General features: G+C 49.8%; 1 protein-coding gene across 3 annotated transcripts; it reads left to right on the top strand.

Moving 5' to 3' along the window:
- Positions 1 to 55,249: 55,249 nt before the first annotated feature.
- Positions 55,250 to 140,990, top strand: CHST15 (carbohydrate sulfotransferase 15). 3 transcript variants are annotated; one of them, XM_004050240.5, is made up of 8 exons: positions 55,250 to 55,490; positions 102,371 to 103,428; positions 104,170 to 104,509; positions 106,697 to 106,843; positions 110,445 to 110,601; positions 127,281 to 127,437; positions 136,198 to 136,345; positions 138,339 to 140,990. In XM_004050240.5, exons 2-8 carry the CDS (start codon positions 102,883 to 102,885, stop codon positions 138,527 to 138,529), a joined length of 1,686 nt encoding a protein of 561 aa, XP_004050288.1. In that variant the 5' UTR covers positions 55,250 to 55,490; positions 102,371 to 102,882; the 3' UTR covers positions 138,530 to 140,990. The 3 variants fall into 3 exon arrangements, with proteins under 3 accessions (XP_004050288.1, XP_055208260.1, XP_004050289.1); XM_055352285.2 differs by lacking the exon at positions 55,250 to 55,490 and adding an exon at positions 55,542 to 56,261; XM_004050241.5 differs by lacking the exon at positions 55,250 to 55,490 and adding an exon at positions 56,330 to 56,650.
- The last annotated feature ends 1,854 nt before the right edge of the window (positions 140,991 to 142,844 follow it).

The raw sequence follows: 142,844 nt of genomic DNA, 5'->3' as shown, positions 1-142,844 counted from the left end.
TTACTGCAGTCTGTTTCATCAGCAAGGTCTTTATTGCCTGGTCTTGTGCCAACCTCCTATCTCATCCTGTGACTTAGAATGCCTTAACAGTCTGGGAATGCGGCCCAGTAGGTCTCAGCCTCATTTTACCCAGCTCTTATTCAAGATGGAGTTGCTCTGGTTCACATGCCTCTGACATCAGCACAGTCTTGTTCCTGGAAGTGAATAAAAGGATCAGATCACTGGGGAGATAAAAGAGGCTTAACCAAACGGGGCCCCTAGTTATGATGGGTCAACTCTCACTCTGCACTGGGCTCTTCTTGAGGCCTTCACCCTGGGCTACTTTGGAAGGCCCTCAAGAAATTTCATTTCCTTGAGGACGTGGGTTTGAATTTCAGATTTGCTATGGATCCTCTTAATTTTTGTGGGTAGACCCTGTCTTCTTTCAAGGACTCAGTTTGTTCAACTGTAAAATGGATGTTGGTTTTGATCAATGGTTTTCAAATAGTGCCCTGCAGAATTCTAGTTCTGAGAGACATTAAGAGATGTTACAAAAAAGAACCTAGTGAATAACATCCTTCACTTGGGGCAGGCTGATTTTGCCCCTCTGGGGCTACTTGGCAATGTCTGGAAACATTTTTTGGTTGTCATAAGGTGGGAGGATGCTATGGCATCTAGGAGGTGGAGGCCAGGGAGGCTGCTAACATCCCATAATGCCCAGGATGGCTCCATAGCAAAGAAGCATCCAGTCCCAAATGTCTATAGCGTTGAGGTTGAGAAACACAGCCCTAAAATTCTAGGTCTCATTTGAATATTAAAGGCTATGGGCGGGGTTACAGTAAAGAGCTCCACTTAACTTTTAATCCAGAATTCCTTACATTCATTTGCAGGCAGATTCCCTTTTTCCCCACCAGTCTGGGATTAATGTTCCTCAGAGCATGCTCAGGAAACTCTGAACTAGATGTTATCTACCATTTGTTCCAGCTCTGACCATCTTGGACACTATAGTCAGGGAACAGAAACCCCAAGAATGACTCTGGGACTTCTCATCACCCAGCTCTGGTGCAGGGCGTCTTGCAGGGGAGGTGTCCAGGAAATTCCGGGAAAGTTAAATTGAAGCTGGTCTTAGGGCAGTTTCCCTGATGCAGAGCCTGAAACAGAGACTTATTCAAGTGGTTTATTGGAAAAGAGCTCTCAGGGAAGAGTGACGGGCAGGAAAGGGGCTAAGCAAAGGGATGGCCTCTGCTGGAGACCTGTTTCTGCCTGAACCCCAGGAGGTGGTGGGGTGGGCTGGAGAGCTCCAGAGCTTGGGGAGCTCGGGGTGGGGGTGGTGGGGTATGAGCTGATTGCAGTGTTGAAGTCACCTTGAGTGGGAGGCCCATCTATCCTTCCTTCCATGGGTCCTTCCTGCACTGGCCTTGGCCTATGAGTGGGCATAGCCTCCCAGGTAAAGCTTCACCTCTCTGGAGGTGGGGAAGGCTGTGAGCTGTTAGCAGGCCAGCCTCACAGCTTCCAGGGGCTGCCTGCAAAAGCAGGTAGAGAGAGGAGACCTAGGAGAGGCACCAGCAGCCCCTACTACAAGGTAGCACAGCATGCAAGCGCTTAGAACTCTCAAAGAGCAGGGAGCCCCACTGGCTGGAGGAAAAGGGTGGTCTTTGCTTAACCGAACTTCCCTGGACTTTTAAAACTTCTCTCCCCCAGCTTTCTGGGATGCTATTGCTGCTGAAAATCATGGAGCCCCCAAGAGTCAGAGGGCTGCTAGGGAAGAAAGTAGAGGGGGAAACCAGCCACTAGCAATGTCAGCCACTTGGTGAACACCTGCATAGACCAGGCCCTTAGCCAGGGGCTATTTCAGAGGAGGTGCCTGGGTTCTGAGTGGTCCACGATCACACAGCTGATAGGTGTCAGAGAATCAAGACTTTTGGCCTCTCTTCACACTATTCTCCACATGGGCCATAAAACCTCTTCAGAATGGCAGGGTGGGGTTGACAATGAAGTAAACAAGGGTAAAATATGCAAGTACATGATGGAGTTATTTAATTAGCCTCATATTTGGAAACATGTGGCTTCAAACTGGATGCTAGTGAAACATTCTGGCCCACATCCCCTGCTCTTCTTCCCAGCCCTGAACCTCATGTTCACCATTTCATGGGAGTTAGCCACTGACACTTCCCCAGCTGTTCACAGCCATTGGAAGGTGGAGGCACTTTCTGGGCAGACTTGAGAGGCAGCCTCTCTTTGTGGGGGGACACTGGACCTGGAGTCAAAGATTCCACTGCCATGGGATGACTAACAGTGGCGTTGCATCGCTTCATATGGGTTTACTGTGATTTTCATGAGTAGTAATTTATTAGTGGACATTTAGGGTATTTTTTCCAGATTTCCCAATATTATAGGTAACAACACAATAAATATCTTTGTATATTCATCTCCACCTGCATCTTGACCAATTCCCTCGGGATAAAGTCTTAAAATAGTTACAGGGTCAAATTTACCCACATCTTAAAGGCCTTTCAGAAAGACTGTGCCAATTTCAACCCCAGCATTAATCTAGGGAGATCTCATTTCTTTGCTTCCTCACTGGGCTAGGTCTTATCTTTGTTGATCTATTAAGAGAAAAATAACATCCTAGTGTTTTAATTTGCCTTTTTTTTAGTGGTGTTAAAGAACAAAATTTCAACAAATTTTGTTTAAAGATCAAATTGGCTTTTATTTGTGGTTCATGAACGGGGAAGCATCCCATTCTTGTAATAGGAAGGAGCTCCTATGGGCGGAACAGAGGAGGCAGACTTTATAGGCAGAAAAGGGCTAAAAAAACAGAAACAAAGAACAGTTTGATCACTTTGTGGTGACTTTCCTTATAGGGTTAAAGCAGACAGGACTTCCCTGATGCTGGCTAAAACTGGACTGTTTGGGAATTTGGCTATTGTCTCTCTCCCAATTTCTCCGCATGTCAGATAACTTCAGTTGGGTGACATGTAACTTCATCTTGGTGAGGCCTGGGGCCTTGTGTGGGAGCTCTGTCCGAATCCATGGGCTCCCACATGCTCTATGTAGCAATTGTGAGGCTGATATTTTTTCCCTGTGCGGATGACCATTCGCATCTCTTCATTGGAGGTCGCCCCCTCATACGCTTGGCCTGCTTTGCTGCTTGTCATCTTCTAAGCACACTTTTCTATTAAGACTCTCAACCCTTGGCAGTGAGTGGTCTACTGACTTTTTCCAGTTCATAGTTTGCCTTGTCTTCATTTTGCTGGAATCTAGTTTTGAAACCTCAACCATCCAGGTAGAGATGGTTCCCCAGGAAGTGGCTATTGGCAGAAACGCTGGTTTAAGGAACTTTCTCCCGCCCCACCCCACTCCCACTTTTAAAAATAAAAGCTCAGCTAGAACTGGAGAGTTCAGTGGGGAAGAAGTTCAAGGGGTCAAAGCATATCCTGTTCCTCATTTCACAAATCATGCTGCTAATTGCCCAATTTAGAGTGATTTGGTGGCAATACTTGGCAGCAGGATGTGAATTGCCTCACACACAGGGACAGCTGAGGATGTTTTCATTTTGTTGGGTAGTGTGCACAGGAAGTCCCACGGGGGCTTCTGGGGCCCAGAACACTGGTCCTGGAGTCAGCAGACCTGGGTGTGAGTTCCGGCTGCACTGCTGACGGAGCTCTGTGTGACCAAGTTGTCATTTAACCCGAGCTTTCTGCGTCTGTAACATAGGCCCTGTAGCATTGTCGAGACCACGAAAAGGCGGGGAGATGTGGCATGGTCCTGCCTGCATGTGGTGATCCCAGGCCTTTGAAAGGACTCCCTGGCACCACCCTTCCCCTGATTTCTGAAGGGCGGGGTGATGTATCTTTATTTCTGCCCTCATTCCATGTGCCGGGATTCCATTTCCTCTCTCTATCTGTAAAACAGAGTTGTTTCTCACAGTGCTGAGGGGAATGTGGCCACCACGTCTCTGGACTGTTTGGTTTCTCTCTGAATAGACCTCTGGGTCTTGTACTTCTCAGGACTCCCCGCTGGCTGCCTCTAGGTCCCCACTTTGCAATCACTCTTCCTGCAGGAAATAGAAACGCAACAGGGGCCTTTGTCACTAAATACACACAAATCTTGATACGGTAAGGACTCACAGCTGCCGAGCACTTCCCGGGTGCCAGGCCCTCACTCAGGGCTGCTGAGGGGTCTCCTCACACGGGCCGTCCATAGAGTGGCCCCATCAGTCTTCCCTCTGAGAGACATTGGGAGAGGACTCAGAGACCAACAGGCAACCAGATGTGCACACACAACACACACCCAGTCACATTCATACAGACCCATATTCTCATACATCCACATCCACACACACAGACTCTTGCATAAAGACACACAAACATACTCACACACAACATAGACATAGAGACACACTCTTACACATTCTCTCACACATACACAGACACATAGACACACAGACATGCTCAAACACATTCATACAAACACACACAGAAATATCCACACAGACATACACACTCTCATATATTTATAAAAACTCACACACATACATACACACACTTAATACACAGACTCACACATTCTCACATTCACACATACAGTCTTACATAGTCACCAAGACACACACACAAACTCCCATATATGGGCACATTCAAAGACACACAGACATAGACACACACAGGCACACACTCACACAATGGTACCAGAGCCTGTCTGTTCTGTACACATGATCTGGTTTCTGGCCACCACATATGAAGAAGGACACATAGACAGAGGTTCACTCTGAGGAGGGTGGTCAGGGTGGCCCCCGTGCCTCTGAGGATCCATGAAGATGCTGGGATGTCCCGTGAGGAGAAGAGATGACTCAGAGGGCCACCAAACGCTCTTGCAATGCTGCGTGAACTTTCCTGTGGAAAATCGAATGTTCTCTGAGGCCCAGAGAGGTGACAAATGAGGACTGGAGGTTGGGGGAAACAGCAATAACTATTTGCTAGTGAAATGTGTGTGATGCAACTGCTATGATTTGAATATTTGTCCCCTCCAAACTCACGTTGAATCTTAATCTTCAATGTGGCAATATTGAGAGATGGGCCCTTTAAGAGGCGAATGGGTCATGAGGGCTCTGCCTTCATGAATGGATTCATCTATCCATGGATTATGGGTGAATGGATTAATGGGTTACTGTGGGAGTGGAACTGGTGGCTTTTTAAGAAGAGGAGGACAGACCTGAGCTGGCGTGCTCGGCCCATGTGAGGCCCTGGGCTGCCTCAGGACCCTGCAGAGAGTCCCCACTAGCCAGAAGACCTTCACCAGATGCAGCCCCTCAATCTTGGACTTCTCAGCTTCCAAAACTGTAAGAAATAAATTCCTTTTCTTTATAAATCCCCCAGTTTCAGGTATTCTGTTGTAAGCAACATCTCTGAACCAGGAGCTAGGATGAAGCCGTGAAGAGGGCATGGTGCCATCTTCCTCAGTTCCTCAAGTTCACGCTCTCCTAGAGAGGAACCTCTAAAAGGATGACTCAGTCATGGTCTCTGTGACACTGACAGGGGATGTGTGGGGACAGAGCTGAGGGCGGTGGCCCGAGCCCCACTGTGGGAGTGGGCTCCCTGTTACTGGCTGTATCCAAGCAGGATGGGCAGCTGGTGGACAGGGATGCTGGGGCAGGGCCTCGAGACCTGGGTGGAGGCTTGGATGAGACACGCATCCCTGACTCACAAGTTGCTGCTGTTTTAGGTTTCTCACTGGGTGAGTCTATGGAAAGGAGATCAGAAAGAGGAAGTAACGACTCCTTCATCTCCCTATCCCTCGACCCCGGCCTCTGGTGGCCTTATCTGAGCATATCTCTAGTGTCAGTGGCTGGGAATAAAGACTGGCCGAGCAAGAAGTTCAGGTGATCAGTGCCTTGGTAAAACACAATAACAACAACAAAAACCCGCCACCTTCATGTTTCAGCAGATAATCAGTTGAGTTGGGGGATGGCCAAGGGGCAGAGGTTGAAGGAGGAAGATCCCCAGCTCTGCAACTGATTTGCTGTGCCTTTAGGCAAGGCACCTGCCCTCTCGGGCCTCTGCTATGATTTGAGGAGTTGCACTAGTTGGTTTTATGGCCACCCCAGCTCTGAAGGGCTGCACGTAACCCTGTACTGACTGAGCCCACAAAGGGTGGGTGGGCGGCACACCCTGCAATGGCTGCCAGGCCAAGATCAAAGGGCCAGGCAGGAATGTTTCTGGAACGATGCTATTTATGCCTTTCTGGGTTTCTGAACAAAACCCCAGAAGCAGAAACCACTTACTTCTCAGCCCCCAGAGGTTTCTTTCCGAGGGTAAGCACACTTTCCAATGTGCTAACCAAAGACAGCTGCATCAGAACTGAGACTTTTCTTTAAACTGTCATCTGTAAACCTCCACACTGGACACAGCATTTGCCTACTGTAAAGCTTGGATGATAGCTTTAAATAGATAATCCTCAGGCTTTTGCATTTCAGCTGAGGCAAAATCCACAGCCAAAAGTAAATGGGAAAATTAAAAGCTTTCAGGAGCTTACATTTTTAAAATTGCAAAGTGCACCCAGTGAGTTATATGAAATGACTCAGTGTTACTAACTGGTCCCCAACCTCCCAACCCTTGCATGAAACTGATGCTGGTCATGCGCCCACCAAGTAGGCATGAACTTTACATGATTTCTCTAAAGGTCATAAGACAGTTTGATGTCCACTCCTTCAACCAGTCGTCACCCCAGGGGACCCAAGCATGGCCAGCTTTATGGGTGGGCACAGGGCTCTGGGCTCAGAAAGGCCTCCTACTTGATTTAAAGTTCTGCTGGGATTGTCTCAAAATTCTAAATAATTTTTGAACAAGGGGCTCTGCGATAATATGACACATATTGAACTTTAAAGCAAAAAAAAAAAAAAACTCAAAATATGTAAGATGAAAACAGAAACAGAAAGAGAACTTGAGGAATCCACATTCATAGATTAACACAGCTCTATTGATCAAGCAGACAACAAAAGTGGTACAGATAATGAATTAAGTTAGATTTTATGAAAGAATACAGAAATAACCATGCAGCCAATATATAGGTATATAATTTTTAAGAATATACAGATGTTTATAAAAATGTATCATGCAGTAAATCTTGACTAAAGTCTCAACAAATACCAGCAAATTAACATTATCTTAACGCTCTCCGTGAGCACAAGCGATTACATTAAAAATCAACAGGAAAAAGATAAAAAGCATGTTTGGAAGTTGCTATTGTCTGAATGTTCATGTCCCCTCAAAACTTGTATTTTGAAATCCTAACCCTCAAGGTGATAGGATTAGGAAGTGGGGCTTTGGGGAGGTGATTAGGTCAAGAGGGTGAAGCTCTCATGAATGGGACCAGTGCCCATATGAGGGGCTTGACAGAGACCTCTTACGTCTTCTAACATGTGAGGGCACAGCAAAAAGGTGCCATCTGTAACTCAGAAATCAGGCTCTCAGACACTGTCTCTGCCAGCACCTTGATCTTGGACTTTCCAGCCTCCGGAACAGTGAGAAATAAATTTCTGTTGTTTATAAGCCAGCCAGCATATGAGATTTTGTTTACAGCAACCCAAATGGACTGACACAGAAGTTTTAAAATGTTGCCCAATAACTCATGCTTGAAAGAGGTAATCAGGGGAATTATAAAATATTTAGAACTAAAGAATAAAATAACATGGCCGGAAACAGTGGCTCATGCCTGTAATCCCAGCACTTTGGGAGGCCGAGGTGGGCGGATCACCTGAGGTCAAGAGTTTGAGACCAGCCTGGCCAACATGGTGAAACCTCGTCTCTACTAAAAATAGAAAAAATTAGCCGGGTGTTGGGGCAGGCACCTGTAATCCCAGCTACTCTGGAAGCTGAGGCAGGAGAATCACTTCAACCCAGGAGGCAGAGGTTGCAGTTAGCTGAGGTCCAGCCTGGGCAATAAGAGCGAAACTCTGTCAAAAAAAAAAAAAAAAAAAAAAAGAATAAAAGAACAGTCTAGTCAACTTTGGGATATAGCAAAAGCAGCACCCAGAGGAAAATGTGTAGCCTTAGTTATAAATAAATTAAGGATTCAACTCAAGTCCCTAGAAACAACCTTGAAGTAAAACTAAAAGAAAAAGACAGGCAAGAAAATGATAAATACAAGAGCAGAAATTAACAAAATAGATAATCAATTGTTATACTTGAGATACTTGAGAAATAGATAAACGTGGTTCTGGACTTTCTTGTTTTCTTGGCATAAATAATTTCTTTAATAATCACACCACAAGCATGGTTATTTGTGTAATAGCTGTATTCCCTGTAAGACCATATTCTTTGCTTGTTTTGTTCACCATTTTATCTCCACAGCCTGAACCTTGATAGATAAATGTTCATTAAACATTTGGAAATGGAATGAGTGAAGGGAATCTTAGCCCTGCCATTTACTCTGCACCATTGAGCAAGTTATTTACTGAATCGGAGCCTCTCTTTCCTCATCCGTCAAACAGAGAGAAGGAAGCCTCCATCATGGGCTGCTGTGGGAACACGTTAAGCTTTTGTGCAATTCCCAGGGTAAATAGTCAATCAATGGAGAAAGGTGTAATTATGAGCCATGGAATTGGCTCTGACACTGGAGAATGCCCTGCCTGCCCAGCGGCTCCACCTCCATCAGGTCCCTGCAGCTTTCTGAAGGCACAAGAGGCAAGCTTGAGAGGAGCTGGAAAATATGGGAAAAGAGAATCACAAGGAGGCTCAACGAGGTGGCCAGTGCCGGAGGTGAGTCCAAACTGTAGAGGGGAGCCAGTGCATCCCACCCTGCCTCGGCCACCCTGCGTGCCTTTTGCTGGAATTCTTACCCCCTAGCACTTGCATGGGTCCCTCCTTTTATCAGACGTGTCTTGATTCGGTCATTACCTTATGTTCTGGCCGTTTGCCTGTTAGCCCTAAGATCTAGCCTCCACTTTCCCCTGACCCTACTGTATATCCCTGGGTGGCTTCTGCAAAAAGTTTGCATTTCCCTGGGGAAGATGCATTTCCAAGCATGTTTGACCTTTGGTTTCTGGTTATGTTCAGCTGATGGGAGGTGCTCATGGCAGGTTGGAAGGCAGGGAGAAGGGAGAAGCCAGGATGTTTCTTCCCCCAAACCCCTCTCTGCTTTAGGAACTATCCCAGGCAGCTGCCCCATCTCCTCTGGGTTCCACATGCTACTGGGCCACCCTTCCTTCTATATTGCCCTCTCTTGGGTTCTGGAAGCACTTCCCTTTGTCTCTAGCTAGGGCTGGTAGCAGCTGCTGTTGTTGCTAATCTCTGGGTAGCCTCACCATGTCCTTTGCCCTTTCTTCTCTTCCAGCACCTTTGGACCTAGTTCTCTATATTAAAATTCTTTTCTTAAACCGCCTGGTTGGGATCTGCTTTTTTGATTAGAGACTGAAGTTTCTTCTCAGAGAAACCTTCCCTCACCATCCTGGGAAAAGTAGCTCCAGGCTCTTTCCATCGTCTTATACCACTGGTACCCTTCTCAGCACTAACCAGTACCTGAAATGGTGAGTTCATGAATTGCTTCCTTGTTTATTGTCTTTCTCTTCCAGCGAGAATGCAGACTCCTCAATGGCAGACATGTGGTCACCCTTATATCCCCAGCACCCAGCAGAGGGCTTGATGCATAGCAGGTGCTCAGTGAATGTTTATGTTCTGTCATTGGATGCCACTAATCTAATGTGTGGCCTTAGGTTACAGGCACTTTCTGTCCCGAGTTCTCATATTCTCACCCGCCAGTAAGAGTTGGGCTTGATGTTAAATATCTGAGATTCCGTGACTTTGCTTTGCAATTACTATTATAACTCAGCCAATTTGGAAACAACTCAAAATTTCAAATTTCCTTGTCCAGAGTTGTCAGCCTGGCTAACAAATGTCAGAAATCACTAACTCCTTAGAGTGCTTTGTTCTACTGGAAGGCCATTTGTCCTGGAAAGCCATTGCTCTATATTAAGTGCTCAAGTGTGTGTACTCATTAGGAAGAAATGGAACAGAGAAGCCATCATTCAGTTTAAGCAATGACCTGACAACATGGGCAGCTTGCACAAGCCATTCCAAATACCAGTAAATACGTAATTAAGGCGTTGGAGGCCAGCAAAACTCAGCCAAGTTCATTCTAAGCTGTCTCTAGCAATGCATGGGAAAGGCTGGAGGCTTTGTGTTTTGAACTCCAAGGCAGCCACATGCTGAGCAGTCATTTTTGTGTGGACACACCGCAGCACTAGGATTCTGTTGAAACAGGCATTGGGTACTAAGTATCTGGGCAGCTTCTCTCACCCCATTGCCACTGCACTCCTCGGGGCCCCCTCACTTTTTGGTCCAGACCTTTCTCGCGTGTCTCACTGGCTTTTCTGCTTCCAGAACACCCTCTCCTCTGCCCCATTCCCCTCAATCCCTCCTCCACAGCGGACTTTCTCAAATGCTTGGAGGACTGAATCACCCACCCACTTAATACCCTTAATAAGTTCCACTGGCTTCAGGACAATTTCCTGGCTCCTCAGCACTGCACGCCAGGTTACTTAGGGTCTATTCTCCAACAACCTCTGATGCCTAACTTTAGCCACCCTCTCTTGGTGTGTGCTTTATTTATTTAATTTGATTTTATATATATATATATTTTACACAGGGTCTCACTTTTGTCTCCCAGGCTGGAGTGCCGTGGTGTGATCACGGCTCACTGTAGCCTTGAGTTCCAGGACTCAAGTGATCCTCCCACCTCAGCCTCCCGAATAGCTGGTACTACAGGCACCTGGCTAATTAAAAAAAAAAGTATTTGTAGAGATGAAGTCTGACTATATTGCCCAGGCGGGTCTCAAACTCCTGGGCTCAAGTGATTTTCCTGCCTCGGTTTCCCAAAGTGTCGAGATTACAGGTGTGAGCCACTGCACCCGGCCTCGATGTGTGCTTTAAACACCATGTTTCTTGTGGTCTTCCCCTTCTACCTCCTGGTTTACCCCCCAGTATCTTTGCTTATGCTTCTGTTCCCTCGTAGAAGACCCCTTTCTTCCTCCTTCATCTGATGCTAACACATTCCTTTTTTTCTCAATTTTTCAATAAAGTATGTGGTATCCAAGAGATATAAAGAATACACTACTAAGCTTAAGAAACAAAGTGTATCAACATGGTTAAAGCTCTTTGTGTATTCCTTCCTAATCCTTTCCTTACTGCTCCCAGGTAACCATCATTCTGAATCTTGTGTTTTACCTTTTTATAATGATCTTTGTACGTGAATGTATGCATGCATCTCTAAGCAGTATGCACTGTTGCTTAAAATGCTTTCACATGTTATGTGATATGAATGATATCATACTCTCTATATTCTCCTATAACTTGCCATTTTTGCCCTCTATCATGTTTTTGAGGTGCTCTGTGTTAATGCATAGAGCTCCAGTTCACACCCATTTTCAGTAAAGTACAGTATTTAAATGTGTGTGTGTTTCTGTGAGTGTGTGTGTTTATTCTCTCGTGGGACATTTGTTATTATTAACCTACTGCTGTGCACACTGCTAACCACATCTCCTTTGCACATGGACAAGAGCTCCTCGAGGGTATCATGCAGAAATGGAAGTGCAACTCATAGGCCCAGCATATCTTCAGTTTTACCGTATGTTGCCAAATAATTTGTTAAAATAGAGCAGTTTATATGCTGGTCAGTGGTATATAAAACATTTCTCTTCAGTCTACATGGTTGCCTAACCTATTCTATTGACAGGTTTACAAATTCTGACAGTAAATGGATGTAAAATGGAATCCCATTGTCGTTTTGACTTGATATTTTCCTGATTATAGGCAGACTGTTGTATTTCCTCTTCTGTGAAATGCCTGTGTATAACTTTTGTCTCTATTTCTGTTTTGCCTCTAATAATTTTTTAATGATTTGAAATATATTTTGGATAATCTTTTTAAAAGAGATGCAGGGTCATGGTGGTCTTGCTGTGTTGCCCAGTCTGGCCTCAAACTCCTGGACTCAAGGGATTCTCCCACTTTAGCCTTCCTAGGAGCTGGGACTACAAGCATGCACCCCTATGGCTGGCAATTTTTTTTTGTTATTGGTGATATATTGCAAGTATTTTTTCCCTGTTTGTGGTTTGCCTTTTTTTGTTTGACAAAACATTTTTGTATTATTTGTATCTGATTAGCAAAATGTTTTTATTTAGTTAAATTGTTCTATGTTTTTCTTTTATGATTTATGCTTTTTGTCTTTTTTCTGCCATATAATCTGAGGTGGGATCCACTCTGTTTGTTATGTGGATAGCCAATTTTCCCAGCACCATTTATCTAATGATCAACCGTTCCCCCTTCCAAATGAGTCAACTGTTTTGGTTGAATAAAAGCAATGATCTCAGATATTCTTGCCTATTTTATAATTTTAAAAGGAATGTTTTTTCAGTGCTTTACCATCAAATATGATGTTTATGTAGCTATTTTAAATTTATTCTGTTGGATTAAGTAAAGTACCATATTTTTTTAAATAGCCAGGAACTTTTATCATGAATGAGGGTTAAATTTTATCTAATGTCATTTTCTGTCATTAATAAGATGCCAATATTTGCCTTTAATCTCTTAATATAGTGAAATTACCAATAACTTACTAATAATAAACCATCTTTATTTCTCGAATAACCCAATTTGATGATGATGTATTATTATTTTATAGGCTTTGGTAGATTTGGGTTGTTAATGTCCTGTTAGTACTCTTGCATACATACTTCTGAGAGATGTTAGCCAGAGATTTTCCATTCCCAAACTGCTTTTACCTGGTTGAATTACCAAGGTTACACTAGCTTCACAAAATGGTCTCACCCTTTCTAGTCTCTGAAAGAGTTTACATAAGTTGGAATGAAAAGTTTGGTAGAGCTCTCCGGTAAAACCATCTGGGCCTTGCAGTTTTTGGTGGAAACTAATTTAATTTGTTTAGTGGTCATAGAACTGTTCAGGTTTTCTATTTCCTCCTGAGTCAGCTTTGGTCACTGTGTTCATTAGGACTTAAGAATAAGCTTGGCTGGGCGCAATGGCTCAAGCCTGTAATCCTAACACTTTGGGAAGCCAAGGCAGGTGGATCATGAGGTCAGGAGTTTGAGACCAGCCTGGCCAACATGGTGAAACCCTGTCTCTACTAAAAATACAAAAATTAGCCAGGCATGGTGGTGCATGCCTGTAATCCCAGCTACTGGGAGGCTGAGGCAGGAGAATTGCTTGAACCTGGGAGGCAGAATTTGCAGTGAGCCGAGATCATGCCACTGCACTCTAGCCTGGGTGACAGAGCAATACTCCATCTTGGAAAAAAAAAAAAAAAGAATAAAGAATACGCTCAGGTGCAGTATCCTGCAGGAAGTCTTCTGTGACATCCTCTGCCCATAATAGACTAAATTATCTTCCTACTAACTTCTACATTGTATTGTCATTCATTCATTCATACAATATTTATTGAGCATCTACTATATGTACTGTTCTAGGTGCTGGGGAAAACCAGTGAACAAAATAGAAAAATTCCCTGTTCTCACAGAATGTACATCCTAGTGAGTGGGAGGGCCGTCAGTAGACAATATACATGAATGACTTGTATGACAACTACTGGAGGAAAAAGTACAGCAAAGAAGGGGTCCAAGGAGTGTCAGGACAGGCAAGGCTGCAAGTTTTAATTCAGCAGTCAGAGATGTCACTGCACACACTCCTTCTTTAGGAAATATTTATGGAGTACTTACTAGGTGCTAGGTACTAGGATTACAAAGAAGAACAAAATAGACAATATTCTTGCTTTTGTGGAGTTTATTATCTGGTGGGACACAAGTGATACATAGGTAAATAATCAAATAAATAGAAATTATAGCTATTGATGAAATAAATCAATAGGTGCTTTGATAAAGATAGCAGGAAAGCTGGTGTTAAATAGGATGCTCTCTCTGAAGGGGTCCTTTGGGGCTTGGACCTGAAGCATGGGAAAGAGCAAGTGGGACAGAGCACCCCATGGAAACGATCTGCTCACCTCTTGTCTCATCCATGTGACTCTGAGCTCCTTGAAGGAAGAGATCATGAATTACTCATTCCCCATTTCCAGCATGGCACCAGGCCTGGCACATTAGAGATGCTCCACAAATGTTTGTTTACCTGTTAGGTAGAAGAAATCAAGAGAAAGAGCTGAAAAACATTTGAAAATTGCCATTTGCTGGCTGGAAGAAACAAAGTTCATCATGCAGTTGGCTGACATTTATTCAACAAACACTAACCGTGCCTGGCAGTGGGTTACAGGTTGCGTGGAAGACCCCCTCTTTGAGGCGTTTTAGTCCGGATGGAGAGGCAGACTGGAGTTATTCTCATTCCGGGCAGATCCAGGCCCGGGCAGTCCCAGCAAAGGGGTGGGTGTGTGGTCTGGCAGTGGGCCAGGGGGTGTGCTCCCATCAATGTTGCCCAGCCTGGGTGTGCCATGCCCTGTGGATGGAAAGGTGGATGTGGTGTTTGAGCTGGCCTGGGTCCTCCCTGGCTCAGGGCCCTGGAGACAGATCTGAGTAGTGACCAAACTTGAGGGAAGGGTCAGCTCCTGCTGCCAATCACCTGGGCTTCTTGCTGACAGCAGGACACAGCCAACCTTGTTGAGAAGACAGCCACACAGATGTCATGGGGTGTCCAAAGACAGTGTCTAGCTCCTTCTAAGGCACCGGGGACACTCCTCTGGCCATCAAGTGGCAGTGTTTAAATGGCAGAAACATTTGCTACCTTGTCTCAGGGAGCTTCGTAGGACTAATGGGTTGATTTACACTCTGCAAGGGAGAAAAACGTCCTTCTCTGAGATGTGTCATCAAAACAGTGACAGCATTGGAAATTAACTGGGCAGGTCCATGTTTCTTCATTTCCTAGAGGTGTCCAAGTGACATTTTCTGCCAGTTTGCTTCACGCAGCCCTCCTCAGATAATCAGAAATGTGTTTACGGGCTTGGGCGTTTGCGTCATTTGACTAGTGCTTCATGAGGGAAGCCAGCATGTATGGGAGTAAGAAAAACAAATGTTTAAAACACCTGAATGATAGCAATACCTTGTTGGATTATTTACTCACATTTTGCAAGTATGGGTTTCTAAGACCTGAGAATCTGCTAATTTCTTTCAGATACTCTCCGTAAGTATTATGCATATTGAAAATAACAGAGCTCTCCTCTACTAAAACAAAACTTCAAAAGGGATTTCCAACCGCCATGTGCTGCTTGTTGTGGGGTTGCTAGATGCCCCCCTCCCCTTCCCACTACACCAGCCCCTGCCCCATGGTAGAGCGATCCAGTGTTGGTAACCACAGGTGACCACCGACTCTCTACTCTCCTTTTTGCCCAGGCTGGCCCTGTGCAGGTACTTCATGCCGGAACAATGCTTTTGTTTTTTCCCCTGAAAAATTGTGGGATTAAAGCAACTGGTGGTTTGGGAAGTGTACAAATGCTAAAAATATGTAGAAGTACCCAAGCAGCTTTAAGTGGTGCCATTACCTTCAAAACCAAGCCAGGCACATAGCTCGATAAACATTTGTGCAGTGAATGAATGAAAATGTCAAACCCTTGAACCACAGGGCAGGAAAAATGATCACACAGTAACTGACTTCTTAAATTCTCTACTTTAGCTTGTTCTTGCTTTAAGAAAAGCGCACATGCCCATGTTAATTTTTAATATCCAGGAACTTCCAAGCCTCAGCCTGAGGCTAACTAGAAATATCAGTGACTCTGGAGAGATCTGGCGAAGTGACAGGAGAAAAAGTGTAGAAACGGCTTCCACCCAAGCGTCTGCAGGGAGGTCCCAGGACGTTGAGTGCAATGCTATCAATGACGCTATTTCAAAAGACTTTTTTCCTGACTTCATTTTTTTGAGTTACTTGGATTCCTTCTTTATCTTCTTATCCCATTGCTCGTGACCCCCAGGCTCCTATCACCCCTCGCTATTTTCCTGCTTTCTGGGTTCATCTCTGTCCTCTGGGGACTGTACCACATAGCATATGCCTGATGGTGACCTGGAATCTGGGAGCATGAGGGAGGCTGAGAGAGGAGTGAATGACAGATGGGAAAGCCAAGCAGGGGAAGCGGAGCAGGAACAGGAGCTTTCTACCTGCCCGTCCTGTTGCTCTGCAATGGGGTCGCTGGTGCCTGTCCCTCAGGCTTCAGACCCCGCCCCCCAGACAATGGGGCAGCACCTGGGAGCATGTGACTGTCCTGCCTCTGATGTGCTAGCCATGAGCCCTGGGTGACCGGGCCTTTCCACCATCCCACAGCATCAGGGTGCTCTGCATTCCTGGGTGGCTGCCTCGGTTTCCCTGTTCAGCAAACCAGGTCTTAAGCCAGTCCTAAAACGTGTCCTGAGCTGCGGCCTTCTTGGCTGGAACCCTGACCAGTGGGCCTCCCTCCTGCTCAGACAAGGCAGCCTCTCTTGTAGCACCCACAGCTGGGTTATTTTCCAAAGTCCCTTTACACTTTCCTCTGACTCCAGCAGGTGAGTGGAGGCTCTGAGTCCCCTGTGCATCTCAGGGCTGAGCCATTGTGCATGACAGTGCCTTGGACTGTGCACAGAGACTGTGGGGTCCCTCTTTTCTTCATCCCTCCACTCCAAGGAAGAGGCAGTGCCTCCCAGCTCCCCCCAGGAAGGCTCTAGGAGGGGTGGCAGTTGCTCAGCAGGAGATGAATTTGTTCATAGTGATCTGGCAGCTCCTAGGGCAGGGAGAGGGGAATGGCATTTGGAGAACACGGCTTAGTCCTGGCCCTGCTATTCCTGCGAGTGTGTGTGACACTGTATAGGATGCCTAGCATCTCTGGGGCTCAGGTAGCACACCTGTAAAACCAGTGACCTACTTCTCTTGGCTGCTGCAAGAGTGGGGCGCCCTGGCTGGGAATCACACTGAGGCTGCATCCTAGCTTTGCTCCCTGGTGGCGAGAGCCGGCTGCCCCTGCTCCTCCAGCCTCAGAATCGGGCAGTCTAGCTTCACATTGCTTCCCCTTTGGAGACCAAGAATCACTCTTTATAAAAAGATAGTGGAGAGGGAGAAACGGTGGCCCAGCCCTCTGGGAGAACCCAGGCAAGGCCTTTGGGTGGGGTATGCTTTTGGGACAATGGCTGTCTCCCTCCCTGCATTGCACCTAGACACAGGCCTGGATCCTAGCAAAGTGGGACTCCTTCTTTAACAATCCCTGGAACAGATGTAAGTGGATGTGACTCCTCGGAGGACACACATAGGAAAGGCTTAGGTGCTTCTAGGAGTATCTCAGGAGGATTTGTAGGAGGAAATCAAAGCTGAAGCAGGAATCATCATTGGAAACCCCTTTGTGACATTAATTACTCCTCTTGGAGATGAGAGCCGTGTCTTCCCAGGAAGCTTTTAACATCCTGCATTATGGCCATGGATGTCTCAGGGCTCCACCAGAGAGAAGAAAGCTCATCAATTATACATGGCCCGCTGCCCCGAGAGTGACTTGGTATTGACAGGCGGGAGTCTCAGAAGGATGATCTGCTGGGAGAGGGGATGGAATGCGGCTCATTTCCCAGGCTGCCCCAGCCTGGCCTCGCCCCACGTAGGCTGAGCCTCCCCTCAGAAGTTCCTTGGGAGTGAAAAAAATATTATTTGCAGGTTAAAAGGGAAAATAGCTGTTTGGAGATGTGTGCAAAACGGGGCTAGTCAACATGTGTGGATGTGGAGCAGGAAGAGCTTGCTCTCTGGCTTTCCCGGGCCTGGGCTGGACCCTGGAGTTTGGATTTTTAAAAGCTTCTGCAGGAAAGGCCTTGAAGGACATCTAATCCATGTCCCCAGTTTACAGTGAGGCTGCACAGAGGGCAATGCAGTCGCTTAAGGCCACACAGCAGGTCAGAGAGAGTGAGATGTGGCAAAGCTGAAGGTGAGCACAGAGAGGCTGCTTGGAAGGAGCCTGGGAGCCTGGGGTGGGGCAGAAAAAACTGCTCACCCTGCTAGGTTTTGTGGCATCACAAATACGGGAGGCTGAACGTCTGCTGGTTGCTCCTGGCCAGGACTTCAAGTGTCCTGAGGCCTCCAGACCCTGAGGATTTGGGGAGAGGACCATGACAGCAGAAGAGGAAGGAGACAGCAGGGTCAGAGGACGGGTGGGAGGAGACAGAGCTAGGCATGTGATGGCGACCTGGGCACAAGAGCGGGAGTTGAAGCCGCCTGTGTCCTCTGCAAAGAGGAGGCTCTGGATAAGTATTTTCTAGGCACAGACCCTGCACCCAGCAAGGGCTAAGCACTTGTCACATGTCACCTGCTGGCATCCTCTCAACGGCTGCCCAAGACAGGTACAATTGCTATCCTGTTAACCAGAGGTGACAGTGACCCTGGCTGCAAGAGGTCAGGGACCTTTCCCAGGCTCCCAGACAGCAGATGGCAGAGCCGGCCTGGGCCTGTCTTCTTAACTAGACAGCCTGTTCCACCTCCTCCAGCTGTGGGCTGCTCCCATGACCCCATCCCACCCCGCTGTCCCCACCACAGCCCTGCCTTCCCTTCTGGGCCTGCCCTCCCCTTCCAGCATGGGGAGGGAGAGTGCTGGGCTGAAGTCCAGGACCTGGTTCTAGTTCTGCTCCATGGCCCAAACTGTGGTCGCAGGCAAATTGTTTGTCCCCTCTGGGCTGGGCTGTCCCATCTCAGACCTCTCCCAGGCTGGCATTCACCGAGTCCATCTTCTCTGGTGGATTCCAGATGGTTCTCACCCACCCCTCCCACCCACAGGAGCTGGATTCTCCTGAGTTCTCTTGTGACCGCTATCCCCACCCTCAACTCCCCCATCCTCATGAGGAGGAGAAGGGGGCCCCAAATCAGCCCTCCAGGCTGGTGTCAGAAGTGGCAAAGTAGTTTCTGTCCACCCTGGGGATTGGCCCCAATTTTAAGTACACACTGTTTAGAAATGTTCTTGGTGCATTTTGAGATTCTCTCCAAGCAGTAGTCATTGCTGAGCACCCTACGGGTAGTTAGGGCAATGTAGGACCAGGACAGGCCTGTGCAGGCACAGCTTGCAGTGCCCTCCAGCCTCCTTTGCCTCTGTCCAGTGCCTGGCCAGCCGAGCAGGGTGTAGGGCAAGGCTCTGTTGCAAGGAAGGAGTGGCGAGGGAGGGAGGACGATAACCCTGTGCAGGCCTGGCCTTTCCATAGCACGTTGACTCACAGCCACCCGTGAGGCTCATTGGGTCATCTCCTTTCCCCAGAAGAGGAAACCAAGGCCAGGAGTCAGGAAGAGCAGTGCCACAGTCAGAGGCAGCAGCCACAGAGTGGGGACTGGAGTCTAGCCTGCCATCCTGAGCCTTGCCCCCAACCTGACCAATGTGAGATCCCAGGCCATGCCAGGAAGCTCCGGCTGAAGCCTGCCCATACCTGGCACTGTCCTCAGTCCTTGTCACCATGGATGACCCTCAGTCCCACTGGCCAGCCCTGCTGTTCTAGGGCCAGGATCTGTGCAGCCCCCAAGAGTGTGTGGAGTGGGGAGGGTGGCCGTCCCAGTGGCTACCTGGTCACGGGGGAGTGGGGAGGGTGGCCGTCCCAGTGCCTGCCTGGTCATGGGGGCCACGGGGCCCATCGAGAGGATGGAAGGAGGCTTTGGAAGGTCAGGCTGGGCTTGGTACTGCCCTGTGAGAGGAAGATAATGGCAAAGGAAGGAGGCATTAGGGCTGATTCTGGACAAGGACTTATGTCTTTCCAAAGGAATGTTGCCACCTGGTCGTGGTGACCATCTAAGCAGGTCACTCTCCTGCCTCCAACCCCTGGAAGCGTGTCATTTCCCATTTTCCTTGGGGGCCAAGGGCCGAGCCCTCAGCATGGCCTGGGGACCGCCCCGAGCAGTGGCTGTGGCTGGAGCCTCATCTTTGCCCACACCCAGCTCACCGGCCAGGGCCCCAGTGTCTGCCTCACCGCTGCCTTCCCCTGCCTCTCCAGTCCTGCTGCTGAGCCTCCTGAGAGACATGTCCCTGCTTTCCCCCTCTGCTGACCCCTCCCTCCTTTCCTTTGCACCTTGCTGGGGTTGGGAACAGAGCTCAGCAAAGGAGTGCTCAAGCTCAGAGGAGGAGGCTGAGCTTCTCCCAGCCCAGTCCACCTCCACCGCGGTGCTGGGCTGGCTCTGCAGGGGGGATCCTCTTGGCCCTTGGTGAGGCTGGTGCCCAGCCTGGCATCCTGGGTGGCAAATAAGCCATGGACTTCTCAAACCACCAGCTGGCCAAGGCTGCAGCTGAATCCCAACACCAGAGCCTGGCCAGGTGAGGGGGCAGGAATGGCAGCTGTGGCCATGTTTTCAGAAGCCCCTCTGTACCCACAGCAAGGAAAAGAACAAGATGAGGGCTTGGGGTGGGCTGAGCAGCCAGTGAGTGCTAACAGGAGGAGCGGCTGGGAGGCTGATGGCTGTGGAATCTTCTGGGGGCCACTCAGGGTTGAGTGGATGGGGGGTTGGGGAGGGATGATCCTTCCTAGGCCAGAGCGGCTGGAGGGGGTGGGGTGGGGTTGGAGGCCCTGGTGAGCATAAACTGCAGACTGGATAAACAGTTCATTTCTGTAGGCAGCTGTGCCACCCCTCCCCCAGGGTCCCATTCTGCTGCTCAGGGGGCCTCCTGGGTGAGGCCCAGGTAGGGTGAGGCAAGCCCGGTCTTGCCCATGGGGTCATCACAGGGGCTGCCTACTCCAAAGAAAACCCTGATGGCCGGGGCTTGTCTAAGGAGATTCAGGTTCCCTGGGGCCAGGGTCCCTCAGGTCTCTCAGGGACCAGGGGAGGCTGCAGGGCTGGTGATGCAGCAGGGGCCCAGGCCACTCCCCACCAGCAGGAGGGCCTGCTTGGAAGGGGTGACTGGTAGGACCCTGGTAGGAGGGACCCATGGACAGCAGGGTTAACAGATCCCTGGGCCACTCACTGAGCACCTGTGCTGGACTTGCTGCACCAACTGTGGGCTTGATCCAGTTCATTTCTCCCTCCCAGTCTCCTGGTTTACAAGCCAGAAACCGAGACTCACTCATGTTCTGATCTGGTGTGTCTGGAAGCCTGCACCCCCTTGGTTGGGCCAACTGCCCCTGTTGTCATCCTCTCGATGATGTCCTGAGCATCGGATCTGGAAAACTCTTCTAGGCTTATCCAGTGCAACCCGTGAAGGGTGCATGAGAAAACTGAAGCCCAAGGCCCCAGGGCCAGGGAGGGTCAGAACTGGGAGTGGAGGGGAAGCTGCCTTCCCGACACCCTGACCCAGGCAGTGAGCTTCCTTTAGAGTTGATCTTCCTTTAGAGTTGATCTTCCTTTAGAGTTGAGGCCAGCACCTCATGCAGTGGGGATGGAGGAACTGCCAGGGCTCTGTGGAAGACCCAAGGCCCGGGGCTCAGGAGAAGGGCTGCCCATAGGTCTAGAGGATCCAACAGCTCAGAGGCACACTGGCGTTCCTGATAAAGAGACCTCAGCTCTGAGGTGCCAATTACGAACATTTAGACAAAATGCCAGCTTAAGTTCTCCCCACCATCAGGCAGGGTTGGCAGAGAGCTAGACCACGGGCCCAGTGCAACCAGGAGGCAGAGAGCTAGACCACGGGCCCAGTGTGACCGGGAGGCAGAGAGCTAGACTATAAGCCTAGTGAGACAGGGAGGTAGAGAGCTAGATCATGAGCACAGCGCGACCAGGACTGCTGCTCCCCTGCACACAAAAAGGTGCTCAGGGCATACTGGGTGAGTGGAAGGCGGTGGAGGGGACAAGCTTGGACGTCTGGTCTTGGCCTTGCCTCCAGGCTGTCCTCAAAAGCTGCTCTCGGTCTCCAGTTCCTCATCCCTCACCAGAGGGTGGAGTGAGGCCATCTCTTGGGCTCCTTCCTCAGGCTCCAAAACCTCCCACTGCTGGTATCTGCTGCCATCCCAGAGTGCTCAGGTCTGGCGTCCTCGTGGGTGCATGGAAAAGGCATCCACAGGGACCTTGCAGGAAGGCCCAGGCCACAGGCATCACAGGGCTCCAGCCAAGAGCCCCACGTGCTCACCCTGGGGAAGAGGCCGCTGTGGAGCACGACCAGATGCATCTCTAAGTTCTGCTTCCACAAATGGGCTCCGTGCAGTAGCTGAAGAAAGGCCAGGGTTTTGTAACTATGAGTTCAAAATGAGAATAGATTTGGTGTCTGGCAAGAATACCATATTGAGGAGTAATTTTTTTCCTGTTATAAATCCATTAGGAAATTAAACATCTAGGCTGCGACTTTAAAATATGGAATGGAATTTTCTTCTGAGCCCCCTAGGTAAATTTTTTCCTTGTTAAAGGCAGAAATCTAATGAATCTAAATCTTCTCATTGAGGATAATGTTCCCAGAGGCGACTGCTGTGCCTTAGCTATTCACTGACTTGCAGCTAGGATCAGATTTTCAAAAAAAAGGTAACATAAAATCTGACAATGTTTGCCCTGGGCTGGAACTGAAAGCTGAAGGGTATTAAGAAATACCTACTGTGTGGCAAGACACAATGGGTGCTGGGCCAAGGCGTGGAGAGGGGAGGGGAAGAGGGACGGGAAGACTCTGAGATACGATCAGCCCTCAGCGGCTCCCAGCTCAGTGTGGGAGGCACAGACTGGAGAGAAACAGTACAGAGATGGTTTGACGAATGAGCATATCAATCAGGACAAGTGTACAACCAGGAAAAGTTAGTGTACAACCAGGATTAGTCAGTGTACAACAAGGACAAGTTAGTGTACAACATGTGAACACCCTAACACTCCACCAATCTAGAAATCAGAATGAGCAAACCTGGATCTAGAATAAACTCGAGACATGGATCTGGGGCTGCAGAGAGAAGCCAAGTCGGGCTCTGCAAACCCTGGCATTTGACTGTGTGGGCAGAGCAGCTTCGGTCCTCCCTCATTATCTGTTCTTCTCTGAAGGATTGAGTGGCAGCAGCAGCACCTCCATCCTCACCAACCAAGCCACCGACAGCAGCATGAACCAGAGAAAAGACCCACGGCGAGGCCCAGGGCTCAGAGCCTCACGCGCCACCTCCGATGGAGCAGGTGTCTTCATGTTAGCTCATGCCCCCAGTGGTGATCTTAAACTATCAAGAAAATTGCAGTCATCCTATTACGTGAGAATCCAAGAAATGCACAAAACATTTTATCAAGGTTTTTGATCAATGTGGTTGAATTTTAAAAACGTGTATCACTGGTCTGGGATAGTTGATTTCATTGGATGCACATTCTCCAACAATGCTGGCTGAAGTGCAAGTGTGTGTGTGTGTGTGTGAGAGAGATATGTGTGAGTGTATGTATGGTGTGCATTGGTGTATGTGTGAGAGTTTGTGTGTGGGTGTATGTGTGAGTGTGTGTTGGTGGATGTGTCAGTGTATGTGTGAATGTGCATGTGGGGGGAGGGGTTATATGTGTGAGTGTGTGTTGGTATGTGAGTGTGGGAGTGTGAGTGCGTGTGTGGGGGTTATATGTGTGAGTTTGTATGTTGGTGTACGTGTCAGTGTGTGGAGTGTATGTGCGACAGTATATGAGGGTGTATGTGTGAGTGTATTGGTGTGTCAGTTTGTGGGGGTGTGGGTGCATGTATGTGGGTGTGTTATATGTGTGAGTGTATGTGTGAGTGGGTGTATGTGTGTGCGGGTGTTGGTGTATGTCTCAGTGTGTGTGTTGGTGTGTCAGTGTGTTTGTGGGTGTGTGGGTGGGAGTGCATGTGTGGGGGGAGGGGTTATATGTGTGAGTGTGTGTGTGTTGGTATGTGTGTGTAGGAGTGTGAGTGCATGTGCGTGGGGGGTTATATATGGGTTTGTATGTTGGTGTGTGTGTGGGTGCATGTGTGTATTGGTGTATGTGTGAGTTTGTGAGTGTGTGTGTGTTGGTGCATTGTGTGTTTGGGTGTGTGTGTTGGAGTATGTTTGAGTTTGTGTGTGGGTGTATGTGAGTGTGTGTTGGAGTATGTGTGCGTTAGTGTGTGGGTGTATTGTGAATGTGTGTTGGTATATGTGTGAATTTGTGTGGGGATGTATGAGTGTGTTTGGGGGCCATGAGTGTGTGTGTGTGTGTTTATTTGCTGACTACTGAAGTGCCAAGGAGATGTCAACCATGGGCGTAAATGGTCAGGAAGGGTTTTAAAGAGAATGGGAATTTGCGATGACCTGAAAGGTGGGGAGAGTGCGTTGTAAGCAGGAAAGGCGTAAGCACGTGAACATACTGTTTTGACCTCCAAAATCAGTTAACAGTTTTCTCAAAATATTTTTGCACAACTTGGTTGCATCTAAGCCCTATCAACAAAAAGACATCCCCTTGGCAAACATCCCAACAGGGCCATTGGAGGTTTAAGAATGCTACAAGGAACTTGTAGATGTAATTCCTGAACAGGGAGCTCTGTCATAGAATCTCTGCAGTGCTAGGAGACCAGGTTATGGTTCCATCTCTGCCCCTGCCTAGCTGTGTGACCTGGTACGATGATCTTTCTGGGTCTCATTTTCTGTAAAGTCTGTAAAATGAGGAAGTTTGTCTAGACACCAGAGGATCGTGATCAGAGTTTGCATCAGAACCACCTAGGATGCTTTTTCAAGATGTGCATGTCCAGACCATACATGAGATCTACTGAACCAAGACATCCGGGGTGGATCTCAGGGGACCTAAGATGTCAAAGAAGGTCCACACGTGATTTTAGTTGTGAGCCAAAGTTGGGATCCTGTTGTGTTAGATAACACTGCCTCCTGTAACAAACAATGCCTCAAATCTCACTGTTCAACATGATCCAAGTTTGTTCTCATTCATGTGTCAATCCGCGCAAATGCACCAGCAGCCAGCCAGCTTCCAGGTGATGATCAGATGACCCTGCTTCCTCTGTCTTGTGTCTGTCATCTTCAGTGTCATCTTCAGCTACCTCCATGGTCTCAGTGGGGTCATCGCCATGCTGGTGAGCTGGAAGAGGAGAGAGTGTGGAACATACTATGTGGAAATGTGTCGATGGGCCAGGCCCGAAGTAGTGCACACCACCCCCACTTCTATCCCTATGATGGTCACGCAGTCACCGGCCATTCCTACCGCACGGCTAGCTGCGGAGGGGGGTTGTCCACAGGAAGCAGGGAAATGGGTTAGGGTCACGGCTGTCAGTCTCTGCCACCAAACTAACATGAATAATTTTTTTTTTTTTTGAGATGGAGTTTCGCTCTTATTTCCCAGGCTAGACTGCAATGGCATGATCTCGGCTCACTGCAACTTCCGCCTCCCGGGTTCAAGCGATTCTCCTGCCTCAGCCTCCTGAGTAGCTGGGATTACAGGCATGCACCACCACACCTGGTTAATTTTGAATTTTTTGGTAGAGTTGGGGTTTCTCCATGTTGGCCAGGCTGGTCTCGAACTCCTGACCTCAGGTGATCTGCCCACCCCAGCCTCCCAAAGTGCTGGGATCATGGGTGTGAGTCACTGCACCCGGCCCATGAATAATTTCTAAGATTCTTTTTAGCTGCAAAGTTCTGGAATGTTTATCTTTTTGCTGCCACAGTCCTCACTAAGAACCTCTACAAAGAGCTAGTTTCTTTCCACCTCGCATTCGAGTGTTTATCTGTGTCATCATCCGCCCCAGATGGTGCTGTCCCTGAAGCAAGGGTTGCACCTTATTCATCATTGCTTCTGTTCCCCAAAGCACCTAGCGCAGTCTTTTGCACATATTATGAACATAATATTAACTGAGTGAATGACTTAAATGCATGATTTAGACAAAGTTCATTAGCCCAAAGAGGAAGGGCAGGAGGCCTGGTGTCTGCAGACACAGTATCCATCACAGCGCTGTCTGGTACTCAACTCTAGAGCCCTCCCCAAGCCTTGGTTTCAGTAGAATTTGGCAACAGCAGAACGGGCCTCGTTAAGTTGTTGAAAGGATTAATGAGATAATGGTTGTGAAGTGCTGAGCACAACATCTGGGTGAACAACTGCATCTCCTTTCATCTTGGCATGGGCTCGTGCTACCTCGAGACAGTCTCAGCGGAGGTCATATTCACAACCGGCAGGTCCGGGACTGATCAGCTCCATTTCGTATTTGCAAACGGCCTGGAAGTTTGGCATCATGGAAAATCACATCTAGAATGGTTGATACTTTATCCAGGGGGCCCAGCAGACTCTTGTGAAGTCCTGGCAGGATGAGGGACAACGTAACTGTCGATAGAATTCCTCATATTTATGCAGTGCTTTGTGGTACTCATGGATCTTTTACATTTGTTTTCCCAGTTCGGGGTTCAGAAAACATAGTAAAAATTTTAGGCTTTGCAGGCCATAGAGTCTCTGTCACGACTACACAAATCTGCTGTTTTAGTGTGAAAGCAGACACAGACAATGTGTGAATGAATGGCTGAGGTCATGTTGCGATGAGGTTTGATTTAGACAGGTGGCAGGTCGGATCTGGCCTGCTCACAGCCCCGCTGAAGGCTCAAGCTTGGTCACCTCAGTGTCACGCGACTCTTCCTGCCGCAGCTGATGGACCAGGGGTGACGGAACCCAAGACCAGCCAGGGTTTGGCCAGTGACCAGTCAGTTTCTTTCCCTGGAGAACTGGAAATACTAAGTGAGCACATGCGGGCCGATCTACCTACTCACTCTGCGTCCCTTTTGCTTCTCAGTGCCTGGGCGTGATGGCACCTTTCGGATACCCAGTCAGTTGGAGGAATGGCCCAAGCAACCTGGAGACTAGTAGAGGGAATGTCAGCACTGCAAGACCCTGCACACTGGATCCTGCACACCGGGTCTTGCACACTGGATCCTATATGCTGGATCCTGCACACTCAATTCTGCACAGTGGGTCTGATCAGAAGAGAAAGCAGAGAGGCCATGTGGCCCAGGAAGAAAGGAGAGGGGAACGGTGAGGCAAAGAGAGACAGAGGCAGAGACAGAGATGGAGACAGAAAGACACTGAGTCCTGTTGACATTCCAGCTCCACCTGAATTCTGCTGATTCTTAAGATAAACTCCCCTTTCTGAGCTTTCTCATGTGGGTTTCTGTCCTGGCCAAAGCAATGGTGTGGTGAGAATCAGGATTCAGGCTTCCCAAGTCTATCCGGGCAGTTTTCTGCTATCAGCAGCTCCCAACCCTTTACCTTATAGTCTGTGAGTGGCTCTCCCAAAACCCCTTGGCTCCTGCACGTTGGACATGGAAGCAGGCTTCCTGAGAGCGTGGCCCCAAGTCCTGGGTGTCCTGGGCTCCATGCTGTTCCAAGCTCCTGACACCTCACTGCATGCCATCCTCCCACCCCCAGACTTACTCTGGGCCTGGAGAGCTCCTGGGGTCAGGACGCACCTCAGGCCACCCCATCCATGGGTGGGCTCACTCCACAGCCTGTCCACACCACACACGCACACACACACACACACACACACACACACACACTATACATCCACATACACACCACACACACACACCCCACACACATACCACACACACTATACACCCATAGACACACCACGTACCCCACACACCCCCCACACACTATACACCCATATACACACCACACGCACCCCACACACTATACACCCATATACACACCACACATACCACGCACACCCCCATACATGCACCACACACACTATACATTCATTTACACACCACACACCACAGACACCACACACCCCCATACACACACCACAGACACCACACACACCCATACATACACCATACCCCCCACACACACCCCACAAACACACACCACACACTCACCACAAATACACATGCCATACACTCATATACATACCACAAGGACACCACATACCACACACACCACAGACACCACACACATCACAGACACCATACATATACCACATCACATATTACACACACCACATATCCATACCACAAATACACACCCCACAAATACACACACCCGCCACACAGCACCCCCACCACCCCCCGCAGACACCACACAAATGCACATACCACACACCACACCACCCATACCACAAACACACTCTACACACATCACAAACACACATCCACACACAAAGCACACACTATACACACACCACAGACACCCCACACACACCACAAACACACACACCACATCCCCCACATCCACCCCACACGCCCTGCACAACATAGACACACACACCACACACACACACCCTATATATGCACCACATGTCACACACACATCAGACACGTCCAACACCCCCGACTTCCTGCACCAGTTCCTGTTTTTTTACTGTCAGGCCCACCCTCTTGGGCCTCCTCTCCACACCACCCGCATCTTCTATGCAAGGGGTCCTGAACAATTGGGCAGGATTCGGGCAGCGTTCCCAGGCCCCCTCATTTCCGCCTATTGTTCCCGGGGACTGTGTCTGGTGCACGTGGGTTTGTAAAGCGGAAGCTGCAGCAGGATGGCCTGTGTTTTTCTGGTTTATCAGTGATGGGGACAGTGGCTTCCAATTCTAATTTCTGGAGAAGGAACACAGAGGGGAGGCAATCCCAGTTCCTTTCTTTCTGGGCACTTTTTAACACATTTAACACAAATTTGCAAAATATTTGTGCAAGTGCCTGGCCAGGCACTAAGAAATGCTGGTGGGAACTAGGAAATGCAAAGGGAACTGGGAAAGGCCTGGCCTCAGGGGCATGAGGGGCTGCCCATGGTCACGAGGGGCTCAGGGAAAACAACACCATTTGTTGGGCACTTGTGGTGTGCCTGGGACTGTGCTGACCACGCTCTTCCCCCTGCAGCCCCAGGAAGGTAGGCTCCGCTTCATCCCCAGTTTAGAGACGATGATGAGGCTCTGATAGGAGGCTACACAGCTACTAAGTAGAAAAGCTGAGACCTGAACCCGGGTCTGCCAGGGCTGGGTCACCAGCGGCCCATGAGACAGGAGCTGGGGTACAAACAATCTACCCCAGCAGCCAGGGTGAAGAGCAGGCTCCTTGGCAGAGGAGGTCCTGAGGGAGGTGGAGCAGTGGCCAGTTCTGTGTTCAGACGGGAACCTAGGAGCCCGAGGTGGTGGGAGTGCCCATGCCAACCATGAGGCTCCTAGGGCCAGGCCCTGCCCGGGGTCAGGGGCTGAGTATCTCCTGCTGCATCGGGGACCTTCCTTCCTGGCCTAAAGGGGCTTGGACCCAGCAAAGTTTCCTCCCCTGGCCTGCCTCCCCTTACCTCCTCCTCCCCACCTCCCACCTCTAGCCTGCCTCCCCGTCCCTTCAGGCACAGGTGGCGGGTGCGGTGTGATGAGCTGGGGCTCTTCGTGTCTGGAATGAGCTTAAATGTGAATGTTTCCCTAGAAAATTGCTTATTTCACTATGTGACAAAAGAAGAGCTATCTTTCTCCAATGTATGGAGCCCTGGTCTTAATAATACCCTCCAGTGAGAAAGGGAGATGGCTCTGAGCCATCCTTCAGAGCACTGGCATATGCGGGCTGACTCACCTGCAGTTGGGAAATTAAAATGGCACAGGTGGGCAAAAGCTCCGCTTGGGCCACAGCTCTGTTACCAGGGAAATCAGGAGGTCGCCTCCCCCTCGGACCCTGCGTGCTGCTCCCAGAGCCTGGCCCAGGCAGTGCAGGGAGCTGGGGTCCTGCTCAGGCTCTGAGATCAACTCATGGTGTGACCTGGACAAACTTCTCTCCCCTCTTGGCCTCGGTTTCCCGCCAGTTCAGTGAAGCAGTTGGACAAGACAATGGCTGTATGTTAGAATCTATGAGGAGCTTTAAGAACACGACTAAGCCCAGCTCCAGCCCCAGAGATTCTGACTCCATTTGATTGGGGTGGGACCTGGTTATTAATGTTTTTTTTTGTTTGTTTGTTTCTGTTTTTGTTTTCCGGGATGGAGTCTCACTCTGTCACCAGGCTGGAGTGCAGTGGTGCGATCTTGGCTCACTGAAACCTCCGGCTCCCTGGTTCAAGGGATTCTCCTGCCTCAGCCTCCCAAGTAGCTGGGATTACAGGCACCTGCCACCATGCCCAGCTAATTTTTGTATTTTTAGTAGATTCGGGATTTCACCATGTTGTCCAGGATGGTCTCGATCTCCTGACCTCATGATCTGCCCACCGCAGCCTCCCATAGTGCTGGGATTACAGGCGTCAGCCACTGTGCCCGGCCAATTAGCACTTTTAAAAATGTCCCCCAGCAGATTCTATCATGCAGCCAGGGTGGAGGGCCACAGGGCCAGATGGCTGCTCCCGTGCTCCCCCAGTTCACCTGTGGTGGGTGGGGTCTTTTTCTTGGAAGGAGACATGAGTCCATTTGAAAATCAGAACTGCTTCACCTTCCTCTGCATCTTTATTTTGTTGGTCAACTCAGAGAGTTTGCAGGTAACATCATTGCATGGTTGGCTAATGCTATTGCATCATTCTGGAGTGTTGGATGAATGGCCAGCGTGGTTAGAGTTGTGCTGTCTGACACGGTAGCTACCAGCCACATGCACCTACTCAAATTTAAATGGATAGAAATTAAATAAAAAAGCCAGTTCCTCAAGTGCTCAATACCCACACATGGCTAGTGACAGCTGACCTGGGCACACAGATGTACAAGTTCCCATTATCGCAGAAAGTTCTACAGCACCGTGATGATCTAGAGGTTATAGTCCAGCCTTTTCACTTTACAGGTGGGGAAACTGAGGCCTGAAGCAGCTAAGTGGCTTCCTCTCTGTCTCAAAGCTGAGTGAGGCTGGGAATCCTGGGATCCTGACATTCCGTGCCAGAATCCTTCACTCTGGGGGAACTGGGGAAAGAGTTTGGACATGCAAGACTCAAGCCTTCCTGATCTACACCTTGTTTTTCTTCCTATCTGCCTCACCCGCTAACATGTACACTCAGTGTCTCTTCGCCCCTGCCAGGGCCTGGCCCAAAGCGGGTGCTCAGATATCTACTGATGGAATAAGGAAGAGCAGGAAGCTGGATGGAACCCTGCAGGGATGTGCATGGTGCTCACAGGATGGGAAAGAGACCAAGGCAGAGAGGGAGGGTGGCCCCTAGTGACAAGCGCTGTCCAGAGGCTAAAATCAGGACCAAAAGTGTGCAGGGGCCTTGAGGGCATTTCATGGCATCAGGGCTGAGGGCAAGGACCAAGGCAAAGGACCGAGTTTGGGTGAGGCCAGGTTTGCACAGCCCCTGGCTCCATGTTTGGCTGTGTTCCTATCCTTCTGGAGACTTCTGTGACAGGGTGTGTCCCAAAAGGCTTCCACACTTCCTTGCCCTGGATCCCCATTCAGCTGAGGCCGGCAGAGCACTGGCCTATGAAGGGAGCAGAACACGCTGGTTAGCTGAAGCGCTGCCTTCCCTGGCAGCTCCCTTTCCTGCCACACCGGGTACAGAAGAAAGTGGATCTTCCTCCAAGGTCCCTCATCTCTCAACCCCAGAACCTGGAGCTCCAAAGCCTCTTGACAAGAGTGCTGATTTGATCAAGTGTGGCTTGGAGCCAAGTCTGTTATCTGAAGAGAGGCCTCAGCCAGGCTGCTGTTAGCCCACGGCACCTGGAAACAGCCTCCCGCTGCGGCCTCCTCCTTCTCCTGCAGGCCTGGCCCAGGCTGTCCCCTGGAGCCCCCACAGCCATGTCTTCACACTGAAATGAAATCTCCAATGGAAGGTGTTTTTAGAATAACATTGAGTGGTTTTGTAAAAGTACAATTTCATTTCCTTTTCTTTTTTCATATTCTCAGTGGAACATATAACTATTAGTATTTTGGGTATTTTTTTAGTATTCAGGGGGCTGAGCCATGGCAATTAGAACAGTCACTTCAAAAATTCCACCCCAGTGCTCTACAGTGGTGTGCTAATAGTGATCAAATTATAAGTGTTAGCAGGCTTCCTGCTGGAAGGAGGAAAAGAAGGGAGCAGCTTTGCGAGTTTGTGTTCTGGTTTACGAGTTGGGAGCAAAGAAATAACGCTGGCAGGAAGGTGCCCTCGCCCCTGCAACATGGTTGAGATGTTACAAGCCAACAACACAAAGATGTGTGCTGGCATCCTTCACATCCCCATTGCGAGGTGGGAAGGGGGTTCTGACTGCCTCTTGAGAAGCAAGGCTGCTCCGTCCTTAGGGAAACCACACAATGTGCGCAGTGGATGGGCTGAGGTCAGATGGCTGGCTTCCCTGGTTAAGTTGCCGAGTTCAACTGAGAGCTGGAGTCACTTGGTGTCATGCCACATCCATATAGACTCCAGTGGGAATGGCATTAGGTTTAAGAGGCTAAAGAAGAGACCCAGAGCCAGTGAATGAGACATGGGGTTTTACTGGGGGCTACATACAGAGGAGAGAGTCCAGGGCCAGTGGGCTGGACAGGAGAGCCACAACCACTTGCAAAAAGCATGCACTTTATGTAGCATTTTCACTTAGCACCCTCTCCCTAACGACCTCCACCTGGCAACCTTCATGTGACCCAAAACAAAGGGCCTCAATTCCCTGTGTGGCCAATGCTCCACGGGACAGGCCGGAGACTCAGATGTTCCTCATAGATGAGGAATGAGCCTCTGGGTTGGGCATTCCCGATTCCTTAGCTCAAACTCTGAACTGCATTCAGGTGCGTCTTCCATACAGGGTCATTCTCAGGGGATGCACAAGTTATTGCTGTCAGGTGCATTTACCACACGCTGGGGAGGTCTCTCAGCCAATAAAGGTGAAGTTAGGATTTGAACCCAGATTTGGGACTCTAAGTCACGCAGGGATTTGCCTCAATGCACTGCAAAAAACCATCCTTTGGGAAGGCTTCCTCCTCTTTGTGCCTCAGTTTTTCTACCAGTAAATGGGTTTATTGGATAGACTCGACGAATAGTTTGTAAACGAGGTAGGATCACTACCTCCAAGCAGGGTGGGGGTTCCACGTGTGGAAGGGGTATTGGGGAGTGGTTAAGAGCCTGGAGTCAGACTGCCTGGGCACATGTCCAGCTCTGAGGCCACCTCCGTGGCTGGGAGCAAATTACTTAACCTCCCCAGCCATGCCCATGTGACTGGAGAATGGTATTAATTCTCCCTTATTATCTTGTTAGAATTAAGAAGGACAATCTATGCACAGGGCTTAGAACAGGGCCAGCCGTGTGTAAACATGTGAGCAGTCCCTGCAGCACTATTTGTCAGAAGCTCCAGGAAGGTGAGTGATTTGAAAAGTACCCCAAAGTGTCTTCTTCTAAAGGGACCACAGGAGCCTGGAGGGGGTTGCCACCCATCCACCCATCCACCCATCCACCCATCCACCCGTCCATGATCTCCTCACCTGATTGTGCTTAGGGGAATGTTGGCCTCATAGGAAAGCCCAGCAAATACTTGAGTGAAGATTTGCCCAAACCAGAGCCACAACTGGTATTTGAACAACCACCCCCTGCCTTGGTTTATTCCCATCCAACGATCCACTGACCCATCAGGAGGTTCTGTCCCTTGGTCCTTCTCACTGTTCCCCACCCCATCCTCACCCAGCTTGAATTCCCTGGGCTGTCATTATGACCACTGCCTCACATCCTCTTCCACGCCCCAGCCCCTTTTGCTTTTTTGTGCTTTCTGGGTCAACTACACCCCTCTTGAATCTACCTTTCTGCTACCTACCCTGGCCTGCACTCTGGAAACCAAATGTGGCTGGAGGAAGACACAGCCACAGTGCCTGGTCTGCCTTGGGATGCTGGACCAGGACCACACACAGCTGGCCATATGTCCACTCTCCTGTCCCTGCAAGCCCCAGGGCCTCTGCCCCATCTCCGCTCAACACTGAAGGCCTTGTACCTACTTTAACGAGAAAATTAAAGCAACCCAAGAATGTCCGTAAGCGCCCCACCCACCAGCCTGTTGGCCCTCATGATCTTCTCTCCTATTACTGTGGACAAACCATCTCTGTGTCCAGCTAAGGTCAATCCCTGGTGCCAGATCCCATCTTCTCTTTCCTGCTCTAAAGGACACTGTTCTAGAAATTTCCCCCTCCTCCTCCTTCAAGGAGGTTTCTTTCTTCATGGGTTCATTCCCATCAAAACCCAAACATGCCATACTTTCTCCTTGTAAACGTAAACCCCTCCCATGACCCCACCTGCCTTCCAACTCCAACCCACTCAGTTCCTTCCCTTCACAGCTAAACTCTTGGAGAACCTGGTCTCTACTCACCGTCTCCAATTTCTGTCCTTTTATCCTTTTATTTCTCCTTCCCCGATGTATGTTTTCTCTTTATATTTTTTTGCCACTGAAGTGCTACACATTTTACTTATTCGTCTCATCACCTGCCTCCCTACTAGAAGCCAATCTCTCTAAGGGCAAGGATTCAGTCTGGTTTACTCATGGCTGTAAGCTTAATACCCAGAACAGTGCTGATGTACTAGGGCTAAATATATATATTTAGATTTAATATATATTAAATAATATATATAAATAATATATATTAAATAATATATATAAATAATATATATTAAATAATATATATAAATAATATATATTAAATAATATATATAAATAATATATATTAAATAATATATATAAATAATATATATTAAATAATATATATAAATAATATATATTAAATAATATATAAATAATATATATTAAATAATATATAAATAATATATATAAATAATATATGTTAAATAATATATAAATAATATATATTAAATAATATATATAAATAATATATATTAAATAATATATATAAATAATATATATTAAATAATATATATAAATTATATATTAAATAATATATATAAATAATATATATTAAATAATATATATAAATAATATATATTAAATAATATATATAAATTATATATTAAATAATATATATAAATAATATATATTAAATAATATATATAAATAATATATATTAAATAATATATATAAATAATATATATTAAATAATATATATAAATAATATATATTAAATAATATATATAAATAATATATATTAAATAATATATATAAATTATATATTAAATAATATATATAAATAATATATATTAAATAATATATATAAATAATATATATTAAATAATATATATAAATAATATATATTAAATAATATATAAATAATATATATTAAATAATATATAAATAATACATATTAAATAATATATATAAATAATATATATATATATTAGATTGCACCATTGCACTGTAGCCTGGGAGACAAGAGCAAAACTCCGTCTCTCTCTCTCTCTCTCTCTCTCTGCTACCTACCATTTTGTGTCTTTAAGGGGTCTTTAGAAAGGGCTAATCATCTGTCACTGCCCACTGAGACATGTACATTCCAGCATCATCACAGAGTTATCTCCTTCCTTTCGTCTCTTCCTCCCTCCCTCCCTTCCTCCCTTCCTTCCTTCTTTCTTTCCTCTCTTCCTGCTTGCCTTCTTTCCTGCCTTCCTGCCTATCTTTTCTGTCTCTCTCTCTATAGAGAGAGAGAGAGAGAGAGAGAGACGGAGTTTTGCTCTTGTCACCCAGGCTAGAGTGCAATGGTGCAATCTCGGCTCACTGCAACCTCCGACTCACGGGTTCAAGCAATTCTCCTCCCTCAGCCTCCTGAGTAGCTGGGATTACAGGCATGCACCACCACACTTGGCTAATTTTTGTATTATTAATAGAGTTGGGGTTTCACCATGTTGGCCAGGCTGGTCTTGAACTCCTAACCTCAGGTGATTCACCTGGCTCGGCCTCCCAAAGTGCTGGGGTTACAGGCGTGAGCCACTGCACCCTGACAATAAACATTTTTAAATGAATGAGTAGATGCATTCATAGATTACAGAATGCTTTCATGTACAGCAATGAGTTATTTCATTGGATTTTCACAAATGAGGTGGTTCTCAGTGGGTCTCACTTTGCAGCCAAGGGGACAGAGACATAGGGGGTCACATGGGGTAGGATGAGGGTAGGATGAGGGTGGAGGCAGCCTCGGATGCACATCTCTGACTCCTAGTTCAGTGCTCCATCCTTTGCCCACAGCTCGCTCCAACAAAGTGCTCCCATCTCTGTTTTCTAGGCCCCTGATGGGAGGGCCTTCCTGCCCACCAACTTTATTGATGGCCAAAAATGAGCAGGAGGCGCTGCATTGAGCCCACTGCCCGGTGCTTTAGTGCTCCCCTGCCCCCGCCCGGGGCTGCACTGCCATCGCCTTCAGAACCTGCCTAGTTCGGCAAAGCATCGATTGCGTGGTGCATTGGTTAAGATATTACATGTGCGGGTGTCGTTAATTCAAAGACAATTAGGTGTTCGATATTTCTTATTCTGCCTGCCAGTAGGAATTAATAGAAAACCTTTCAATCAGCAACAACTGCAAAACAACTTCTGGCCCCAAAGATAATCAATATTAGCCAGCAGAGCCTTCTTCCGTCTTCAGGAGGCTATTCATTTCTGGTACTTTCAAAACCAGAAACGGACATTTCCATTTCCATCTTCTTCAGAAGCCCCTGCCCACACAGTCCTTTAGACACAGTCTTTAAAAAGACACAGTCATCTATACGGCTCTCTCAGGCCCTCCCTCCCCATGTCATGTTCCCAGTGCTAGGAGTATTCATAGAATAGCCTGCCCAGTGGGAAGCAGGTGAATGATGATTGAGTTCTTAGGAACATCGGTCGCCACCTTCCCCTGAGCATCCTGACCAGAGTTGCTGGGGCCCATGATGGGAACCTAAGGATATAAGATGCTAATCTTGCCACTAGGTAGTATGTCCTGGAAGTCCTCCAGAGCCAGTGAACCTGACATCATCCCAGGAGACCCTCTGGAGCACTTGATGGTGTCTTCCCTTCCCTCTGCTCTGCAGGCCCAGTCCCAGGGCTGGCCTCTGCCTCAGTTTCCCTGCTTGGCAAAGTACCTGACATCCTATCCAGCTCTTGCCAGCCCTCCCCCCTGGATGGGGCTGAGAGGAGGCCGTGTAGAAGGTTTATTGTTGAATTCTACTCCCTCTATCTCTTATCCCCCGACTTTTCCTGAGCTCACACCAATGTTCTGCTCTCAAGCCTGCAGGAATTATGAGACGGACTCTTGAATAATGTCCATCAATGGCCTGGGAAGGTTTTTCCTCTGCTATTAGGGGCAGTCGATCTCAGACCCCCATATATACAACAGGGTAAGGGGGACTCTAGGTCAATCAGGTCACAGAGGAGATGCAGAGAATGATCTAGAACAGAGGCATCTTTTGCACCAGCTTCTCAGATATGTGGGTTCATTGGAACCGGCATCATTTATGTACTTTCTGGCTTTTCCATCCTCTTGTGGAAACTCCACAGGGTGAATACCCAATACTTTGGGCTCATCCTAATGCTGGCCACATAGGCTGCTGTCTTGGAGACACCATGGGAGTTTTGAAAGCTGATGGAAAAATGACCATATAAGCACCTCTGCTGAAGCTCCTCACCTCCCCACTCCTTCCCTGACCCTTACATAAGGGCAGGGGACATACGGGGCTCAAAGAGTATGAAGTCAGAGGTGAACCGTGAGGGTGTCCCTGGCCAGCTGAACCTGAGGGTGCTGGTGAAATTGGAGGAAGCCTGTGAATCCATCAGGGCACTGCCAATTTTGGTTTGTGATAAAGTGGATTAGGGAGGGGTGTGGCTCAGCTCCGGCCAACACAGAAAGTGCTTCATTGGACTTTCACAACTGAGATAGGCCTCGGTGGGTCTCATTTTGCAGATGACTGATAAATAACCTGTTTAAGTGGAACCCAACAATGTAATATTGAATCTATGGAAGAGAATAAAATTTTAGGAGGCTAAAAATTGTGGTGAGAAAACATGAAAAAGCCAGCCCTTCTGTCACCTACACATTATACCCTCCCTCCCTCCCAACTGAACTCCCTGCTTTCGATTCCTCCAGGGAACCCAGCTCCTCTGCTCTCCCGGACATGGACCTAACCCTCACAGAAAAACCCCCCCTCAAACCGCCATGTTACACTTGCCGAGGAGAGACCACCTCAAGATCATCCAGGCGGGAAATGACAGAGCCGTGATATAAGCCCAACCAAGTGTGATTCCCTGTTCCTGCCCCAATAGGGTCTCCCAAGAGATTTCAGATGAACTCCACACCAATGTCCCGTAAGCACCCTGAGCATCTGTTGTCCATGACCCAACAGTTAATGAGCATTTAGGATAAACAAGCTGGCTGCCTCGGGCAGGGTGGCTTATCGGAGTAGCAAGCATACAGGAGAGTAAATGCCCTAATTTTGTGATCTGTTTTCTTCTCCCAAGTCCCCACACTGACATTTCTTGGGCTTTAGGTCTGAGATTTAATTCTTCATTTATTAAAGGGAATAGGATGTGATAGCTGTGATTATGCGGTTGTGTTTTCAATGAAACATGCTTTTTAATGACTGTGCTGACACAGTCAGACACACAGACACTCCGCTTGTCTCTGTGGGTGGAGAGACAATGCATGTTGTGTCTCTGCAGAGTTTTACTCATGTTGGCATGACAACAACAGTGGGAGCCGTGTTGCACTGGATGCCTGATGTCCCTCTAGGTCATGGCACCATCTCAGCAGCTGGATGGGCTGACTGCTCCATGGGGGGGCTTCCCATCTCTGGTGAACGTTCTTTGCAAAGGTGGGGCTGGCATGGACTGGTAGGCCCCTAACTCCTACTGGATTCCAATCCTTCCTGCTTCTGGCTCCCGAAGCCTCCTCCTCACAATCCATTTCCTTTATAGCAGCCTCATGTTTTTTGACCAGGAAGTGACCATCATCCATCCATCCATCCATCCATCCATCCACCCACCCATCCATTGATCCATTGATCCATTGATCCATTCATCCATCCATCCATCCATCCATCCATCCATCCATCCATCCACCAGCATTCATTATCTATTCTCCATTGCCCCAGGATAAGACCCAGACTCCCAAAATCATCCTTAGGATGATGTTGTTATAAGCAATAGAAGGTCTCAACTCAAACTAATCTAAGACTTAAGGATATTTGTCATCTCACAGCCCAGAAATCCTGGCAGGGCATGCTCCAGACAGGATGTCAAAGCTCTGACTTCACTTCTCCTGGATCCCATGAGCTCTGCCCATTGGCTGCATCTTCAGGGTGGAGGTGAGGTGCAGCTGCTCTGGGCATCACAGCCAGACACAAACATGACAGTATCCCAAGGGAAAAGAGGGGCTCTCTCTTTCACTTTCTCCTTCCTGCAGATGGTGGAGGTGGGTGGGGCAGGAGATGGCTTTAGGCTGTGGATTTTCTAATCCCCAGGAGAAGCTGATCATGAAGAGTGAATTCAAACCCCACAGGCTGTCTCAGTGGGTCTTCAGGCAGGCTAGGCAGAGCAGAAAAAGACAAACAACTACCTTCAGTGGGTTCCCGAGGCCCAGTGACTGGTCAATTGGGTATAGCCATGCCAACAAACCCATGCCCATGGAAGGCAGAGTCCCTCTCTTCTGCCCAGAGCTTGACACCATGCCACCAGTCATGGAAGGACAAACTCCAAACTGTCTGCTCACCTTGCAGCCCTCCTCCTTCCACCCAAACCCCCTCCCGGAGCTGACCATCCACCCACCCCCAACTCCTTGGGGACTCTCAAACAGCCTTCTCACTTGTCACCTTGGCTGTGCTTTTCTTTTGCCCAGGAAGGAAGACAATTGGCATAAGGGTTCTTTGTGCTGGATGTGTCACCAGAGCAGAGGCTGCCAGAGCCCCTGCAAGCTCCCCTCTTCATCCTGCCTCCCAGCGCCCCACCCAGTGGCTCAGGCCCAGCTCAGCCATCTCATCCTCCCTCCCCTAAACAGAGGTGGTGAGGGGCAGGGGCAGTCACATGGGCGCTGCTGCCAGAGGTCCTGAGGCCAAACCACAGCCTTCAGATGAGTGTCAGGGTGGAAGCAAGCGATGAGGACTGTGGCCAGCCCATCCTTCTTTGGTTTCCTTTTGAATGAAGAAAGGAAACAAAGGCCCCATCACAAAAGTAACCTGCAACTTGAGTTGAGAGAAAATGTCTGGAGTCACCTGCCCTGGATGTACCTTCCTGGGCACAACTTGCCATTTGTCCCCAGTGCCCATTGGGAAACCCCCCCACTTGCCCAGCCCCAGGCTCCACTGCGTAAAAGGAAGGTCGGAAGGTGGAGCATCTTTTAGGTATTCATTCAACAAACTTCACCAGGCACCCACTGTGGGCACCCCTGTGGTAAGTGCTGGCTGTAGATAATGATGTGGAAAGCATGTGGGCTTGGACAGGCTGTCCCTCAGTAGCGGGGTGGCTAAACAAGCCACTTAACCTGTGAGAACTCAGTTTCTGGGTTGGCAAAATGGGAATACTATAGACCTCAGAGGGCGACTATTGGGATTAGATGAGATGTGTAAAGCATTTAGACAGAGCTCAGAACATGATAGGCAGTGATGGCAGCAATGACTGTATTAGTCCATTTTGCATTGCTATAAAGGAATATCTGAGGCTGGGTAATTTATAAAGAAAAGTGGTGTGATTGGCTCATAGTTCTGCATCATTCTGCAGGCTATACGAGAAGCATGGGTCCAGGATCTGCTCCTAGTGAGGACCTCAAAGAGCTTCTGCTCATGGAGGAAGGCGAAGGGGAGCTGGCATGTCACGGAGTGAGAGTGGAGCAAGAGAGAGGGGAGGAGAGGCCAGGTTATTTTTTTTTTAACAACTAGTTCTCATGAAAACTTGCTCGTTACTCTGGTGGATGGCACCAAGCCATTCATGAGGGATCTGCCTCCATGACCTGAACACTTCCCACCAGCCCCCACTTCCAATATCGGGGATCACAATTCAACATGAGATTTGTAGGGGACAAACACCCAAACTCTATCAGACACAAAGATCCTTCCCTCAGGGAGATCACAGGATACTGTGGAAGCACTGCTTGGACTTGAGTTTAGCTGGGGGCTCCTAGAGGAGTGACTGAGCTGGGCTTCACCAGGCATAGCAGTCCACGTAGGCATAGCAGTCCACGTATGCGTACTTGGCATCCAGGTGTCTTTGCACTGACTCAGGGACCGTGGCTGCTTTGCCCTTGGAGGTCCTTGGTCTCATCCCGAGGGAGACAGCACTTGGGGAGCTCCGCCTGCTCCTCTGGGCCTCAGCTGGAAATGACACTGACCATCCTGCTCTCCGTCCCTGGATCAGGACTCGCCACGTGGCCCCGCATCATTGCAGAGGGGCTGGGAAATGCAGGAAAGCACGTGGATACTCGACCAGCAGTAAATGTGCACCACTCAGAGGGTGGAGCCAGGGGGCTTCCAGGCTGGGGGAGCTGGGACAAGAGGCAGAAGGGCATCTGGGAGCCGTCAGTCCTCCGCGTGCCTTCAGGGTGACGGCAAGGAAGGTGGGTGGGGGTTGCTTGGTGGCAAGGATGAGACGGTGGGTCGGGCTGGGCTGGGCCGGGCTGGAGAGCTCTGGCTACAATGAAATGAAGGCAGTGGAGTGTATAGGACACAGAGACCTTTTGAGAGGCTGTTGCAGAGATCTACACATGAGGGATGGACTCCTGAACTGGGGCTATGGCAACACAGCAGGGGAGGAAGAGGAAGGGCCTTGAGCTATCAACAGTGGAATCCAGCTGGGGACGGGGCAATTCCCAGACTCCTCACTTGGGCGACTGTCATTCACTGAGCTTGCGATCAGGGAGACTAGGGCAGCTTTGGGGAAAGATGACGGGCTTGTTGATGGATTGCCCCAACAGGCAGCAGGATACAGCATTAGAGGGTTCAGAGAGACCTGGGCCAGAGTCATCAACCTGCTGAACACCAGGTGCCCTGGCCACCTCCCCTCACACCCTGCAAAGCACCCACCACCCTTCTGCCTCTGACCCCTGCTGGGCACTGCTCAGCAGCCAGTCCCCAAAGAACAAAGGGGAGCCTGACAGATTAAAAAGCCCCGTGTGTTATCCTGGCAACAGAAGCTCAGAAGCCAGTGATCAATTCCCAGTCTGAACATAAGTAATCCCAGGACAGGCAGGGGTGGGCCGGCGGGGGCAGACATGAAGGTGCTCGTTACGGCAAGTGGAAGGATGCTTTTAACACAGAGACGGCCAGGGCACATCACATAAATATCATGCTTTGCAATTGTGGAGGTAATTGAAACATGATTAACCCCCCTGGTCTTTGGTCGTTGGGATTTGGAATACAATATATTATGAACACTCTGTTCTGAAACTGGCTCTGTCGGCCTCTCCTCTGCAGACAGGAGCTGTTCTCATAAGCATCATAAAAAGCTTCGTGCATTATTGAACAGTGGAGGTAGTTTTCCTGTGCCCTGAAGTCCTTTGCCATTTTCTCTGTTGCATTCTGGCATTTATTTCAAACGCTCCTTTCAAGTCAACACAGACCCACCCATTCAGCCTCCAGGAAGGAGCCCCCTCAGCCCCAAACACAAGCCCTCTCACTTCTGGGAAGAATCAGCTTATCTGGAGGTGAATCAGAGGCTAGCTCTTTACAAATCAAGCAGCGTCTACATTACATTCTAGCCATTTCACAGATGGGTAAACAGAAGTGCAGAGGAGTTAAGTCATTTGCCTAGTTCGCTAAGCAAAACCAAAATAGGGTGAAAATGGAAACCGAAAAACCTGTTCTGACTTAGGTAAATCATGGCCACACCCTGTGCTCTGCAGAGGGAAAACACAAGCTCTACTGGACAAGTGAGGATGAAGCTACCCCTGAATAATCCCAGTGGAAAGTGGAAGGCTTGGGAAATAGAGTCGTGCTCGCTGGAGCCTCTCTGCCCCACTGAGAGGCCTGAGTGCCTTTTATTAAACAGAGGACTATTCAACAATAAATATTTCTCACGCAAGGCCGGAGAAGTTACCACACTTGGCTCCCTCCCAGCCTGGCTGAGTCAGCAGGGAATTTGCCAAGGTGCGGAAACCTTGTGTTCTGTGGTTTTGGTGTGTTGATATTTTTTTAAATACTGAGCTGGAAAGCCTGAGGACTGCAAAACACACATGGATGCGCCACCCCCATGGGTTCTGATCCTGAGAAACATGGGTTAGGCTCCTAGGGTGCTGGGAAGCTACAGCGGGGAATGGGTGGGTGGACGGATGCTACAGGGGATTTGGGAAGGGGTCAAAAGCAATGCTGTCTCTCAAATACAAGTTTCCTTTTCTATAGAATGGTTCGAATAAGGTGTAGACCCAGGGATGCTGTGAGATTAAGATTTTCGAAGTGCAGGGGCTTTAGCAGGGAGAGCGCTGGACTCGGATTTCAATCCTTCCTGATACAGTTATGACTTATCGGCTGTGAGTCCCTGGGTAAGAGGTTTCCCCTTTCTGAGCTTATTGTTGCATTTATAAAATGGGGCATTAATATTTCCTACATGAACCTTTAAGAGATAGGTACCAGGGCCCAAAGAACTGCATGAATATAAGTGCGTTTGCACAGAGATACTTAACGGCATGATTATTTTTGGTGTGTTGCTACTGCAGCACTTTGCCTGGGGCAGGTCCTGTTCAGCCTCGGGACCTTGTTTATTTGTATTAGGCTTTTTGATGAGACTGGGGAGAGCTCCTTCACTAGGACTTCACAGAAAAGAACTCGTCTGTCAGTCCCTTCACATAATTAATATTCCAAATAAGAATTACACAGCCATTTCTATTAATATTTGATTCCTTGCCTCTTCAACTATCGGCTCAGTTTTCTGACTGAGATGAAAGAAGAAATAATTGTTTTTACAGCCACTCCTACTGAGGAGGCAGCTGTAGACCCTGATCGCAGCCAGGGAAGTAACAACTTTGGTTGGTTGGCCCGAGGACAAGAGGTGGGATGCCGGTGTTAGCCTCAGTGGTTCCTGCGGGGAGAGAGAAGCCCCCCTCGGCTGCTTTTGAGGCAGATCCTGAAGGAATTGGCTTCTGAGTTCTGAGTGCCTTGGAGGCACGGGGAAGGCCTGCTGGAAGGCTGGTTCAGACGTGCTCCCTGCTGGGAAGAGATTGGTGCTCCACTCCCAGGACTTACAGAAGCCCAGCCTGGGGGAGGCAGATAATTAGCAGATGGGGCCAGAGGGTGACTCTCAGCTTTGTCTCCAACACAGCCCCTGTTGGGCACCTGCAGGAGGCAGACAAGGACCTGGCTCGGAGGACGACTGGGCACGGCCTCCTCATCTTGGTAAAGACAACAGGGCTTCCCACTCTGGAAGGACAGAAGCCAGCCCTACACATGGTGCAGTGCCTGGGGGCCTCTGTGGTCCAGGAGATGTCCTTCTCCACTCCTTCGCTTCTCAGAAGCTGGGCTCCTGCCTCCTGGAAAATTGCCCCCACCTGGGGCCCAACCAGAGGCCAGATATCCCCAGAGGCATGGGGATAGTGAGGGGGTAGCCCCTGATCAGAGTCTCCACCGGGACTGAATTCTTAGAATTTTATGTTGCCCCAGCATCCATTTTGAATATAAATTTAACTTTCTCAGACCAGAGGTAGAGCTTGGACCCACCTGACAGTTTCCACTTCTCTGGCTCCTCCCAGTTCCTCAATGTGTTTGATCCTGATATCTGCCTTATACCAGGCCTCCTAGTGACCATGTTCCCCACCACCTATGGGACAGCTGGGTACAGCCTACTCGATTCACCCCACTGACGTCCAGACTGGATGGACTGAGCAGACATGCCGCAGCGACCCCCTCTCTACCACAGCAACCCCATAGAACGTGTGCCTGCTTGCTCTAAACCCACCAGCTAGAACTCCCATGGGAAACCTGCTTAGGTAAGGCCCTGGACCCCAGTAAAAGTTCTGGCCCATGGGTCCCCTCGGCCCTGCTCCCGACGTGCTGGTGGAGCCTGTGTGCCCCAGACAGCTCCCTGCTGCCCGCTGGCCCTGAGGCATGCTGCCCTCTTCTCTCTGGGACCTGTAAGTAATAACACCTGGTTCTGTTATTTCATGTGTTTTACTGAGCTGCCTCCTCTGTGTCTCACTTGACTGACACACCCAAATCTACCTTCCCTCTTGCTCAGTGCTGTCCTAGAGAGTGGCTGTCCTGGTGGGAATAAACTGGACACAAGTCAGGCAAGAGTCACAAGGGCATCTGCCAGCACAAAGGACAGGGACACCTGGTCATGGGTCAGACACTTGGGCCTCAATCAAGCCGTTCCCCAGGGCAAAGAAGCATCCCATGAAAGGTACAAAACCACCTCCCCTGCAGCGCTGTCAGGGCAGGGCTAGAGCTTATAGCTGCTCTCCTAGGAGAGACCTGAAGGCCACATTAGGGGACAATATAACACCAGCCTTGGAGCCTTTGCAAATTCTGTTCCAAAGCGAGAAGTCATTGTGATGCCATGTTTAGAGGCAGGTGGCCCCAGGCAGCAGGGACACCATCAAAGGTGGTGTCCACTGTGAGTTGTGCCCCATCTGTAGGCCCTGCTCCACCTCTGTTTTGTCCTAGTCTCAGCTCCATCACCCCTCTACCCCCTCCCGTGATAGAGCCTGGCCTGGCTTGGGAATAAAAGGAGAAAACAGGAAATAGCAAACCACCCTAAGGATTGTAATTGTGACACTGTCATCTGAAAATGTTTGCAGTCCTTGTTGGCATATGCTGCTGGAGCAAAAACATGCAAATCTGGAGCAAGGTGACAGGTGGCCCTCAGGATCCTGGAGGAGACCCCTGGGTTCCAGTTTGGTTCTAGTCTGCTGGGGTGGGATTCTCAGACAGCATCTGGCCCATTTCTGGGTTGGATGGTACTCTGAACAGGGCACTGATTCAAGGGCCAATGAGTCCCATCCCAACTCCTGCAAAGCTGTGTGCATTTTGCCAACTGCATGAGCTTGTAGATGGGGCAGTGTCCTCTCAGCCCTACTCAAACCCTTGCAGGCTCAGCTTAGCTGGAGCACCTGGAAGCCATCGGTGCAGAGCCACAGACTCAGCCGCTGGTGTTTATCACCCCAGAGGTTGCAAAGTGATGGCCTGTGGGACTCTCCTGCAATCTGATGGCATTGGTTCTCACTGTGTTGTACAATTATTTTTTCTGATTTAGTTGCCCATCCAAGATTTATTTTTTAAATTGGGCTATTTCACAATAATGTTCAAATTTCAGACTCCCGTCCTCCATCCAGCGGGAGCTGAGACATAGCTGCTTCCTTGGATGGGTGTGTGTGCTCCACCGTGCTGAAGACCCGTTCCCTGTTGGCCACCTCAGGTCCTCTCATTCATTTCCCAGCCCCCCTCACCTGGGTAGGTCAGGACTGCCCAACCATGCTCTACGTTATCTAAGAGAAGCCAGAACAGGGCAGGTGGCAGGCTGCGGTGTCTTTGCCTGAGCTAACAGGCATGCCCTAGTATAGTGCCGGGCACAAGGTCAGTGTGGGATGAGCATTCTCTTGCCCTGTCCCTTGCAGTGAGGTCAGAAGAACACTCACTGCCCCTAGACCCTGTGCTCTTTGAGGGGGATCAGCTTCTACTCCCATCCTTCCCCTGTGGCTTCAGCACAGCCAGTAGTTTGCTGTATCCTTGCTCAGCCCCTGTCCTTGGAGACTGGGGTGGGCTGGAGACCTGGACTCAGAGAGGCCAAGAGGCCAGGAGGCCTGGCTTCACCAGGGACCAGAAGGCCCAAAGCCCAATTCTGGATGGAGGGACCAGCCGTGAAGCTGGCCTCCCTCAGGGTTTCAGGGATGTGGCCCACAGGTGTAGGCCCCTGAGCTGTGCCTGGGCTGAGAACACGACACCTCAACCTCCTCAAATGCTCAGGACATAAGAGGCTTAGCAGACAACAAAGTAGTCACCTCTTAGACCTGGGGATGGCGGGAGGGGCAGGGTTTTCACTGGATGCTGAAACCAGGGTATGGAGGGCCCTTGGGCCCTTTCCCAGAGCAAGCTTGGGGCAGAGTGTGGGGAGCATGAACAGTGCTTCCAGGTCTTGAGTCTTAAGGGCAGGGGGATTGCAAGTGGGACCCAGAGAAGAAGGTCCAGTCCTGAGGTGGGAGGAGGGGCCTCAGAGGCCATCTCTGAGCCCAAGCTTCCCTTGCCAGAGTAGATTCTCCCTGGCTGCTTCTGGTGCTCTCTCCATCCTCTGGCCCCTCTCCCACCTGCATTCCTCTTCCCCCTGCACACATGCAGTGTGCCCAGACAGGGCTCACCGAGACCACAGGGGATCCTAGGCGATGCAAACATCCAGCGCTAAAGACAGCAGGGCCACAGACTAAGAAGGGCATTTTGTTATCAGCTTTCTTAAAATCAGAAAGATAAAAATAAAACTGATGCATCTTCTTAAAAACTGATCCCTGTGAGAAAGCCTGCTGGACCCTGGGCCCTAAACTCTGGCACTCACTCATATTCCTGTTAACAAGGAAAAAGGACTCATTAGTACCTAGTTGGAGTTGAGTAACTTTGTTTTCTTTTCATTGTATTTACTTTGTGATTTTTTTTATGGTAAATGATGGTGGTTTTTCCTTTGTGATGAAGACAAAAATTGTCATTTAAAATGCATTTTTAAAACCCTTTTTTAATGAATGTTTCCAAATATAGACCAGAAATAGGGATGAATGCTAGCATGCCACCCGCCACCTCAATGACCTTGGCTGGTCTCATTTTTTGACACCCCCAGCTCATCCCACAGCCCATTATTGAAGCAACTCCCAGCCACCATAGAACTCCGCCTGTGTATATTTCAGTGTCAACTGCTTCTGTGTGACTATATCAAAAGAACATGGTGAGTCAGTCATTGCACAGGGAGTCCCTGTGTAAAGCAAATCCCTGAGCATGGCCTGGAGTGATGTGGCTGGGAACACTTGCCTGGGCTGGCTTCTCACTGAGTGCACAAGAACTTGCACCTGATGGGGGGCAGCTACCTGCCCCAGCCCTGATGTGCGCATGGCACCTGGTTCTTCCCTGTCTGTAGCCTTTCAGACTGTGGGCCTCCCAAGGGTGGGTGGGAGTCCTGGAGGCTCATGTGTGATGTCCCTGGAGCCTGCTCAGAAAATATTTGCTGAAGAAGTGGGACAAGCTAGCTGGTTGGAACTCCTAACACAAAGGGTGAGGTAGGCCGAATTTTAAATGACCCCTGGGATGGTTAATTTTTGTGTCAACTTGGCTGGGCCATGGGGTGCCCAGATATCTGGTCAAACATTTTTTTCTGGGCCTGTCTGTTGGGGTATGTATTAGTCCATTCTCACACTGCTAATAAAGACATTACCAGAGACTGGGTAATCTAAAAAGAAAAAAGGTTTAATGGACTCACAGTTCAGCATGGCTGGGGAAGCCTCAGGAAACTTACAATCATGGTGGAAGGGGAAGCAAACATGCCCTTCTTCACATGGTGAGAAGAAGGAGAAACGCTGAGTGAAGGTTGGGGGAAAGCCCCTTATAAAACCATCAGATTTCATGAGAACTCACTCACTATCATGAGAACAGTACCAGGGTAACGGCCCCTGTGATTCAATCACCTCCCACCAGGTTCCTCCCACAACACATGGGGATTATGGGAACTACAATTCAAGATGAGATTTGTGTAGAGACACAGCCAAACCACATCAGAGTGTTTTGGGATGAAATTAATATTTGCATTGGTAGACGGAGCAAAGCAGACTGGGGAGGGCGGGTCTCCTCTAATTCAATAAGGGCCTTAATAGAACATAGGGCTAAGTAAGAAAGAGTCCTCTCTCTCTCTGCCCCACTGTCTTTCACCTGGGATGCCGGCCCCCTCCTGCCTTCAGAGTCAGACTCAGGCAGAGACTTGTGGGCCAGGACTCCTTAGCTTTCATGATCATGTGAGCCAATTTCTTATAGTGCACAAATACATACATGTGTGCATTTATATATACATCCTATTGGTTCTGTTTCTCTGGAGAATTGTGACCTTTTCCCCCATCACCTTTACCTGTGCCTTGGTGTCATGCTCGTGAATATGTTGGGTTACGTAAGAAACGAGACTCTACAAATGTAATTAAGGTTACTAATCAGTTGACTTTAGCAGAGGGGATTATTTTCGAATTATCCTTGGTGGGCTTAATGGAATCACATGAGCCCTTAAAAGCTGGCAGAAAAGGAGGGCAGAGGGGTTTGAAGAGTGAGAAAGACTTGAAATGCTGTTGCTGTTTGGAAGGTGGAGAGGGCCACATAGAAGGAATGTGGGTGGCCTCTAAGCATAGAGAGTGCACCTATGTTGGCACCCAGCAAGGAAATGGGGTCCTTAGTTTTATCAGCAGCTAAGACTTGGATCCCTCCCCAGGACCTGTAGGTTTGAGCCTAGCCTGACTGACACCTCCCCTTCATTCTTGTGAGACCCAGAGCAGAGACTCCACCAGAATTCTGGTCTACAGGCTGTGAGATTAAAAAAAAAAAATGATGTTGCTTTAAGTCATGAAGTTCTGGTAATTTCTTACTCAGCAACAGAAGGTCGATTCAGAGAGGGAGGAAACCCCTTTCTGTTCACTTCTCACAATGAGTGATACCGATTTTGGGTGACCCTTGACAGGGGACAGTCCCAGAAGAGAATCCTCTTCCACATTTCATGTCACGGGGAGGGATGTGAGGCTCAGAGGGGGTCACAGCAAAGGAGGAGTGGAGCTGAGGTCAGAGGTGGAGTCTGGGTGCCTGCAGCCCATGTCCCAAGTGCTCAGGTGAGCCTAGCACGGGTTTGGTGGGGGTGGGGCACACCCCTGAACAGGTGCTCACACCACTCCCCGCCCCCAGCTCTCACCCACACCCACAGCCATACCCACAGCAGGCTTCAATTTTGTCTAAGCAACTCCTAAGAGCCAACCCCCATCTAAGAGCAGAGAGTCCCTGGAAGCAGACACCAGTGTTCTGTGGTGACGTTGTCACAGGACTCATCTTTTCAGAACCACTCTGTCTATTGACCCTGAGCCACTTTGGGAAGCCATGTGGATGGAGCTGATGGGTGTCCAGGAGCCAGGGAGGGAGATGGGCCCAGGGAAGAGGCAGGACCACAGCTGCACAGCCTGGCAATGTGGACTCGGACCTGGCTAACCTTGTTGGTGCAGGGGAGGCACTAAGGATGGGCATCAAAGCTGTTTAGTCATGGGGCTGACAGGATCAGATCTGTGTTTTGGAAAGACCCTGGCTGTGTAAGTAGAAAGAACCAGTTAGCAGACGTCCGGAGAGGAGGCAGGGAAAGTAGCAGGAGGAGGCTATTGTGACAGCCCCGAGGGAGACATGAGACCGGTCCAAACCAGCAGCTCTCAAAGGTCAATGCGCGCTGAGGGAGCTTATTAAATCCACGGGTGCCCAGGTGCCACCCCAGACACTCTGATTCGGATGACTGGCCCCACCCCACTGTAATAGAATCTCTGGTACTGGGGCCTAGGCATCTGCATTTTGAAAACCGTCCAGGTACTTCCAAGATGAGCCAGGCTTGGGAACAGGATGGTGGCTCACTGAACTGGGGTAAAGGAGCAGCAGTAAAGATGTCATGGAGACTTCTCCCACAGGTGCCACCTGAGAAGGTGCACAGTGGACACTCACAGAGCCCGGGGTGGTGGGGGTGAAGCAGGTCTGGGTTGGAGCTGGCAGCAAAGCTGGGCTAGGGAGGAGTGCCCATCGTGATGCACTGCTCGCCGCGTCTGCCTGTGGGTGTTCATTTCTATTATCCTCCTAAACACCGCTTTGTAACATTTCACTGCATTAAATGCTCAACCAGGAAAATGAAATTTATTTAGAAGGCTGAGGTATTTCACATCTAGGGCAGGCGACGCTGCTCTAAATTTACCAAGTCAACAGCTCATTTTTGCTGTTGAATGGGTTGTAGATCTTATGACAGAAGCAAGTAAGTGAGAACGCTACCAGCTGTAAACTTTATCTTATTGGCGAAATGTCTATTATGCAGCTAAAAACGTCTACTTAATAGGTGCTGTCCTTCAACAGTTGGTAGCAACAGAGTCTTAGGTGGTGATAACAATGACATTATGTCTCTTTTATCACCTGTAGGTTCTTTGTATTGTCAATTACTGGCTGCATATTCCTTCCGGTCTCAGAGGCTTGTAGGATAAACAGGTTGCACCATTATGATGATGTGGTCATCCCTGGAGGCACTGGGGGTCTGCATCTGATTTTCCTTCGGAGGCTTCTGCCTGTATTTTAGGATCCCCAGTCTTCATCAAGACATAGTGAAAATCATATGAAGCTAACGAAGTCTGACGGATGAGTAAGTGCTAATCAAGCCAGGTGATTCCAACTGGGTCATTCGTAAACATTTACAGGCTCTGAGCTAGGGGAGGGGCATGCAGAGACATACAGGACTCCATTCCTCTGGAATAGAGTTCTGAAATCTTAAAGCTGCCGCAGCACTTTTGGAACAAGCGAACCGCCCCTCAGGGGGACCCTGTAAGAGCAGACGGCGCTCGTGAATATACAAGTCTGGACATTGGTTTAAAACAAGCCCCATTCCTTTTTTCACTGAAGGTTTGATGCAGAGCCGAAGTCTGCTGTTCTAAGGAACCACTAGTTGTTATTGTCCTAAATCCGGTAGAGGTTTTGGATGGGGTGTAGGAAATTTTCACAAGAACCCAAATTTCACGTCGATTTGTGATGGATTAGCATACCAAAATGGGCTTAAAGTGCACTTAATGGATGCATTACTGCAGAAGGGAGCTGCCTAACCAGAGCATTGCTAAATTTATGAAATTGAAATGCACTTCAGGTTACTGAGCAGTCTAAATTTGTCAAAGTCACAGAGTGGGAGGCAGGTCGTTACTGGTGGCAGAGGTGGCAGAAATCTGAAGCCAGGGCTGCCAAAATGAATTTGAAGTCCTCCGCAATGACCCCAAGGGCTCCCTCACACCCAGGTGCAGCCCTTTTCAGTGGCAGGAGCAGGACCTGGGGCTCCTGACCCTCAGTGTTTACTGAGCCCCTCCTAGCATGCAGGAGGCAGAGAGTGACAAGGTGTGTCCATTCTTTGCCCTGCCCCACAGTGCTTCCCTAATGGGTCTGCCCACTATGAATTTGAATTCATCGGCACTGGTGCACACTCATGGAATAGGCATGGCCTTTTGTCTTTGAGTGTTTGGTTTGTAAGCCTCAGTCTCCTGGCCTGAAAAATAGGGATAAGTAATACTGGCCTCATAGGCATGGGAAAGTGCTTAGCACAGTGCTTGTCACAAGGTGGGACTTTGAAGGTCCCTTTCTTCAGGAGGGGGCTGACTCTTAGTGACCTTAGTGGTTCCCACATTCAGCCCTGTGAGTGGCACACAGCAGGTTTCAGAGAGTGTCTGCTGAATGAATGAATGAATGAATGAGTGAGTGAATGTGATTTTAAGGATTGTGGCAGGTCCCTGACATTCCAGGTTGCTGGTGTCCTTGTAGCATCTCTTACAGAATCTTTATTCAAGTTATACTTATTCATGGATTCAATTCATTACATAATTGCATGTTAACAAACATTCAATTATGTGACTATCATGGGTAAAACTACTTGCAATAATAATGATTACTAATAAGAACTACTATTTTCAACTCTTACTGTGTCCCAGGAATTGTGCTGAGTATTTTTAAAATACTTTGTCTTCAATCTTGACACCAGCCCACTGAGGCCATGTATCAGCCAGCTACAGCCACAACAATGCTGTGTAACAAAACACTTTGCAACATTCAGTGGCTTGCAACAATAAGCATTTTCCCTGCCTTTCTCATGTTCTGTAGGTTGCCTAAAGCAACTCTGAGTCCTGCTGTATGTGGAGTGACATGGCTCCAGACAGCGAGTCAAGTTCAGGTTTCTTCCTTGTGTGTTCATTCTGAAGCCTCTCTGGAAGAGGCAGCAACATGTTCGTCTCATGGTGGACCACCAGAGCAGAGGAAAGCAGGTCTGGCCCTGCAAGCACATTCCAAGCCTCTGATCCAGTTATATTCCCCATTATCTCATTGTCTAAAGCAAGTCCAAAGTCAAGGAATGGGGAAGTACAGTCCCTGCACTGGAAGGCTGTGACAAGGGTGCAGATGTGTAATAACAACCACGGGAGAATGAGGAGTTGGGATCAACAGCTCAATTGACTGCTCGTAGGTGCTACCAGAAGCCTCAAGCTGAGGCACGGAAAGAAGTGACTTGCCCAGGCTCAGCTAGTGGGTGGCAGAAGTAGAATTTGAACCCAGGCAATTTAAATCCACAGTTGTGGGGGCCTAGAATGCACACACGGGAAGCGGGGATTTATTTTCTGAAAGTATCTGCATTTTTTTTTCTTTTTTCTTTCTTTTTTTTTTTTGAGAGAGAGTCTCACTCTGTCGCCCAGGCTGGGGTGCAGTGGTGTGATCTCGGCTCACTGCAACCTCTGCCTCCCGGGTTCCAGGGATTCTCTTTGAATCTACGGGCATGCGCCACCACGCCTAGCTGATTTTTGTATTTTTAGTGGAGACGGGGTTTCACCATGTTGGCCAGGCTTGTCTCGAACTCCTGACCTTAAGTGATCCACCTGCCTCGGCCTCCCAAAGTGTTGTGATTACAGGCGTGAGCTACCGTGCTTGGCCGGTATCTGCATTTTTTCAGCCGTGACTTGCTAATACCATGTTGGTACCAACCTCTCTTGCAGTTACACATTTATTTGTCTATCCTTCCACCCATCCACAGGGACCTGGCATTTGGGTGTTCTTTCAGTTCTCTGCAATAACAGGCCCAAGTGCAATTCTTGGGTAATTTTTTGAAATTAAGGTTGAAAGGAAAAAATCACCTTCTAGTTAATCTCAGGCACGAGTATAAATACCTTTGGAAAGTCCCTGGTGGAATTCATATCAAAGCGGCACCGCGATTTTTACTTAAAAACAATTTGCTCCATGTCAACCGTGGTTTCTGACACCTGAATTTGAAAGTGATCTGGGTGGGCCCAGCGCCATCTCCATAACGGAGTTATGTGTTTACTTGGAGGGAGGAGAGGAAAGGCATTATTCCCTGGCAGTATGTGTGGCCCTGGAATAATGTTCCACACACCCTTACAGGAGGGGATTTCCTCCTCGCTGTTTCCACAGACCCTTCCCTGTGTTTGTTTAAACCCGTTGCACATTGGTCTGACAGCTGCCTGGCCCAGGGCCTTCCTTGCAGACGCATGTACAACCAACCCTCTTTAACAGCAACCTGCTCTGTGTCCCCTGATGCAATTACTCGAGTATATAAACCTCACTGAAAGGCAGGCTTTTCTTGGGAGCTAATAAACAAGCCCCAAAGCCACAACGTGTGTGAGACCTTGAAAAATGGCATCATCATCTATTGGGAATTGTGAACCCTGCAAAAAGCAGCTCGTTGTATTTTCAGAAATAGGTTTTTGTTTAAAAGAATAATAAAGAACAAAAATCACCAAGTGGAGTCTATATGGAAAAAGCAATCTAGTCTGAGATTCTAAGGCAAGTCTCTTTGCTGCATTCATCTTTCTTCGCAGATTTTATGTAAGAGGCATTATTTGCAGGAAAACAAGACAGGATTTTAAAGAACTCCCCTCTCATCCCGGTTTCCCATCTGCAGTTATAATCCTCTGATGGTGACCTCTGCATTAGTTGCCATGGGTGCTGAGCAGAAGTTTATGACCTCAGGGTGGACTGTAGCTTCAGGGGGGCGAGATGAAGCCTCCAGCAGTGAAGAGATAATGGGGAGAAGCCACTGTCAGGAATGACCCTTCGGTGGCATGTAGTCTACAGTTAACGGAGCACTTTCATTTCCACTTCTGGTTGCTTCGAGGAAGAGGGTACTGGACTCTGGCCACGGGAACACAGGCCGGCAAAAGACTGCAGATTCTTTTTGTCCCTTGGACCTCAGTTTCCTGAGAGGCTGGGCTTGGTGCTCCAAGCGCCCTCTGAGCGAATCTGCCAGAATTTCATGTGTCTTTTCTTTAACTGATGGCATCTTCAGCCCAGAGTCAGTGGAGTCGGCCACTGGTGCTGCTTTCTTGCCCTCGGGCTGTCCAGGTGGTTCCCTGGGGCAGCCGACTCCAGGCCACTGCGGCAGGCAGTGGCGATCGGGGTCCTGCAGAGCTTTACCTCCCCGCGGAAGCAAAACACGCCGGGCCAAAGAGCCGGGCCAGCCTTCCCGGGATGCAAAAATACAACAGAGGGCGCCGAACTCACCAGCGCTGTGGCCTTGAATATTAATGTACGGGCTGGCTCCAGACCGCCAAGTTCCTTAAAGATGTCTCTGGCGGCCGGGCGCGGTGGCTCACGCCTGTAATCCCAGCACTTTGGGTGGGGGGGCGGACGGATCATCTGAGGTCGGGAGTTCGAGACCAGCCAGACCAACATGGAGAAACCCCGTCTGTACTAAAAATATAAAATTAGCCTATTTTGCGTGGTGGCGCATGCCTGTAATCCCGGCTACTCGGGAGGCTGAGGCAGGAGACTCTCTTGAACCCGGGAGGCGGAAGTTGCAGTGAGCCGAGATCGCGCCATTGCATTCCAGCCTGGGCAACAAGAGCGAAACTCTGTCTTTAAAAAAAAGAAGTATCTGGCAAGATGTCACTGCCAGATTTCAGGGGTTTCGATGTGCTTTTATTTGGAATCACCGCAACACACAAGCAGTGTTGACTCGGAGGGGGAGGGGGCAGGGGCCAAACCCACCGCTCGGCGCACACGCCTTGATCTCGCATTCCAGACTGGAGCTGATGTGTGTCAGCGCGACATGGGGCGGGGGGAGGGTTCTCCTCGGATGTTTCATTCGCCGTCTGCACGTCACTCCCAAACTTTTCCTCCCAGCCCTCGGGGAGTCAGGTTGACGCGCCCTGGATGCGGGGCTAGAGGCTCGGGGCTGGGCGCGCTCCCGTGGAGCCGGAGCCGCAGAGGCTCCCGGGCTGGACTCAGGCTTCTCAGGTACAAGTTAGGTGCCAGACGCCGAGGTGGGGGCGGCGAGGAGCGGCGGTAGGAGGTCTGGCCCTGGGCTCGGGGCTCCGGCGCCCCTCCGCGGGTTCGGGCCAGGCAGCGCCGGCGGCGGCCGGGGCTGGGCGTAGGGAGTCCGGGCCGGCGGAGGCGGCGCGCAGCCTCACTCCCCGCGGCGCTCCCGGCGCGGTGGTGGCGGTGGCGGTGGCGGTGGCGGTGGCGGCGGCGGCCCAGGCAGACAATGAACTTGCGAGCGCGACGAGCCGAGGCAGGTTTGGGCCCCGGGCTCCTTGGCCCGGCCTCCCCGAGGCTTCAGCGATCCCCAGCGGGAGGAGTCCCTTCGCCATTGGTCCTGGCCGCGCTCCGGGCGCCCTGCGCGCTTGAGGACCCCGCGGGAAGGGTTACCCAGCGGCGACGCACGCCCCCTCCCTCGCAGAGAGGACGCGGCCGGAGCGAGGGGACAGGGGACCGAGCAGTGGCGTGGTGGCGCCGTGGATAGCCGGAGGCCGGCGGGGGGCGCAAGCCGCGTGGAACGCACCGGCGGGCTGTCCGGGAGAAGGAGCCCAGTAGTCGGAATCGGGGCGCCCCTGCACCGCCCAGCTCTGGGAGCCGCAGGCGGGGGACCGACCGACGGACAGACCAGTGCTTTCGCGGTGTGAGCGCGCGTCGTTTGGCTGTAGGGGACGGGGATTCCCCCCAGCCTTGCGCTCCGCCCCCACACCCCTATCGCACTTTGGGGAAGTTTCCAGGCGCGGCCCGGGGCAGGTAAGTGGGCATCCGCCACTCTCTCCCCGGTCTCGAGCTCGGATGCGCTTCCAGAACCCTGGCTCTAGCCTTGCGGCGGTTCCGGGCGGGGAGGCCAGAGCTCTCCCGCGCCTAAGCCCGTGGGACCCGGTTCAGGGAAGGGGGATGGCGGGGGCGGGCCTGGGAAGAGATGGGGGAGCGGCTGAGCCCCGAGCGGTGTGAACTTTTGCTCCCCGCCCCCTCCTCCTTCCTCCTCCCCGCCCCGCCCCCACTGCTGTCCCCTCCCTGCGCCCCGCCGCGTCTCGGGAGGCGGCGTGACTCGGGAGTTGCCGGCGCTTCCCGGCGGTGGCGGCGGCGTCGCTGGCCGGCCTGGGTGCGGCGAGCCGAGCGAGGCAGCTCTGAGCCGCGCGGTGAGGCCAGAGGCGGGGAGCCGGGGCAACGGGGCGGCGAAGCTGGGGAACCGGATGGCAGCGGCCGGGGCGCGGAGGCGACGCTGGCGGTGGAGATGTAATGCGAGTCTGTTGGGTTGTGTGTGCCGGGAGATAGGACGCGGTGGCTGTGGGTGGCTGGGTGGCGGGCTGTGGCGCAATTGGCCCCCTGGGATGGCAGGATAGAGGCGCCGGGGCGAAGGGAACCTTGCCTTTGGGAGAATGAATGAAGAGCCGTGGAAGCACCTTCCCGACTCCTCCAGGCAACCGATTGGCCGGCGTGCGCGCGAGTGTGTGCGTGTTGAGGCTTCGGAGCCGCCCGGGTCCTGGGCACAGCTGCTTGACCTCCCCGTCGCTGTCCGGGTGCCCACGTTGCCCGCCCGCCCTGCGCCTGGGGCCGGCCGGCGCGGCTGGGACGGCGGGTATAGAGGAGGAAGGCTGGGGTGGGTTGTCGGCTGCCGGCTGCTGGAGGTCCGCGCCGAGTGTAGGGAAGTCTTCGAAGGAGGCTGCCAGGCTGGAGGCTGGGACCAGCTCCTGGGGGCGGGGGCCCTTCTTCGTCTGCCTGCGTGCGCGGAGCCGCTGTGACAGCTGGGCGCCTTCGCCTTGTTCACGTTGGTTAATTGTACCGAGTTCTCGGGAATGAAGTGTGGCTCCGGGATGCCCCGCAGAGGGATGTGACAAGCCGGTCAGTGAGGCTGAGCAAAGGGGCTCACCCTTGCCTCTGGGCGCCCTAGCAGTGCCCCCAGCCCCTCTTTATCAGCTGCAATTCCTGAGTGTTGTGGGATGCCTCGGTGGGTTAGGGTAGCCACCCAGCGTTGGGGCAGAAAGGCCTCCGAGGGCATCTGCACCCCCCTGAGGGGCCCTGAAGTAAACTGAGGCCTAGAGATTTGCCCAGCGTTTCTCCTGGACCCTCCTTGGACCTTCCTGGACCGTTATCCATCCCCCGCTTTCCTGCTCCTCTTCCCAGGACCGGCAACCTTGCAAAATCAGGAACCTTCCCTTCCAGAACATGGCACTTACTAATTTTACAAACTGAATGTTGAACTAGGATCTCTTGATTGATACATAAAGACATACATAGATCATATATGATTTTATTCAAAGTAGTATAGGAATAAAAATGCCTTCTAAGTAGGTAGGTTTTCGCAAACAAGTTTTTCTTCCCCAAGTTCCTGAGAAACTGTCAGAAGATTTTCTTTCTTGCCACCTCCTAGATGGGCACACTGAGCTGGCGAGGTAAAGTGGCTTGTTATGGCCTTCCTGTGGGCACATAGGTGAGCTGGAGGTGGAGCTGCAGGTCTGGGCTTCCCTCCAAAGTCGAGCTCTGGAGGAGAGCCAGCTCAGGAGCCCTCTGCAGAAGTCCAACCCTGTCTTTGCGGCTCTCTCCTCTGGGTTTTGGATGATTGCAGTGAGCTGGCTTGTAGGTGAAGCATGCAGGGGTAATTCATCCAGGATATTGTCCAAGGGGGTGGCAGGCAGGTCGGCCCACAGTGGTCACATGTGTGCCTTGCTTTTCTTGGATGATCAAAGCTCGCCATGTCTGAGCCACTGTCCTGGCCAGGGACCCAGCACGGTCACCGTGGCTGCTGTGAGGGCTGCAGTTTCCTTCCACACCTTTGTCATCCCTGGTTGCTGCTGCCCCTGGCCAGGAAAGGTGAGATATCAGAAACATTTGATTTTTCACATGCCTGGAAGAGAGAAGATTAATTCCTGCATCAAGAAGAAGTGTTTGGGGAAAGGTTGGTAAAGTGGGAAGCGGATTCTACTTATTTGGCGTCTTGAGAAACAGCAGACAAGAAACTCCAAGTTAACTAGCTGGGCCCCAGGAGTCTGCAGTAGGGGAAGCTGTAGATTAGTGCTGGATTGTGGTAGTCCAAGCCATTTCGAGTTCGGCTGGAAGGTCCCCTGCTAGTGGAGGGGGCTGGGGAGAAGAGGGAGACCCCAGGGCTGTCCTGAACAGGTGAGCACATGCCCATCTACAGGGGACAGACTAGACTCAGCTCCAGCCAGTTGGGGGGAAAACAGAGTAGACAGGTCTTGTGAATTTTCGAGAGGATTCTCCAGCCTGGGTATTTAAATGTGGGCTCAAATTCTAGAAGTATGGTGGAGGGTTAGGGGTGAGTGCCCTTCCAGGAGGTCTGAAGCTTGCCATCTGGCCCGGTGCTTATCTATTGGGAAGGGTGTCACTGCATCAGAGAGCAGGGCACAGGAGCCACACCCATTGTGGGCCCAGGGACTAAGAACTGATGGCTGCCCATCATGCCTGCGGCCAGGTCCCTAAGCTGGAGGTGAGGCGGGCAGAGCTCCTTCATGTACTTGTGTGCCATGTGTTCATTCAGCAGCTGTTGAATGAATTCCCATGATGTAGAAAGTCATCTGCATGAACCTTTTCATATAATTCCTTTCACCAAATAGATCCTACAGCTGAGCCTCTGGGATGATTTGGCGGGGCTAGGACAGACAGGGTCCCAGCCCTCATGGGATGGGGACAAGCGGAATTGGCTGTGTAGACAGACAAATGGTCCAGAAGCTGCCATAAGAGCCCAGAAGGGTGGTGATGCAAAACAAGGCTTGGGAGCAGGGGTCGGGGAGTGGAGGGTGGACTTGGGGGAGTGTGAGGAGTCTCCTTTTCCAGGTGTGGACATTGAATTTCAGAGCAGTGGGTGGGAGGCACCCACCCCCTGAACAGGGGATGCTCAGGTATGATATTAAGTTGGGAGTGACTTGCCCAAGGTCACATAGCCAGTAAGTGGAAAGTCAGGGGGTCTCTGATCTCCAGCTCTTGGCCAGCTCCTTCATCTCCACTGTACTGGGCTGAGGCCTCTTAGAAACTCCCAGAGGAGTGGACACTCCCTGTAATTGGCAGCTCTCATTTTTCCCATCTACACGTTCAGGCCCTGTCCCCGTTCCTAGGGCCTCAGCAGGCCCAGGATTGCAGAGATGCCATTTGGAGCACATTTGTATGAAAGAAGAGTCGTCTAAATTCTAAAAGCAGAGACTGTTTTTAAAAGTGGTAGCTGACTTGGGAGTGTCATTGATCTGAGCAATCAGCCAGCGGACGTCTCTTTAGCAGCTTGTGATTTGGAAGTGACTCAGTCACTGGTGAGAATCACGCAGCCTCCCTCCCCTTCTGGTCTGTAAAGGGGATGCTCAGGTATGAGATTAAGTTACTTCAAAGGGTCACTCTGTTCCAGTGCTGTGAATGAGGAGATCATGTTTGCACTTAGCTGGCTAAGTGTTGGGAGGCTGAGTGTTTCCACTGCTCAAGGCATTTCTTTATTGGCCTCCAGTATGAGGGTCTGATTTCTTTACTGAGATAGTTTCTCCTTTCAAATAAAGCACTGGGACAAAATGATTTATGTGTAGACCTGTGTCTCCACAGCAGGAGATGGACCATAAATGGAACAGTTATCTAATTAGTGTGTCCAGTCTAGGTGTCTAGTTAGGAGTGTCCAGGAAGAAGGAGAAAGGTTTTGTGTCCATTTGGGCCAACATAGATTTTTTAAATTGTAACTATGGGAGTTGGGGAGGAAGACAGTTCATCACAAGACCTATCACGTGCTGCGTCCCTATAGGTTTGAAGCTGGCCCTCTGCTAGACAGGTCACACAGGTATATCCCTTTGTGTTCTTTAGAGGGCTGGGAAGCTGTTGGAGATGACACACACCAAGTTCTCAGCCATCCGGATGTGCAGGAGGAGGGATTGGGAATGACGGTGGAGGCAGGAGGGAAATAAGGGGGTGAGGGGAGAAGAACAACTGTGGCTCCAGAAGGAGGAGGCGGCGTGAATCAGCAAGTGGTTAAGTTGTGGGGAGGTGGCAAGTGGGAAGCAGTTTCTCATCTTCGCTGATTTCCAAAGGGATGGAGAGGAAAGGAGACTGTCTGCAGCAGGACCTGCAGCGTTTCTGCCCTGCAACCCTGGGCCAGGTGCATGGGGGCAGAGAGTCAGCGCTCAGCACAGAGCACAGCACTCAGATCAGTGGGCGAGGTGGAGCTCGTGCAAGTCAGTTATATAACGCCGTTGACAGGCATCTTACGGGGCTTGGCAAAGTGCAGCAGGAGCCCGGGGTAGCGACTTTGAGATTGGAGTGTTCCGAGAAGACTTCGCCCCCTGGCTTGAGGGCGGGTGTCTTTTCAAAGAGTTAATACCTGCCAGTGCTTGGCACAGTGCCTGGCATCAGTAAGTGCTCAGTAAACACTGGCTTGGGTGATATTCTTCAGCCCCGGAGCTCCTAACCGTGCATGTCTCCATATTTGATTCCAGTATATTCTACCTCAAAGGATATAGGCAGGAGCCCCTGCAAGCCTTGGCTCCAGCTAGGTTTCCTTAGGGTGGCGGCTTCACTCTCTGGACTCTGTCTCCTCATCTGTGTGAGGAGAACACTGGTAAACAGCTACCCTTCAAGACCCTTCAGCTGACCTTGCAGCCAGGCTGTGGAGCAGCTCCGCTGTGCCCATATTTGATGCAATTAACCAGAGAGAGGAGACCGCGTGGCTCTAGGTGGAACTGTGCTGGTGTAGCTCGCTTGTGAATGTTACATCTCACCCCACTCTCAGCTTAAAAGAGCCCAGAGGGGGCCTGGGCGGGGCGGCGGGGGGGGGGCCTCCTGGCTTCGGCAGGCTCTCCCTGATGCCTATTTTACATTTCTAGAACTTATCGTGGCCCAGGCCTTTTAGATCTCTGAAGAAAGTAAGGCTGGCAGATCCTCAAAAGCAGAGGGTATCATTATAATAGAAACTTGGACACTTTCCAGAATTGCATTTGTGGTAAAAATATTGAAACAGACAGCCCAGGCACCCAGGTGCCTGGAAAATACCCCAATATGGGCAGATAATTAGATACAGGCCAGGCACAATTATGTTTTTCTGACAATAGGCTGGAACTCGGTGGCTTAGCATTTTCTCTTGAAACAGAATACGCCCCTGCCGGACGGACCCTTTTGCTCCCTGTGGTCAAAAAGACAGTGGTGTGGCCAGCAAGGGGGAGGGCATACAAGGAGAAGTGGTGATCCCATCCCTCCCAGGGTGGCCCTGGATCTATCTCAGGGAGGTTCTGTCTTGCTTTTGCTTTTCTGTGTCCCTGTAGGTAGCTGTCCCGAGGGACTGGGCCCGTGGCACCTTTGCTAGGAGGCCAGAGCCTGCATTTCAGAGTCTAAGAGGTCGAGAGAGGTGTAAGATGTATTATCTTACCCTTCCACGAAAGTGGTCTGGGCAGCTGTGTTCCCTTTTGTAACCCCTGGCAGCTCACTCATGCTGATGGCGGTAAGTTCACCTGTACCTTCACGTTTCTTGTCAGCCAAATATTTGGCGCCCGTGACATGGACGCTCTTTTAGCCCAGGTGTTAGATCGCATAGGCACTGGGTGGGGCAGGGCAGGTAGTGGGTTGAGCCTGGGGTCCACGCTGACTCAGGTTCAAGTTCATGCAGTGCTGCTTCGTCCCATTACTGTGGCTCTGAACAAGTGGCTTAGCTTGCATCTCGGTTTCCCCATCTGTAAAATGGGGTTAATGATCTCTACCTGGTTGGGTGGCTGGAGTATTTGAAATAGTACAATTCAGGGTTCAGGGGAGCTCCCCACATGGAATCACTTTTTTCTGGGTGTGGTCTAAACCTATGGAGAGATAGAGGAGGAGGAGGAGAAGGAGGAAGGCAGGTGGAAATCCGCATGCGATGGCTGTTCCCGACTGCAGCTGTTGTTGGAGAATGTGGCTGAACCAGTGGGCAAGGAAGTGGGGAACAGGGGCAGTCAGGCAGACCCGCCCACCCCATCACCTGCGGAGCTGGAGGAGCCTCTCCCAGCAGGGCGAAGGGCCTCTTGCCATGGGGAAATGCAGGGCTGGGCTGTCATGTCCAGGCCCTCCTTCCATATTCCTGGGATGGTGTAGAAACCACCACGTATAGACAACAGGAAAGTTACACAGGGGGAGCTTCCTCCTCATGGAAGGGAACATCTGGGGTGGTGGAGAACAGTCGCCCCGTGGCAAGGAATATGATGTGCTGGGCTCCGTGCCCGGCCCACGGTTGGAGGGTGGTCAATGGCATCTGTTAGGTACGTACTTGGTAGAAGTGGCCACAGTGTGTCAAATGGGTGTTGTCTGCTGTAGGAAATAATCTGGCTTTAAATTCAAGAACATCTCTTTCCTACTTGTTGGCAGAGCATGATTGAGATAATGGTGATCCATGGATCTCAAGGTCACATTCTAAGTTGAACGCAATTCACAGGGAGCTGAGGTAGTGGTCGACTCCTAGCCTGGGCCTGGAGAAGCTTCTCTGCCTCCTCTCTCTTGGTCCCAGCCCCCCACAGGGCCTGTGCTTTTACCAGACCTGGTTCTGTGTTTGCAACGAGATGCCTGGCCAGCCGGGCCTGGACCTGGCTGCACTTGGGTCCCCCGGCCACTGGAGAGGGGGAGCCCCCACATTTGCCTACTTCATCATCGCGCCCCCCACCCCCACTGCCTTCAGGAAGCGTTTGCCAGTCATTCTTGCTATCTCCTCCCCATACCTCCCTCCCCCAGCCAGGTGTGGATCCTTCCTCCTCTGAGCTTCTGCAGTTTTCCTCTATTGTATTTCTCAACCTTGACCCTGTCCCACACTGTGCTGGGCTCCAGTTTCCTGGGTGCAGTCTGCTCTCCCAGCCTGATGAGGCTCTCTTCAGGAGGAGGGTGTCTGGGGCTCACGGTACATCCATGTAGCTGGACTCTCACTTAGTGGCCAGTGACTGCCATGTGTTGCATTAACGCGTCAATTAAAAATGATTCTTCCAAAGGCTAGGTTCTCCTGGAGGTTTTATGTGAACGCTGAGTTTGATAGTGTGGCACAGGAGAGCTCACACTTGTCACTCAATTTCCCAAGGAGTCGAGAGTCTAATGGAATAACTTTGGATTTCCTGGCATTAGGTTTTGGGGCTATTAAAACGTAGTGACCACAGTTTTTTGTGTCTTGAGAGCCTTAGGGGAAAATGTTATGGAAATTTGGTTGTTGTTTCAGGAATATAAGCGGAGCCGTCTACTCAGGCGAGAAATGTGGAGGCTGCTGGTGTTTCTTATAGCTGGTATAAATAGCTTGGCTTCAAGTTCCATGCTCCTTTGTTTGGAATGTAAATATTTGCATTAAAAATATAAAGTATGTCCTGGCATGTATTTTTAGGGACTGTAATTTCCAAACCCCAAATCAGACTATGGGTCTACTGAGGATTAATTTTCTCTGCTTTGTGAACCTGTGTATGTAAAGAGCCTTCCAAATGTACACACCAAACCCTGTTTGCTTTGTGCATGGAAGGAACCGCCAGGATTACAAGAAAGCAGGGTTGCCCTGGGGAGTGTGGGCCGAGGGCTCGCGTTTCTCTCTACACACTTCTGATGGTTCTGCCTGGTAGCTGCAGCGGCCCAGGGCGGTGGGGTGGAGGAGTTTTGGCCGAGATCTTGTGGGTATCATCAGGGGCCTGGCTTCTCTGTTGTTGGTTTCCTGGACATCCAGGTGGGGATTTGGCTGCAGCTGGCTGACCTCTGTGTCACGTAACCAGTTGCTTGACTTCGGAGTTGCTGTTGCTCTAGGAAGATGTTCGGGAGTTTTAGTGCCCTTTCTGTGGTCTGGTGGAGGGAGCAGGAAGTTCTCATGTCCGGTTCAGAGGTGAACTGTGAAGGCCTCTGTGTGGTGTCTTCCTCCACTGGATTCCTGGGGGCTGTTTAGCTTTAATTTTTCTATGAAGGACAACCCGGATGATTGGTTAATCCCTTACTGTGGGTGGGATGTCATCTCTGGTCTGGCCTCGGCCTGTTCTCGGTAGTGGGGGGCTTGATGGGGCAGCAGGAGCTGGGCAGGCCATTTGCCCCTGGTATGGGGGAGCTTGTTCCTAAGGCTCTCTGGGCAGCCGTCAATGGTCACCTTCTGGCCCAGAGGCTCTAACGGAGAAGGTTGGGCCATAGAGGTCAGCTGGCCTGCAGGGAAGGACTGAATGCAGGTGGGCCCCCAACTGGCAACCTCCCTCTTGTCTCATCACAGGATGAAGGGCAGATGAGAAGACAGCCAGGAGGGTCCTGGGCCCTCAGCTGTGACTCCCCGAGAGGCAGGTACCAAGGGCTTCCTTTGTCCTTGCTTCCCAGCCAGCACGTGGCCCCTGCCCTTGGGAGGGTCAGCTCCTCCTCCGTCCCACTGAACACTGATGCCTCAGGACTGGACTCCTTGGGGCAGCAGAGACCCTTCCGTCTTTCCTTCCCTAGCTCTGCCTTGCAAAGGTGCAGCTTCCTGAGCCTCAGAGTGTCTGACATCTCTCTGCCTGGGCACCCTCTCTGAAACATTGTGTGGGCTTAGAAACCGTGAGCCTTGGGAAGGACCATCTTCCTCTGAGCTCTGGGCGTGTTGAACTGCGGAGGCTTACCACTTCCTCGCCTGTGGTCATCTCCAGCCTGACCCATGGTGGCGTGATCCTCTCTCATCATCAGTCACAGTTTTTAATAAAGAAAATATGTTCCAGAAAGGCCGAGTCCCATGCCGCATCAGGTCAGTGATCCAAGTGCATTATAGTGAAAGTCAGAGGAAATAGCTGCTTTTAGGACACGCTGAACTTGCCTAAGAAAGTTATTAGTGGGAATAAATGAGGGGGAAGAAAGCATGCTCCGACTAACGAGAACAGTATCAGCCTGACATTTTGTGTCGTCCTAACTTTGAAAAGCTATTTATACCCACTTGATAGCAGTTTCTATGAGAAATTAGATATGAGGAGATGTACAGAAGAGAAGAGTGGGAGCTGGGTGACTGTGAGCTCCTCCTCAGAAACATCTTCCAGGCAAAAAAAAAAGAAAAAATCGTTTGCTCACCTATCGACAATGGAAAATCCAGGGATCTTTTGCATTGTATAAAATTTGGCTCAGAGAAGAAAAATGATGTATTGAAAAGAAGATGAAGCTTCAGTTGCCATTTGAGTGGTGGAAAATAAATTTGCTTTTGGCCATTAAAATGGAAACAAGTCGATAGAAAAATGCAGGCCTGCCCCCTTTTGAGTCAGCAGTTTTTTTGGTTGATGGAAGGGTGAGAAGACGTGCTCACTGGAAGTCACCCGCTGGATCACTTAGGAAGCCGCAGAAGTACTGAAGGACATGCATGTGTATCTTTCAAAGTTCTCAACTGAGTTATTAAAAAAAATCATAAAGCAGACTTTTGAAAAACCTGCTCAATCTATTCTTCTTTAACAGCTTTACTGAAATGTAATTCACACACCATAAAATTCACCCAAAGTATACAATTCCATGTTTTTTAGTATATCGACAGATACGTGCAACCACTACCACAGCTAATTTTAGAACTTTTTTTATCTCAAAAAGACATCTTGTACCCCTTAGCTATCACCCCTTTATCTCCCCATTCCCCCACATGTACCCTTCAGCCTTGAGCAACCACAAATCTACTTCTTGTCTCTGTCCAGTCCAATTCCTCTATTGTGGACTTTCCTATGAGCAGAATCACATAGAATGAGGTCTTTTGTGACTGGCTTCTTTTACTCTGTGTAACTGTCATGGTTCATCCATGCTGTGGCATGCGTCAGCACTTCCTTCCTTTTCATGGCTGAATAACATTCCATCGCACGGATAGACCACAGTTTCATGGATCCATTTGTCCATTGATAGGCGCTTGGGTGGCCTCCACCTTGGCTCTTATGAATGAGGCGGCCATAAACGTTTGTGTACAAGCTTCTTTGGGTGTGGACATGTGTTTCCGTTTCTAGGGTTATGTTTTATGAGATGTTTTCACTTTCTTTTAATAATAAGATTCATTTTTTAAGCAATGCTCTTTCCCTGGCCCTAGAAAAGGCTTTGTTCTTAGATGGGATCCCGATCCCCCTGTCAGTGATCCTGGCTGAGATACTGAATTGTCTGAATTTTAGAGCTGGAAAGGCCTTCGGGCGAACATGGTTCGGCCCCTTTTTATAGATGGGGAAGCTGAGGGCCAGAGAGGCCACGCATAAAGAGACAGGATTGAATACCGGTTTTTGGAGTTACAATCCAATTACTCCAAAAGTTCTCCCTAAACTCTTACTAAAGCCCCAGGTTGCCTTCTTGACTGGCCTGGGGCAGCAGATTAAGGTGGGTTGGGTGAACAGATGGTGGTTAGCTTGCCCTCTTTTATGTGATTATGGGTCAAGGTTTTCAGTTATCCAATGTACTCTTGCCTGTTTTCCTTTCACCCATCTGTCTGTCCATCCAATGTCCATCTGATGTCCAAGGCCCAGAACATCTCCCCATCCACCCGCGGCCGAATAAGAACTGCGACTTGTGGCGCCAGCATCTTTCCAGTTCTTTCTCCCCTGCGGTGATGGGCGGCCCGGCTGCTTATCCGGGGAATAATTAAATTAGGAACCAATTCAGAGAATGAAATTTTATCTGATTTGGCCAAGCCCATAGTAAGCAAGGGGCTGTAATTGTGACTCCAGGATACATTAGGAAGTTGTTTTTTCAAGGGTACGCTGGGTGAAAGCATTGAAAGAAATATGTGGAGGCCAGGCCGGGAGATCTCCCTGGGCCAGGTTTCTTGCATGGCCTGGGGGTGTGGTCCCACAGGGCGGCTGTGCCCTCAGGCTGGTCCTTCCAGCATTTATGTTCCCAGGCACCACTTAGCTCTGATGAGGTAGATAAAAGTGTTTTGTGGCTGGAGTGTTCTCTGTGCTTAGGAAAGTTCTGTTAAAATCCTTATGGATATCTATTTCATTGTTATCACTGATATTCTAAAGCACCTTTACAACTGTAATAAGAAGTAAACTTGGCAGAAACTCTGTGGCTATAAATCAGGGGCGCCGCTTTGCAACCCCCGCGGAGCTTATTGAAAGAAATGCACATACTTTGGTCCTACATCAGCTGTTACATCAAGTCTCTGGGGATGGATGCTGGGCATTTGTGTGTGTGTGCACACGTGTGTGTGTGTGCATGCATGGACCTGGATTCGTTAAGCTCTTTAGCTAAGAAACACTGAGGGAACTTAGCAGTGATTGTAATCATTCTTCTAATGAGAATTTCCAGTTCTCCTATGGCAAAGATAAGGAACAGATAATTAGCACAGTGGTCTCAGGAATGAGCCTCATTTGTCCTCAATCTGTGGTGAGACTTTGTGACTGTCTTTGAGTTTCATGTTCAGATTCCCTGATTGTAACTAACACACGTTGTTCATCACTTGGTAGCAGTGGTGGAATTTTAGATCTGTTTTTCTCTTGGGGAAGGACCCCATTCTCATCCCCACAGTGGCCCAGGCTGGAGGCCCAGGAGTCTCCTTTGACAGATAGCTGGTCAGTGCAGAATTGCCTCCTTTCTGTCTCTGCCACTGGAAGGTTATCTGTTCCTTCAGAACAGGAAATGTGTCTTATTCAACGTGGCATCCCCAGGGCCTAGTCCATGGGAAAGAATGATTGGGCCGATGGACAGACAGATGGGTGAGAGGAAAACAGGCAAGAGTATAGTGAATAATTGAAAACTTTGACCCATAGTGCAGGGATGGTGAGTGTCTTTCAGATCGTCTGTTTATAGCTAGGGAAACGGAGGCCTGCAGAAGTGAGTGACTTGCCCTAATCCTTCAGCTTTGATCAAGAAGAACATTTGGGAGCCTGGCCCTTCAATGTCTTCAACTCTTCTGACTCAGGCTCTGCACATCCTCTTGAGAGTCACCCTCCAGTGAAAAGAACTCTTTATTGAGGCCCTGCTGTGTACCCCATGCTGTTCTAGGAGCTGGGGATCTAGCAGTGAGTTAGACACACAGGGTCCCAGTGCTCACAGAGGGCATATCCTCATAGAGAGAGAGACAGGCAGCAGACAAGGTCGCAAATATCAGAGAATAGACAGGCATAAGGGCCATGTGCTGGAGTGACCAGCTGGTGGGCGGGAAAGGCCTTTCCACAAAGGTGACATCTCCGTTGATTCTTGAATGGTCAGAGGGTGCTGCTGTCTGATGCTTGGAAGGAGGGAACAGTCAGTGCCAGGACCCCAAGGGGAGAACCTGTTGATGGGATGGGATTCATTTGTGCTCGGAAGAAAGAGACTTGGTTTATTGGACGCCTGGGTTGATTTTCTTCTCTTCTGCATCCTCTGCACTGACATTTGCAGCTCTGCCTTCTCCCCGTCACGTCTCTGGGTAAAGAACACCCGTCCGATGCTCGCTGGCCTGCAGCTGCTGCAGAGTTTCAGAAAACAGGGCTAGCAAAAAACAAAGCAAAACCCCAACATCCCTGTCCTCTCACTAAGGGCTTGGCTGGGGAGGCAGAGTTATTTTTATGTAAGCACATGCTTGAGGGGGGACGTCTTGGGGTGGGCAGCTGAAACCACACTCATAAAAACAAGACCGAAATAGGACTGTGAATTCCCAAAGGTGAACACAGGCCGTTAACTTGAATTTGGTGACAGTTCCATGCAGCCTAGGTCCTGGAGCGGGAACCCTTTGGAGGGGGATGAGGCATGGAAAACTGTTTGCTGGTTTGGCCTCTTCTTTAAGCATTGCTTTCCGGCCCTGGCTGTGACAGAGACCTGGCCCTTGCTCAGGATTTGAGCCCCCTCAAGGGGAAGTTCTTCCTCCCTCCTGGTGCTGCCTCCAGCTGTTTCTGTCTCCTCGTCAGTAAGAACCTCTGTTTCTTGAGGGCCCTGCTGTTGGTTGTCCTCTTGTTGCAGCCACCTCCCTACCTGTGAGGGAGTGGGCCCCAGGCTGCCTCTCCATCCCAGGTCCTGCTGTTAACCTGGGTAACCGTGGTCTCCATGGGGCAGCACTCTGGCCTCCCAGGTCCTGCATCAGGACACCCTGAACCTTGTCTACTCCCAGACTGCTCCATACTACATGGAATCCGTCCTTGTTAATGACATGTTAATGCCAGCTTTTCTTGTGGAAACCACGCCCAAGACACCAGCTGGTCAACCTGACACACAGTAGGGCCTCAATGGATTGTGTCATCAGTTATTTTCATAAACTTTAAATCTCTTTCTGGTCTCCCCAGACATCCTTAAGAGTGATCCTTTGTCACATTGCAAAGTTTTCCCAATAAATATTGGTCAGTAGTTGCGACAGTAATATACATCTCCATTTTATGTTGTTGACTAATTTTTAAATGGTGGACAAAACATAAATTTTTCTACATCTTAATAAATGGAAAGATAAAAGAAATATTTTTTTCTGAGTAGTTTGGTTTAGAATCATTCCAGTTGTTCATTCAGCATCTCTTCCCAAGTCACGTGAGACCCACACCAGGCAGCTGTGGCTGTATTGACATGCTGAATGCTTGCTCAGAGTCCCCATAATCTCTTGGCACTCCTACATGCTGCCTCATACTTTTATTTTAATTTTTTATTTTGAAATAATTTCAGACTCACAAGAAGATGCAAAAATAGTACAGAGTCCCTGTGTACCCTTCACCCAGCTTCCCACAGGGAGAACATCTCATGCAACCCTCAGACATGATCAAAGCCAGGAAACTGACACTGGTACAATACCATTGACTGAGTTGCAGACCTTATTTTTCTTATTAAACCTAGGGATCTGCAGCATTTTAGAAGCATTTAAGAATTTCATAAGCTTTAGCATTGTTGTTTGTCTTTTAGAGGATGTTTCAATCCCAATTGACAATCAATTAAAATTCGTTTCCGTAAGTTCAACAAATACTGGAGGATGAATTTCACAGGTACCACAGGTCCACATGGTGCTCTATGGGTGCATCATCTCTGATGGGTGCACAGAGGTGACCTTCTACCTCAGATCTGAGAGATTCTGAGAGATAAAGAACCTTAGACAGTAGTTTGGTTTATAGGACAGACCAGGGGAGCTGGAGTTCTGATAATGGAAACCAGGCTGCATTGAGTATTTAGTATGCTTTAGGTTTTATCTACTTTATTTCATTTCATACACTCAGCAACCTTTGAGGTAGATACAGTTAATATCCCCATTTTACAGATGTAAGAACTGAGTTCAGAGGAGTTCACCCTGCCCACATTCCTGCAGCTGGATGGTAGAGTTGGGCGTGGAATATAGGCAGTGTGAAGTCAGAGACTGCTTGTTCTTAACCTAGCCGGGCTCCCTCCTTGGCTCAGGCCTGCACAGTGACTGCTCTGTGCCCTGGGGCTGTCCTGACTTCTCTGAGTCTCTGTTTCTTTACCTGCAATGCAAGAGGCTTGTGTGAGATCTGCTGTGCCCCTTCCATTTCTGAGTGCAGGTGGTTTTATTGGTGAAAACAATTCTACCCGTAGAGCTAGAAACACCCAAGCAACATCCAAATGAAATTCGTACCTTGCCCCTTGTAGGTGCTTTTAAGGTTGGTAAAATTTCTGCAGCCTAGTTTGGTTTGATGGGAGCCTCAATTCCAAATGAATTATGCTCTGGTGTATTTTAATTAAACCATCTACAAGCTGATTTTATAAAGAGGCAGAATCCCCATGTAGTGAGCTGTGCCTGCCGCCCTCTGCGCTCAACTCCAGAGCCGAGTGAGGCTCGTAATAACCAGAGGACTGTGCGAGCTGCTCAGGCTCGGCCTCATGGGCAGCATTAATTGTGAGATGCCACTGGAACGAGATGCGAGGGCATTATCAGCATATACTTAATTGATTTTGCATTCTCCACAAAGGAAGGTTAAAATTAAGCTTGTTTGTAAATGGTGTTTAAACTGCGCAGGCCTGGGGATGAGTTGCAGAAACTAACAGAGCAGGGCACTGGTGGGAGGGCCTAATTTTCTCTTTAGGTGGTGGACAGAGCACATCACTCAACTAAGGTAAAGATTTCCCCATTTAAAGGGGCTGAAAGAGTGTAAGCCTCGGCTCGTAAATTTGACAGACAAGGCCTCCGCTTGAGTGCCTCAGGGATGGTCTGGACTCTGGGGATGAATGTGTAATCACATTAGCGTGATGAATTAAAGGGCCCCATATTTTTAAATCCTCAGGCAGAGCTGCATTAGAGAAGATACTGTTCGAGATCAGACTTATGATAAACAGGCTCATGGAAACAGCCTTTGCTATCCTCATTCCTGGTATAGAATGTAAGATTCTGATTGTCATTCTGACATGCCCCAGGAAAGGTCTCTGCTCAAACCCAAGATGAGCTTTAAACCTGAGGTGGAATGCCATTCTCTAAGTATCTGTTCTTTGGCTCTAACATATACCAGAAATGAGAACAGCACTCTGGATGTGTTCTCACTCTCCTTTAATCCTGATAAGAAAACATTTTAAGTATCTCCAGATCCATCTATATAATTTGCAAGACGCACTGCAACATGAAATGCATATTAAAAATTATTAAGAATTGGCCGGGCGCGGTGGCTCACGCCTGTAATCCCAGCACTTTGGGAGGCTGAGGCAGGCGGATCACGAGGTCAGGAGATTGAGACCATCCTGGCTAACACGGTGAAACCCCGTCTCTACTAAAAATACAAAAAATTAGCCAGGTGTGGTGGCGGGCGCCTGTAGTCCCAGCTCCTCGGGAGGCTGAGGCAGGAGAATGGTGTGAACCCGGAAGGCGGAGCTTGCAGTGAGCCGAGATCGCACCACTGCACTCCAGCCTGGGCGACAGAGCGAGACTCCGTCTCAAAAAAAAAAAAAAATAAAATAAAATAAGAATTTAAAAATAGGGAAAGCAGAACAATACATCCTGTATAGGGTGTTTCTGAGCAAAGGGCCCTGTGTGATTGACCATGGGTCCACGCCCTTGGAGTTGGCTCTGGGATCTTGTACGATGCTGATCCTAGACCAATGTGATTTATAGCAACTTGTGTGAACTGTGAACTCCCTGGGGGCACGGGCTGCAGCTGAATCCCCTTGGTGTGCTGGGAGGGGTCTGGCTGGAGGCCTGACCTAAGCACACGCTTAGGAAATGCCCGCTGAGCTGAATCAACTAACTCATGGAGCCATCAGCCTGGTCTGCTGGGGAAATTTCATGTGACTTTCTCAGTCTCCACGCATCGGGAATCTGGGACAGTCTACCGCTAGGCTCTTCAGAACAGACAGGGACAAGGACCAACATTCTCTAATGAAACTCACTGACTTGACAGCTCAGCTTTGAGAAGAGAAGACCTGAATACAAAACCTATCTACATTATGTGTGTGTATAAGCCTCAAGTCCTGGTGATTTTTCACTGTAAAATGGAAAAGATTGACACACAGTGGCTCTCCAGTACCTCTGTGTGGTTAATGTGTGTGTCTGTCGTGACTCTGTGGCTCAGTCCCAAGAGAGGGGCAGCCCATCTCCCCTGGCTTTTCATCCCTGATGTCCTGTCTGTGAGCTCTGCCCCTCCCAGTGGAGTAAAATGCTCCTGGAGACAGTCTAGGATTTTAGGGGCCACTGTAGGTCATCCTTGTCATTCTGGATCCCGGAGAATGCCACCTTGCAAAGTTGAGGGGGGCATAGTGCATCTTGGTAAGGAAATAAAATCCCGCCCAGGAAGCATCTCTCCCTGGAGCAAGAGGCTTGGAAGGGCCCGGGACTCCTTTGTGCTGACTCTTTGTTCCTTCCCTGCAGGCTGGCCCAGACTCAGAGTTGCCCTTTCCCCTTTGCCAGTGGAGAGGGAGAGAGGAGAGAGGATGCTCCAGGCCCGGCTGCCAAAGACAGGGGAGGTTCTAGCCAAGGAAAGCCCGGACTTTTCAGGTTTTAAATTGGAAGAGGGGTTCTTGAATGAGCATTAAAGTTACTTTTTTATTGGAAGGGAGTGTAGCGGGTGGATGCCGTGCTCAGAATACATCAGGAGAGAGCTGCCCAAGTCAGATCTCTTCCGAGCAGCGTCCTGGGGGAGTGACTGTGCACCGCCGCTAGATTTTCCTCTCTTTGTCCTCGGTTTGTACAGAGGTCACTGGAGATGTGAGCTCAAAGGGAGCCGGGATGCTGTGCTCTCCTCTCATTGTCACAAGTCGATGGGCCTGAATAGGCTGTGACACTTGAAGAAAGAAAGAAACCATCCTTTATACCTCCTGGCTGGGGAGAGAGAGCAGGGCAGGAAGCCTGCAGTGCTGGAGGCCAAAGCTACTCCCGTGGAGCCTCAGATGTGTGGAGGGAGGTCTGTGCTGTTCCTGGGTGTCTGGGATTGTACCCTCCCCACCGTGGGGATGCACAGCCTGTTGTTAAGTTATTCAGCAAATAACAAACATAGCACCTCCATGTTCAAGCAAAAGCTGGCTTTATTTATTTTCCCCATTAAGCTATCCACAGTCATTGTTTTCACTTTCAAAAGCAAAATAATAGGAAAAAACTTCACAATATTTGTATTACCTGATGTAGGAGTCTGAGAGAACTTGAATAATAAGTCTGGCTTAGAAGTATTAGGGGAAAAATCTTGATACACAAAAGAGAAACAGAAACATGAAAAGAGGAATGTACTGAAACAGTCCTCCCTGCAAAACATCATTAACTCCGCGGGGGCTGGGAGCCTGTCTGTCTTGTCCACACACTGCACCCCCCTGCCTAGCACAGCCACATTCAAAAGGAAAGTCAGCCCTGGCTGCTGGGAGGCAGTGGCGAGTGAGACATGCCCAGGTCCTGTCCTCATGGAGGTTAGAGTCTAGGAGGTGAATGAGGTGGAAACACTTAGGCAAAGGATCATTTAATTTCAGTTGTGATGAGCTGGGGACAGGAACGGGAAGTGGTCTATGAGCAAGTTTGCTGATGCCGTGAGCCCAGTCTGGCAGAGGCGCGGGGTGCATTGGAGAGCTCCAGGTCATAATGGAGGAAGCTGCGTGGAGGGAGAGGAGGCAGAGACTGCAGACGTGGCGAAGGTGTTGGGTGTGCAGGGGGAAGTTATGTAAGTCCCCAGTGAGGTGCCTGGACCCAGAGTTCTCATTTTAAGGCTTAGAATGTGCTAGAATCCTTGTTTCTAGAGACTGGATCGATGATCACAACTGGGCGATGCTCCCACCTAGGCCCCCGCCCCTACCTGCCACCTGAATTGTGCCGTTTGCAGTCGGGTGGCACACTGTTTAGTGTCTCCTGCTCACTGCCTCCAGGGTTCCAGGGACTTGCTGATTTTCTGTCTCTACTGAGAGATTTGAGAAATTCTTGAAGCAACTTGCCAAGTAGAAACCGTCTAATGGCATCAGTGCAAGGATTCGGTGTCTTTCCCAGCCGGGGGGCACTGGCCCTGCAGAGATGAAGTGGAAAGATCCCGGGAGGGAGAGCAAGCTACCTTCCCTGGGGGTGCAGCAGGCGTGACTTGAGCTTGCGCTAATCACACCCACTTCCGCCCTGAGAAAGTCTTCTATGGAAAGAGGCTAAAAAGACTATGTGGAAAATATCTCTTTTAAAGCCCCCATTTGAGACCTCTCCCCTGCCCTGTGTGTGCCTAGCCCGTAGGTTGCTGCCAAGGTGAGCAGGCCCGGGATGTGGCTGGGGAGGATCTACAGCCTCCTGGCCGAGTCCACCCAGGAGGAGCCATTTAAGACCCTGGAAACCCATCAAACCTGGCAACTGGAGGTCATTAGCCGTCTGACTGAGAGGCGGGTCGTAAAATAAGCCCTAAGTGGTTACGAGCTCTGTTAACCATTTTAAAATGCACATTTTAAAAGCTTTGGTTTGGCGCCTCTGAAAGGAAATGGGCGTCGTCTGATGGGAGAACATCCGCCTTCATGGTCAAGGTGCAAGGACCAGCCTGCATTGGCTCATTCATGCGCCTGTCGAATGGTTGCTGTGCCCTTTGCCTCTTCCTTGGTTTCTGATGGGGCAGAAACTTACCACCATGTATCTAGCTTTCTTTTTTTGGTGAACTTTTAAGGAATTGGAGTATAACCTTCATGCATTAAAGAGCATCTATCCTAAGTGTGCTGCTTGATGGATTTTCACAAACAGAACTCACCTATGCAACCAGTACCTAGATCAGGTATACAGACAGCACCCCAGGACCCCTGGGCTCTGTTCTGGTCATTAGCCACCTCTCAGCACCCATGCAAGGGAAATTGCTATCCTGCCTTCCGCGGCCTGGGTTTTTGGCCTGTTTTGTGCTGTCTCTAACTGGAATCGTGTGTGGTTCTCCTTTATATCTGGGTTCTTTTGCTCAGTACTACATCTGTGAGATTCTTCCCTGGTGAAGCTTGTCCATTTTCACGGCTGAATTGTATTTATCCGTTCTACTGTGGGTAGACACTGTGTGATTTCCAGTTTTTGGCCCTACAAATAGTACAATGAGCATTCTAGTTGATGTCTTTTGATCAGCATATGGATGCCTTTCTGTTGGGCACGTAGCTAGGATTGGAATTGTGGTCTTTGGGAATGAGTATGCCCAAGCTTCAGTAGATAATGCCAGTGTTCCAAGCAATTGTACTCATTTACCATTCCCATCAGCAGCGTATGAGTCTCTGGAAAGATGAAATAAGAGCCTGGAAAAAATGTAAGGTGAGACTGACTCCCTTTTGTCCTCTGCCCAAGTTCCCAAAAAGAAGAGACCCTGGGGGATAACAGCTGGCCCTTTTTGCATTGAATGGGTGCACTGGAAGAGATAAGGCTTCTGGGATGCCCCAGAAAGATGCACCTGTCCCTCCTGGGGTTCTGCCCACGTGGTCACGTTTCACTGGAAGCCAGTCTGTTTCTGAACTTGGGGATGGGGTTGGTTGGTCTCTGAGAAGAGCCCAGAATTCAGCATTTTAGTCTCCATGCTTTGGGTGTCTGCATGCAATGAAGCAAAGCCTCCAGGCTCATCTTTGAGATGAAAGTGGCTGGCCTGGTGGCTGGCCTGGTAGCTGGCCTGGGTTTTCTCTTGGGAGGGCTTGAGAGCTGCCACCATTTAATGGCTCAGTCAAGAAAGGTTTTTATTTGTAGATCAGTCTAGTCTCAGAACCAACTGGTTCTGCACCCACCCCCTGGACTTCCAACCCAGTGTTCTAGGTGGAGAAAGAGCTTTCCTTGTGCCAAAAGCTGTTGTTTGGTGTGATGAGGGGTCCAGAGCAGTGGGAAGAGGCAGCTGACATTTACTGAGCCTCCTGCGTGCTCACGAGAACTCCGAATGCAGGTGTGCTGGTCTCCCCAACCACACAGGAAGTGGAAGAAGAGAGGACTCTCTGCACTGTCCCTGAGCAGCAGAGCCCCAGCTGGGGTGTGTGTCCTGCCCTGGCTCTGTCAAATTTGTAACTCACAACAGTGGCAGTGGCTGGCTAAAGGAGACTTGGAAGGAAGGAAAACCTGTGCCCGGGTTATTGCCCGGCTGTCTTCCCTACCCCAAGTAGATTCAGTAAATCTGGGACAGGGCTTGGAAGCTATTTGTAACAAATGCCTTAGGTGAGTTTTACTCAATCTCGGGAAGCAGTGACTTCCCAGGCCCTTTTGATGAGAGGCTGGGTAAGGAGAGGAATGGAGGAAATAAGAAACAGATCTCATGCTCCAGGAGCGCCTGGCCTGAGCAGCCTCGTGCAGGAAGCTCTCTGAGGAGCTGGACAAGCTCTGTGTCTGCTGCTCCACAGGGTCATGCTTGAAATGTGACTAGGACGGCCGAAGAATGGAAATTTTACATCTCATTTAATTTTAACTAATTTAAATTTAAAAGCAGATACTTAATTCAGTTATTAGAAAACTTTTAAGAATGTTTGGAACAGCTTGGGTCCATAACTCCTTTTCCGACTCTAAGTCTTATGAAATCTAGATACAGCTCAGGTACTTCAGATGAAAATGTAGCATCCAAATTGAGATGGACCTAAGTGTAAAATACACACTGGAATTTGAAGACTTAGTATGAAAAAAATGCAAATTTTTAATTAATAACTTTTATACTGACTACATGTTGAAGTGGTTATTTTGGGTCTATTCGAGTTGAACTACGTGAAAATTAACTTCACCTGGAACATTTAACCTAGGTATGGGCTCACACTCTGTTTTTGTTGGGCAGTGCTGCTCTGAGGCGCTTTCTTGCTGGAATTTGACTCAGAGTGCTAGGGAGTTGGAGAGGAGAGAAGCCCCAGCTGTGGCCCCTTGTTTGGCTCACGTGGGAGCAGGGTTTCAGGCTGATGGCACACCTGGCCCTAGAGATGGCCACAAGGCCACCTGTGATGGGTCCGTTGGGCTCTGGCTGGCCTGTCCATCTCCTTGGGTACTTTGCCCAAAGAGGGAAACTGCCCGTTCCCTCCAGGTAGTGCCTTTAGAAAACAAGAATCTTCTCTAACGCTCTGGGCTAGGAAGAGAGAGCTGAGCACGTCTCACCCTGGGCTGCACTGCATCTCACACAAGTGGGACATGGCCTGCTGCTGGTCAGGGTGAGAACTCTGCCTTTAAATTAGAATCAAATCAAATCAAATCAAATTGAATTCTTTACCCCAGTGGGGTAGACAGCACCGCCAAATACTAAGCTACAGGAATGTGGCCCAGAAAGCAAATTAGGTTTTATTTCTGCCTCCTGCCTTTGCCCCGCTGTTTCTGGAAGAGACCCCATAGACAGTGCCGTGAAGGGCAGCCTACGGAGTCTGTGGCAGGCAGGGACTCGCAGGTGAGCCGGGTAGTGGGTCGGCGGGTTCTCATCCATGGCGCTCAGCCCGTCTGAGGTCATCTGCCCTCTTCTTCATTGGATTCTGGAAGCCTCCCCACCAGCCTGCAAGATGCAGCTGAACAGGGACTTGTTTTGTTTACTGCTGCATCCCAGGGCTCTACACTTGAGCCTGACACAGAGTAGGGCTTTAATAATCTTTATTGAGGGCCGGGCACAATGGCTCACTCCTGTAATCCCAGCACTTTAGGAGGCCCCGGGCAGACAGATCACGAGGTCAAGAGATCAAGACCATCCTGGCCAACGTGGTGAAACCCCGTTTCTACTTAAAAAAAAAAAAAATCAGCTGAGCATGGTGGTGCGCACCTTTAGTCCCAGCCACTCAGGAGGCTGAGGCAGGAGAATCTCTTGAACCTGGGAGGCAGAGGTTGCAGTGAGCCGAGATCGAGCCACTGCACTCCAGCCTGGTGACAGAGCGAGACTCAGTGTCAAAACAAAAACAAAACAAAACAAAAAAACTTTACTGAATGGGTTCATTTGGAGGATGCCCCCTAAATCTGATGGTCAAATATGGCCTTCATGTTGACCTTCCTGAAGTGACATCCCCGTAGGTGGGCATATGCATTTCCCTTGGGAGAGATTCCCAGAGGGGCCTCTGGCTTGGGATTGGCTAGGAACCTCAGACCTACATTGTGTTCTTACTCTAGATCTGTAAGGGCAGATTTTTCTTTTTTTTCCGGAAACTGTTTCTTGGACAACACAGCAACTACTTTCCATTGCAAAGAAAAATCCTGTCCTTTGTGTGCTCTCTACAAAGCACTCACACAGCCAGGCTATATCATTTGTTCCTGACAACATGCTGTGGGGGACATCACCATTTTCTGCATGTCCCCAGGAAATGGGCGGGACCACTTGTCCAAAGTCCTACAGCTAAAGGGAGGCACAGTGGCACCTTAGATTCGGGGGAACTCCCATCTCGGGGTGACTTCTTTGCCCTCATTATATTCCACATGTCATGGAACCTAATGGATAAATCTGGTTTGGTCAGGCCTGGAGCGCAGAAATGTTAAAGGCAGGCAATGAGAGAAAAATCTGCGTCCTTCCTCGAGGGATGAGCTGGCTGACTGGGAAGGTCCAGGCTCAGGCTGGCCTCTACCCAGGTGTCCTATGGCAGGGGCTTGTGGAGGAGCACTGTTCCTGTTTTCTTGGTCCCCTGCTCTGCCTCACCTGTTTAAAGTCAGTGACTCAAATTTTTAAAACTGTGAAACCATAAACTGTCCATCCCTGTTCAGCCTTCCCCAGGCCACGGGCCCTGCACGTGTCACTGCTTGTTCATGGTTCTCCCCTGTGTCGCCTTTGAGGCTCACTCATCTTGATGACTCAGAGACTTGCCAGAGACCCTGGACTCCCCGTCCCAAATTCCCTGAGCCTGGCCCCGATGATTCTTGCAATGTTACTCTGTTCATGGTGCCTCTGCCCCATTTCCATCTGTGCCATATCACCAATAGTGGGGGGGGGGGGGGGGTCACCCAAACAACAGGGACTAACTTGAACTTTGCAAGACTCTTGAATTTCCTGGCTATATTTATGATCTGTATGGCACTGATTTGTACTAGAGCTGAGCCTGCAGAAGTCAGTTGAACCCATCCTCTCTATATTCAGGAGGACTACAGGATGTAGGAACTCAAACGGGATGTTGATCTGTGGGAGTTTGCAACTTTGCCTAGCAGCACAGACCTGCCTCCTTGGGAGAGGCCTCTGGGGAGGGATGCTAAGCCGATGGATGTCTGTGCAGAGACAAGGGACTGTCCTCTTCACCTGAGAGGCCATTCTCATCCTGCCTAGTCCTGTCTGATTCACATCTGACCCCAGCTTAGCCCAGACAGAGACATGCTAAAGCATGTTCTGATACTTTCTAGCTTGGATTATCTCCTTGTATGCTTTCTTTGTATACTTAGGGCCCAAAATACCATAAGGTGGAACATTCTAAAGTAAAAATGATCCCCTTTTTATTGTTTGAAAATTTGGGTTTCTTATTAAAATAGAACATTTTACAGTTATTCACAAGATAAGGTCTTACTTTAAAAATAACTATTTTCCTCTGTCTTTCTGACTTCTTTTTTTAATTCAAGAACAGGGATATTAAGGCAGGTGATGAAAGCAGAATTTTTAATAAGAGCATAGTGATGCTTTTCACAACGGACTTAGAAGACATTAAAATATATGTGTTTTGATCTTTTTCTGGATTTGAATATGAAGGACTAGTTATTGCAACAGACAGCAAAGTAATTCATTTCGGATGCATTTCAGCAAGCCAGCCCTCTAGGAGACGCTGGAATAAAATGTGGAAGTGTGTGACACAGACCAGACTGGACATGTACCCGGCCCATCAGCTAAAAAGCCAAAGAGCAGGTGGAAACAGGAATAACAGTGACAGGGATGGTTACCATGATGAGGAGCACTGCCAACGATTCCTGAACTTCCCAGGTGCCCTGTCCTTGCTTGGTGCTTCCCGTGGATTATCTCAGTCCTCCCTGTGGCTCCATTAGACTACATATTTTCACATCATCCCCATTTTTCAGATAAGGAACTGAGGTGGGCTAAGTGTCAGGCCATGGAGCCAGGATGAGAACCCCAGCTGTCTAGATAACCCATGTCCTGGTAACCGCCACTCTGCTCCCGAGTGGTCAGCACGTAAACCACTGCAGCGTGGGGACTGACTTCACCATCCCCTTGGCTCTGCCTCTGACCCCCGGAGCCGGTGGGAGCTCGAGCCAGCTATTCCGGGAATTAGGCATATACTCATTTTTTGCTTCAGTTATTTCACTAATTAAGGCAAAGTTTCTGGTAGTTTGACATTACGTATCTGGATAATTGCCTCAATGTATCATTTTCACTTTGCACCCTCAGACACAACCTTTAATGAAACTTGAAAACCCAACTCTACTTTGGGGAAATGATACTCACTTCTGTTTCTAGGCCAGGTGCAGTGGCTCACGCCTGTAATCCGAGCACTCTGGGAACCCGAGGCCAGCGGATCACGAGATCAGGTGTTCGAGACCAGCTGGCTAACGTGGTGAAACCCCGTCTCTACTAAAAATACAAAAATTAGCCGGGCATGGTGGTGGGCGCCTGTAATCCCAGCTATTTGGGAGGCTGAGGCAGGAGAATCGCTTGAACCCTGGAGGCGGAGGTTGCAGTGAGCTGAGATCATGCCACTACACTCCAGGCTGGGTGACAGAGCAACACTCCGTCTCAAAAAAACCAAAAAAACAAAAACCGTCTGTTTCTAAATCTGTTTCTGAAAGTAGTTGAGGGCGCAGACTTCCAGTTATAAGCTTAATTGCCCAACATGCAGAAGAAGTCTCCAACTTCCCTGTTTATGAGACTTGAAAGTCAGCCTTGGTTTGGGGCAGATGGCCTGCTCCTGGTCCTTATCTGGGAGATGAGAGGTTCCGACAGTGTGATCTCTCAAGTGCCTCAGTTTGGATCTGAGCTTCTGCTCTAGCGGCTTCCACGCCCAACTGGATTGCACGTCTTAGGAAGCAGGACAGAAGTGCGCCTGCACTGATTACTGAGCAAATTGGTCTGAATAAGTGCAGTAGATGCCAGAGATTTCCATGAATGATGTGAATGTGATCACTGGCCAGAAAATATCCATGGATGATAAATATCTGGGCTTCATGCTCTGAAAAATGTTCCTAATCTCTTCTTTGTGATCCCCAAAGAGAGTTTTAAGGGAGTTTGGAAGTCTGCCCCTTGCAGAAGTCCTGGTGTTCACAGCGCTAAGTGCAGGATATGGAGTCTGGGGTGCGATTGTCTTGTCACTCAGATGGGGCTGCATGCCCGGCACAGTGCCAAGTGCAGCCAGTTACTCTGGAATGTGCAAATGGCCCCTCTGCCCCAGCTGCAGAGCGCCTTGGGGGTGGCTCAGGTCCTAGTGGGGGTAGGAAGAATGGGACAAAAGGAGGAGGCTAAGCCCAAGGCATGTGCTGTCACCAAAAGTGCTGGCTTTGTCTCAGAAAGCTGTGGCTGGGTTGGGCTTGGTTGCTCAGGGGAACAGGGAGACGCAGCCCAGGAAATGAGCTGTGGCTGGGCTGGAGCCCACCTCCCCAGGAGGGAGGTGCATGGCAGCCCAGGTGGGGGTGCCCCCATCCTAAGATGAAAGGTTCCACCTCTTGCTTAAATTGTAAGGTGAACGCTTTTGGCCATTTCTAAGGAAAAGCACCTTTGGGATTTGTTCATCATCCTTCATTTTTGCTCAAGGTTTTGGGTGTGAAAACCTCAGAAAAACTAAGTCAACCAAAGACTTTGCAGCGATGTCATCGACTGTGTTGTCATCCAAAGGGGAAAATAATCCCAGCTTATGAATATTTAGAAAGAAGATAATTGCAAATTGCTTTGTGACCGTGTAAACTCGTTTTTTTTTTCCTTTCCCCCAGCCAGTTACGTAAGAGGAGGTGTGGGTCAGTCCCAGAAATAGATGCAGAAGCAGTGACAGGACACGTCTTGGCGGTGGTGGAGAGAGACAGCCCTGGGTTCGAGTCCCAGACTCGCGGTGTGTTAACTAAAGAAGTTTGAGAAACATCCGTCTCTTTCTTTCCATTTCAGCCTCCTCCCCCTTCCCCTAGCTGGTCGACACTCCAAGCTCTCCTAGCCCAACACTCTGTAACTTGATGAATAATTTTTTAAACCCCTAAATCTGGTCCTCCCATAAAACCCAGTGAATCTCTCAAATGGATTAAATGGAGGCACTCATTTAATTAGACAGGTAACTGGTATTTTGTCTTTTCTGAAGGGTAGAAGAGGGGAAAAAGTGACTGAGGGGACCAAATAAGAAAAAAAGACAAAAAGACAGAAGAATTCGGGTTTTTAGTTGATTCCGAATACTCGATGCTTTTGAAACGTTTCCAAGTTTCCTTTACGGGAAAGGAGTGAAAATGATCCAAAAGGGAGGAGGGATTTTTTTTCCCCTTCTTTTGTCCTGAGCTCAGTACCTGGGATTTTGCAGCATGTGCTGAAAAATTATATCTTCTGGGTGCGGAAATTTGCCTGAAAGGGTTATACGAAACTGAGAATGGGTCAAAACAAAACAAAACGGAAAAAACAAGACTTCTGGCCACAGGTAAGAATCATATAATTTACTGAGACATATCATTTTGGCATGTTTTGTTAAGGGTGAAAGCTAATTTGGAAGAGGCAGGAAGGGGCTCTTGAGGTTGGTGGGAATGAGATGCCGTAATGGGGCCCGCAGAATCACCCTTGTGTTTGCTCCCAGCAGGACTGAGGGGGGAGGGGCAGGGAGTAGCTCTCTGTGGGTGTCGGGAACCCCAGGGCCAGTGAAGCCTGGGGCCAACCCCCAGCAGTCCCACAGCAGGGTTGGGTGACAACAATTTGCCTGAAAGTCATGGAGAAACAGGTTTTCAGTGACATAGAGAGACTAAGCCTAGAGGCAGAATTGTAAAACCTACCAAGTTTTATTACTTATTTACTTTTTTCTTCTTTTTGAGATATGGTCTTGCTCTGTCACCCAGGCTGCAGTGCAAGTGGCATGATCATGGCTCACTGCAGCCTGGATCTCCTGGTTCAAGAGATCCCCCGATCTCAGCCTCCCAAGTAGCTGGGACTATAGGCACCACCACTATGCCTGGCTAATTTTTAAATTTTTTGTAGAGATGGGGTTTTGCCATGTTGCCCAGGCTGGTCTTGAACTCCTGGGCTCAAGCCATCCTCCCACCTCAGCCTCCCAACATGTTGGAATTACAGGCAAGAGCCACCGCGCTCAGCCCAAATTTTAAATTCAACCCCCGCCCCCAACATGTATTGGGCATTCTCTCTTTATGACTGGGCTATGTTTTTATGTGTGTTGCCTGCCTACCTTTATAATTTTCTTCAGGACTTTTTTTGTAAAAGTGAACAAAAGAAGAGACCCTTTTGCCTTCATAGAGCTGATAAGACTGTCAGCTGGTTAAGGCAGATGCTAGTCAGACAAGCACACAAAAAACGGAAGTGGGAAGGGTTGGAGGATCAGGGCAGGGCCAGTGTGGTCTGGGGTTTCAGGGAAGGGGTCCTTGCCTGAGATCTGAAGGGTGAGCAAGAGTGAATGCATCTAGCAGGGCCAGTGGTGTTGGGGAAAATGGGATCTGGCTAAGGAGGCTGGGAGAGGCAGAGATGGACACACAGAGACAGCGAGATAAAGGCAGCCAGCAGGAGTGGGGGCTCGGGGGTGGGGTTGGGGGGATGCAGTGCTGCAAGGGGGATTTAATGTTCCCAGGTACAGCCCAGCAACGAAGAGGGGCTCAGGGGTTGGGGGACCCGCCCAAAGTCACGGAGTGGGTATGGTTGTTTCATGATCTCGTGGTGTCTCCTGGGCTGCAAGCCCCACAACGCCAGGGCTGTGCCTACGCTGCGCACCCTGAATCCCCATGGACTCCCAGTCGGGCTTGCGTTCTGCTCCGTGGCCACTGCTGTACCTTTGCAAGGATGGGGAAGGCCTTGGGGATGGGGAGGCCATCACACAGGCACTTTGATTGCATCAAGCGAAATTCTTACTTATTCTGAAATGACTTCAGGTCTGAAAAACTGTGTGCTTTGATCAAATATTTATTTTTCTGAAACAGAAACCAGAGCAGTTCTTGATTGTACCAGTCAGCTTGAACCAGTCAGCTACAATGACTTTTCGTAAGTCTATTTTTTTTTTTTGAGATTTCATTTTAGCCCAGGAGGAAATCTGCTATCTGCAAAAAAGTCCTGGACTTCATAATGAGGCCTGAATGCTTTCCAGATCTTTATGAGAAAGATTCCGCTCTTCTGCGATTAATTCAGAGAGGTTACTAATTTCTCATACCATAGATCATTTGCTCTGTGGGAGATGACTGTGCCTCAGCCAAGATCCACTTATTATTTTTTGAACAAGTTTTTTTTATTATCATGTTTACATAGCACTGAGGACACAAAACAACGCTGGAAGCTCAGCTGTCTGATTCATACGCTGTATCGCTGCCTCTCACTTCTCCCTTCCCCTCTCTACTCTACCTCTCTGCAAAAGAAGGCTTTCCTTCCAGAGCTGGCAGCTGCCCCTGTTTCTTGACAGGATGAGCAAGACAGCGGCGGTTTAAGCAAGTTCTTCGCTGTGCTCCGGAGAGACGTGGGTATTCTGGGGGAACATGCCTTTGTTATAATATTTATTGAAAGTTCACTTTTCCAGTTCTGAATACTGAAACTTAGTGAGATTTTTTTTTTCAAGCCATGCCCCATCAACACTTTTAGGTTGTCTCTAATGGAAAAGAGAAAAGAAAAAGATTCCTTTTTGATAGACTGGGCATATCCAAGTTCAGTGTCTTGGGTGATAGGTCTATAAATAAATACTTGTTTGACCTATTTTACAGAGGTTGGAAATCTAGATTCTAGATCTGAGTGGAGTTATCAGAAACTAGGTCTGTTATCTAAAAAGCTAGAGGAAGTTGACAAGGAGAAGGAGGGTCTGAAATGACCTTTTTTTTTTGAGATGGAGTGTCGCTCTGTCCCCCAGGCTGGAGTGCAGTGGTGCGATCTCAGCTCACTGCAACCTCCACCTCCCGAGTTCAAGCGATTCTCCTGCCTCGGCCTCCCGAGTAGCTGGGATTACAGGTGCCTGCCACCATGCCCGGCTAATTTTTGTATTTTTAGTAGAGATGGGGTTTCACCATGTTGGTCAGGCTGGTCTCAAACTGCTGATCTCAGGTGATCCACCCGCCTTGGCCTCCTAAAGTGCTGGGATTACAGGCATGAGCCACTGCGCCCAGCCTGAAATGACCATTTTTTAATTAGTTTCTTGTCTGGATCTCTCTCTCTTTGCCTCCTGGTGTCTTGGTGGGACCAGCGTTTTCATGGCCACATCAGGGTGGAGAAGGGCTCTCTCCCAGCCTCTCCAAAGCAGTTTTGTTCAGACATTGCTGGTCTGCATGCAGCTTTAGCCAAGCCCCCCAACTCTTGAAAATGGGAAACTGCTTGATGAGTGAATGTGAAAGTACATGTCGCCATCCTCCGTGAGGTGAGAGGGCTTCAGCTTGCGTTTAAGTCCAGCTCTGCCTCTTACTTGCAGTGTGATTTAGGGCCAGCCACTTCACTGTCAGAGCCTCGGGCTCCCTTCATCCTTTTTAAAAGTATTCGGCCACTGATTCCGGCTCGGCTGGGTCTTTATACACCAGGCCGAAGTCCTTACTGTTGAGCTGAGATCCTGTTTGCAGAAACGGGAGGGAGGAAAGAAAAAGAAATGAGGCTGCTGGTGGTGGTGGTTGCCGTTTGTTGAGCAGTTGGAGTTGGCAGGCACTATGGGCATATTTTTGTGGGGATTTTCCCATCTAATCTCCACACCTGTCCATGGGGTCGGTACTGCCGTTAATCTCCCTGCTACAGATCAGCGAAGGGAGGCACCGAAGTGCAAAGCAGTTTGCCCGAGGGCACACAGCCGGTAAGGGGTTGATACAAACCAGATGGCATGTGTGGATGTTTACCTGCCTCTGGGTTTTGGCTTTTCATCTCTCTTCCCCGCCATGTTTCTCTTTCCACAAGGGTATGTGCCCGTTCCTATGTGCCCAGCAGCTGTATGGGATGAGATCCTAGGCTGCCTCTGTCAAACGCTCTTTGTGCATTGGTGAACATTCATAAAACAGCATCCTCTGGGGTCACATTGTCCCTTTTGCTCTTGGAGCTGGAGTTCCTTTGGTCTGTACGTGTGTGTAAAGATGCATGCCCACTCCAGGGAATTCTGTGGTCTGCTTGGGGTTTTCCATTGCAGTGGCAGAGAAGACAAGGGAAAATGTCCTTCCCGGCTGCACTCCCAGGCCTGTCATTTGGAGTTGAATGGTAATAGAAGGGTTTTTTTTTTTTGATGATTTATAGTATGTCTGGAGGAAAGATGTTATTAATTCAAAGATAGCTTGAGAAAGGAGGGGACACAGTGCAGCTTGGACAGAGCTTCCCACTGGTGCTTTGCGCAAAGTCTTTAGCCCACCTCTGCCTTGCCTTATGTGGTCCTATGGCCTCATTTCAATTCCCTATTTCACCTGATCTGACGAGGGAGGCAAGGAGTGCATGCATTGTTAACAGATGAAGAAACTGAGGCTCAGAGACGTGTCTTACTGGACGTGAACTCACGTCCTGGAGGCCTAGGACCAGTCCGTTTTCTATTTGCCACACCATTTTTTGTGCAACATTTATTATTTCTTCTTTATTATCTTTGTAGTTACAAAAGTGATGCTTGCTCTATGTAAGTAAAATTGGAAGCAAGATGGAATGTGTAAACAGAAAGCATAGCCCCCCAAATGCTACCCACAATCAACAATGGGAAACTGTGTGGGGAGTGTATTAGTCCGTTTTCACGCTGCTGATAAAGACGTGCCCAAGACTGGGAAGAATAAGGGGTTTAATTAGACTTACAGTTCCACCTGGCTGGGGAGGCCCCAGAATCATGGTGGGAGGCAAAAGGCACTTCTTACATGGCCGCGGCAAGAGAAAATGAGACAGAAGCAAAAGCGGAAACCCCCGATAAACCCATCAGATCTCGTGCTTATTTACTATCACGAGAATAGCACGGGAAAAACCGCCCCCGTGAGTCAATTACCTCCTCCTGGGTCCCTCCCACAGCACGTGGGAATTCTGGGAGCTACAATTCAAGTTGAGATTTAGGTAGGGACACAGTCAAACCATATCAGAGAGTGAATGTGAATGTGCATGTCCCATCCTCCATGAAGTGAGAGGCAGTTTGGGCTTCAGCTTGTGTTTAAATCCAGTTCTGCCATTTACTTACAGTGTGATTTAGGGCAAGCCACGTCACCCCACCCAGAGCCACCGTTTTCTTATCTGCACAATGGGGCGATTACACCTACCTTTAGAGTTGTCTAAAAGTCAGAAAGAGATGAGAGGAAGCAGGTTCCCAGCTTGATGCCTGCCATAAAACAGCAGCTCATCCTGGTTCCTTTCCCTTTCTCCCTACACCAGTGCTTCTCAAACTTTCCTCTTCGTATTCAAAGGTGAAAGACAGTGAGAGCTCCCTGGGGTTTCCCAGGCTGGCCCCGACAGCTTGCAGCCAGCAAGGCAAGCTGGATCTCTGCAAATTTTGTGTCAGTTAGTAATATACGTGGATATAACTTCATTTGAAAACAATGTTTTCAATGTTTGAAATTTCAAATATTTTAAACATGGAAGCTTCAGTTTGTCTTACAGCTTCATACAGCTCCTGGCTAACCTCTGCACACTGGAGGTAGAGGGGCTGGCACACCTCCACATGCCCACATGCCCCTGGGCGAAGCAGACCTTTGCACACTCCTGGTGGGGTTGGCACACCTCCACATACCCCTGGGGGTCTGGCACAACTCCACACATCCCTGGGGGCCTGGCACACCTCCACACACCCCTGGGGGGCTGGCACACCTCTGCACACTCCTGGTGGGGCTGGCACACCTCCACACACCCCTGGTGGGGCTGGCATACCTCCACACACCCCTGGTGGGGTTGGCACACCTCCACACACCCCTGGGGGGCCTGGCACACCTTCGCACACTCGGGGGGGACACACCTTTGCACATTCCTGGAGGATCCTGGCACAACACGTTTCTGGGGGGGCAGACACACCTCTGCACACTCACTCCTGGGGGAGGTACACTTCTGCACACTCCTGGGGGCGGGGCTGGCACATCATACACTCCTGGGGAGGACCGGCACACACGGGGGGAGGGTTGGAACACCTGTGCACACACTGCATGGGTGCCGGCACACCTGTGCACACACCGCATGGGGGCTGGCACACCTGTGCATACACTGCATGGGGGCTGGCATACCTCTGCGCACTCCTGAGGTCCCTACAGCCAAGCTGGGTTGGTACTGGAGCTGTTCTCCTCACCTCTTGGCAGGCTTAGTAAGGGCTGGGTCCGTCTGGGGGCGGACAATGAATGTCAGCTGACTTCAGGTGGCCCCCTGGAGAAACTCCACTCGCCTGGCTCTAAAATCCTCCAGAGGACCCCGTCATTTATTTGGGTTGCTCGGTCTTTCCATCAGAAAGAAAGAAATTCCGGTGAAGGGTTTTCAGGCCGTTCTTCTCATTGAGGGGTTAACCAGATTCTTATTTTGCTCATCTTTGGAAATAAAACAATGTTTAGAACTACCCGGATCAGCAAGGCCATCTGGTGGGGAGTGTGCAGCTGCTCCCCTTTCAATCGCGCCGCCTGTAATGGATTCATTCTAGGGTGCATCGTGCATCTGCAGAATCATGATTTGCAGTTGGTTTTGAACGTGTGAGCTATGTGTCCATGCGAGACCTTTCTCCTCTGCCCGTCCTGAAGGACATCTGGGCTGGGCATCTTCCACTGTCCTGCAGCCTTTTCGCTCTTCGTGAAGTCAGGTCAAAGTGGGCAAGGGGACTCTGGGGACCTGAGGGTGGACAGAGTCACCCTGCTCCTTCTGTCCTTAATCTATAGTCTCTGTGCATTATACTCTGGGCTGCTTCTTTTCATTCGTTTCTCTATTTGTGTCAAGGAAAAATTGTTGAACAGCAACTAGAATGTACCACTCATCTTTGTAGTCTAAATACACCACAGCCAGAATGACCCCTATTCTGAAAATGGGTCACTTTTTCCTGGTAATTAAGGTTTGATGTTGCAGGTGTTTGAGCCCCAAAAACGTGCAAAAAGAATAATTATAACACGTATTAAACATCCTGGGCTCCTGAGATCACTGCACCCATGAACAATGCTGAGCCTTCCACATTGACTTTGAGATGAAGAGAATGAGGATCTAAATGGTGAAGGGGTTTGCCTACTGTCATGTGGCTGCTTAAACCGTGTGGCCGGTGTTCAGCCCAGGCCTTGGGTCTCCAGTTCATCCCTAGGCCAGCTCGCTGTCCTGTATTCTGTAAGTCATTTGGGGGAGGAAGTGTATAGCATTACATTCTCTGGGCCACAGTTTCCCCACCTGTAAAATGTAAGTAGTAATTGTACTGTCCTCTTAGATTATGACATTTAAATAGAATAATCCATATCAACCCCAGCCTGGTATCTGGACACAAGGAAGCCCTCGACACATGTTAGCTGGTGTCACTGTTGTTGTGACTCAGCGATAAGAACTCTGTTCTGGATATTTGCTGGATATTTGCCATGCTTTCTGGAGCTTGTTCCCTGACTCTTTAATTTAAAAGTATTTATTGAGCACTTACTCTGTGCTATTCAGGACTGAGCACTACTGACCCTGGCCTTTTATGGATCTTGTAGTCCAGCCTCGCCTCCTTACAAGGGAGACGGGTGGCCAGTGGGCTGAGTGATGGCTGACCGTGCTCCACTATGAGCCTTGAGTTCTGAGCAGGTTCCCCTACAGCTGCCAATAACAGCTTCGTTCGCCTGCTACAGGAGAAAGGTCACAGGCTTTGCAGCCACACAGACCAGCGGTTGGATTTTGGCCCCACCACTGGTGAGTCCTGTGACTCAGGGTTATGTGTTTAACCCTGCTGTGCCTCAGTTTCCCATACATGACTCGGGGAATCTCAGTGCTGACCTCAGAGAGTGCCTTCAAGAAGGGACCTAGCATGATCCTCTGCAAGTGGCAGACACTGGACTATCAGGCATTTCCTTCTTCTTTTGCCGCCAACCCTAAACTGACTCCGTGTGCTGCTGAAATGCTTTGCAGCTATATGACTGTCCTCGCTTTGTTCCCTAGAGCCATTTTGGTAGACACGCTTCTCGGCACACCCTGTAAGCTCCTCTTGAGTGGCCTCTGCCTTATTGGAAAACCGGAGTCAGTAGATATACAAGCATGAGAAAATCTAGTCCCTACACTGGTGTGATTTACTACTGGAAATAATAAAATGAGCACTCTGAAATAGTTTTTCTCTGCACTTGGTTTCAGAAAAAATTATTGTGTCACAAAGACCTTTAGAGTCTTTTGTGCACATTGAAATCATTGGGGGAGAACTGCAGCATGAACATATTTGAAGTCTCTGGTCCACCCTGCCCCTTTGCTGAGAAAACCTGATTATTTTGTGCATTTCAGAGAGACTGGGACATCTGCTGTGTTTGGCCCATATCTCGGGTGGTTGCACAAGGGAGCTGGAGCTGATTACCCTATTAGAGAGCAAGCTATCACAGAATAGGAAAAAGACCCCATTCTCCCTCCTGCCTGCCACGGCCAGAGGCCCTGGTTCACTGAATCACTGCTGTTGTTACCACGCTCGTTTGGCTTCCTGGAGCAGAGCTAGTTCTTCTGCAGATTCTCTGGGGCTGGGTGGGCTTCACGGCTGTCCTTGAAATGGGATATACAGTCCCGAATGTGGGCATTTTTCTGGAGCCTCTGGAGTCTTTGTTCTGGCGTTAGATGGGATGTTCCCAGAGGACCCAGGCTGTTCATTTATTTGTCTGTACGAACGGACACGCTGCAGCCCAGGCCTGTACGACTGGACACGCTGCTGTCTTTGTCTTTGGAGCCCCAGCAAATGCAAGCCCTGCATATAGTAGGTGTTTAAATAAAAGAGGTGCAAAAGTGCGTGGGCCACTAATCTGGAGAAAACCCTGTGTCTCTTTTGGATTAATTATCTGGCTAATAAAGCAAGCGCTGTGCCGGCTAGTCGACGCTCACTGCAAAATCACTGGCCTCTGAGCAGCCCTGAAAGACATAACAGATGAAGATAATGAGTTTTTATTAAGGAGAAATTAACTTCAGATCATACATCCATGAGTGTTATGGCCAAAAGGGGTAGTCCCAAATCCATATCTTACATACGGAGAAACAGAGGCCCTGAGAGATGAAGTGATGCTCAGGGTGACCAGCCAGGTTAGTGATCAGGACACCAAGTAGCTCCCTGCCTTGCTGGGAAGGTCCCTCCTTTGCTGCTCTGAAGTTTTAAAATGCAAATTATCATGGAAGCCACCACCTGGGCCGCAGCGTGTACGGTCGTACAGGCAGGCCTGGGTCAAAGTGTGTCCGGTCGTACAGGCCTGGGCCTCAGAGTGTCCGGTCGTACGGGCCTGGGCCGCAATGTGTCTGGTCGTACGGGCCTGGGCCGCAGCGTGTCCGGTCGTACAGGCAGGCCTGGGTCAAAGTGTGTCCGGTCGTACAGGCCTGGGCCGCAGCGTGTCCGGTCGTACAGGCAGGCCTGGGTCAAAGTGTGTCCAGTCGTACAGGCCTGGGCCGCGGAGTGTCCGGTCGTACAGGCCTGGGTCAAAGTGTGTCCAGTCGTACAGGCCTGGGCCGCAGCATGTCCGGTCGTACAGGCCTGGGCCGCGGAGTGTCCGGTCGTACGGGCCTGGGCCGTAGCGTGTCCAACTGCACACAGCCCAGGCTTCTTTGATGTGCGGGGACAAAATAGGAGTTGGGGGCTGCGCACCGGGGCCTGCCTCCTGTGCATGGGGCCAGTTCCATTCCTGTCCATTGTCTCAGCTGCAAAGGTAACTGACAAGGGACAGCCCCGCCTCTCCTTCCTCCCCTGCCCCTGCCCGCCTTTCTTTCTGTCCTTCTTTCCCCTGTCCCCACACTTGGCACCAGGCCAGCCTCTACACATCTCCGTTCCCCCATCCCTTGTTTCTGTCCTGGAGCTGTACCCGTCTCCTAGCACACTTTCCCGGCTGCAGGAGACAAGCCTGAGTGATGAATAGAGTCTGAATTGAGACAGGTTAAGACTCAATGCCCCAGGCCAACAAGGCGTTCAAAGGAGATTGAAGGAGGTAGGGGAGTTTCATCCCATCAGCTGCCTTCTGGGATGCTTCCCTCACCTTCCTGTCCTGTGTTTCTGGGTGAGACTGCAAATCTGTTTTCTCGGAAGGGATTCCTCAAAAGATTGGAAGGGGGAAGGGCACCAAGGGCCTGGAGAAGCCGCTGGACTGTCTGAGGCCAGGCCTGGGTGGTGGGGTAGAGGTTAGGATGGGCTCCCTCTTGAGGGATGGTGGAAGACTGAGTGTCAGGCTCCTGAGGCCTCTTGACCCATCTTTCTATAATGGGCTGCATGTCCTTGGGGAAGTACAGACCACACTGGCCTTGGTTTCTCCTCTATAAAAGGCAGGCTGGATGCAGGTACCCGCAGGTTTGTACTGGCAAGTTGATGATTTGCTGGAGCCCACCTAGGTTTTGCCCTGGGTCTGAGTGTACCCACCATCATTGTTGAGGGGTTCCGGGTGTTTCTTACTGTGAATGACTGCAGTAGATCCTCAGGGATCCCAGGAGCTTCACTGTCTTGCATTTCCCATCTGTACAGCAGTGGCTGGTTTACCCCGGATCTTTGGGGATGGGTGCGTTTCTGGAAAGTTGGCCCTTGCTGTGGAGCACTGAAACAAGTTCTGGATGGGCATGGTCATTTGGAGGAGGGTGAGCTTTTCCAGAATTTTCCCCACAGCTGTGCCAGGCTCGCCAGAGCTACGGGCCCTGGTGACAGGGGTGCCCGAATGATCCTGGCCAGCTCAGCTTTTTAGTACCTTGTTCTACTGTAGAACTTGGGTGTTACTTCCTGCATCTGTGTGGCCACCTGCCTTTTCCAGGGCATCACCTCAGATAAGTGGCAGACAGGAAAATTGGACACCGGTGTCTGGAATTATAATATATGCACACTGAAAGCAAGTAACCCTGGAGTGAGGACCCAAGGGTCTCTCCAGTAATAATGCAAGGAATCCGGGTCATTTACCGACAGGCAGGGGAGCCAGAGATCACCTCCAACCCCCTCCTCGTGAGCTCTTACGCGGGCTCCTGAACTGCATCTAGAAGCCAACTTGACACCAGGCAGACAAACAAAAGGGAAGCAAACACACTTTGTTAGTTTTACACAAACCTAGGAATCTTCACGAGAGAGTGAAGTTTGAAGGAGTGGCCAAAGCAAGATGTTTTTAGACCTTTTAGACAAAGAACAATCAATTTCAGAAGAGACGGAACAGAAGGGACCTGGTGGAGTAATATACATTTCTAGGGGAGTCTTTGGGAGATATATGGGATGTGTAACGGCAGTGGAAGAGAAGGGTTACTTTGTGAAGTGTATTTATCCTGGGCCATTGCAGCCCCCAGTTCCCAGGCTGTGCTGAGGAGGGCCATTTTCTTGGCCTGGCAGGGGAAGGGTACTCCTCCCAGAGGAGTCTATGGCTTGGAGTATGCAGGAAGAGACAGGTCAGCTGGCCCTTTCTGAAACTATAATTTCTCCAATGTTTTCCACTCAAAATAATCAACATATCAATTTGGCATGTTTTGGGATGGCTCATCCTTCCACGGTGTGCGGGGTACTAGACTCTGGGTTAAGCATTTTGTGTATGTGACCTCATTTCTTCCTCACATCCACAGTAGGAGACTGAGATCATTTTATTCCCATTTTACAGATGAGGAAACCTAGTCACAGAATGGTTAAATTCGTTGCCTGAGATCATAGAGCAGTTACAGACTTGATTCGGGTTGAAATGCAGGTCTGCCCAACTCCCAAGCCTGGCATAATGTCTTATTTTTGACTGCTTGGAAACCATTTTTCCTACATCCCATCTTTCTACCAAGTTGAGAATCAGTGAGCTCAGGACGCAGGGGAGGCGCTGGCTGCATATTGTAGAGATCTGATCTTGGGGAAATGCCTGTTTATTATGGATATGGCTTATGGACTAAAATAATAGCATTGAATGTACGTTGTATGCATGTAAGGTAGTTGTGATTAACCAAAACCAGTGTTGATGACGAACTTAACAGAGAGTCAAGTGTGCTTTAAAAATAAGCTTAAAAAACTGCCTGGGTTTCGTATGCACAGATTTTGGGCCAGCCAGGAAGATCCCTCAGGTTGTGGTTTGAGAATACCTGTTTTAGACAAAGCACGGGTGATGTGTCCCAGTCATCAGGAAGGATGAAATCTGGCAAGGAAACCATAAGGATCAGATTACAGGAAGGGCTTGCTCAGGGAGAGGAAGGAAGCAAGGAAGAAATTAGTAACTGAAAAGAGGCAAGGAGGAAGTCCTCTTCATCAGGAGGTGGGGGAGTGTGGGGCAGTGGATAACTAAAACAAAACAGCTGTGGTTGTCATAAACACATTTTGTCAGAAAATAACCTGGTGTGTTATTTTCTGATGTTTCAGCCATTGTGTCTTGATTCAGGAACAGCTCCCTTCCGAGTTTCTTGTTTGTTTGTTTGTTTTTGAGAGAGGGTCTCACTCTGTTGCACATGCTGGAGTGCAGTGGTGTGATCACGACTCACTGTAGCCTCAACCTCCCCAGGCTCAAGCAATCCTCCCACCTCAGACTTCCAAGTAGCTGGGACTACAGGTGTGCACCACCACACCCAGCTAATTTTTGTATTTTTGGTGGAGACAGGGTTTTGCCATGTTGCCAAAGCTGGTCTAGATGACCCTGGGCTTGAGTCATCCGCCTGTCTAGTGCTGGGATGACAGGTGTGAGCCACTGCGCCCAGCCTCCCCTCTGAGTTTCCATCATTACATTGGCATATCTGCTGCTGGTGGTAGCCAACCTCTGGGAGGCAGAGGTTGCAGTGAGTAGAGATCACACCACTGCGCTCCAGCCTGAGCAACAGAGTGAGACTCTGTCTTGAAAAAAAAAAAAAAGAAAAGAAAAATCAACCCTTTATTATGTCTCTGGTGTCTTTAGGAATTGGCTGGGATCCAGCGGGTATTGGCTGCCCTGGGTGGGCTCAGCCAGGTGGCCCTGCTCCACCTGTCTCCCCCTCCTCCTGGCCAAGCAAGTGTGCAAGAGGACAAATGAGTACACAGGACATGTCTTAGGGCCTGGCACGTGCCAGCTTTAAGCCCACTTCTGCCTCATTCTGCTGGCCAAAGTGAGCCACCCAACTCAAACCGAAGGGTGGAGAAATACGTCACTCCTGTAGCTGAAGGCCCTCCAAAGTGGCAAAGAATGTGAACATGGGAAGAAGAAAAAATTGAGACCAATAATGCAATCTGTGGTAAAGAGTAATAAATGACTATCAAATTCCCACTGTGGGCCAGGACTGTGCATCTGTAATACCAGCTAACATTTATTGAGCACTGACTATGGGCCAGAGACTCTTTTTTTTTGGCAGACTCTTGATCTGTTGCCCAAGCTGGAGTGCAGTGGTGCCATCTTGGCTCACTGCAACCTCTGCCTCCTGGATTCAAATGATTCTGCTGTCTCAGCCTCCTGAGTAGTGTGGATTACAGGTGTGCGCCACCAATCCTGGCAAATTTTTTATTTTTAGTAGAGATTGGGTTTCATCATGTTGGTCAGGCTGGTGTCGAACTCCTGACCTTGTGATTTGCCCGCCTCAGACTCCCAAAGTGCTAGGATTACAGGCATGAGCCACCGCGCCCGGCCGGGCTAGACACTCTTTTAAGCACCTTACATGAATGAGTTCACTGAATGCTTACAGCACTGCCATGATACAGGTCCCGTGATTATTCCTAAGTCGTATCCAAAGAAATGGGGAGAAGAGACGTTTAATATCTTGTTCAAGATCAAACCTGGGCAACCTGGCTCCAGCACTCGGGCTCTTAACTCCAGTGCTGTACGTGATCTGTTGCTAGCGGGGACTTCTTTTGAAAAATACAGAGGCCCAGAAACCTTAAGTGATTTGTCCAAGGCCGCTGGGTGGACATGGACTTGGAATTCTAATCCATGTGACTGCTGTGTCCTCTCCGCTGTGCTATGGGCCAGTGAATGTTGATGGAGTGGTGTGGCTTTATTCTGCTTATTGACTGGGATGTGATCAAAACTGTCAAAGTCCAGATAGAAGACTGAATCTGATGATTTATAATTTGTACAGAATTCTTCAGTCTTGTTGGCTTTCTTCTCAGTCTCAGCAACAACCTTCTATCTTTGAGCTACATGTGAAAAATGTTCCTTCTCCTACTTGTTGATGAATATTCCTTGAAAAAATATATTTCCATATATATAGCCTAGAGAGAAATGTCAGCAGTTAGACATACTAATCAGAAGAAGGCTTTGTGTTTTAGTAAAGGTTAATTAAGACCCATTGAATTTTTCTTCCTTAAAACATAAAAGTAAAATAATGTAATTAGCTATTTTTTTCCCTCTCTGTCCCCAGAGGGCAAATGTAAATGTTCTACCTAAATGAAGCTATTTGTTTAAATCCATCCAGATTTCTTCTGAAGTTTCATACATCTTTCTTCTGCTATATCAGCTTATAGCTACAATAATTTAATAAGTTTTTCCTAGGGTGAAATTGGATGCCCTTTATCGATCTTACACTGAGGGGGCATTCAATTACTTAATCTAAAGTGGTATTTCTGGGTCTCTCAATTACAATTTTGTTATAAATGGCTTGCTAATGATGCTTGGGTGCATAGGTTAATAGGGGGTGTCCAAGCAAGGGCTGGGTAATTGAACACTTTCTATTTTGGGACCCGTTATCTGATTTCTCTCCTGGTGCCAGGTTCCCACAGTGATGGTCTGCAGCCATCAGGCTCAGAATTGAGCCCAGGTGGGAAGCAATCTCACTGAAATGTATACCTGAATCCTTTGGTTTAATACATGAACGGAAGTGCCAAGGGCCCCGTCTTGTCTGAGTCGACCGGCACCAAATGTGGACATTCCAGACAGGTGAAGTGCAGGGGGCATACATGACTCCTTTCTGAAGGAAGAACCACTTGAGTGTTAGGTTTCTGAATGACTGTTCTTGGGATAATTTGTGGCCTATGGAAAAGGCCAGATACAGAACGTAACAGCAATCCATTTTCCTTTCAATACCACCCCATTAATTGGATTTTTCTTCCCTGAGTTATGTTCTTTAATAGTTATACATAGTAAATTATTCTATACATATTTTACTATGTATATTTACTATACATAGTAAAAATTCTTTTGAGGCCAGGCGTGGTGCCTCATGCCTGTAATCCCAGCACTTTGGGAGGCCAAGGCGGGCTGGATCCCTTGAGGCCAAGAGTTCGAGACTAGCCTGGCCAACATGGTGAAACTCTGTCTCTACTAAAAATGCAAAAATTAGCCGGGCGCAGTGATGCATGCCTGTAATCTCAGTACTCGGGAGGCTGAGACAGGAGAATCGCTTGAACTCAGGAGGCGGAGGTTGCAGTGAGCCAAGATCGTGCTGCTACACTCCAGCCTGGGCCACAGAGTGAGATTCCATCTCAAAACAAAAAACAGAATATGTAGTATGCCTTCCTTCTTGCACTCGAGCAAATCCCACCCCTGACTTTGGCCTTCAAGACTCTACAGAGCCTGGTCCCTGCCTCCTCTCCCATCGGGTTTCCACCCCCACCAGCCTGTGCCCCAGGGCCTACCCTGCCAGTAGCCCTCATGGGCTGGGACTCCCCACGGCGTCTCTCTACGGGGCCTTTGCTTCCCCTGGTCTCCACGTGACTGGCTTCCTTCTTGTTCAGGTTTCTCCTCCAACGTCCCCTCTGAAATCAGGTCTTCCCTGTCACCCTGTGTATCATCCCTCCCACTTCTTTAAGGCGGTAGCTCCAACCCAGGGGTGATTATGCACCCCAGGGGGCATTGACAATGCCTGGAGACATTTTTGGTTGTGACATCTCAGGGGAAGGGGTGCTATGGCATCCAGTGGGTGGAGGCCAGGGTGCTGCTAAGCATCCTACCGTGCGCAGGACAGCCCTGACAACAAAGCATGGGCCAGCCCTAGGACGGCACAAAGAATTCCAAAACCCTGTTCCAATGGTTGTATTGCTCTCTCCCCCCTTTCTTTATTCTTTTCTGCATAGCCTTTATCTAGCAGCATCTGTGATTATCTTATTCATTTGGGACTTCTTTATAGCTTGTGCCCTGCAGCCCCTACCCCTGGTGGGACAGAAGCTCCACTTGGGAACAGGCCTCCTCTCTGGGTCAGCCCTGCACCACTCGCGCCCGTCAGGGGAGGTCTTGTCTGGAAGCCGCCAGGCTCTAGGGCCTTCACTTACAAGGGACTCACCTGGTCTTCAGATTGCTTGTCCATCTTACTGAGTATTTGACATACTATACAGTGGCTATCGATTTTGGTAAAAACTTGTAAATGTAAGACAGTTTTATGTTTTTTTTCTCAGAGAGGCCCCCACCCCCACGCCCACCGCAGCCCAGGGGTATTTTCCAACACCATCAAATCCTCCAACTCCAGAACCTAACTGATTATCTTACCATTCAATTCAAGTCTGCCCCTACCAGAGGCAGCCTCAGACTCTACCGGTTTGAGGGCTCGGTCTCACCAGACTGCCCCACTTCAGATGCCAGTCCCAAGTATTGGGTCCCCAGGTTACCCGCACATCTGTCCAAATTGGCTAAAAAGGCAAGAGTGTCCCACAACCTCCTCAGGTTCAGTAATTCACTAGAATGACTCATAGAACTCAGGAGAGTGCTTGACTCATCATCAGTCTATTATAGCATAGAATGCAGAAACAGCCAGCAGATGAGACGCAGGGGGCGAGGTATGGTGGAGGAGGGTGTGTGGAGCTTCCATGCCCTCTTCCTCCACTCCACCCTCCCAGCACCTCGAAGGATCCACCAACCTGGAAGCTGCCTGAGCCCTGTGGTTTAAGGGTTTTGATGGCGGTTCCATTACAAAGGCATGATTGGTTAAATCATCAGCCACTGGTGATTGACTTAATCTGTAGCCCTTATTCCCTACCCGGAGTTTGGGGGTTTTGTTGAAAGCTGCTCACTGAGGCTTGGTCTTTCTGGTGACCAGCCTCCATCCTGGAGCTATCCTGGCCCGCAAAGTGTCACCGCATCAGGATACACTCAGGTATGGCTGAAAGGGGCTTGTCATGAATGACGAAAGGTGCTTCTCTCACCCCATCATTCAGAAAAATTCCAAGGATTTTAGCACCTGTGTACCAGTACCTGAGGATAGAGACCAAATACTCATCTCTTATTTCCACATCACATCCCTCATCTTGTATTGGCTTTTGGTCTCCCCCTACCTGGACATGCGCAACACTCAGCTGTTCTTCAAAAGGTATTTGTTGAACAAATGAATGAATGAATGAATGAAAGAATGCTAGGAGCTGAGAAAACACTGTATCTGAGTGTTTTGCTAAGGCTCTTGCAGCATCTCGAATTGCCTCCTCAGGTCTTTCTGTTTAGGAAGCGGGACTCGCAGAGGCCGGGCTGGTTGGTGGGGGCAGCTGCCCCGCAGACATGCTCTGTGGACCCGGTCCGGGCACCCCATCTTCCCTCCTCTCTGTTGAGACTGTCGGCTGCTCATGTTTTTACTTTGCTTGAAATGAGCTGCCCCTGCCCTTGTTTAGGAATGTTTTGCCCATTCGTTTGGGTCCAGATTATGTACATTCCTATCTTGGAGCTTCAAAGTCCGTGTTTTGTTTGCTTTTTAAAGAATCTAATTTGATTTTCTGCAGCAGAAAGACAGGAGGGTGCGAATTCCCTCCCCGCTGAGCTGCTGGTTGGAGTCTCATTTTTAACCCCGGCTTGGCCCTGTCTTGGACATGTGAAAAAATGTTTTCTTGGCTTTAATGATGGAGTTTCCAAGTAGGGGATCTTGCCCTTTTGTTTCTTTAGTTTGGAAGAATTGTTTGTAGCAAGCGATGGGTCAGGGGTGGTTGAGCAAGTTTGAAGCAGAGGTTGATCCTTGAGGTTTCTGACATGTCCCTCCAGCTGCCCTCAGGGATAAGAGATGGGGGTAGGGCCTGAGTTGTCTGGCCTGGCTTCCCAGAACTGGCCCCTTCCGCATCCCCGCCCCAGCGCCTCTGCAGGACTCAGGTCTCAGCCTCTGCTGACCAGCCTTTCTCAAACTGGCTCCTTGATACCCTAGTGAGATTCCTTGGCCAATTATGTACTTCCAACTTTGTGTATTATATTCCTCTCTTGCGGATTCACAGGGCTTATTAGCATATCAAAGGCCCTGAAAAGTTCAGCTGTAAAGAATTCTGTGTAATTTTGTCCATTCCACATTTTCTCCAAATAATTTAAGCACAGAACACTCACCAACGGCAAGCAGAACATTTTGTGGGAGGAAGACGTTTTGGGAAACACAGCTTGGCTATTTCTTGGCCACCATATTTTGAGAAAACATCAAGTTTTCAGTCCAAGGGGCATGAACATTTCTTCTGTTGAGTTCTGATTGTTTAATCCTTCAGCCAGTACATGGCGATCTTGATGCGCGGTTAGTTAATGCTGCCTCTATGGAGACAGTGAGGGTTGTTTGAGGGGTGGCGTGTGTAGAGCTGGAGATGAGTCTACCACTCTTGGGTAATTTTCAGTTGCTAAAGAATAATCATGTGGTATAGGATCTCTCATGTTTGATTCCATTTCAAATGTTTTTGGCATCCACTGACAATGAAAAATCATCATCATAATAGTTGATGATGCTATTATTATCAATGCTATCTACCTTTTATGGTATGCTAAATATGTGGCAGGCATTATTCAAACTGTTTACATGTAGTAGCTAATTTAGCACCTGTTAAGGTGTCCTTATTATCCTAATTTTACTATTGAGGAAACCAAAGCTCAGAGAGGTTATGTGGCTTGCTTAGGGTCACACAGCCAATTAGTGGTGATCTACCACTGCTAGAAACTAAGTAGGTCTCCTTTTATGCTTATCCATGGCTCTTTTTACGACATCTACAAAGAAGTGTCATTTGGGCAACAATATATTTTATAACCACAGGATTCTATTAATGGGTTTTTAAGAATCATATCTTGCTCGAGATGATGAAAGTGAAAAATTATGTCAGGGTCTGAAGCTCTGTGTCACTCGAGGGAATCCTATACATTGGATTTAATTGCTTAATAACTTAAAGTCAAGTGGTTTTTTAATATGATACATTCTACTGAAGGAGAGACTCATTTCATTGTTTCTAAATTTTCATTAACTTTTGCTTCCTAATCTGATAATAAACGTTAACTCTAAGAAAGAGACTGCTGATGCCAGCGAGAGGGAAAAAACACATTTTCTCTGCCTGCTCCCTTTCTAACCACCCTCCTTAGTATTCTTGAGATTTTTCATTGACTGAAAAGCACTGATATTTCAATCCATCCCTCAAATTTGTAGTCATTGACTGTGCATGAATCTGAGAATGATCACAACATCCTGGGATTCAGAGATCCTGTACCTGAGAAGTATCAAGGCAGAGGGATTAGGGGAGATGTGGACTATGCACAATGTGAGACGTTGGATGTGGCGCTGGTGGTGCTGGGATTGGGGCCATGTTTGGTGGCAGAAATTGAGCCCCAAAGCCAGCTGCAAGAACCTGAAACCTCTTCCTTCATCCTCGCGATTTTCTATGACTTGCTTAGAACCAGGCTGGCTTGGCTGGACTTAGCGGTGGAAAAGAGAGTGAGCATCTGTCTCTCCTGGGAGGATGAGCTTTGGGTTATTGCTATTACCACACAATGTAATAAAGCTTCTTGTCTTTCTGTGTAGGAAATCTGGCATTTTTTAAAGTTTGCGCCCCACAAAGAGGAAATATTCCAAAGGTACTCAGGATGTAAAAGGGGAGATCTTCACAGATGCCTCCGTGGATGGCATGGCAATCCATCCATCAATGAGAAGACCATGATTTCTTTTAATTTTCTGTGTGTTTCCACATTCCCCAGTGAGAATTCTTCCACCTTTTTTTGTGCCATGGGAAAAACCTGAAGGGCAGGCAGAGCTGCTCCCGAACTTGTGACCTTCTCTGAGGTTGCAGCGGCTCTTGTAGAACATGACTCTGGGACATCACTTCCTTTTGTTTTCTTTCGGAGCTGAACCAAAGAATGTGCATCCTCTTTCTCTAGTGCTGTGGTGTCTGCTTATTTTTGTATTTGTGCTTTCCATCCATCTTCTGTAATCACAAGGCATTCTTAAGGTTTTCCAGCACGACTTGCAGACATCCAGACTCCTGGGGGGCCCACCCATGGCTCGGTAAGCCAGCAGCCCAGGGCACTGGCACTACCATGAGGCACTGCATTAATTGCTGCATACAGCTGTTACCCGACGGCGCACACAAGCAGCAGGTCAACTGCCAAGGGGGCCCCCATCACAGTCACCAGGCGTGCCCCACGTGCAAAGGAGAAAACAAAATTCTGTTTCGTGTGGACAGTAAGCAGATGAACTTGCTTGCTGTTCTCGAAGTGAGGACCGAAGGGAACGAAAACTGGGGTGGGTTTTTGCGCTTCAAAAAGGGGAAGCGATGTAGCCTCGTTTTTGGACTGATAATAATGACCTTGGTAATGGCTTCTTACATCCTTTCTGGGGCCCACCAAGAGCTTCTGATCTCATCACCTTTCCATTATGGAGGCTTCCCCAGCAACCCCAGCTTGATGGACAGTGAAAACCCAAGTGACACAAAGGAGCATCACCACCAATCCTCTGTAAATAATATTTCATACATGAAGGACTATCCAAGCATTAAGTTAATTATCAACAGCATCACAACTAGGATTGAGTTCACGACCAGACAGCTCCCAGACTTAGAAGACCTTAAGAAGCAGGAGTTGCATGTGAGTAGCTTTGTGCTAATCTTGACTGATTGGTTGATTTTTAGAAATCAGTGCTTTTCTTTCTATCACCATCTTTGGGAACACAGAAGGAAAATGACTAAAAAATGTCTTAGATGTAGCAAGGATCATTTGACAGCCTTATGGATTTGAATGCACTGAGAGAGTGCTGTTTGCTTATGCTATGGAGTGCCAGGAAGGGAATCTGCTGTCCTGAACGCTGGGCTAGGCATGTTCAAGGGCCGCTGGCTCTCATTATTGCATTCCAGGACTTCTTGCTTGACATGTGGTCGTGGTAGTTAAAAGTTGCTTTTGCAGATCACCATCATTTGGGATTTTAAAGTTGCGTTAAATTTGATTTTCTGCTTCTATTCTACATTTTAATCTCTAACGGCAATTTAAATATACAACTAGTAAAAAGATTCTGCTTAATTACCGTGTGTGCGTGTGTGTTGTGTAAGTGTCAGAAAGCTAAATTATGGTAGAATGGATTTTAATTAAACTTTTATCTTTATTCGCTCCAAGTTTTTTTTTTTTTGTTTGTTTGTTTTGCAGAGCGGCGGGGGAGAGGAAAGCACAGTCATTGACCGTCTACCAAGTTTTGCTTTATTTGTTAATCATTGTCAAATATTAGTTCAAATTTGAACACGGTCGTCAGTCTTAGGGCATGTTCCCATTGCGGTTAGATTGTGTCTTTGCTCATTTTCCCCTCCTTTGTGTCTCTCCTCCTCTGTTTCCTTGCAGATGTTTTCAGTCATCCCCAACAAATTCCTTCCAAACAGTAAGAGCCCCTGTTGGTACGAGGAGTTCTCGGGGCGGAACACCACCGACCCCTACCTCACCAACTCCTACGTGCTCTACTCCAAGCGCTTCCGCTCCACCTTCGACGCTCTGCGCAAGGCCTTCTGGGGCCACCTGGCGCACGCGCACGGGAAGCACTTCCGCCTGCGCTGCCTGCCGCACTTCTACATCATAGGGCAGCCCAAGTGCGGGACCACAGACCTCTATGACCGCCTGCGGCTGCACCCTGAGGTCAAGTTCTCCGCCATCAAGGAGCCACACTGGTGGACCCGGAAGCGGTTTGGTGAGTGCCGGGTCCCAGGGCTCCTGTCTGGTCTCGTTCCTTCATTCGTTCATTCCTCCCGCAACGTTAGCGCTGGGGTTGGGGGGCGAGGGCGGCAGAAAGAGATGGCACAATTCCCTTGTTAGGAGGCTGTTCCCAGGCAAAGACCCAGCAGGGTCTGGAACTCGGCTCCCAGCCATGCAGTGAGCATTGGTTGCCAGCTGTGTGCAGGACACGGGGACGAGTCAGAACTGGCAGCTCTTCTTGTTCCGAAAGCCCGGGCACATGACCCGAGCAGTCAGCAGTAAGTGCCAGTGGCCAGTAAGGGCCAGTAAGGGCCAGCAAGAAGGGCGTGATCCGGGCTCTTGGCTCCCAGCTCTGTGCTATTCCCTGCTCTGTGCCGCTCCCAGCTCTGTGCCGCCCCCAAACTCTGTGCCGCTCCCAAGCTCTGTGCCGTTTCCTGCTCTGTGCCGTTCCTCTGCTCTGTGCCGTTCCCTGCCCTGTGCCGCTCCCTGCTCTGTGCTGTTCCCCTGCTCTGTGCTGTTCCTTGGCTCTGTGCTGCTCCCTGCTCTGTGCTATTCCTCTGTTCTGTGCTGTTCCTCGGCTCTGTGATGTTCCTCTGCTCTGTGCTGCTCCCTGCTCTGTGCTGTTCTCAGCTCTGCTGTTCCCTGCTCCGTGCTACTCTCTGCTCTGTGCTGCTCCCTGCTCTGTGCTGCTCCCTGCTCTGTGCTGCTCCTCTGCTCTGTGCTGCTCCTCTGCTCTGTGCTGCTCCTCTGCTCTGTGCTGTTCTCAGCTATGTGCTGTTCCAGCTGCAGTCACTGCACTTGGGGGAGACTGAGTTGCTTCAGGCCTCAGCTTCTCTGACCTGCCCCGTCTGCCTTATGGGTTCCATATGATAACCACATGGAGATCATTCTGGAGGCCTTGCTCTCAGCCCTTTGCCGCAGGCTTACCATGACCACTGCCCATCCCTCTCTGCTCCAGCTTAGCCCCATGCACCCTGCGGTCCTCAGATCACTGTTTCCTCTCTGTAACCTTTTCCTTGTGCCAGGAGAGGTTTGGTCACTGGAGGTGAGGGGTGCTACGTGCCTATTGTCAACCAGAGTCCTGGCAGGCCACGAGGGTGTTTTCCAGTAATGGACTCAGGTTGACTAGAAGGGAATCTTCAAAGTTTTCCCTAGACCAACTCTTAATGTGTTTCCTGACAAACGTTTGCTTTCATCCTTTTGATGTTCGTTCTACAGTGAGCTAAAGTGTAAATGTTTCTTTTGTGGTTTAGCAGCGGCCGCTGTAGGAGCCAGGGTTTCACATCCCTATGCATTTGCTGGACGTGTCTGAACACACTCCCTTGCTGTAGGGTGCTCCCCCGAGGCTCACAGTGATTTCCCCTTAATGAAAACCGGCTTTCTACCGGCAGGAAAGGAGGAAGAACAGAGGCGGGCCTCTGGAATCTAGTCTTCAATGTCACCTTGAACTTCTTGTTGCTTTGGCCACGGATGTTCTCTTTCCAATTTCCATTGACTTCAGGAGTTGTGTTGGGAAGTGGATTTTTAAATGTTTGCAAGTGAAATTTATTTATTTTTCAGGCAGGGGGTGAATTTAAGCTGTATGTGGCCGATGCCAGAATCCATGTCTGTCTAGAGTATGATCAGTTCCCCTTATTGTTTGGACAAAGGGCAGGGTATTTGATTGAACAGGGGAGGAGAGAGAACATCAGGCAGGTGCTGGCTGGGCCCCATGAGGAAGGCATCATGGAGTTTATAGGATACTGCCCTCCTCTGTCCTGTAGGCTGCCCTCGGTCCTCTCTCCCTGTTTGGCACAACACATGCATCCTGGGTGTCATCGCTGCCCAGCCACTTAAGAGTCCCACCTGTGCACAAGTTAACCAGCCCCAGACTTTGTCCCTCCAAGCAGACATGTTTCTAGCTCTTGAGTAGGTGTTCCAGCCTTTAATCTGCCGCTGTCTAGCTTAGTGGTGGTATCTTCCAGCCCTTGAAGCATGCATGGATTGAAGTGGGTAGCCAGGCCGCATAGACCCCCACCCCCATCCCCAGCGGCCCTTTCTGAAGCTTACCTGGGCTGAGCCTCTTACTGCTGTCGCCAGGCCCTTTAGGCCTTTCCATCTCTCTTTGGTTGCTGTCTGGGAGGCCATCGCTCCAGCAGTAGCAACTTTGTCCTCAGTATCTCCCGCTTCTTGGTTCTCATAGGAATCGTCCGCCTAAGAGATGGGCTGCGAGACCGCTATCCCGTGGAAGATTATCTGGATCTCTTTGACCTGGCCGCACACCAGATCCATCAAGGACTGCAGGCCAGCTCTGCACAGGAGCAGAGCAAGATGAATACAATCATTATCGGTAAGGCTTCTGTGTCACTCTGGCAGGGCTGGCACCCTCCCTGGGGTCCTGGCTCAGGCTCCAGGCCTAGCCCAGCTCTGCTTCACCTCCAGAACATTTACATGGTGGCAGCAGACTTCTTTTGAGCCTCCACTTCTCCACCTGGCTGTCACTCTTACCACTACATAAAATGTTCACATCACTTGAACAGTTACTATAAAGCGGAAATGTTGACTTTCTAATTCTTTGGAGACTTAAGGACAGCTGATGGCTTTCTTGAGAAGTTGCCATTTCTTTGTTTTTAAGAAATTAAGCAGGGATATTGACTTCTTTTCCTGATGTACTGATCTGATAAGTTTGGATGGGGAATTATAAATGCAGTTAACTGGTTAGTCATCGATTTGCTGCTTGGGGCTTTTGTAATCCCTGGCCACTGGGACCATATAAGACGGAGGCAGCTTCTCCTGAAATAGACTCAGCTCTGACACATCGCCTGTAACTAATTGCTGTTTAAAAAGCCTAGCCCCTGTCAACCTCATGCCTTTGGGCATTCAAAGTGAGGTTGATTAATAATAATTTGTTTTAAATATTCACAAGAATATTTTATAAGTAAACAGACATATTTACTCTTTAAAATTTATTTTTTATTGTATAATTTAAGGTGTACAGCATACTGTGATGTTTCGATGGAAATAGAGACAGTGAAATGATTGCTACAGTAAAGCAAATTAACATAGCCTTGTTTTTTTCACAGTTACCTTTGTGTGTGGGGAGGGGGGCGTGTGTGTGGTATTGGAAAATTTCCAGAATGCAGTACAGGATTAATAGGATTAATAACTACAGTGCACATGCTCTACCTTAGATCTCTAGACTTGTTATTTGCCTGACATAATTCTTTTTATTGGATTCAGCTTAGAAGGCGTTTATCCACTGATGCCTTCTAAAAGAGAAATTGAGTCACGTTTTGCTTAAATTGCTACCTTAGATAGTGATCCATTTTTTAATTTTCCTAGATCTGTTATATTTGCAATCTCCAAATTAAATAAATCTATTAGCAACTAAGAGGAATTGTCATCAGCCCTTTGAAAGATGACTTTTTAACTTAAGACTCTCCTGTCCAAGGGGACAGACTTATGTGCCTAAGTCCTGACTTAACTCTTTTTTTTCTTTTAAACTCAAAGAAATTAAGTCACTGGGAGTCACCTTCAGTATCATTTGGCTGTTATCTAGTTTTTTGCAAACTTGGGAGTCCAAACTCCCCAAATCTCAAGTCTGACTTACATTTCATTGTGACTCCTATACCATATGCCTCTGGGAAAATCACATGTTCTTATGAAAGAGCTGAAAATATGTATTCTCGGGCCAGGAAACAGAGACTAAGATAATGAATGAAAAAGGAAAGCCTCAGTTTGGTCTCCTAATTTTGCTTGCTACAAGATTTTAAAAAGAACGAAAAATAAAATCACTGTGCTGATACTTACTTAAAGCAGAGTTTGGTGAGTTCTATGGTAGTCTTGTGGTGTGACAAGTATCTAGCCCTGCTTGGGCCAGCGGCCAGCTCTGTGCCTTGCGGCCGGTCATTTTTCCTGTTCCTGGACTCTGTCTGCACCTCTGCAAAGTGGGATTGTTGGACCAGGTCAGTTCTAGACTCCTTCCAGCTCTGAAATGTGACTCAGCTCTGCCCCAGCTCTTCCTCTGTGTTAGATTCCAGGCAGAAACAGCAGGATCTTTCATCATCTTGGGCCCCTAGGTCAGAGAGGACCTTTCTTCTGCTGTCTTTTTGACAGCTAGAGTCACACAAGAGGTTCAGGATTCAAGTGGCCTGAACGTGATGGCTGAACTTGAGGCCGGAGCTTAAGACATGTTGAAAGTCTCCTGCCTCTACTCCCAGGTACCCCACGTGGTACTCTTTGTTTCTTGAATTGCCGTCGTCCCCCTTGTGTCTTAAGGTCCGAGAGAGGAGGGGCCGTGCTTTCCTCCCCTGATCTGTCCCTGGTGCCAAGCACAATGCTGAGCACAGATTAGACACCAAGTTAATGCTTCCTGGATGGACGAAGGATGGATGGTGGCTGGATGGAAGGAAGACAGTCAGGTGGATGGACAAACGCCTCCATGGCTCTAAAACCAGTTCATTTTTGAGATCTGACAGAATTTGTGCCAATTTAGCTAGAGACTTCACTTGTCCTTTATATTCTTATTCATCGTGAGTAGAATTTTCAAGGGACTTCTGATTGACTCGTTTTTTCTGTATCCTAGAGTATTATCTCTTTAAAAAAAGAAAGAACAAAAGGCCAGAACAGAGCTGTTCACCTGGATGTGATTATGCATCCGACAGAAATGATAGGGGCCTGCAGGGATATGATACACTTGTCACTGACCAAAGAGACTCAGGCATCTGGCTCAGTCTCTCCCCAGATAAGTAACTTTCAGATGTGTCCTGTGGTCCTTGGCAAACTGTCAGGAAATCAAGTGTAGAGCTGATTGATGAATTTCCTTTTTCCTAAACACACACATATATACACACACACACACACGCACACACACTGTCTCTCCTCAAACCCTCAGGAAATTTGGCTTCATCCTCTGAGAGAGTCTGTGCTGTTGGAATGCCTGCCTGTGTCTTGGCATCACCTCTGTGCTGGGACGTGTGTTTGCCATTTACATCCTTCACTCGTGAGGACCATGACGAAATGTGAAACTGGCTGGGACCCAGTTCCCGTTCACCCAGCCTGCACTGAGTAGGCGCCAGCTGCGTGCAGAGCAGTCGCCTCGCAGGAGACAGGGCGTGTGAGCCCTGTGGCAAAGCCCCTCTCTCTTTTAGAGTATGCTCTGTGATGAACAGTTACAGCTTCAAGGAAGGAAATCACACTCAAATTCCTCATAAGGGTTAGTGTTCCCACCCTCCTCCTTTCTCCTGACGCTTTGGAAGGAAATCATCTAGTACCAGCTCCAGGCTCCTGGTCTGCTAGACCAGTTCTCGGCTCCTCCCGGCTCTGAAATGTGGCTCAGCTCTGCCCCAGCTCTTTCTCTTTGTTAGATCCTGGGCAGAAATGTCAAGGCCTTTCATCATCTTGGGCCCCCAGTTCAGAGAGAACTCCATCTGTTATTACTAGAACCATCTACTGTATAGAGCATATATTGGAATACTATACAGGAAAACCATTTTCAAAACCACCTATAATTTCCCACCTAGATAACTGCTGTTTATGTTTTGGTGTATTTTTCTGACAGACTGCATTCTCAGTGGGCCCTTAAAATGCCACAGAGCTGTGCACCATGAGCAAAGTTAAATACTGTGAAACTGGGGGCCCAGGTGCTAGTGAAGGTTTTCATTTTTGCTCCCCTTGGAAAGAGGAGCTCAGGGGTGGGGGCACTCAGTGTTGCATGGATTGCCTGGACTTCCAGACAGAAGTTTTTGGGGTGGAGTGGGGTGTGGCTGTGGCGGGCGGGGCATCCAACCTTCTCTCTTTGGAGTCCCAAATGCCCGCAAAGGCTGACAGCTTGGCCTCTCCTGCTGCTTAAGAGGAAGGCATCGGGGCCAGGTTTGGCCTCTGGCACCTAGAGCCACTCTGTGGGAGCCTGAGTCACACCCCTGCTCACTTGGAGTGTTTTCTGTTTCCAGGGGAGGCCAGTGCCTCCACGATGTGGGATAATAATGCCTGGACATTCTTCTACGACAACGGCACGGATGGCGAGCCACCGTTTCTGACGCAGGACTTCATCCACGCCTTTCAGCCGAATGCCAAACTGATTGTCATGCTCAGGGACCCTGTGGAGAGGTGAGCAGTTTCTGTGTGTTGTATTTGGGGTGAGAAGAGGAACTTTTGAAGAGCAGTGTTCCCCTCTCATCACAAATAAGATTTTGTCTCCTTTAGAAAAAAATTAAACAGGTCGGGTACAGTGGCTCATGCCTGTAATCCCAGCACTTTGGGAGGCCGGGGTGGGTGGATCGCCTGAGGTCAGGAGTTCAAGACCAGCCTGGCCAACATGGTGAAACCCCATCTCTACTAAAAATACAAAAATTACCAGATGTGGTGGCACACTCCTGTAGTCCCAGCTACTCGGGAGGCTGAGACAGGAGAATCGCTTGAATCCAGGAGGTGGAGGCTGCAGTGGGCCAAGATGGTGCAACTGCATTCCAGTCTGGGTGTCAGAGTGAGACTCCATCTCAAAAAAATAAAATAAAATAAAAACAAACAAAAATAAACGGAACTTGCAACATTACTGCTGTTTCTTACGTAAGTGTTATTCTTGAGGCTGTCCCCACTGAGTTGACACATGTTGCAGATGGTTTTCTTAACCATTCTGATCCTGGTCTGTGTGACTTCAGCCCCAGCGGGCCTGACCAGGGGCACAGGACGGTTCCTTGGTACTGTCAAGGCGAGGGAAACACCCTTAGAATCAGGGGCGTAAGCTTCTCCAGGTGGTTTAACTCCTAGAATTCTGTGTCTCTCCACGTGGTCGATGCCTTTACCCTTGTCTGCATTGAATGTACAGTTTCCAGCTTTCCTTGAGAGACCAAAAGGAAGAACAATGATGAGCAGAGCAGCTTTGCTTTAAGATCAAGGGTTGCCCAGTGTGGGTGAGGCCAGGGTGGTGGGATATTAAACAGCCACTATGGGGCGGCCCGGCTGGCACTAGGCGCTGCTTGCATCATTGATGCCTGTGTGAATGCAGAATCTCAGGGCTGCCAGGACCTGAAAATTATTTCGTCCAATGCTGCCTCCAATACCACCACATCAGAGCTAAGGGGGCGCCTGTCTAATCCGAGGCCCTCTGAGTCAGGGAATTCTCCACGCAAGATGGCCAGTGTAGCTTAGGACAGCTGTGTTCCTATTTTGAGACCAGGTCTGTTTTGGGTGAACATCCACTCATTGGTCCTCTTTCTTCTCCATAGAGTCAGACAGACCAAGTCTAATCCTTCCAAAACAGGAGAGGCTGGCGATATTTAAAGACAGGGACCACAGCCCTTTGTGTCTTATTTTCCTTTGGGCCAACTACATCTTCTTATGGATTGAATTATGCCCCCCCAAAAGATAAGCTGAAGTTGTCTCCCCCAGTGTGTATGACTGTGACCTTATTTGGAAATAGGATCTTTGCAGATGCACTCCAGTTAAAATGAGGTCATACTGGATCAGGGTAGACCCTCACCCACCCTAAGACACAGGGAGCATGCCTCGTGACGAGGCTGGAGTGATGCTGCCACCAGCCAAGGGGTGCCAAGGAGTGCCGGCAGCCACCAGAAGCCAGGAGAGGAGTGGAACAGATTCTCCCCTGGCACCCCAGAGGAACCACCCCTGCCCCACACCTGGGTTTCAGACTCCAGCTTCCAGGACATTGAGGGAAGAAAGTCCTGTCATTATGCACCACGAGTTCGTGGTGATTTGTCCTGGCAGCCCCGGGAAACTGACCCCTGGGATCCCTTCCTCAGGTGGCATACCTTCCTGGCCCCACGTATTTGCCAATTATAACAATAAGGAGTGTTTGTTGTGGAAATTTTGGAACATATATTGGAAAACTGTTTTCAAACTATTAATTTCTCACCTAGATAACTACTATTTATGTTTTGGTGTATTTTCTTCCAGACTTTTCTATGCAAATAAGTGTGTGTGTATGTGTGTGTGTGTGTGTGTGTGTGTGTGCACGTGGGTGTGACGGGACAGTCTTATGCCCTGCTTCTTTCACTTTGCATTGTTGCCCCCCAAAAACATGCTTTAAAGTCTGCTCTGGTCACACTTCTGAGCTGATGTCCCTCTTGTGGAGTCTGCATGGCTCCCGCTGCTCTGAGTATGACCTGGTCAGGGAGAGGCTGGATCTGCCCTCCCTCAGCCCCAGCGCCCTGAGCCTGAGCTCTTGGTGGCTGTCCCGGTGCCATGCCTTCTAGCAGGTGCCAGGTGTGGTTTTGCTCCCTGCTCTCTGCATCTCCCAGCCCAGGACTTCGTCCACACTGTTCTGAGGCAGGCACTGACTTGCCATCCCTTGCCATGTCCCACCTGCTGATTCCCATGTTTTGGAGGCAGAAATCGGCCCTGCTGAGTGGTCTCCCTCCATCCAGCAGGGCTGACGCACACTAGCCGAGCTCTCATGGTGACATAACTGTCACCTCGAGCTGACCCCTCGCCGCCCCCGGAGGTGTTTGCATAGCTGCTCTGCCTCCCTGCCCCACACGGCCCCCAGCTGAAGGGCGCAAGTGCTCCATGTGCTCATCAAATGCTTTCCTGTTGCTGCTGCTTAGTTCCTCATTCTGAGAAAGGTCACACCACGCCTTAACCTCAGGGGCGGAGAGTGCACACAGCAGCCTTGTGTACTGTCTGGGCACAGAGAGGTGGGGGCCCATCTGTCGGGACTGGGTTTGGTGTGTGTCAGCCCTGCTCTGGGCCCTGGGAGACTGGAGCTCCCAGTGGGGACGTGGGCATGGCTGTGGTTGGTTGCAGTTCTGCAGAGTAGGAGGTGGGGAGAGTGGGGCTCCAGAGTGGGGAGATCCAGAAGGAACTGACCTGGAGAAGACTGATGCCAGACTGGGTTTTGAAGGATGAATAAGAGTTTGCTGTGTAAACAAGGCAGGAAGGTGGGTTAAGATGAAGAAGCCTTCCAGGCAGAGAGAAGGACAGGTGCAAAGGAAAACACCACATGTTCTCCTGTTTGGGGTGGAGCCAAGGTCCCTGTTAGGGGGCAGAGCCAGGGTCCCTGTTAGGGGGTGGAGCCAGGGTCCCTGTTAGGGGGTAGAGCCAGGGTCCCTGTTAGGGGTGGAGCCAGGGTCCCTGTTAGGGGATGGAGCCAGGGTCCCTGTTAGGGGATGGAGCCAGGGTCCCTGTTAGGGGGCAGAGCCAGGGTCCCTGTTAGGGGGCAGAGCCAGGGTCCCTGTTAGGGGTGGAGCCAGGGTCCCTGTTAGGGGTGGAGCCAGGGTCCCTGTTAGGGGGTGGAACCAGGGTCCCTGTTAGGGGGTGGAACCAGGGTCCCTGTTAGGGGTAGAGCCAGGGTCCCGTTAGGGGTAGAGCCAGGGTCCCTGTTAGGGGTAGAGCCAGGGTCCCTGTTAGGGGATGGAGCCAGGGTCCCTGTTAGGGGGTGGAACCAGGGTCCCTGTTAAGGGGTAGAGCCAGGGTCCCTGTTAGGGCTTGAACCAGGGTCCCTGTTAGGGGGTGGAACCAGGGTCCCTGTTAGGGGGTAGAGCCAGGGTCCCGTTAGGGGTAGAGCCAGGGTCCCTGTTAGGGGTAGAGCCAGGGTCCCTGTTAGGGGATGGAGCCAGGGTCCCTGTTAGGGGGTGGAACCAGGGTCCCTGTTAAGGGGTAGAGCCAGGGTCCCTGTTAGGGCTTGAACCAGGGTCCCTGTTAGGGCTTGAACCAGGGTCCCTGTTAGGGGGTAGAGCCAGGGTACCTGTTAGGGGTGGAGCCAGGGTCCCTGAGTACGTTTCTTTCTTCCTGGAGTTCTGGTCCCACCTTTGAGGACACCAACACCACAAAGGTGAGTGCTGGAACAGAAGACAGCAGCACCATGCAGGTGCAAGCAGCTCAGCTAGGAGCAAGACCTGCCAAACTCTTCTCTCTTACCCCAGCCTGAGTCTGCCAGCTAGAAGGAGGCTCACAGTTCACAGCATGGTCCCCCCAAGTAGTCACCATGTTTTCTTCTTTTAATAACAAATACTCTATGTATCCTAGGAACTGAATGTGAAAGCTTCTTGCCTCCCTGGTCCTCAGCCTAACAGAAATAGTTGGTCAATTCAAACACATATTCAGCCCCTGCCACAGGTTGGGTGCTGTGCTGGGCACTGAGCATACGTGCCCTGGTGAACAACAGTGGCGACCCAGTGCCTACCCCCTGGGAGCTGGCGCTTTATCAGAGAAGTGGGTGGTGGCTTCGTCATGGCTCATGTCCTGGTGCTGAGGAGAAGGGCAGGATGCCAGGGCAGCAGCGTGTGTTAGAACGCTGACCCAGGCCTTGCATTGCCTGCTGTGCTAATTAGTACTGCTGCGGAAAAAGTTTGCCAAAACTTAGCAGCTTCAAACAGTTTCTGGGGGTCAGGAACCTGGGTGCAGCTTTACTGGGTCCTCTACTTAAGGTCTCTCATGAGGCTGTGACCTAGCTGTCATCAGGCTGGGGCTTGTCAGTATGCTTGACTGCAGAAGGACCTGCTCCCAAGCGCACATGGTTGTGGGCAGAATTCAGCACCTTAAGAGCTGTTGGAATGAGGGCTTCACATCTTTGCTGGCTTTTGGCGAGAGGCTACCCTCAGTACCTCACCACAGGGCCTCTCCGGTATGGCTGCAGGCTTTATCCAAGCCAGCAAGCTAGAGCGTCTGCTAGCAGATTAGAAGTCACGATTTTTTCTAACCTAGTCATGAGTGTGAAATCCCATCATCATTGCCATATTCTGTTGGTTAGAAGTGAGTCATGACGTCTAGCCACACTCAATGGGAAGAGACTACAGGGTGTGAATACCAAGAACCGGGGATCACTGAGGACCATCCTAGGAGTCAGCCACCTCCCATTCTGCACCTGATCCTCAGGAAACTGGGGCCTGGGCTTTGCAGCCAGGAGAGTAGCTTCCAGCTTGATCCCAGCTCTAGTGGCAGAGGAAGTGTGTTTATGTGCATATTTTCTGTGTAAGTTACTGACATAGCAGCTGTTTCATTTCTTCTTAAACATTTATAAAAATAAGTAACAATAGGAATTTCTTCTTTTTCGAAGCCCATGACCCATGGCCTATCTGAAATGGCTGGCGTGTTTCCCATCTCAGCCAGAAAGGATGATAAATACTGTGTGTTTAGGTCACTCTTGAAGAAACAAACACTCTGAGCCCAAGTTCCATTAGTCTAACGGGATCCTGGGCCATTAGCCCTGTTCTGTGACCTTGCACTTCTGTAAGCAGGAGATTTTGGGGGTTGCTGGCTGCAAGTTGGATTGGTCCAAGTTGTTCTTTTCCTTCTATAAATTGGCTTGGAGAGGGGAAATACCACTTTTATTTTTAGTTTTAGGTTCACATTCAGCCTTTACTTCTATAATTGATCCAAAGTAGAGGGTTTGAAAATGTTGGAATTTTAAGCAAAGTCAAATCACTTTTAAATTTCCAGAGAAGGATTCAAGTGGCAAGTCCATTTTTTTTTTTTTTTTTTTTTTTTCTGGAGGAGAACAGAGGAATAATGGAAACAAGTGGACGGGATGGTTCATATGGCCAAAGAAGCCAGCCAAGAATTCATGTTCCAGTTTCCTCTCTGTAAGAGATCATGACAATTTAAAACTAGCTTGATGCAGTCCTATGCTTAATTGACCCAGTTAATTAAAAAGAAGCCACCAATTGCAAGCAGAATTTTTCTTTATTTAATCCCATTCGTAAGTGGTAAAGACTATTCTTTTCAAACGCATCTCACATTAGCCTCCTGCCTCTTCATTTGTGAGACAGTTGATAGTGTTTGTCTCTTAATTCAGAGGCAGTTATAGCCCCCATTAAATGTGAAAAATGCGTGGAAGGTGCTGGCACCTCCAACCTAGTTGCATTCCTCTTTTATTCAAGGGACATTTGGAGTGGGGTCATGTACCATCTGTTAAGGATTTTACAGTGTCTGTGTTTGGGGTTTGATTCTGTGTGTAGTCTTAATGCAATGCCCAGGAACAACCCACCACAGGAATGGTTCGTTTTCCCATTCTGTGATGATGAGTCCAAAGGGAAGGAGAACTCAGCTCGGTGAAGAATTCAAACTCGATTTTGACCCAAACCCCTGGAGTCTTGGAACCTGGCTAGTTCTTTTCTTCATCTGCTTATATAAACTGATTTTTTAAACAACCCGTTGGACTGGTCAAATGATTCAGTTATGATGATAAACTAGGAAAGGAAGCAGGCTTTTAATGAAATGGATTCTGTTATAGGCAGTCACCCATGGGGACACAGAGGAATAGCAGGGCTGAACATTTGGGCAGGAATCCTGGTTTCATCAGTTTCACTCTGTCTGCAGAGTGTGTGAGGGGGCCTGAGGGTGGTGCACAGCTTTCACCCGCTGAGTGTCTGGGAGGTGTACCGGGGTCATGGTGGCAGGAACACAGGCATTGGAACCCCAGCCCTGTCACTTACTGCTCTGTAAACTGGGACAAGAAACTTAACCTCTCTGTGCCTTATTTTCTCATCAGTAAAATGGGAGAAGATAGTCCTACCTCCAGGGTAGTGAGAGTTAGATGACTTAATATTTGTAGTAACATGTTTAAACAGTGCTTGACAAATGGAAAATATGTAACCATTATTATTATTAGGTATCAGTTATTACTAATAATAACAATAAACTGATCACTCATTTACTCACTCCCCAGAGTTGCAAACCATATAACCAAGTTTTGGTCAACAGTGGACCCCATATATGATGGTGGCCCCATAAAGTTATAATCCCATGTTTTCACTGTGCCTTTTCTATGCTTCAATACATAAATTCTAACTCTTATGTTACAACTGCTTACAGGATTCCTGCGGTACAGGCTGACAGCATAGGAGCAGTAGGCTGTACCTCGCCACCTAGGTGTGTAGGGGGCTGTGCCATCTGGGTTTGTGTGAGCACTCTATGACATTCACATAATGACATCACCTACTGACGCATTTCTCAGAACATATATATCCCTGCTGTTAAGTGACGCCTGGCTGTATTTATTGAACACCCTTGATGTGCTAGATGCAAGCTGTACATAGGAGAGGAAAATCCATCCCATTTGCTCTCACGGAGCCTCTGTCTAGTTGAGGGAGTGGGGCCAGGCTTCATGTAAATGACTGAGCTGGGGCAGCCCCTCAGAGCTATCTCTGGGCGAGGCTTCTCCCATCCACCCATCATTGGACAGGACCACCTGTGGAGGCTTAACCTTGGGTGCCACTGGTGGTCTCTTCAGCTGAGGCTCATTCCCAGGAGGGACTGGGCTGTGAGTTATTAGCAGGATGGCTCCCCAGTTTTGCAAAGCTCTGTAAATAGGAAGGACCCGGTCTTTGTGGATGCCTAAGCCTGGACGCACCTCATTCACTTACTTCCACATCAGAGGGAGCACGATGCCCGCCCTAGGGCAAAAGCCAGCACACACAGAAGGGAGCTGAGCCGGATTCATGCCTTTGAACCGCAGCGGAGCTTTGACTTGAGAATCTCTCTTGCTATTCAGGCAGCACTGGAAGCCCTTCTCCGAACAGCTCAACTTCCCGCAGCCCCTAGAAGCACTGAGTGAAAGCCCTGGATGTGTTCTCAATCAGAAGAGAGCCTGGCACTGGGAATGTCATGCGATGTTTTCTCTAGAACAGATTTGCACAAGGATTAAAACGCAGGCTGTTCCTAGCACTGAGGGATTCATTATTGATTTAAACCATCTCAAAGGGAAATTAGGAGAACGCCTCTGTGGAGAAGGGACGGAATGAGGAGAAAGCCGTGGGGGTGTAGAGGTTGCAGCAATAGCCACGGATCGATTTCTCTTTCTCGCCTCTCCCTCCAGCTCTCACTCTTTCCTTTTCTCTAAGATTCTGGAAGATTAAGAATTACAAGGGTCCTTGTGAGGACTACTGTAGTGCGGTGTCTTTATTGAAGCTGCCTATTGATTCCTGGTGGGTTCAGGCATTTTGCTTCCCAGAAGCTGCCTGTTGACACACCTTGATATGGGCCCTGGAAGCGGCACGAGGTCACTTTAATAGGACTGAGCTGTTGAGCCACCTGAGGTCAAGGGGGTTGGCCTCGATCACAGAGCAGGGAGGGAGAGCTGGCAGCGCCCAGGCCAGAAGGACAGCTCGGGTCTTTGTGAAGGGGTTCTCTGAAGACTGTTCAGGAGGGACTGCCTGGTGAGGCACCACATCTTGTTATTGGTGGGAGAAAAACCACCAAGCTGAAAACTCCGAAGTGTTGAACACTGTTTATGTTTTGGGGAAATGTTTGTGAAGTCCTTGGCAGTCCTGTGTATTCCCACACGATTGTTTGGAAAGGACGGTTCCGAGCAGGAGGAACACTATAGGGAAAAAGAGCCCCGTTGTGTCTGTATCTGCAGAGATCCTAAGGTGAGATGTGTGCCCACTGGGCTGGGATCAGGGAGGGCACTTAGAAACGACCCTGGGGCAGCCAGAGTTCAGGGACCTGTCTCACCCGGAGTTCTGGGCTGCTTAGTGAGGTTGACGCTGTTGAAGGAGGGGGTGGCAGCACATGTCACATACTGGCCCCGCCCCGGTGTGCAATGGCCATTGCCCTGCAGTGAGGGGCCCACACCCTGCGCCTGGCTTTATAACCGGGGGTAGCCCGCCAATCCTCAGTGCACCCCAGTTTTCTTGCCTGTAGAAACATCTGCCATGAGAGTCACTGGTGAATCACGAGAAGGTGCTTTGTAAACCACGCCAGGCTCGGAGATGTCAGGGATGCTTGGTGTCGCCTCTGAGAAGTGCTGCCTCCCAGTCTGTGAACAGTTACCGGGCCCTGTGATTGGATGCTCTGGAAGGAACAAAGAGGGGCTGGGAACCCCACTCGTGCACAAGGAACCTAGGGCCTGGTAGGAAATAGAATGGCCCCAACAAACAGGGCACCTGTCATTCATTTGGGCGTTTTTAGGACCCAACATGGATGTTTGTAACTGGCAGAAAATGAGCCTCACCATTGTCACCCGTGTTCAGTCTAAGGTGACCTTGGACATTCCCTCCAGATCAGCTGGCCTGGCCAGTCCTGTCTCATCCAGCCTCCTGATGAGACAGTCACAGTTTGTGATTCAGTGGAACAAAAGGGCTCCGTCTCAGCTACATTAAATTGCCTTTTTTTCCTGGTAGGAAAAAAATATATAATCATTATTGATGGCACCATATCACAGGCTGGGAATTATTGATCAGTGATTTACATTTGGATGCCAGCAAATGGAGAATAACAAGGCCAGGTGCCCTGGCTCCCTCTCATTACAGCCCTCACGTGGCCACAGCACTGCAAGATGTTGTTGAGGGTGAATTGGAGGACATGAGTGTGTCCCCATCTCGGGTCCTCCTGCCTGAGGAAATGTGGCCGTTCCGGTAACTGTCATTGAGGAGCCAGCTGGGGGGTTGGGGGGTGTTTGAGGAGCACGGGGAGGTGGGGCCAGCGTCACCGGGGTGAGCCAGCCCAGGGATGGTCACCTGCTCCCAGCCGCCTGCAACTTCAGCACCAGCTTGGGATCTTTTCTCAAAGGTGGCCCTCTGAGAAGTCCCATGCGTGGAGCAGTAACTGGAGGACATGTCAGAGCTCAAGGCCACCGAGCGCCTGCCCTTGTCTGAGCTGAAGCTGAGACTGAAGCTTGTGCGTTGGGTGCCTTTTGAGCTGGGTGACCTTAGTGACTTCTGACATGAGTCCCTGTGGGAACTGCTGTGTTAGAACCAGCAGTCGCTCATCAGGGTGATGAAAACATCTTGGGACTGGGGAGTGGTGGCGTTCACACAGCTGTGTGGTGTATACTAAAAGCTGGCGAATTGTTCACATTAAATGGGTGGATGCTACGGTACGTGGATCATTTCTCAATATAAAAACGATATGAACAAAAATACAAAAGGAGGAGGAACCCACTGTGGAGAGAGGCTTTCCCAAACGAGTGGCCTTGGAGCCAGGTCCTGCAGAGTTCTCCACATAGAGGCCAGGCCGATGAACAACCACATCATCACTTAGGAACCGGAACCGTCAAACTCTAATGAGCTATTGCGATCACCAAGGAATATTAGCTTTGCCAAGAGATACAAGATCCCGCAGTGTGTTCCGGCTTCGTGATAGATGCCTGAATTCGCTTTTGCTGTTGCTGTCACTTTTCTAGATGCCCGATGTGATGTTCCGTGAACACATTTGCTGTTCCCGACCGTAGCACTGGAGTTCCTCACGTTTATCCTAAGTGTTTATTTGCCATTCTATTACATTCGTAACTGTTTATCAGTCTCCTGTGACTTATTAAGTAGTTCTGGAGTAGAATTGACTTTCTCTTCCAAATCACTGTGCACCTAAAATAATAAAAACACCTAAACAAACAAAACCCGAAAACTACCAGTGCAGACGGCCAGCACCCGCTCTAGTCAGCCGTGGATTCGTCTCCTTGCCTAAGCTCGGAGGGCAGGGGCCACGTCCAGCTGGGTGAGGGGCTTTGGGGTCAGGCAGGCCTGGGTTGGTTTGGGTCCCAGCCCTGCCCTGGAGCTTCCTGGGCTGCGTGACCATGGGCAAACTCCTTAACCTCTCTAGTATCAGCCTTCTCCCCCAACAAAATGGGGTGGCCCACATCTCATTATGGGGTTGTGAAGATAGACGCAGAGCATGCATGCAGCACCCTCTACAGGGCATGGTGGTGGTGGCCCTCCCTACCCCCCAGCATCCACATCAGGAGTGGAAACTGAGAACATTGCAGGTACTAAACCCGGAAAGCAATCACACAGAGCCCTGGCGGGAGGAGCCGCAGCAGCTCCTGCTTTAATAGTGATCAACTCACCAACCTCTGCTCGCTGGCTCAGAGCAGCACCCTGTAGGTGTCCCTGAATGAATTCAGCAGTGGTCTTGGGTAATCATCCAGATTTTACATAGTAGGGCCTTGCCCACTGCTGGCCTCTCCTTTGTCCCTTGGGGAGAGACGTGGTCACTTTCAGAGGCACTGGATTGATGGAGCCCTATGCCCCCTAACATACATTTCCCATCCCACCGCTCCTCCAGGGGTCCCAGGACCCCTGCGCTGCACAGGAAAGGGGCTGAGCAGTACCCCATGAGCACAGGCCCAGTGTGAGGGGCCGCGCCGACAGCCTTCTAAAATAACCGCAGCACAGAAGGCCTGGAATGCATTTGGACTTATATTTGGAATTGTCGTTGGAAACAGTCCTGGCCAAATGTAATACCCATCTGTTCGGGATGGTTTGAGAGTAAGAAAATGAGGTGGCTCAGCTGGAGGGGGCTGAGCAGCCCTGAAACTCAGGGCTGGGAGGGTATCAGGTCCCCTGGCCCCCACGCTGTCCTGGAGCCCTCCTTCCCTCCAGCCTAGGCTGCTCCTGCCTTCTAGGACCATCCCCTCGTGTTAGCCTGCCCTGACTGGAGGTATTTCCCCTTGCCTGCAACCAGGCTTTCTTCCCAAACCTTCTGCCCGCTGGTCAGTCCTTCAGGAGTTCGGGACTGGGCTCCTTCCTGCCGAGTTTTTGCATCTCCAGGGAGAGCAGCCAGGTTTGGTGCCCAGCACTGAAAGCAAGCGTCCGCTGAGGCCGTGAGCTGCCTGTCGCCTGGCTCCACCCTCCCACATTCCTCATGCCGTGCCTCTGTTAATGCATCCTGGGGTTGCATCCGTGCCCCTGCAGTTCTGTGATGATTGATTGTGAGCTGTGTGTTTTCCATTCCATTGGTCTCTTTCCCCCACTTCCTCATGGGATAGTGGATTTTGAAGACTAAAAGGTAGACATTTCAGTTTGTTTCTGTACGTTTCATCTTGTTCCACAGTGTGGAACTTTTGACGTCCGGCCTTTTGACGTCCAGTGGATACTTATTCTTGGTATGTTTGCTGTTCTCAGCATTTTCTGAGTGGCTTTAACCTATCCGAGTGGCTTTCCCCCACCCAAGATTATTAACTCACTCTTTTCCCCTGGAGAGTAGTCAAGGGGGAAATGATAGCTTTGTTACTTGAAGACAATCTGAGGAAGCATTCGCTTAATTCTTGGGGAGAACCCAAACAGTGCTCCCCTGTCTCAGTGCTCCCCTGTCTCAGTGCTCCCCTGAAGGGAAGTGCTCCTGTCCGCATTTGCCTTCCTTCATGCTTCCTTCTGGGAAACGTGGCCACATGGCCCCAGTCCTCCCCTACCCTCAGGGCCACTGTTCCAGGGTCTCAGGGTGGCAGAGAGGTGTTGGCAAAAATAACTCCTTGGAGTAATTGGTCTTCCTTAGAATTGGGGTTTAAAATCTGTCTGGTTTCCTCGGGCAGTCATCATAAATCACCACAAACCTGGCTTCTTAAAACAACAGAAATGTATTCTCTTATGATTCTGGAGGCCAGAAGTCCTAAGTCAAGATGTCTGCAGGGTTGGTTCCCTCTGGTGGCCCTAAGGGATAAAAGCCGTCCCCTGCTCCCAGCTCTTAGTGGCCTCCAGCAGTCCTTGGCGTTCCTTGGCTCATAGACGCCGCACTCCAGGCTCTGTCTCCGTCTTTCTGTGGTGCTGTCTGTCCTCTCCTCTTTTTATAAGGACACCTGCCATTGGATTTGGGACCACCGTAAATCCAGGAGGATCTCATCTTAAGATCCTGCACTTAGTGACATCTGCAAAGACCCTATTTCCAAGCAAGGTCACATTCACAGGGGCTGGGCTTCAGACTTGGACATAATTCTTTGGTGTTCACTGTCTATCCAACTACGGAATCCAGATGGTGGCCATGGCTTGTGGTGAATCTAGTCCCTGTTCAGATGTCTGTGACACAGCAGGATGCCAGGGACCCAGCGTAGTTTCTCACAGTGGAGTTCGAGGGGCTCCCAAAGCCCACTGCCAATTCTCTGAGCAGATCCAAAGTACCCAGAGGTGACTGAGAGGCCAAAGGAGTCTCTTTTCATCCAGCCGAGGAAGGAGCGTGGCCTGGCTCTCAAAGGCTGTACATGTGACTCACAGGAAGTGAGGTAGTGAGTTCACTTTAACCCACCTCAAACAGATGAAAATCAGCCGTTTCACCTGCTGGGGGTGGGCTTGCCTGGTTGGAACAGTAGGTATGTCCCAGTTTTTCCTAGGGATTACTTCTTGATCTCTGAAGAGTTGTATGGAATCAGCAGATTCCTCATGAAGTGACTTTGTATTTAAAATCAAGACAAGCTTAGGTGCTTTTGTTTTGTTTATGAGCCAAATATCTGCAAGAAATGTTATTACCACAAAGAAAATTCCCAGTATGGAAACCTTCAGCCAATGTTTGGGTTTGTGTGAGGTAATTTGTGTGATGGAATTCCAGTTCCACCAAACAATTTGGGTAGTTCTGTGGGCATCTTTGGTAAAAACTGGGCTTCGAATTCTTATTTAACGTGGGATTTTATGACAGTTTCAGAAGCATCTGTTACTTTTCATTGACGTAGTTTCTTGGGCTGAGCCATAATATTGACAGGACTCATAGGAAATGTGTGAGCCAGGAAGGGTACCCCTCAGACCAGTTGCCACCTGGCACCCCTCAGTGCACACAGCCAAACCTTGCTTGAAGGTTCACATGTGTCTGATTTTGGCATTTATTGACCAGCCATTTAGGTCATAGTAACCATGAGCGACCCTATGGCGACAGATGTCGTGTTTCAGTTTTGATGTGTCTTCTAATTCTGAAGAAGGAAAATAGCATAGGTGATGTTGGGGACACCAGTAATAAGCTGATGTGGTGTTGTCTTGGGGAATATTCTCAGGCGAGTGTGAATCTGGGGAAATCTACTCAGTGGCCACCGAGCACCTTTGCTGACTGTCCCTTTGGACAGTTTGGCTGGCCAGGCTGTGGTAGATGGAACACTCCTGTTCCGGTGGGTGTTTTGATTCTAGGAACTCTATGGGTAGATCTCAAACCGCTCAAGACTTCCAAGAGGTGTCCTCTGTGGACACTGGCCGTGGATGAATTCTAGAGGGCTGTGTCAGAAGCACCCGATATGCCAAGGCGGGCTACGGAGGTGGATAGCTTCTGGGCCTGTCCCTAAGAAATGCTGCTCCTCATATCATGACCTCAGTTAGAGGAGAGGGCAGTGGAGAAGGCGCATTTGCAACAGACCCTGCTATAAGGGAGCACAGTTTTTGCAGGATAGTGTGGCTGAAGGTCTGGGAGTGTTTGGAAGTATGGATGGCGGCTGGGCGTGGTGGCTCACGCCCGTAATCCCAGCACTTTGGGAGGCTGAGGCAGGTGGATCACCTGAGGTCTGGAGTTCGAGACCAGCCTGGCCAACACAGTGAAACCCTGTCCCTACTAAAAATACAAAAAATCAGCTGGGCGTGGTGGCGGGCGCCTATAATTCCAGCTACTCAGGAGGTTGAAGCAGGAGAATTGCTTGAACCTGGGAGGCGGAGGTTGCAGTGAGCCGAGATTGCGCCATTCCACTCCAACCTGGGCAACAAAAGCAAAACTCCGCTTCAAAAAAAAAAAACACAGACGGAAATATGGATGTCAGATACCTGGATGCATGGGTGCAGAATGAGAGTCACAGAATTGCCTTCCCTGGAAAGAGGGGAAGCCAGGTTGGAGAAATTGAAGGAATAGAAAGTATAGAGCTTTGAGGAGAGAGAAGTGTGACCCTGTAGAGCCACGTAGGCCACGTTTTTCATAAGCCCAGTTTCACCCTTGGCCCAGAGATGCAGGTGTGTGTGCAAGAAGAGAGTGGGACATATGGCAGGAAGGTTGAAAACAGACAAAAAGGGCCGCAAGGAGAGATAGAGGAGAAAAAAGAGTAGGAAACTCACACCCTGAAAGTTCTGTTGAAGATAAAAACACCTCTTTTTTTTTTGGGAGAGAGGTTCTCACTCCCATTGCCCAGGCTGGAGTGCAATGGCATGATCACGGCTCACTGCAGCCTCAACTTCCTGGGCTCAGGTGATTCTCCCACCTCAGTCTCCAGAATAGCTGGACTACAGGCACGCACCACCATGCCTGGCTAATTTTTTGTATTTTTAGTAGAGACAAGGTTTCACTATGTTGCCTGGGCTGGACTTGAACTCCTAGGTTCAAGTGATTCTCCCACCTTGGCCTCCTAAAGTGCTGGGATTACAGGCATGAGCCACTGTGCCTGGCCCTGACATTTGTTAAAATGGCAATGCATGCCTTCTTCAGGACCACTGTGGTAGGTATAGGGACTGCCGTGACAGTTTTTCAGTAGAGGAGAGAGACTCCGAATACAACTAGGAAAAGTAGGGATTTTAAAGCCGAGGCAGGTGGATCAGTTGAGGTCAGGAGTTCAGGACCAGCCTGGCCAACATGGTGAAACCCCATCTCTACGAAAAATACAAAAAAATTAGCCAGGTTTGATGGGCAGGCGCCTGTAGTCCCAACTACTCGGGAGGCTGAAGCAGGACAATTGCTTGAACCCAGGAGGCGGACGTTGCAGTGAGCTGAGATCACGCCACTGTACTCCAGCCTGGGGGACAGAGTGAAACTCTGTCTCAAAAAAAAAAAAATGCCAAGGAGCAGGGCGAGGGGGTTGGTGGCTAGAAAATTACTAAGGGGAAACATCAAGGGGGAAGGGGGTGGGGATTCTGGCTAAACCAACCCGATGGGATTCTTGCTGGAGACAGGCCAGGTGGCCAGGCATCTCCTGGGGGTGGTGGACTAGGAACCTGATCAGATAAGAAGGGTGGTCAGTTAACCAAGGGTGGGGGATTCTAGCTAAACCAGTATAGCAGTGTCAACAAACAATATTTTGACAAATTTAGTTTAGAGATCTCACTGGTGTTTATTAGCACGCTCCATGAACAGGGCAGCATCCCATTCCTGTAATACGAAGGTGCTCCTGTGGGCCCAGCCAGGTTCTGGCTTTATAGGCAGAAACGGGCTGAAGAAGCAAAAACAGGCAACGGAGAGTGGATTGTTCATTTCAGAGTGACTTTCCTTCTAGGGTTAAAGCAAAGGGGATGTCTGGTTGCTGTGTATCCCCTGGGTTTTTGGAAACTGGCCCATTCTGAGTTCAGTTCAATTACGTGGCACCTAGCACAGATGATTCCGTTCTGGCCTGTGGGGGCCTATTGCAGAAGCTCAGTCCAGAACAGTAGCCTCTCATACATTTTATTTAACAGCAGGATTCTTGCTAAATAGCGTGGTGCAGAGATGGACCTGGAGGTAAAAAAGTTGAGGTCTAGTTCGGAGGAGGATACAGAGGAGCCTGAAGTGGGTCAAGGAAGACGATCAGTTCCCGTGCGGCAGCATTCTGCCATACGTGTGCGTGGTGTCTAGGAACAGATCTGTGTCCATGGGTAAACGTGTAAGTCTGCAGGTATTCCTGTGCATATGTGGGGGTGCTTTTACATCGTGTTAAAAACAAGGTCCCTACCAACCTAGAAAGGTACATCTCATCATTTTTTTTTTCAATGTCAGGAATGCGTATGCAAAGGAGTGGGAATTTCATGCGGAATTGTAATATTGTGAGAGCGACAGATGCTCTTATTTTTGTTCCCTTCAGTAGAGGAGAGAGGAATGAGAAGGTGCATAAAATTTTCATGGCTTCTCTTTGCTAGTGTACCATTTTTGTAATCTGGTATTGTTTGAAGCTCCCTGTTACTGTGAAAACAGAGGCTGCCTGAGATGATAGAACAAGCAACACCATAAAAGCGGCCGGTGGTTTGTGTGGGGCCAGTATAGACATGTCTGGGTCTGGAAGAGCTCAGGTGGCCACGAGAAGGGCGGGAGCTCGGAGGGATGAGGGAGGTGGCTCATCTGCAAGGGAAGGAAGAAGGGTGGTTGTGTTTCAATCAGGAAAACTAGATAATGTAATTGTACACTGATTTTCATTGTCGCCCAAATGGTGTGATTGCACGTTCATGGGTGGTAAAAATATGCATTTATTTTATTCACAGGTTGTACTCAGACTATCTCTACTTTGCAAGTTCGAATAAATCCGCAGACGACTTCCATGAGAAAGTGACAGAAGCACTGCAGCTGTTTGAAAATTGCATGCTTGATTATTCACTGCGCGCCTGCGTCTACAACAACACCCTCAACAACGCCATGCCTGTGCGTACCCCCAGAGCTGGCCCCTGGCAGAAGGAGCTGGTTTGTTGTTATTATGCACACGGCATTGTGGGTTTGCGTTTCAGCATAGGAACAGAGAGAAGCGTTTTAATGTGCAAATGCTGTTCCCCATTATTCATGGATGTAAAAGCTGAAAACTGATGGGCTCTTGGTCTGACTCCCTGCCTTCTTCCCTGCTGGTCACCTGCCACCTCCCCCTCCTCCCTCAGCAGGAGGATGAGGGTGCGTTTAGGAAGATTACCGTTTAGCAAGACACCCGGCAATTAGAATCGGCAGACACGAGGATACCCAACTCTCAAATTGTCTTAAGAGCATTCTCTTGAGCGGTGGATTGTTTTGTTGGTTTAAAAAATTACCCATCAATGATTTTCAATGCTTCTTTGACAGAGTCTCAATTGAAAAACATTTTCTGTTGATTCCTCAATCGTATCTCTTGTTCTTCCTTCAGAACTATGTCTGTAAATTTCTAGCCTTTTTGAATGCAAAAAGCTGTTATTGGTGAATTCAGCACCTTTTAGCCCCGGGATAGTTTTCCATGCTGGGCTCCCTGGGCTGGCTGTGTACTTCAACAGCAGGGCTTATGCAGCGAGCATTGCCGCTGCGTGTTCCAGAGTGGCTTTACAAGCCTTGCTCTGCTCAGCGTCTCGCGTAGCAAGGCACCAACAGGCCTGCTGTGGAGTCTTGGAAGCCCCCAGATGGTGGGACTTCAGGCCAAGAGGCTCTGCCCCCTCTTTCTTACTACAGAGGCCGTGGGATCTGGGAGGCAGCATGTAGGGGCAGCAGGTGGGATTCCAGGCTGCCCTGTTGGACTTTGTAGTTTGGCAAGGAAGATGCCACAGGGACACAGGTAACCCCAGAGCCTGCTTTGGTGCCAGGTAGGAGGAGTACACTTTGGAACCAGCCATTGGTGTGGGTCAGGTTTCCAGCTTGGCCATTTGCTGGCTCTGTGACTCTAGGCAGGTGTCTCAGCCTTTCTGAGACTCAGTTGCTTTGTCATACAATGGGGTAATAATGCCGCTGTACCAGGCTGTTGTGATGGGTCTGTCTTGCATTCCTGCATTCATTCTTGCCACTATGTCCCCTGCGTGACGCTGGGTCCTGGGGCCACAGCAATGCCAGGACAGGTGTGGTCCTTGCCTTCCTGTGCAGCTGGCGGGGAGAGAAGATGGAGGCTGGGCAGGGAGCTCTGGCCACCAGAGAACCACCGGAGAACAGGGCTTCAGGCAGGTTCTTAGGAGAGGGAATGTCTGTGCTGAGGCCTGAAGGAGAGTTGGCCAGGGAACTGAGAGCAGCATGTGCAGAGGCCCAGTGGTCAGCACCACCTACCATACAGAACGCAGCCAGCTGCCTGGTGTGGGAGATGGGGGGACCGAGGCAGGGGGCTTGGGTGCGTGGCACGTGGGGCCGCACCACCTGGTCTAGCCTCAGAAGAAGTCTAGACATCACCCTGAGAGAGATGGGACCCCTCAGAGGGTTTTAAGCAGAAGACAGTGTAGGAGTGGAAAAGGAATATCTCACTACTGTGTTCATGGCTGAGGCACCTATAATAAAAGACTAACGCGAGAAAGCACACGTACTTGTTTAACGTAAGTTTCATGTAACCCGGGAGGGAGCCTTCATAAGGAAACGGAGACCCAGAGAAACGGGAAACCTGTGCGTGTTTGTGCTTGGGTTTGATGAAGAGAGCAGTCGGGGAGAGGGCCATGATTGTCAAAGGGGGAATGACTCAATGGCTCTGTGGCCACCGTCACAGGGGACACAGGGTCTCGGAGAAACTCTCTTTGTGTGTGGCTTGACCAGCACAGCTTGTCGACCCAGCTTCGTGACCCAGAACCACTCTCAGCTGTGACTCCTGGCCCTGGACCCCTACGGAGTGAGTCTGAGAGAGCAGGCAGGGCAGCCCACCCGGTCCTCAAGGCAGCTCCCTGAGGGCGGTCTCAGGGCTGGGGCTGGCAGGAGGAAAGGGGCGCTGGCATGACGCCTCAAGGTGGGGTTGTGGTTTCTTCCAGCACTGATCATGATGCTGAGCAGAGAGGGGTGCCCAGTGTGCTGACAGACACGAATCAAGTTGCAGCTGTGACTCAGGCCAGGCCCATTTCGTGCCACATCCACAGTTTTCTATTGCAGGTGGCTCTTCCATCCTGCAGGCCTCGCATGGAGGACCTTCAGTCCTGGCATAAACAGTAATAGCAGCAGCTCAGAGCCAGGGCTGTTATGGGTCAAATGCCGAGGTTGGCACACAAATCGGGGAACGTGCTCGCGGACTGGGTTTCCCCATCATCCTACCATGCCTGATTCAATCCACCCACGAGTCCTTTTCCCTCTTTTTCCCAGTATTTCTAGAGAGCTCCACTGTTCTACCCTCTGTTATTGCCCTGATTCAGCCACTGGCCCTTTCATTGCAACCTCCACCTGCACAACTTCCCTCTCTCTGGGAGACAGCCCCTCCCCAGACCCCTTCTCACCTTGATCCGTTGCACCAGGCATCTTTCTAAGATGCTGAACTGCCATCACTATTGATGGGGTTCAAGGCACACTGCCCCCAAATATAACAGCTTGGCATTTGAGAAAACAGCAGAAGCAGAAGGGCCATTCTTGCCTCCCTGTCCCCTCCTCCTCTGAAGCTGGCCGTAAAACGCTCAGAGCAGAGGTGCCCTCCCTGTACATCCTAATCTCTGAAGATCCGGGGGCACAGAGGCGAATCTGAACAGACAGGCCTGGCTATGTCTCCCCCAGTGCATGACCATGAGATAATTTCCCTTTACAGGGATTCGTGGCTCCGAGCTCACTTGTTTGGCTGGCACTCATGCTCTCACTTAATCAGCCAATATTTATAAATGCAAAGCAAAGAGAGGAAATTCCCCAGCATTATTAAATGATATAATTTGAAATCCTAAACAACTGTAATTACAAACAAAATGTGTGACATCGTCAGGAGACTGTCTCCAGGTGAATTTAAAGCATGGCTGGGGGATTTGCCTACTTTAGTGTGGGAAGCGAGGGTGCACTTTTGTCCCCCGAGGGTCGGGGGGTGCAGGACCCCTCCAGGAATGAATCTTGAGGGAAAAGTCCAAGGAAAATCCAAGAGGAACCAAATAGGAGTGTTGTCCCATCTTTGATAGGGGCCTCCTTTCAGGGAAGGAAGAGCTTGGTGCACGGCCTTCAAGGCTTGTCTGAGGCCAGCACCCTGACTGAGGGAGGGATGAGAAGGAGGAGGGCATTGGTGGTTCCTGGCCCCAGCCGGCCAGGTGACCCAGTTTGCCTGGCTCCCTTCTCTGCCCAAGTGCCTCCTGGTAGACAAGAGCCACCAGGTGGAACCTGCCGAGGAGGCTGTGTGTGCTGGTCAGAGTACGGATGGGAAGTGATGGATTCAGCCAGCGTAGACTCAGCACTAACCTGGCACTACACCTTAACACAGGCCCTCCCATGCCTGGGGCTTCCTACTGGGAAAACTGAGGCTCAGGGAGGCAGCCTTCCTCTGGAGTCACAGCCAGTAAGCAGAGGATCTAGGACCCAAATCTAGGCCTTTTAACCCAGCTTCCCCTAGATGTGTGTTTGGCCTCAACATTTCCCCAACAATCTGATCTTCAGTGGTTGCTACTCTGCACCCACGGCGTGGCAGGCTCTGGTCCAAGAGAGTAGGTGCAGGACGGTGCTGTGACCAGTTGTGTGCTTGGAATGAGGCATGTGTCTCCACCTTGGCGTTTCTACCACATTGTGCCTTTTGAAACTTTCTCCTCTTGGTGATCCTGCGTGACTCTCAAAACAAACCCGGTAGGTGGGTGGGAAGACAGGAGTCAGTCATTGTCACTGTCAGCAGATGAGGACAGCGAGGGGCAAGGTATCCAGCTAATGTGGTCGTAGAAGGGGCCAGAGCCCTCCCCTGCAGGCCCTGGGACCACTGAGTTCTCTCTGCAGGAGACTGCCTGAAAAGGACTGGGAAAAGTGGGGCAGGTGTGGGCTTTGCACTGGGGACTCCTAGGAGGAAGCGGCTTAAGCTGGGCTGGGTTTAGATGGGCAGGGAGAGGCAGGGCAGGGGGAACTCCTGACCCAAGGCACAGTTTATTTTAATAGCTTTAAATAGGGTTTCTTGCTGCAGAAGAGCTAGTATCTAATATGCATGTGCAGTCTGCTTGCTACCGGGCACTTTGTACCATGCAGAGTGTGCCGACTCCCATCCAGTGCCCTGGGGGCAAGCCCTTGGATAGTTTCTCCCACACAGAAGGGAGGGTGTGCCCCTGCCCTCCTGCTGCGGGTCAGCACTCCGACCGTGAACTGGAGAGCACAGTTGAAACTGAGCCATAAGTTCATGGGCGCCATCGTGATCCTCCCTGTGTCATGTATGCTTGAGTCTTCGTGATAAAAGTTTTCTAAAACTCCATTTGTGAGAGGTGAAAGGGATCTAACCTTTGTTCATTACTGCCAGCCCCTGTCCCAAGCCCTTTCAATGCATCGTCTCATTAGAGATCCCCTGAAATCCATCCCTGTTTTACAGATGGGAAGACTGAGGCTCACAGAGGTTAGTTCTCCCATCCATAGCTGGTATCAGGCAGGCTCAAGGTTCAATCCTGGGTCTGCTGGCGTTTGACACTCAGGGAGTTTTTGCCTTCCCTAGCTGGCTCCTAAAAGCAAAGGGTTTTGCTGGCAGGAGGCCTGGGCTTTTATGTTCAATTTTGCGTTTTGCTGAGGATGACAAGACAGTAGCTTAGCAGGTGCCTCTGCTCAGAGGAGATCCCCAGGGGCAGGCTCAGTGGACAGGAGGGGTGCAGCAGTAACAGATTGTCCCTTAATCTTCAGTCCCTGGAGAACTCACACACCAGAGAAAGAGCCAGGCAATCAGAAACCGTCCTTATAGAGGTGAATTTTCATTTCTGGGAGGAGAAGCTGGTTTCCCTCCAGATGTGAATCCCAGCCCGGCCACAGCCCTGGGAGGGCAGCTTTGTAAGGCACCCCAGGCCCCGGCACACCCTGCTGGAGTCATTCACCGCCTTCCTGTGGCACCCGGATGCAGGGGCAGCACAGACCCCTCTGCCTCTGGCCAGCCCCTGCCACTGTTCTGCAGCACACCCTACCCTGGGGGGTGCTCAGAGGGGCCAGTGAGCCTGCCTCAGAGCAGGGTCCCGAGAAGCCTGGTGCCTGGATGAGCAGCAGCCACAGCCCCTGGGAACTTGTCAGAAATGCAAACGCTCTGCCAGTCCCAGACCTCCTGAATCAGAAACTCTGGGGACGGGGCCATGGTGTGTTTCTCAGGCCCTCCAGGTGGGTGTTTGTGGGGTCCGGTTGGAGAGCCACCAGGGCTCTTGTCACCACTCCCTCCTTCGTGCCCTCTGGGGTGGGGAAGACTTGCTACAGGGCTTGCTTTACTCTGACTGTCTTCTCTCTCCACCCACTCCTTTTCTCCATTGTGTGCATCACAAGGTGATCACGGAAGTCTGTTTCTTTACCAGTTGAGCTCTGTCTCCATGAGATTGCAGCCTCCCTGAGGCCAGGGCCACTTCTGTTAGCAGCAAATCACCATTGCCTAGCAGGGTGCCTGGCACATGGTGGCACGAGCTCAGCTTATTTGCCAAATGAATGAATGGGGACTAGTGGGGAGGCTGGCTGGGGACTCCCAACTGAAATCCCTAGTAGGGGACGGAGAGGCTCGGCCAGGTACCTGTCTGGGGAGAAGCGGGGACTGGGACTGTGCTCAGCTCAGCCTTGGCTCTCGGTGGGGATTGCTTTTCCCTGGGGCCCTGCATGGGGGACAAGCTCCACAAGCACAGGTGACCTGGCTTCAGGTCCTGGCTCCAAGGGTATTGGCCACTGACCCTGAGTAGCCCCGTGCCCTGCCCTGCACCTCCGTGTTTCTGTCGGTGAATCAGCTGGCACGGTTAACTTCAAAGGCTTCTCGCAGCTCTGATGTTTTCTAATTTTAAGCACATTGGGCACTTGCCCTAAATACCCTTTTTATTTTTGTTCTATTTTGATTCTCTGTCCTATACCGGGAAAAGGTGAGGGGAAAAAAAATCTGCTGGGGGCTGTCTTTGTCCTGTCTTCATGGTGCATATAGTTGCAGTAGTGATACTGCCTGTACCAGAAACTGTCACTTCAGGTGACCACACTCCCCCTGCCTGGCAAGGGGGCTGGGGGTTGGGGTGGGAATTGAGGGGCCTTTGGGGCAGAGAGATCAGAGGGAAGGCACAAAGCGGGAGGGGAGCTAGCCCCGGGAGAAGCAACCGAGCGCCAGGAGGCCTTCCCCGCCTGCAGCCCCTGCGGTTTCCTCTTTTCCTCCGCTTCCTGGCTCAGCCCTGCCTGCTGAGGAGGACCACGCTGCGGTGCAGGCCTGTGTCCATCTGAGACAGCGCAGGGGGCTCTCATGAGGATGGGCACAAACAAGGTTTCAGAGAACTGTCAGGTGCAGGTGCCCAGCCAGGTGCTCGGACATACCACAGCTGCTCTAAAACACCCCAGCCTGCCACAAACACCTGGCTGCTTTCCTTCTGGAAAGTTCTCCTGTTGAAAAGCACGTTCTCTGGAAAAGAAAAACCTCATCAGACTGGTCTCCCCTACGAGGGACGGCCTACAAGCCTGCCAGGGAGACGGTGACTGAAAAGCCCCGGGAGGCGGGTGACTTAACAGCGAGTTGGTCTCGTCATGATTCGTCTGCGTTGGAGGCGACACGCATGTTTATTTCTGAGACCGGCACGTTCTCATTTTCTCTTTAGTTTCGGCCCAGCTTGAGGTCTTTTTTCTGAGCTGGCATGTGAGGTAGCAACAAAGTGTGGGTTGGAAACAGCTAATGAATTTTGAAGGCAACTTATCCACTCTAATTACTTTTCTTCCTCTCCATCCTCCTCCATGGTTAGAAAAATAATGAAATGGGAAAAGAATAGTTAGCATCTGTACATATTTTGCCCAGTCTTTCATTGTCTTATTGTTAACACTGTATTCAGCAGTTGCACCCGAGAACCATGTTGAGGGCCAGAGTGCAGGCTTTGCAAGGAGGGAATCGTGGAGAAGCCATAGTCCCTGCCCTCAAGGTCAAGGTCCAGGTCAAGTTGGGCAGGAAAGGAAATGTGACATGAGAGTGTCTGCCTAAAAAATGGGAACTCCAGAGAGGAGCCTGGGGAGCCAGGAAGTGCTGCATATATGAGAGGATGAGCTGGAAGTTTAAGCCAGGCCCAGGACTTTCTACACATAGAAAGCCATGGAGGCTTTAAGCAGGGCTGGCTGTGGCCAGATCACTGCTTTGGAAAGCCCATGCTGGTGGCAGGGTGCATATGAGAGTGCAGAGACCAGGGGAAGGAGGACCAGCCAGGAGGTTGTATCAGCTTCAGGCAGGTGTAGATGGGGCATAAACAAAGGGAGTGGTGTGAAATGGGGAGAGGTGGGAGATGAGAAGTTCTGGGCAGACACAGATAGGCAGAGCAGGGTCCCTGGGCACTTGGAGAAGGGGCAAGGGGAGAAGCCCTGGAAAAGGGGGCCTCACAGCAAAAGGGGATGAGGCTGTTTTTTTCTGGAAGCTTTGCTAAGAGTTTAGGGTGAACTGTGGAGTTAGAGGAAACTCTTCCTAAGACTGCTCTCACTTCTGACACCAGTTGCAAGTTCAGGAGAGAGATTCTCCAACCCACCTTCAGGTTTAGTAATTTTCCAGAAGGATTCTCAGAACACACTGGAGGCTGTTACACTATTGGTTATGATTTATTACAGGGAAAGGATGAAGATTAAAATCAGCCAAGGGAGAGGAAGTGCAGGGGGCAGACTCCAGGAGGGGCCCAAATGTGGAGCTCTGAGTCCTCCTCTCCCTGTGGAGTCATGGACGGTGTTAGTGCCACTGGCCATGGTATGTGGCAATGCTCGTGGAGTATTGCCAGGCCAAGCCTTGGGGGTCCAGGCCTTTGACTAGGGCTCCGTCACATGCAGATCCTGTGGCTGACCTTTAGTCTCCAGTCCTACCAGAGTCAGAACTGATACCATGTGGCCCAAGGCCCCATCATCAATCTCAGTGTTAGCCTGCCTATGACCAAAGCCCTCAGGCCAACCAAGACACTTCTGTCAGGCAGGACGTCCAGGGGCCCAGACATCACCCCCAGGAGCCGAGGGAAAGGCCCGAGTTCTCTCTGAGTAGAGTTAAATCTTCACCACACGGTTTGCAGTAAGGCACGAGAGAAGGAACAGAAGGGTGAAGACCCGGGAAATGGGTACTGGAAAGTAGAAAGGACTTAAATAGGAACATCCTCCTGTGTACTTGGTTCAGTAATGATTAGATGCTGAATTACACACACCCTCACAGTCAAGGATGTTCCTCTGGCATCAGGCATTTGGCTCTTCACTCATCTAGGTTGTCTTTGGGGTGTCTGTGGTTGATTTTTCACATCCCGTTGTGTGCTGGGCATAGAGGTCACACTGGGAACAGAGAAACAGCCAGGATGTTGTGCAAGGAACATGTACACCATTGGTGGCCACAACCTTGACCTTTTCCCTGCACTTCAGTCCTTACCTGTGAAATGGAGGCATGGAGCTACCCACAGGGTGTTGTGAGGATTAAATGCAACCCCTAATACAGGAATTCTTGGCACATGTAGCACAAAACCCCCCATAAAGAAGCAAGAACACCTTGTGCTAAAATCCAGCTTCTGAAAGTAACTTTGCTAGGATAACTCTTTTGTGGTACAGTGAAATGCCATGCCACTTTGGAAAAGTGCCCTATGGTGTTGGGGCAACTGCTCCTGAAATAATGCCCTTCTTCTGTGGTCCTAGGTGAGGCTCCAGGTTGGGCTCTATGCTGTGTACCTTCTGGACTGGCTCAGCGTTTTTGACAAGCAACAGTTTCTCATTCTTCGCCTGGAAGATCATGCATCCAACGTCAAGTACACCATGCACAAGGTCTTCCAGTTTCTGAACCTAGGTACGAGTGTGGTGCTTAGACTGACGGGGCAAAGCATGAGCTCCGTGGACTTGTTCTGGGAGTCCTCTGGGGCAAATGCAGACCTGGTCAGCTGGGTGGGAATGGGCTGAGCTGGGAGGCCTGGGGATGTCCTTCAGGAGGCCTGTTAAGTACCATTTATTGAGCACTAGCTGTACATAGGTCATTGTGCACAGTATGGTGAGGGATTCTCTGGAGAGAAGGAGATGGTTTCCCTTCTGGGAGCTTATGGTCTAGTGGAGGGAGAGGAGGAAGCCATAGCTCACCTAACTGAATGACAGGTAGGATGCCGTGGGGAAGGTCAGCACTGTCACGTAAGGTACGTGCTGATGGTTTGGGATCCCAGCTACTGCAGGGATGAGGAAGGCTTCATGGAAGGAAAGGGCCTGAGAGCTGAGCTTTGTAGGACCAACAGGATGTCACCGGGGGGCTGGAGCAGAGGACATGGGGCTTGGAGGAGGGAACAGACAGATCATTGCATCATCTCCGGTATTCTTGGAAATTCCAGGAGTCAGAGCCGTGTGGCTGAGTTTTGGCTGCTGATCATGGATGCTGGGCCCCTGGGGCATGAGCCCCTGCCCTCAGCCTGTGGATACCAGCCCCCACAGGGGCCTGAGAGTCACTTTGTGGTGACAGGCCACACTGCTGACTATGGTGATGGCTGGCAGAGGCATGTGCTGGCGGAGCGAGTGCTGCCCATGTGGACGGGGCACCGAGGGATGGCTTGAAAGGCTGAGCAGGCTCGAACAAGCCGCCCTCCTTCCCAGAACGCCTCCTGCAGGCCTGACTAATGGTCTTGCCTGGGAACTTGGTTAATTGAGTATTTCTGGAAATATATCTGCCTGCCACTGGGACTTGGGCCTCTTTGATCATTTGATTTTGTTTCTCCTTTTTTTGGAGTTTGATGAGTTCTTTCCCTTCCAAGGCTTAGAATCATCTTTCTTTGATTTGACCACATGTTGACTCTGTCCCATTAATGAGCTTGTCTTTTGTCCCCAAGATGGATAGTAAGGCCAACTCTGTATTTCATATGGCCCTAGGATGCTGGGACATGCTTTTTCTGTCTATGGGCTAAGGACTTTGGCCAGATCCCAAGAGCCCCCGGTAAAGAGGCTTGAGCAGTGATGGGTTACACCAAGAAGCTGTGGCCCAGAGGGCGGGCCGTTGGGATCGCAGCCCCTGCTGTTCTGTTTCAGGGCCTCTCACTCCAGAGGGCGGGGCGTGTGGGTGACTGACAGCCCCTGCCGGCCTGTTCCAGGGCCTCTCCTCACTCCAGAGGGCGGGGCGTGGCGGTGACTGACAATCTCTGCCAGCCTGTTCCAGGGCCTCGCCTCACTCCAGAGGGCGGGGCGTGGGGGTGACTGACAGCCCTTGCCGGCAGGCCTCTTCTCACTGATCTCCTTGCTGCAGTTGGAGGTTTAGCCAGTGGGGGCTCTAGGCACAGGTGGCCTCCTCCCAGCCCTCCTCCCTATGGCCACTTCACAGCAAGACGCACAGGGTGAAACTGTGCAGGCCCAGGGACCTTGGCATGAGCAGCCTGAAGTAGAAACGATGATGGCGGAATTCCAGAGGGCTGCTGAGCAGGAAAACCGAAACCCATGGGCTGTGCTCGGCAGGCCACACATTCCTCCAAGGACGGGCTGACACCCATGGAGAGCAGCCCACCAAGGGCAATTGGAAGGGAATCCTTGAGGTCAGCCTTAGACACTGTATCATCATTAAATGCCAGCTGGGCTCCCCCGAGGGTGGGCATCCTGCACCCGCCGCAGAATTTCTTTGCAATTTCCTAATGGTGTTTCCACCGTCCTCCCTCAGTGCTTCCAAAATGGATCCAGCCAAAGAATTTTAATCCCTAAATACATTCTCTTAAAGGAAACTCCTGTCTGAATACGAAGCATAGCTGGGATTTTTGCAAAGTCTCTTTTACTTCCTGCCATGCCTCCTGCCTTACGGGACTCGTCTTCTTTTATTCTAGGGCCCTTAAGTGAGAAGCAGGAGGCTTTGATGACCAAGAGCCCCGCATCCAATGCACGGCGTCCCGAGGACCGGAACCTGGGGCCCATGTGGCCCATCACACAGAAGATTCTGCGGGATTTCTACAGGCCCTTCAACGCTAGGCTGGCGCAGGTCCTCGCCGATGAGGCGTTTGCGTGGAAGACGACGTGAGAGCTGAACTGTTGCTGCACGTGCTGGGCCCGCCAATGCCGTCATCATCAGGATTTTACAAATCTCTTTGCGGGGAACTGTTTCACTCATGGTGTGGAAAACCCCAGGACTCTGCCACTCCAGGCACACATGAATTATAACCATTTTGGAATTTCCTTTGTGATGTTCGAGAGCTCAGCAATGGACCCCTCACAGAGCTCCTCTATCCGAGGCCATTGGAGACCCCAGTTTCTCAAGAATTCAGCTCTGCTCTGAGCATCCTGGAGCTTGGGGATGCAGCCAGCTGGCCTGCACTGGGTGTGGAGAGAACACCTAGGGAAGGCAGCCTGGCCCTGCCCGCCTCCGCCTTCTGGAGAGCCTGAGTCTGGGTTCTGAGTCAGCAAGCCAGAGGTCATGCCACAGGCCTGGCTGGAACTTACACTTCACGTTCCCTTTTTTCCCCCTAGAGATGGGGTCTCTCCGTGTTGCACAGACTGTCTGTATTCAATGGCTATCTTCACAGGTGTGATCATACCACATTCACTTCTGAAACACTCTTGTTGCGATCGCTAACCTCACTGGGACGGAGAACCGCAGTCTTTCGAGAATGGAGGCTCTTCATTTTTTTTTTTCTCCTTTACTCCAAACTCAGCCCTCCAGTTTCTTCAGATGTAAACCCTGTTAACGTCACTGTTTCCAAAAGGAAAAAAATAAGTCAGTTTTTGGCAGCACCTTCATCTTTCTGACCTCCTCCTATTCTGTCCTTGTGGACTTATGTTTAACATAGAAAATGAATGCGTTTAAAACAAAACCACTTTCTGCATTTAACCAGTCCTGGCTCTCTCTCTGCTGCCTCTTTATACGTTTTCTCAAGAACTTCAGTTTATAATTGGAAGGGAAATTTTTGCTGTTAATGCCAGAATGAGCAACCTCAAGGAATTGAACACTTCATGGAAAATCTAGGTAATTCAAGCCCTCATCAGGTTTACAAGATCATCAGAGAAACAGAGGATTTTAATTTTTAGTTCTGGCCGGCTACAGTCTCCATTTCTCTGCCTCCCCATTGGAAATAGTTTATTTCCACATTCTCCACTACGTGTGGTCAAAGTTCCTCACCCAGCAAGGGACTATAGATACTCGTGTCCCAATTCCAAAACACAATGCACAAGCTGAACTTGGGCTGAACGTGGCGTGTTTGAGATTTGGAATGAGGTTTCTAAGAGCCGTGTTCTTCATGGAATTTTCCAGGCTACTTGGCAGCTTGGTTTACTGATGGATGGGCTAGAGATCTTGTCGTTTCTTGGAAGTCACAGGGAAGATTGAAGAGAACGCTTGAGCATCCTTGGCAACAGCCCAGGTGGGACCTTGATGAAGCTTTGCACTCAAGTATTGTCAAGGGAAGCTTCCTGTGAACCAAAGTTCTCAGGCCAAGGTCTCGCCCACCAAAGCCAGAAAGTGCAAGCACCCATCTACCTAGCTCTAACTTGTATGTGTGAAACAGATCAGGCTTCGGGGGTAGGAGGATCTGCAATTGCTCAGCTGTCCCCTCCTGGTGGTGGTGTCTTTCTGCCATCAGAGAAGGGACACACAGCCCGTTTGAAGGTGTGCAGAGGGCTCTGAGCGCCAGGATGGCCAGGGCTGTTTTTGCTACTGAAGGAGCGTGTGTCCTGAACTCCCACTTGCAGGGACAGTCCCCACCTTCTCTATAGCCGGCACTGGGAGCAGCCGCCAGCAGGGAAATCTGGCCTGAGCACAAGGATGCTTTAGGGAGAGATCACTTCAGTGTGTGTGTATATTTATTTGCAGTACAGTGCGTGTGTGTGTGTGTGTGTGTGTGTGTGTACGCGCACGTGTGGGTGAGTGCGTCTTCTGAGTGGGTTCTGTTCAGTTGCTAATGAGGCTCCTCCGCTCTGGACACAACCCTTTTATAGATTAATTTCTCTGCCAATTAACTTGTCATTTTCAGTACATATTTTACTATTCCACACCAACCATAATTACAACAAGGGATTTTTCTTATGCACTCCTATGCATGTGAATAACATGTGGTGTAATTCTGCTTCTTACAGAAGTATTACTGAAGGTATTATTTCCAATATTATTTGGTTTATTATGCGGATCTTTTTTATATATGCAGTCCCATCCCTTCTGTGCCACTCAATGCCATCCAGACATGGTTTTTCCCTCCAGGGGCCTTTCTCCAGAGGGCACTTCGGCTGCCTCTGCTTTCTCTCGTTCGAGGCCCGACTCTTGCTGACAGAATAGGTTCCGTTCTGGGCGGTGCTTCTCGAGCCTGCCATTCAAAACCAAAGCAAATTGGAGCATTTCTCACAACATGGTATTGAAGTTCCTTTTCGTTCTCAAAAGCTGTGACCGTGTTAAATTGTACTCCCTTAGTCCTGTAAGGTATGTTAAGTGAATCGCAGTTACGCTGTACTTTTATTAATATTTAACATAATTAAAGATGGACCCATATGAGTGATGCCTGTGGAGCGCGTGCTCTTCCTCTGCAGCCAGGCTCTTCCTGGTGCATGAATGAATCACAGTGGTTTAGTGTCGGACCTGCTCGAGTTGTGCAGGCTCTGTGTAGAGAGGAGTTACAGCTGTGCTGGCTGCTGAGAGACGAGGTGCGATTGTGCGAGCAACAGGCAGAAGAAAACTCAAGACCAGAGAGAAGAGGATTCAGATGTTAGCAGGGACTCCCTGTGCGAGTCCTGTTGGGGTGTGAGTCAGGGTGGGAGGTCTGGCCCAGCCACAGTCAGGCCTAGCGTTGTCTTCAGACCTTCAAATTTGAAGGTTAAGTGACCACAGGCCTCATTCCGGTGGCCTGCCTGGCCCCTGGCAGCTGTGAGTTTGAGACCCCTGGTGTCTCTGGCACATGTCCTTATTGCTGAGGGCAAGCCCGCAGAAGGAGGTGGTGTGCGCTCAGGTGGGGCAGCCAGGACAAAAGACCACAAACAACGGAAACTGATTTTCTCAGTCTGGAGGCCAGAGACCCGAGATCAAGGTGCCGCAGGGCTGGTTTCTCCGGGGGTCTCTGTCCTTGGCTTGCTGATGGCTGATTCTCTCTGTGTGTTCATGTGGCCACACACACACACCCCTGCTGCCTCTTCCTCTCCTTATAAGGACACCAGTCGGAGTGGATGAAGGCGTGCTCTGACAGCCTCATCTTAACCTCGTCATCTCTTTAAACAACTTTATCTGCAAATGCAGTGACATTCTGAGGTACTCGAGGTTGGGACTTCAACATACGAATTTGGGGCACACTTTTCAGCCCATACAGAGGGGACATCTCAGGCTTAGGGCTCTGAAAGCTGGGCCATCCTGAGCACAGCGTGGACCATGGTGGGTCCCCCAGTTCTGGGCAGACCTTCCTGGGGGAGCCTTTCTCCCCAGCACCACCTCCCACAGTGGTGTTTGAGGTTGGGGGCAGGTGTGTCCAGGCTGGAAATAGGGAAGACCCCATCTTTTCCTGCGAGGGTCAGGAATGGCTTTACCCAGCAGGGAATGGAGGACGGGTGGGAGTCAGGAGCAGGACGGCTGGGGTGCATCTTTGAAGGCTGAGGGTATGACCTCCCTCCATTTCAGATTTCCTCTGAAAGCCTCTCCCGTGAGGCCACCCACTCCCCACCGAGAAACCAGCCCTCGGGAAGGATCCTGATGAGGAGTATGCCTCTTCCCCACAAAATGACCCTATTTGGGAACTGAAGCAAAGGCTGTGCTCCAGGTGGAGGAACTCCAAGGATCCCTGAGTGTGGAGACAGGGATTATGTGGGTGACTATTTTCCTGTTACTCCAGAAATCTCACCCTCCAGGCAGCTGTGCTGCCTATGGTGAGGTGGATCCCATGGGGACTGATAGGAAAACATCACTCTGATGAATCGGGTTTTCCCAGTACTTCACCGGGCAAGGTTCCCTGCAGAGCAGCAGAGACAGAATAGGTCCCGTGGGGCAGAAGCTGCATCGGCCGGAGCAGCTGTCGGCCTGGGAGCTTTGTGAGTTTGTGTTGCTATAAAGGAGTACCTGAGGCTGGAAATGTATAAAGGAAAAAAGGCTTGTTTGGCTCACGATTCTGCTGGCTAAGGATTGAGCATTGGGTGAAAGCCTCAGGCTGCTTCACTCCTGGCGGAAGGTGAAGAGGGTGGGCTGCGCAGAGGTCACAGGGGAGGGCAGGGACAGGGGAGGGAGGTGCCAGGCTCTTTTTAACAACGTGCTTTTTCGGGAACAAATAGAGCAACAACTCACTACCCCCAGGATGGCACCAAGCTATTCATGCGAGCTCTGCCCCCATGACCCCAACACTGGGGATCAGATTTCAACATGAGGTTTGGGGTAC

Source organism: Gorilla gorilla, chromosome 8 (assembly GCF_029281585.2).
Source record: "Gorilla gorilla gorilla isolate KB3781 chromosome 8, NHGRI_mGorGor1-v2.1_pri, whole genome shotgun sequence".
Taxonomy (NCBI): domain Eukaryota; kingdom Metazoa; phylum Chordata; class Mammalia; order Primates; family Hominidae; genus Gorilla; species Gorilla gorilla.
Note: the sequence above shows the minus strand (reverse complement) of the source record. Positions and strands in the feature narration are given on the sequence as shown.

Bases quoted from the DNA above. Each gene is read 5' to 3' on its own strand.
- CHST15 (XM_004050240.5), top strand. From the start codon at position 102,883: ATGAGGCACTGCATTAATTGCTGCATACAGCTGTTACCCGACGGCGCA. The intron at 103,429-104,169 runs GTGAGTAGCTTT...GTTTCCTTGCAG, and splicing joins TTAAGAAGCAGGAGTTGCAT to ATGTTTTCAGTCATCCCCAA. The intron at 106,844-110,444 runs GTAAGGCTTCTG...TTCTGTTTCCAG, and splicing joins GATGAATACAATCATTATCG to GGGAGGCCAGTGCCTCCACG.